Here is a 119,247-nt window from a genome sequence, read left to right as displayed (position 1 = left end):
TAATAGGCATGAAAAGGCAGGCATTAACCAGCTTCCCTACCGCACCTACCAGTCTGCTCCAGAAAATAACTTGCCTTTAGGTGTTAAGGGTTCCATATTTCCCATGCCTATCCTACTAACCTATCAGACAGGAGGCCGCTCCTCCCAGCCCCTGCCAGGTCCTGCCATGTAGGAGGACAAAACTGAAAAGCAGCAGCATTCATTCATATATCTACATAACCAACACCTACATACAAAACATGCATGAGCATTGGATGATGGCTGACAGAGAAACTGCATCCTCTTTGCTTTGTTAGCAGATGGGCATGCACCACTTGAGTGAACAGGTGAGATTGTTTTTTCTCTATTTTTAGTGTGAATTTTATGTATACACTGAGCTCATTGTTTTGTCTATTTTAGTGTGAATTACATGTAACCGATGTCTGCTTGTGTTGGGTGACAGGTTCCCATCCCAAGTCTAATCAATCCACTTTTTACAATACAATACAACTTTATTAATCTCAAAGTTGTATTTCTCCAACCATCTCAGGCTGTGGAAACATAAAGAAAGACACTTTGCCATAGCCAAAATCAAGCCATACTGCATTCCTTTTCGTGGCATATTCCTTTACAGCCAGTAATATCCAAGCTTAACCCAACTTTAATAAATTGTTCCAGTTCCCCCTCTTGTTCACATGATCCCTGGACAATATTTCCATGCTTTCATTTTTGCCATCCTTCTCTTTAGACGCAGGACACATGCTGAGGGGATTCCCTCGCTTCCCTCGCTTCCCTGCATCAGCAGTTTCAAAAATCTGTCAGAGCTTCCCCAGCTCAAATCTGCTTCTCATTGTCCAGAGGCTTTGAATTTGCATACTCAGCTCAAATGATGCAAGTCTGAAGGAGACTTTATGAAAGGAATATCACAGACTGTAGCCTATTACATGATCATCACAAAACCACCTGTTTCCTGCAGTTGTTAAACAATTGGACGAGAATGGTTGCTTAATCCTGAACTGTTTGTACTCACTAACGAATTGACACCACGATGTTTATCTTCCCTATCTCTCTCTCTTTTCTTTTTTCTTTCTCTCATTTTCTCTATTACAAACAAAATAGTCTTATAGTTTATCTGTAGCTAAATGTGCTGCTGCATTCTGGGACAGGTTTCCCTTGTAAAAAGAGATCCATAATTTCAGCAGAATTACACTGAATAAAGAAAAAATAATAACAGAAAAATACTGCCAAACGTTATGTATAGCGAACAGACTGTGCATATTTGGTAAACATTGACTTAGTGAACTGAGAGGCCAGCTAATCAGGAGGCATCTCTCTGGTCTGACCTGTAGCGCCCTCTGTCTGCCACAGAGCATCACTGCATGAGGACTGCAGGTCGTCCCCAACCTCCACTACAGATGATGGACTGATGCTGTGTGGAACATCAGCAACAGGTAGACTGGTGAATTAAACTGACCGGCTTACAAGGAGGTACACAAAATGTCCAATGTTAAAACCATAGGGCATCACGCATGGGGAAGCTAAAACTCAAAATTAGGCAAACCACTAAACAGCTCGACTGGCACTATGGAATAACAAAGGCCACATGTTGCTATGAAATATAAAATTAGAATCAATGCATTAAGCTCAAAATCAAATCAAAAGTTTGTGTTATGAGCGTGCGCCCAAATTGCGGCTGTTGAGGCCCATTCACACATAGAGCGACAACTATAAAGATAACTATAAACTATAGCGCTCCATCAATCCATGTCATGCATCAATGGATAGGTCTCATTGATGGATGAAGGTAAAAGGTAATTGTGGTCTGTACTGGGCTAGATTAGGGGGTTATTCTTACCAATATCTGTCATCCAACAGCTTCTAGGATATATTTCAATTGATGAAATCGCTATATCCATCCAAAGGCGGCTTGGCAGTTATGTGCGTTCCACCTGCAGCCTCTAATGTGGTGCGCATTTTCAAAGCGCTGCGCAATTACGCACACCTCAACCAGTGTACCTTGATATTGCACAACCAGCATCAGGCTCTTGCCAAATAGGTAGCCTACACACACCTCTGTGTTTTTGTGCACAAATGGTAGGCTATTCCGTGCAGCTTCCATGTTTCTACAGTGCAAATCATCAGGAATACAGGAGACAGATGGTGACACTCTGGAGACGCGCTGGACACAACAGTTCACAGCTCCATCCAAACACACCGCAACAACTGCATGCGTCGGCTCCTTCCTTACAGTAGGTTTCCCAATAGTAGCTAGAGCCTGGAGCATGCCATTTTGTAATTGTAATAGATATATGCATATGGCTGCGACGAACAACATTATGTGGTATCGCACAACCTTGTGTGCTTTTTTATCAAAACATATATGATACCTGTGCCACTGGCGGCGCGACGGGACACCGGAGCTCTCCTCTTGACTGATGTCTCACCTCCATAACGGGGAAACCCAACGTAGTGTTAGAAAAACAGGGAGACACCTACATGGCAGTAGAGGAAGATGAGACTGCTGTGACTGGCCCAGGTTTCCTAAATGTGCCTTTTGTTTTTGGAAAGAGTGAACCTAACCATGCATCCAACATTTCACATTCATTTGATTTGAATGAAAAAAGCATAACAGACTAGACAAGTTCTTTATTCTCATTTTCTGAGTCGAGGTATCAGACAGTGGGTGCGGCTGTAGAGGGTGGCTGTGCGCCCGGCACCGGCGTCTCCAATGCGCCACGAAGCCATAACGCATCATTATTTTAAAACCCTGTGACACCCAGTTTAACAGCTTAACACCTTGAATTTGTCGCAATTATTCGGCACAGCTCTGACTAAAAGAATGTAATGCACTTAATTGAGACTGATTTACACCATATCAGCCTATAATGAAATGTAGATGCTTTTTGGACAAGCAATAGGCAACAAAGGACATTCAGTGTACCTCACCTGTCATAATGGACAGAAGGCTCATGTTCCATCTAAAAGGTTCCGTCTCCAGGGCGATGGGACATGTATAAAAGCAGACCCGAATACTCCAAATCATCATTCTGCACTTCAGCTTTTGTCGGAGACTGTCGAAATAATGGCTAGTGCAATGCAACGTGAGAAGTACCTGTTCCTTTCAAGTTTCATCCCCCCCTCAGAGCAGGACCATGCAGGTACTTAAACCACTGCTCAGTAATTTATCGCCCGGAGCAACCCAGCCGGGAACGGGCCGGCCGTAATAAACTGTAACAGCCGCGGGTCGCGGCAGCAAGCTAGCCTAATGCTAAGTTTGTACAACATGGAAAACATATTGTTTGACCGCAAAAATGACACACAATTAAACGTGAGACACTCGCTGAGAAATGCGTACTGATTCAACAACATGACCAAATTTAAATATGTGGGTTTGGTTAAAAAAACAAAACAAAAAAAACCATGACAAAACATGGTATGGCAAAATAAGACGAGTCAAAGTTAGCCAAGCTAACGTAACGTTAGCTAGCTTGAATAACTTGGATGAAAACAGACGATTCGTTAAAGTATGGGCCTTAGAAAAACACTTACTGTTTTTTTTTTATTTTACCGTTGTGACCCTCGATATTTTACCAGCCAAACAGTTGATCAATTTAAAAAAAAAAATTCAATTACCACTGCAAGCTAACGTTAGCTTAGGTTTGATGTTAGCTAGCTATTTGCTACTATTTAGCTAGCGCAATGTTAGCTAAAAACGATTTCTTAATACAGTGCAGTTTTCAATTAGAGTTGGCTGTGAATTGGATGCTGGCTAGCTAGCGTTATGTGTTGCCAGTTTAGGTTAATCAAGTTTGTTTATTTATATAGCCCTTTATTACAAGCATGTCTCAAAGGACATAGTAAGTAAATTGATATGTAAAAACACGCAGTTCCCGCTGGGAGTCATTTATTTTATTGTTATGAACATCAGCAAATGGGTGGATTTTGATGTTAGATTATGTAATTGTGCCTCTTTACAATTCAAATAACGTTAGAGGCTTGATCTTAGTTCAAGTGTTTTACATATGGAAATTTGGAGTGCATTAGTAAAGCATGTCCAGGCAAATACCAGGAAAAAATAATCTTAACTGTGGGCATGTTAAAAAAAACATAATAATAATACATTTTATTTGTATAGCGCACCTCAGTGGGTGTCTCATCAGGGCACCCATCATTAGACCCAAAAAATTATCTTAGTCTTAGTCTACAAAAATATTTCAAAGTCAATATATCTTTCAAAAGCATTATAATGTGTGGCTGAAATAAAATTAAGACCTTTAGATAATCACAAAGAGTGATCTGGATTTAGGTGCATGTAGATTTATACAAGTCTCTCAACTACAGAGCTGTTTAAGATTTCTCTGGAAGTCTTTGCCATTCAGTCCCACTGTCAAACAAATCTTTCTACTATTTCTGAAATAGCCCAGCATCTTCAAAGTACATATACTTATTCATCTTTGACAATGATCCAACAATTAATTCTTACTGAATATTTGGGCTTGCTGAGAGAGAAAGGCACAGGGTCGAGTGACCAAAACTTCATGTTTTTATAGCTAAATAAATAGATTTCCATTTTTTTTCTATGAGTGTTACACCTTTCTCTCTCAGCATGCTATTTTGGATGTAAGGGTGCATCGCTCCTTTTTGTTGCTTGAGCATAGATTTCTTTTTCAACAGTGCTGAATATTTGAGCTAAGATATATTTTCACATCTTTCATTTTTCCTGAATCACTAATGAAATTTCCTATTTTTACTTTTTATTTCATGTTTTTAAGAAAGGCATGTAGTCAGTTAAATAAAGGTAATTCATGACTCATTGTGTTTTCCATTTAGCTGGGCTGCTAACAGTCATCGGGGTACTGATGCATGTGACCAACCTGAGGAACCGTCCTCTGACTAGGGACAACATCCTTGCCATCGGTCAGGTGGTCCCCACCCTCTTCCGCCGCCTCACCGGACAGTCCAGTGACTATTCTTGGATTTACCATGAGGGGGCCTTCGAAGCGGACCTGCTGACTACCCCCTTCGTCTATCCATCCCAGGACCACATGGAGAACACACCACTAGGTAGGGATGGGACGATATGCTTATTACACGATACAAGTCGACACTCTCCATATTGTTGCCATTCCCGAATAAGCTTCACAAAACAGTAGACTTCATTCTGTCTATAAAATCATTCTAAAATGCTGGTGCATTCAGAAGTTATGAGACTGATGGCTGTCTATAGGAGACTTTTTAAATGACTATATTCAGATTAACACCATATTCACCACCATATTACCATATTCAGATACACCACTGCCACCCATTTAGCTAACGTTAAAGTCAATCAAACAACAGATAGCTACATATTCCTTCACTCTCCTTGCCATGCTAGGTAGCAAACTTTACACTGTAGTAATTTAACTTTCAAAGATGGATAATGAGAAAATGACTGATATTTCTGTCTGTTTACAAGTTAAATTCACTTGAACACATTAGTTCTTCTTTCCCCAACATTTTCACAACACAACCTGTCAGCTCCGTGGCTCAGATTGAACTGTTTGTGCCTGTCATTTGATTGTGCGTTTGTTTAAAGTGGCCTGGCTTCCCAGTTGGGTGGACTTTTCTGTTTTTAAAGAGTAACTAAACCCCAAACCCAAATCTGTGGTGTAGCCTGACATCTAATGGTGAAAAGTAGGGTAGATGGAGGGGTATGGGGCTTTCACACCAGAAGCGACAATGCGTATATTTTGCGCGAGGTAGAGCGCAAGCAGGAATCTCGGTAGGCTACAGAAACATATTTTCGCCTTTCCAGATGCGCTAGCGGAGTCACCAGCAGTTTATTAAACAATTCCAACAGCCTATGGGTTTGTTTTCTGTAAATAGCATAACATCATTCAAAGCAGCTGAAATAATTCAACAATGATGCTATCTAGGCTTCTTTTGAATATGTAAATAACGCAATATAATTTTTCTGGTATCCTCATCCTTTTGGATATTATCTGCCATGCCTGTGACTTTTTGGGCAGGTTCCGATATGTTTTTAATGTGGAATTATACTCCTTGGTGCTCCGGCGCCTACAAATCTTCCGCCTCCTGTAAATGTCGGAACGCCATTGGACGCGCCTCGTAGAGGTCAGCGTATTTGGAGGTTAAAGTTCAATATAGTTGAACTTTGGGTGCAAAACCTGACGAAAAATCAAGGTGGTGCGCGCCGCTTTCGGCTGCGCAGCTGTTTAGGAGAGCGCTGCCGCGTCCCTCATTGAAAACAATGGCCTTGCTCTGCGCAATGCCGCGATTGCGCATTTGGTGTGAAAGCCTGGGTAGGGTAGTAGATGTCAGGCTTCACCACAGATTTGGGTTTGGGGCTTAGTTACTCGGGAAAATCACAGAGCCTTCTTGGCTAATTCTGGCATATTTTTTGTTAATGTGCACTGTCCCTGTCAAATAAACAAATAAACTAAACTAAACTAAACACTGCAGAGCCGGCAAACTTTGGTATAATTGTTGACAGGGATTAGTGGGCGGGTGATCGACATTACTGGGCCCGACATTAGTGGGCCCACCCACTAATTTCTATGGTAGGGGAAACACTGCAACCACGAAACGATGTAATAGGATAAAATTATGACTCTGCAGAATTATGTTTATTTCTGAACCACAAATCTTTCTAGCAATGGCATTGGCTTGCTAGAACCTAAACAACAATTTAAAAATGTCATTACAAAGTGCAAATAATAATAAATAGCCTAATAATTTTGATAGAGAGCTTGTGAAATTGTGATGGGCAAGCTGTCTCATTTGTGATTACTACAGCAGAGTAAGATATAGCTGATATTGCGATAAATTTTTCTGCCCCATGATACGTATTGTCACATTTTTGTATTGCGATATATTGAATTTCAATATACTGTCCCATCCCTAGGTCCTGCGATGGAAGCACCGGCAGCTGTGATCATGTCCACAGCAGCCTCCAGGTCTTCTGCACACTCCCTTGTGACTCCAAGCCACCCTGACAAGGTCGAGCCAGCAGCCCTGAAGGCGGACCCCAGGAACCACGTCTGCCCTATGGAGGTGATTGATTGAATTTATTATGAGCAAAGAAAATAATCAAACATGTTAAAAGACTTACATTGAACCCAGAGGATGGCACATGAAAGTGTTACACAAAACTCTTATTTCCAATGTGGTCTTATTTCCAAGGTGGCGGGCAGCCGTTTCATCAGGGTCATCTCCCCAGTCTGCTGCTCTGTGAGAGGGGAGCTGAAGGGTCGGTGGAGGCTGACTGACTACAGTCCAGAGGGCCACATGATGCTGTCAGTCTTCTGTACCTTCCCCAGGTTTGATTGTTTGTTGATACAATTCGGTTTCTGATCTGCTGAGTGGGCTGTCTCAAGCCAGCAGAGTCAGCCGTCCCTTTAGCTGTCCCTTCTGTACCTTCCCCAGGACCAGAGACGTGCCGATGCGTCAGAGTCGGAGGAAGAGGAAGGCTAGCAGCGATGACAGCAGCAGCAGCCCCCCTCCTCCCAAGAGACACCTGAGACTCTGATTGCAGGTACTGTAAATAGTGTAGTTTTAGACATAAATAGGTTTTTAGAGATTTGGTAGCCGGAGTGATACACTGTCCTCAGATCTCGGTATAATTGTTTGTTGATACAATTCGGTAGTGTCAAGCTAGCAGAGTCAGCCGTCCCTTTAGCCTATATTTCTTGATACATTTCGGTTTCTGATATGTTGAGCGGGCTGTTCCATGTCAGCAGAGTCAGCCGTCCCTTTAGCCTATAATTGTTGATACAATTCGGTTTCTGATCTACTGAGTGTGCTGTTCCATGCCAGCACTATCAGCCGTCCAGCCCCCAAGGCCGTAGCTGGAGTGAGTTGTGATATACTTTTCTCAGGTCTTGGTGTAATTGTTTGTTGATACAATTCGGTTTCTGATCTGCTGAGCAAGCTATCTGAAGGTAGCAGAGTTAGGTGTTCTTGTAGTCTGTAAGTATTGATATAATTTGATTTCTGACCTGTTATATACTATATAGGCTACTGTATTAACTGTAAATTGTAGGTAAGTAGGTAAGTCAGTAAGTAAGTTTAACTTCATAGCACTTTCGAAAACAAGAAGTTACAAAGTCCTTCATGGAGAAAAGCAGCCAATACCACCAGGCTTCACTCTCCTCTCCATCAGCCAGTAATACCAGGCTTCACTCTCCTCTCTATCAGCCAATACCACCGGGCTTCACTCTCCTCTATCAGCCAGTAACACCAGGCTTCTCTTTCCTCTCCATCAGCCAATACCACCAGGCTTCACCTCTCCATTAGCCAGTAACACCAGGCTTCACTCTCTTCTCCATCAGCCAGTAACACCAGGCTTCACTCTCCTCCCCATCAGCCAGTACCACCAGGCTTCAGTCTCCTCTAAATCAGCCAATACCACCAGGCTTCTCTCTCCTCTCCATCAGCCAGTAACACCAGGCTTCAGTCTCCTCTAAATCAGCCAATACCACCAGGCTTCTCTCTCCTCTCCATCAGCCAGTAACACCAGGCTTCAGTCTCCTCTAAATCAGCCAATACCACCAGGCTTCTCTCTCCTCTCCATCAGCCAGTAACACCAGGCTTCTCTCTCCTCTCCTCTCCATCAGCCAGTACCACCAGGCTTCACTCTCTTGTAGCGGTTCACTGTTATTGTATTTCATTTTGCCATTTTTGTTTTAGTGTTTCTATATTTTTATGAAAGGATGGTTGTATATTAGTTGTTATTGGTAAGTGCATTCCTGATTGGCTGTCTCTCTGTTCCCTCCTATGTTCCGGTGAGTCCCGTGACCCAGCGGACCCGAGCATCTGTGGCTGCTCCGCAATCAAGGGAAGTCCAGTCGGCGTCTTTTTAAAAAGGGGCTCCGGACTTGAAGAGGGAAGCTGTTCCAGAGCGAGCAAGGCTTGGCTACTTCTGTGCGGTATCGTATGCTAGTGGGGAAAGTCAAATTGGTGGCATTGGTCTCGTATTTTGGCGGTATTGTAGACCTATTGATCGCCTGGTTTGTAAACTGAAACAAAATTGACTGTTCTTCCTTATATGAAGCCTCCCGGCTCGCTCTGTAGTAGACTTATCCTTGTATTGGGGCTCCTGGTTTTTATGTGCTTGTATGCTTTTAGTGCAGATTTTATGTACGGAGTAGCCTATGTATTTTTAATTTAAATAAAATTGTATTTTACTTTATCCACTTAGTGTCTGTGTGAGGGACCAAGCAAGCAGACAAAGGGGTCGCAGGTGTAATTATCAAAAATAAGGGCTTTTATTAGCCAAAAACTCAAAGTACATAACATAAATGCAAAAGCAAAGTCAGTAATAGACAATAACTCTGGGCCCATAAAAGAGGTCAACTGAACAGAATCTAACTCAAACAATTCCAAATTAAACACAGCTGAACAGAACAACCTGACCTAACAAAATGACACACTGGGGGAACATATATATGGCCATCTGTTCTTAACTAAGGTTAAACTAAACAATATTTAGACCAAATAATATGCAACCATAATAATATAAACCATCAACATAAATGGTGAGAACTAAACAAAATCTTCAATAAAATAGTTCTCCCCCATGACGTGGCGAGTAATGGTATTGCCCAGGCCTGGCTAGCTGCAGTTAACGCATCTTTTGCTCAGCCACGGACCAGACACCACTCCAACAGCACCGGTAACTCAAAGAAATTATAATTAGAACAATGAAACAAACTGAAACAGACAATCATACAATGTTAACTAAAATGTGCGTGCTACAAATCAGAAAACATGTACTGTGTATTTGCTAATAAAGTTGTGAGTATGCTATATGAAAAAGCCATGTGTCGAGTCATTTATTTGTTTGCTTGTATGTGTATGTGCATTATGACTGTAAAAAGTGCAAAATGTAATAACTAAATTAAACAAAAGTAAATTAACCAAAAGGTGAGTGGAGTGTAGGAGTGTTCACCGACATTCAATTTGTGGCTGTAGATGCGGCCATCACAGTCTGCCATCTATGTGTCCTTAATCACTGAGGTGCTCTACCCAAGCCTTATTAGATATCCACTTTGTTACACGCTACCCTAATCTTAATGACATTTATACAAATAGTAGCCTATTCTGATACATTTTCTTAAGAGACAGGATGGGCTACCCTAGTCTGTACCACATTTATACACTTAGCAGCCATTTCTGATACATTTTCCTACACGACAGGATGGGCTACCCACGTCTTTAACACATTTATACAGGTAGTAGCCTACTGTGATACATTTTCTTAAGAGACAGGACGGGTTACTCTAGTCTGTACCACATTTATACAGCTAGTAGCCTGTTCTGATACATTTTCCTAACTGACAGGATGGGCTACCTTAGTTTTTACCACATTTACAGAGGTAGTATCCTATTGTGATACATCCTCTGACCTGACAGGATGGGGTACCCTTGTCTTAACCACATTTACACACTTAGTAGCCTATTGTGATAAATGTTTCTAACCGACCGGTTGGGCTACTCTAGACTGTACCACATTTATACAGGTAGTAGCTTATTCTGACCCATTTTTCTAAGCGACTGGATGGGCTACCCTAGTCTTTACCTAATTTATACAGGTAGTAGCCTATAGGTCTATCTCACATTTCCGGGTATGCAAACCAGATAAGAGTAACCCTTTTCCGGTTATCTTAATAGTCACCAGTACAATGGTGGAGCAGCCAGTTTGTAGCGTCCCCCTTTGTACTAATTCAAAGAAGAAACAGCCATATTTGTCATTTCATTGCTTTCCTTCAGATTTATTCCAACAAAAGTGAAGGATTCAAGCTATAAGGAGAGACGAGGGGTCAAACGTATGTTCACTGCAGTTCAACGAGAGCGACGTACTTGTTCATGCCGAGTCTGGCCGCAAGTATCTTTGAGCAGAGTCAGTCCCTTCCAGATTTGTATGGAATAACTTGGGGAAGACTAAGAGTGATCATTGACTGCACAGACTTTAGATGTGAGAGCCCAGAGGCCATTACCCTGCACGCAGAAACATTCTCATCATACAGGAGCCATACCACCTTCAAAGCTCTTATCTGTGTTGCACCCTGTGGTGCAATCACTTCCACCTCAAAGTTGTTCACTGGGACAATATCTGACCAGGAGTTGACAAGCGAGTCTGACATTTTGTGTTTATTGGAGCCAGGGGATGAGGTTACAGCAGACAAAGGCTTCATCATTGAAAAGTCCTCGCAGGAAGTTGGGACCAAACTAATCATCCCGCCATTTAAACATAAGAGCCAGGTCAGCAGAAAGGAAACGGAGATGGCCAAGGCCATTGCCAGACTCCGTATTCTGGTTGAATGTGCGATTAGGAGGGTAAAAGAGTACTACATTTGGGATTCACCAATTCCACTCACCCTGGCAGGCACTGTAAATCAGATATGGTCCAACTGCTGTGTCATGGTCAATTACCAGGGTCCTCTCGACCTTGAGGGTGAAGTGCAAGTTTGGGCAGAGTGAGTGGAGTGTAACACCAGGCTCGCCTCTCCTCTTCTGCCTTAGTAGGTATCTGTGCCCAGGGGCCCTTTGTCTCCGCCTATGCATCAGCCAATTCCACCAGGCTCCACTCTCCTCTCTATCAGCCAATACCACCAAGCTTCTCTCTCCTCTCCACCAGCCAGTAAGACCAGGGTGAAGCTATTTATTTCTTTACCAGTAGGTGACCCTGAACACCACATCTACTATGGATCAAAGAGTCAAGTCTCCTGTAGCCCATGTTGAGAGAAACACCTGTAACTTCACCGTGGCTGAACGGTTTCAACAGGCTACTGGAGGGACACATGTTGTTACCTCCCGGTCATACTAAAAACATAGGATGATAGTGCATTTAAGTCAGGTTGGCCAAGGTTGGCCAATGCTATTATGTTAGTTAGCTAGAAAAAGTTAGCTTCCAGGTCAGTAAACACGCCTTACCGCTAATCCCAAGAGCTCTTCTGACCCCGACCAGTATGTCACGTTTCTTTTCAACATTTTTAGAGGCGATGGTCTTTGTCAAATAGCACTGGTGTGTTTTTATAGTTATAGTTGTAGTGTGAACACAGACATTCCATTTACTACTTATAACGATTGAAATCTTTTTATAGTTATAGTTATCTTTATAGTTATCATTCTAGATGTGAATGGGCCTTTACTGTGAGATAAAGCCTCTTAAACACAGACTTTTTAATAGCCTTTTTTATTTTACCAACACATTAGGCTATAATAGTGAATGGAAAATAATCACAGAGTAATAAGTGCTTAAGATTGGCTACGGTTATCCATTGTTTATTTTCCAATGCTTGAGTTTAACTGTTAATGCTGACCTGGTCATGCTGAGTGAAGGCATGGCTTTCTTTTTACCATAACCTTTTCCACTTCAACATATATGATGAGTATCTAGTAGGCTTAAAACAAAATGAATGAAATGAACATTAAATGAACATGGCAAGCGAGCGTGACCGCATATAGTCTACATGCATGCCGCTATTAATATACAACAACAAGCAAGCAAAAATAAAATTGTCCACATGTCATTGTGTGCATAACTAGAACGTTCAAGAACCCATGGGTGTATGCATTTGCTGATGCTACTTTCAGGTGTCAGTGGGCCTCAGTAGGCAACATGTGCTGCTTCAACCCTCTCTCTCCCTCCTGCCCGCCTCTCTGTCTCTCGCTTGCTCGCTCTCCCATTTTCTGCTACTGGACTGCTGTTTTTTTTTTCATGACTGTTTTGGGCCTCTTAATAGCGCCACCTATGGTTAAAACCATTGATTTTGATCCATTTCTGACTGGGATTTTCTTTGGGATTTTTAATGAAGGGTGTGGAGACTAAACATGCAAAGTTTACTTCCATTCCAATGTATGTCCTTTTCAATTAAAGTGAACAGAGATTTCATGAGAGTGAAAGGAAGGATGAATACTGGCAAATTCATGTAGCCCTTTTGTCATATCCTGAAGAAACACTGAATCGCCTCTTTTAACTTTTTTGATTGTCTTGTGTATTTGGAAAACTATTGCAACTTCTGATCCTGGGACCCAACCATGGGAAATGCATTGCAGAATGTCAAAAATGCATTTTTGAATCTATTTCTGAAACCTGACTTTTAGAAGATACAGTTTTTTTCCCTGGGCATGTATAAACTGTTTTTTAGTAAATGTTATTGTACAGCCTAATATGAATTCAGTATACTTTTTGCATGAACTGATTAACCTTGGAACAGTGAATCTGACATCAACAATCAGACATACACCACCTTGAGTAGTTTAATTTGAGGCTTTTTTACATGCGAGATACAAAGAATGGCAAAGCTGTCCACTAAGAAAAGTTACTTAGTATGAAAAGGTTACTTACTGTATGTGACGCAAACAGGAATCCCCATGTACTTTAACACAGTGGAGGAAATCATCAAGTTTGTCACCATGGTGATCTACATGACATCAGCTCAGCATGCTGCAGTCAACACTGGGCAGGTGAGAAGGTGGAGAGGTGGTCAGATAAAACTCATGTCAAAAAACACGGAGCGTCCCATGTAGGCACATACCAGGTAAGTCTTGTACATCTTATATTGCACTGGTTTTGTGCTTGTTACATCTTTTAATGGTGATAAGCTGTAATCAGTCCATTTCTTCATGGCTTATGTTCAATGTTTGAGGTGGCTATGAAGGCAATATACTGTATTCTATGCCCCCAAATGCTATTGAGACATCTGGTAGAGACGTTAACTGAATCATATCTCAACATAAGTCTCTGTCTGAGTTTGACTACAACAGCTGGTTCCCCAGTAATCCCCTCATGCTGTGCAAAGCTGCTCCATTCACTAAGGAGCAGGCCAACATGGAGACCAGTCTGGAGACAGTCGACCATACAGCAGCTGGATGAAATTTGCTGACTTTGCAAGTTTGGAAAATACAATGAATTTACAAAATATTAGGGACATCCTCCTGATATTGAGTTGCAGCCCCTTTTGCACAATCCACATCTCAGTTGTCTCAAAGCTTCAAACTCCTTGTCTGCTTCTCTTTATCTACATCTCCTCCTTTGTGATTGGTAGAGATTTAATAAAGGAAATCAATAACAGATAACGACTTTTACGTGGATTCACCTCATCTGTGGACTTCATAAAAAGAGTAAGTTTCCCTAATATTTTGTCTGATCAGTGTATGTTTTCACACTTATATGTAGTCAGACAAACTCTGACACAAACAAGCTCTGAATCTAAATCAGGCTATTGTGAATGGGCAGACATCAGTTCTTTCTCGTGTTTTCAGCTTCTCTTGGTACACAGCCTGGAGAGCGCTTTGATGAGCCCAGCTCCAAGCAGAGGATCAAGGAACTTCGAGAGGAGCTGTCCAGCCGCAGTGAGGATACTGCAAACAGAAATGCAGAGCTTCAACTACTGCCTGAACCCTGTTGATGCAGAGAACAGCGCATCCACATGAATAAGGTTGGGAGCACATTCTCTCTCTCTCTCTCTCTCTCTCTCTCTCTCTCTCTCTCTCAAGGCAAGTTTTCCCAGGCCTGATCCTGCTGTGTCACTATATTGATTTATATTAATCATTTATTACCCATTATCGCAGTATATTTGCTGGACTAAAAATAGCAGGGAGAATGTTGTAGCAGTATCAATATTGATCTGATTAATTACTGGGGAATTCTCTAATCCAGGATTATTATGCTGTATTTCTGTTAGTTTTGGATGCAGGGATTTTAGTTTTGGTTAAATTGCAAGTCTAGTATTTATTTTCCTTTTAGTTTATCTAAATGTTTTTCCCATGCATGTCTTTAGTCTAAAATTTAGCTTTAGTTAACTATAATAACCTTGTATCAAACAATCAGTGAATGACTAAGTGTTTCATAACAAAAATTGATCTAACATGTTTGAAAAGTAATTAGGTTGCATATACCTGTTCAATAAACATAACAACACTTTTCTCTACAAAGTCAGTGCGTGTTTGCCTAAAATTTTTGTAATTAGGTAGAAAAATCTTTCAACAACGATTTCCTTTGACTTTCAGGCATAAATATAAATTGAATTGACCATGTTTGGCCAGCAGAGGGAGTTAGTGCAGTAGGAAAAATCCTCTTGTACATTCATTTTAGGGTTCATTAGGCATGATTCGTGGCTTTGTAATGCTTCTGTTTTACACGCTGTGTAGAGAATAATCTTGATGGAAAAAAAATTAAGATTTTTCAACTCATTGAGCTTCCAGACATCTAACTTTTCTAATACAGTCGAAAACACATACAAACCACACAAACCACATACAGCTGAACCTCTATATGGCGAAAGTGTTTTTTGCTATGACAAGGCTATACTGCCAAAGCAGTCAGCTGACGGTACCAAAACAAGCGGACTGTCTTTAGCGACAGGAAAATATTCATTCATAAACTCCAACTTGCAGGTAAATCTGCCTCTGTTAAGAAGTAAATCATTTCTTTCTGTCTATCGCAAAACGTTACAGCCGTGGCCAAATGAATATATTCACAATGAAGCGCTTGTCTTGTCGGCTGCGTTTTAGCTTGGTTTAACTAACGCTAGCTAACGTTAACGTTATTTTAGATGTACTCATAGCTAGCTAGGTCAGCTGATACATGACAGTGGTTGTAGTTATACATTAGCTACAATGTTCTGATATATGCTATTGCTTTAATTATGTTGCTTTAATTGCATAGGGACATTATTGAAATAGGGGTGTCACTTTTTTGCCTGTTTCTGGGAGTGCTGCCCATCTACATTGTCAAAATAATGCCTATCTTCTCCATATAACGTTAACCAGCAACAGATTTGGTAATGTGGGCTAAAGCAGAGGTTCCCACAGTGGGGTTTGATGATAGGTTTCAGTCTTTCCGCTGTTTTCTCTCCACCCCAGTAAACGGTTTTCTAGTAAAAACCCAACAACAAAACTGTGCTCAGATTCTCAGACTTTATCAAATGGGTTTTTGTGGCTGAATGTGTATCTATTGTAAGGGTCCTGGCAAGACAATGTTTGGGAACAGCTGGCCCACAGCACAACACTAGTTCAGGGATAAATGTTAGTTTGTCTGTCTCATTTTATATCAGTATAATTTCTGTGCATACAGCATAGCATTCTTCCTGTCTTTCGTGTCTAATTGTTACCTTCTTTTTTCAGCAGCGGTCATGAAGAAGAACAAAGGCAAAGTGAGCAGTACTGCTGAGAAGGAGTTTGTGTTTGAGTTCAGGGCCGGGAAACACAACTGTGTCCTCAAAGTGCCTCTGCAGTTCCCCGTCCAGGAGAACATCAGTGACCTTCATGGACGCCTCATGCTGCTACACAAAATACCCTGCTTCATAGAAAATGGTGAGGTTGTTACTCTTGGTAAAGGAAACATCCACTACTCATTGCTGGAGATTCCTTGGTCCTTTTTCAGTAAAACAAATGCGATCGCAAATGCCCAGTTGAAAACCCAAATCACATACCTGCACTCCATCTTTTTCTTCACCATCAGATACGCACCTTGCTGTATTTGATATCAGTAGACACATTAGAATCTCTCATTTAAAATTGAGCACTTAAGACATGAGCAAGGCCTGGCTGTAAGCAGAGTTAAGGGGTTAAAGGATAGAAACATCTGATTCTGTTTATTTAAAGTTAAACAAGTTGAGTAATTTCTCACTACACCAGGGACGTCATTCTGGAGAAGGGAGAATATCACCAGCATGCTGTTTGTGGGGAAGCCTAAACTCAGCCTGGATCCATAACCCTTCCAGTGTACAACATTGGATCTGTAGTAAAATGAAAACAATTATAAAAATACAACATTAACTGCTCTACTCTTTGGTGTGTGTGTATCTCTTCCCCATAGAGTTAAAGACCTCGCTCTCCAGCTTCGTCGAAACAGAGACCATCCAGGATTATGACAGGGAGGCAGAGCTGGCGCTGCAGAGACTCACAACAGGAGATGTGGACGTAAACCAGCTCACAAACGCATGGGCCAAGTCCTATGCAGAGGTAAAAACACATTTCATTGTTTATGCATGGACTATTGAAACTGTTCCAAAAATTTGCTGTTTACCCAGCTTGTGCGATACAACTTGCTGTGCCTATAACCTCTACCCAGATTTTCGAATAACCTAATTAGCATATAGGACACCTTCTCATCTATTATCACTTCATGATCATGGGAGACTTGTCAGTTTGTATGGTATTAATATACCTTAAACTGTTACGTTCTTCAGACAAATTTAATGTCATGATGCATTTTTGGATTCAGAGTTTCAGAATGCTTAGCAGATGTATCTGCAGCTCTCGCATTTATGTTCCTGCACATTTTGCCATATGTTTTCCTGTAGCAGTCCGCACTAGCAAAAACATAACCTTTAATGCAAACAGCACTCATTTTAATGTGGACCTGACATTACAGGCTTTAAAATATCAGCAAAATTTGTCTTTGATGGATAAAACAATAAGGGTCACCCGCCATACTGGCTGGTGTTTTTGTTTTTTTGAGACGATGACATTTGAATGCTTTGATTATGTACAGTCTTCGGTCTTTGTCTGTTCTCAGACTTTGTCCCTGCTGACCACCATACACTCTTTCTGACCGTGAGCCAATCAACTCACAGCAAACCAATTAACAGGCTCCTGATTGGCTGACTGTTTACGCTGGTTTTACAGAAAGCGGTAGCATCTACACTTCTGCAGACTTCTCTTTCTGTTTCTCCGCTGTCTGGATGCATAACTAGCTTATTGTTAGTTGAGACTTAATATCAAAATGTGAAACATTGTAACTTACACTGTTGCACTACATGATTAATTTTAAGCTTGATCCATTATATAAGTGAATGAGCAAGTTTTGAATTACCATTCAGCACCTGAGTATATACACAAAATGGCAGGTGAAGTAAAAAGTTAATTTCGGACACTGGGCTCTTAACTTAGCTCTGTCGTATATCCACTACTCCATGTTTCTGTAGCAGCACAGCAGAGTGTTTCGGAAGTGTCCTCGAGTGCCCCAGCTAACTTTAGGGCAGTCATGGATCATTAAAGTAATGTATACAGAAGTAGTTCAGTGCATCTGCAAATTGATTATTCATGAGGTCTGGGAAAAAAAAAATCTCATTAGATTAGCCTGTGTGCTGCGTTCACTGCCTCCCTGACTCATTTCACATGGTTCCAATTTGATGCCTCTGCTCCTAATGATCCAATATGATGTGGAGAGTGTCACACTTGTTTGAGAACAGAGTCATCATTTTCACATTAGGGTCAACAACAAAAAAAAAAACATGATCTAGTGTGACCTAGTAGTGGACCTTGTGGTTTTCAAATTAAATTAATCAAAGTGGGGACTCATCATGGACACATTGCTTTGAAAGGGAATATCTTTTTATTTCATCTTTCAAGAAGGTCAACAAGATCATTTGCCTGTCCACTTCAAAGTGCAGGAGTATAAATTCCACTGTCACTTGCCCAGCCATATATAAAAAGACAGGGGCTGCCCCAGCTCATGCTATAAAGCCCGTTTAGCCCACTAGGATAGGCTAACCATTAACATTTTACTGCACTCGCACAGAAATACTCATGGACGCTTTCCAGTGTCCATCATGTTTGTGGCATAAAGATTCCTGGCCCGTATAAATAGAGGAGTTTCAGATTCTGAATACTGTTCCATGGCTCTTCTAAATGTGGCGGAGGTGCATCAAGTGCCAAGGTTTATTAAGCTGAGGAAAACTTAGAAAATGTGTGGATTTGCATTTTGTCTTCCTCTTCACATTGCTTGAACAACAGCAATGTGGTGTATTTTTCATACTACCCACTGGAAGCTAATATCCTGCTGCTCACTTTTAGTTGCAGCATGCATGGCAGGTGGGCAAAAATCATCACCCACAATGATGGTTTTAGTTTCATGCAGTAAAGCAGCTCCGCAATGTGGAATGTGCATCGCGGCTGTGGTTGTATTTCATTGCCCTCAGCGTGTAGCCACTTATAAAGATAAATCCTCATAGAAATTAACGATTGCTATTTTGATGTTGTTATCCTCTCTCCTCTGTCCCTGGTTAGACCACGCTGGAGCACGCTCGGCCTGAGGAGCCCAGCTGGGACGAGGACTTTGCCGATGTTTACCACGAGCTGATCCACTCCCCTGCCTCAGATACTCTCCTCAACCTGGAGCACAACTACTTTGTTAGCATCTCTGAGCTCATCAGCGAGAGAGACATGGAGATCAAGAAGCTACAGGAGAGGTTGGTATTGGTGGTGGTGTTGGTGGTGGTGGTGGTGGTGGTGGTGGTGGGGGGGGGGGGGGGGTGTAACATCTTGGAACCAGCATCCCCCAGCATCTTCCTGCCCCTGTTCCTCCCCGTCTTCCTCCCAGGGAGTGAGGTCGGGTATCTGGGAAAATAAAAACTCCATAAAGTCATGTAGTTTAAGCACCACACAACAGCTATGTTCAACTTTATAATGACTTTGAGTCATTATTTTAGGGACAGTTTTCTCTCTTATAGGTAGGCTATGCCCTTCCCCAGACAATACACACACAAGCTCATGCATAAAGTCTTCCACATTTTGTTTGGGCAGTACCATTACATTCTCATCCATCAACCATCAACCATCCAACCTACTGATGTTTCCATTAACTTTGCCCACTATTAAATATCCATATCAATCAGCATTTGGCTTGCCTGCACTTGCTTTGATGTTAAGTGCATTGCATTAATGATTTACCCTCCACAATGGGCCTACTGATCTTATTTGATTATGCCTGAAAATGTGTGTATTCCTATATCATCAATGAGCTGTATTTATAAAGTCAGGAATATCTCAAAGCTTCATCAGGTAATATGTAGAGGAAGACCTATGCGTCATGTGTGAATTTTGTCAGCACGCTGTTTTATTCATCCATGATGTAAAACTCTGTTTAAACTGAAAGAAAGTTGAAGAATGTAAATTATTAAATTCTGTCAGCAGTAGCTGAGTCAGTAGCCTATCAGTGAAGCTCATATATTTATTAATAGTCTGACAGGATGTTGTGTTCATTGAAAATGTCTTGAGTTTGTGAAAGCAGATGACCTCAGATGAAGTGCAGGACACTCACTGGTGCAAGGCAGTCGCTGGTGCAGAGTCAGGTCTACATTAGTAGAATATTCTAAGTGCACATTAAACCAGTGAAAATGATGATGATATTGTGTTAGTACAATTGATTCATCCCTGTTGAATGCTGTAAGCAAGTAATTGCCCAAAGAAAATGGATAGTGACAGAGCACTTCACTTTGTTTAGAAGACAACATGGGACTAGTGGAAATGTGGAGGTGCCTTTCTCCATTACATAATCCCACAACATGAAATGCCAAGAAATAGGTATTGCACATTGAGGGAAAACTACTGTTATTACTATTATGTTCATACCTGCAAATTGAACCATGTTAGTTATCACACTTCCCAGAATATGAACTTGGTCATACCTTCCTGAAATTTTTAATACTGACACAAAATTGGTCCTACTTTTACAGCTGAAAATACAAGGCGTTGCCAAGAGATAGTTTGGGCATGAATTTGCATTTGTACATTTTTGTTATATGGCATGGTAAGGGCGTGTGCATGAAACATAATACAAGCAATACATGCAAGAATTACATGTAACAGAAGTAATTTAGATTCCTATAAGTGCTCACAGTTGCAGACTAGACTAACTTACATATTTCTTGTTTCATTTATAACCATACAACCTCTATAATTCAGTCAAGGTATATTTGAAAGTCGTACAATAGACGCGCTAATGCTTAAGCTGTCAAGGCGTCACCATATACAGTTATGCCTTTAGGCCTGTGTGCGTAAAATCTTGGCACAATGGAGACAGCTGAGAATATTCACACTTACACACTAGTTATCTGGTCAATGAATGGATGACATTGATAAAGATGACAAGCATAACAAATAAAGTTAATGAATAGTTATAGTTCTAAACCACTGAGAAGAAGGCATATCATGCAAAAAACAAGGCATATCATCCAGAAAACAACAAATATTCAAAGAACATTTAAATACAATAACAGCAAAGGGACATCATTTTATACTGACAGAAACTCCTGTAAGTGTATTCATACTATATGCTTTAAAAATGAATCGCATGGAGCATGGAGAATTAAAGCATCCATTTTCTACATGTTCCTTGAGGCTATTAGGGGGGGTTGTTGCAATCCTTCATTATAAAGCCTATAGGGTGACAAGGTGTGCAAAGTATTGCTCAACTTAAATGAATGGCGGCCATGTCTGAGCTCAACTGAAAGGAACTCGCCCAACTCACCCCTCACCTTAATTATTGGTTGAATGATATTCAGTCACCTGATATGAGAGTGTCTTCATTTTTGTCATAAGGTGCTTAGATGATGTATAATGCATTTCCTAATCAATCCTATGAAATCAATGAATATTACTCTTTCTCCCCCGATTCCCAGGCAAGCAGCGGAAATGGACAAAGTGATGCAGCAGCTGGGGAATACGTTGAGTGACCAGGATGTAAATGCAGTAGCCTCTCAGCACTTTGATGCACAGCAGGTAAGAAATGGTTGGAATACTGAAATCAGGCATGATGGGGATCGGGGCTTTTCCTTTTGTGAATTTTCCACTTTGTCTCTAGTCTCAAATTTACTTTATCGTATCATATGCTGTGTATCCCAGTTGTATTGAAGTTCTGGATGTTTGACATAGTTTTCTTTCCTGAATAGGTGCTGGAGAACAAGTGGGCCAGTGAGCTGAAGCAAGTGAGCGGCATCCAAAAGCAGGAGTATCAGGAGTGGGTCATCAAACTGCACCAGGACCTGCAGAAATCCAACAACAGCAGCCAAATTAAGTGAGTCCATGTTTGCGTGCGCACACTTGCGAGAGAGAAGGAAAATGATTATATATATTTTTTTGTGTGCTGAAGTGCAATCTTTATGTGTGTGTGTGTTTGTGCGCACAAAGACATCCGCAGGCTTACGTGTGCACGTGTGTGCATCTGCACAAGCGCCACGGCATCCTCGAGAGTTTTCTCTTAGGCTGCAACTCAGCAGGTTCTTTCAGTTCTTTTGAAAATCCCACTAACTCTCGAATCTCTGGGTAAAGCAAAATCGGTTGAATCAAGATAATGAACACTTGAGTCAGGTAGTTAAGTGCTTACTCTTGTTTGGTAGAGGAAGAAAAGCTGCAGTGCAGACACAGATGAATGCAATCTGCAGATGCAGCAGCTCGGAAGGGAACGGTCTGAAGGCACTGACAGAGTGGAACAGCTGGCATGTCGTCCTCTTTATTCGCTGACAGCACTTCATCGGTGCAGAGGCCCGGGCTTGTCTGGGCCGGGCTGGAGGTTTAAGTTTATTTGCACAGTGATGAAACATAGAAGCTCAGTGATTAGAAAAAAACCCTCGACACACACTGATATATAATAGGATGATTAAAAGAAAAAAAAAATGAACAAACCAAGACACAATTGGATAACAGAATCTAAATGACAGAATCAACATCTGGGAAATTGTATCCATCCGTAAAATGAAATGAAAATAAATTTAAATATCCCTAATGCAAGATCCCTATTCCATCTGCATCTTGACTGGAGGTCAGACCTTAACCGCTGCACTTATGCAGCAGTTCTGATTCGAACCCATTACATGTCTGGTGGTGGTTTGAAGTATAGGCTCCATTTACATAGAAATTGGAATGATTACAAGAGGTCAAAAACTCTACTCATCATAGTTTGACATGTGCATAGCTTTGCACTATGACATTTGGGCAAAAAAAAAAAATCTAATAGAGGTTAACAGTAGTGCCTGTTAAAGATTGGTGGTTTAAATTCAGGTCTTACACTCCTCTCTGCGTATTGGATATTCCATCAAAGTCCAGATACACTCAGGGCCTGCTGTGTTCTCAAAGCTTCTTAGAAATGGAGCCAATGTGCTGACCTGGTATCAGTTTTGTCTCTTAATAATGAATATCATTATCCTGATGCGTGTGGGGTGAACTTAATCCATTCTAGATCAGCAGCACTCTGGGCGCTTTATAAATATGTATTTTAATCAGCCTTTAAACAGAATCCGGATAGGCCGTTTTATTCCTTTGACACTTTAGTCAGACATTTGTGAAGATGAAGTACTCTAACCCAAAACTAGAATCCAGATAACCGAGACTCTAATCTGTGATGTCCTCAAGAAACATTTTCTGTGGCTGCTCCATTAACAATGTATTGTTAATGACAGGCTTATGGATTCATAAAGGGTGTGAAAATAGTAGTATTGATATCACTGTATTCCAGTGAATCCAGTAGTAAGCAAATTTTGTGCTACAGAGGATTTTTCCCTTAAACTCAAACGTCTTGAGTATCTTGTATGTCTCCTTAGCTGTGTTTGGCAAGCCTAACAATGCACACTCACTAAACTTTTCATTTTATTACTGTGTTTCGGACAGTACTTTTAAAAAAAACTTTTTTAAGTTTGCTGAATTACAGGCCGTCACATTTCTCATTCATTTTAGGTGCAACGCAGCAGCAGGTTCTTTCAGTTCCTTGACAGAACCTATAAAATATGCATATGGTATGCTGTATTTGATTGATGTCTTTACTTATTGATTTGTTTGTATGATTGATTTCCAGCGAGGAGATCAAGGTGCAGCCCAGCCAGCTGTCAGAGCCGGCAGATTCTGGGGCCAGGCTGTACGAGGAGCAGCCGCAGCTGGAGGAGAGCTTCACCATACACCTAGGTGCTCCATTTCAATCATCCTTTGCTCTCCTAGCATTGGTACATAGCATTGTGATGGGTTATGTGTCTATAACCATTTTCATAAAGCATTTTCACAGCTTTCTAGCTATTTTTTGGCAGCATAATAAGTGTCTCTCTGTAATGCTGTATAGATCTGATCTTCGGAGAAAGTGTGATTCATTTTCAGTTCATGTTTGGTTAGGGAGGTGACATCCTGGTGGTCACATTTCACAACAGCGCATGGTTGGTCACGATTACACAAGAATCAACCTAAATGGATGAATAAGCAGAAATAACGTCAACTATCCATAAAAAAAGACCAATACTGTCTCCACAGAATAGCCCTCTGTAGTCAAAATACAACCTGAAGACCAGGATTCTTCTATATAACTTGTGTGTGTTTCTGTGTGTTCACACCTTTTCCCCTGACAAGGCGCCCAGCTGAAGACCATGCACAACCTGCGTCTGGTCCGTGCGGACGTGCTGGACTTCTGTAAGCACCGGCGGCACGGCAGCAGCGGGGCCAAGCTGCGGCGGCTCCAGACGGCCCTGTCGCTCTACTCCTCCTCGCTCTGCGGCCTGGTGCTGCTGGTCGACAACAGGGTCAACTCCTACAGCGGTATCAAGAGAGGTCAGGGGGCGTGTTGGATGTTAATGTAATGTGATACTTCACTGACCCGCATAGATAAGCTCTCTTTTCGCTTGGCCGCCGTCAGCTGTAGAACAGCATTTTTTCACATATTTTTATGTGAAATGATGAGAAATTACTTTTGGCATTCCTCCGGTAGATGACCAGTATGTTTATTTTTGCCACAACAACCTTTGCAGCAGCTTGTTATATTTTGGCACCATTACATCGCAGCATTTTTGTTTTGGCCCAACTCACTCGATTTCTGTCTCTCACTTTTATTGGGAGATCATGAAAACAAAATTGAGTTCTTTCACACTTGCTTTCTTTTTTGTGTAAAGAAGGAGAGTAGGCGGTCCATTCACCCTTGAGTATGTATTCATTCTTTGTTCTGGAAAGTAACAAGGTAGCAAGGGAGACACAGGCCGGAAAGCTAGACCTGGAGACAGACATGGTTCCAAAGGTGGCAGGGGACCCAACCAATTGTCTGTCTCTGGGCATTTTCCATGCCTCTTTCCCTGATCCCTGGCCTGTTCTGTGTTGTCCCCCCAGACTTTGCGACGGTGGCGAAGGAGTGCACAGACTTCCACTTTCCCCGGCTGGAGGAGCAGCTGGAGGTGGTGCAGCAGGTGGTGCTCTACGCCAGAGCCCAGCGGAGCAGCAAGCAGAAAGACCAACCCGGTTAGACTACTGGCTACGCTTTGGTTCTGACTGCCACCACAGCCATAGTGCAGACAGAACATGCCCAGATTAGCTCTCTCACTCACACGAACCTCATCTTTTGGATGTACGTTTCAGCAGAAAATTAAAAAGGGAGCATAGCTGGTGATTTGGGCGCTGGCAGTACTTAAGAGGATTGCTTATTCTAGACAGCCAGAATGCTTTACTTCAGCCAGCCATGCCTTATACAAGGTCCCTACTACCCACTAGTTTCTAATGTTTGTTATCCCTAATTCTTTCTCAATGTATTCTAAGAGAAACACTACATGGCCATCTCTAAGTTCTCTTTTTGGATGTATATTAGATAAGTTAAGTGTGTCCTCACCCTTTATTTTGACATCAGGAACTTGGGAATACAATCAGAGCTTTCTTTAAAAGAGTGAACAGGAGGAGAGTATAGCTAGTTACGTGACTGTTTCATTATTGCAACAAAAAACAAACAATGTGAGGCCTTTTACGGAGTTGGAGTACGAGAATGTCAGTGGCATGCTGGCAGTACGTGAGGGGGATTAAATATGTCAGGAAGGACAAGGCACTTTTGACATCAATGCTGTTGGAAAACTGTGTCCAGATTCTTATCACGGTGTAGGTTGAGTGGTTCGTTGAGTGGAGCTGTGTATAGCAACATTCCCGCTGGCCTGCAGGCCTTACATGGAAAGTCCTGCTGCCGTTGCCATTAAGTTCCTTCACAAGCAATTTTGTTCACTGTTTTCCATACTGATCTAGTGGTTCTGTTTTTTTCTGTTTTTATCCCCTTACAGAGGTTCTAAGGAATGGAGGTGACGATAAGAATAAAAATGTGGAGAGAAATCCCTCTAATATCTTACCAGGTAATAGTGACCATTATATATATATTTTTTTTACCATGATAGTTAAATTGTTGGACAGATTATCGGAGCAAAAATCACTGATTTATTGATCTCAGGTTAGTCAGCAGTAGACTCTGTTGCGGATGCCGCTGTGTCTCTTTCTTTCTCAAGGCGAGTTCTACATCTCGCGCCACTCCAACCTGTCGGAGGTCCACGTCGTGTTCCACCTGTGCGTGGACGACAACGTGCGTTCGGGGAACATCACGGCCCGGGACCCGGCCATCATGGGCCTGAGGAACATCCTGAAGGTCTGCTGCACACATGACATCACCACCATCACAGTGCCTCTGCTGCTGGTCCACGACATGTCCGAGGTGAGAGGGTAGCGCAGATGCTTGTATGTACGAACGCTGACACACACACTCTCTTTCTACATCAGACTCTCACACACACATAATAATAGTGATAATAATGCAGTAATGTGATACTTTGAAGGAATAGTTCAACCAAAAATGAAAATTCAGGGGGTGAGTAGATAATGACTGAATTTTCATTTTAGTGAACTATTTCTTTAAAGATTGGTTTGGCTCAGATTAATTCAGTATTATGAAAAACAGATAAAGTAGAACAGATGGGATAAGATGGATAAGTGTTAGGTGTTGGTGGGAGTAACTTGCTGGCCACACAAGTTTCCTTGGTCTTAACTGATCTTGCAGTCACAGTCTGTTGCCTTTCATTCCGCCTCTGCTTGTTTGTGTACTGAATCCTCAACTGTGGTCTGGCTTGTTGAGCGCTGGCTGTAAATTCAACCTAGCATTTCCTTGGTTTCCACAGTTAAAACGAGGAGGGCAAAGTAGAGAGTCGTGAACTCTTATGTTGTTTACCCAGTCCCTCAGAGTATATGTACAGCAGCACTCTGTACTCGCACAGTAGGGGAGAGGAACAGTAGCAGCTTTCAGCGACTGATGGACTGAGCCTGAATCCGGCAGTTTAGGCCAATATCAGTTCAATTTCAAAGGTGGATTTTTCTTTAATATCTGGAAATTGGAAATTCTTTGATATTAAAAGCTTCTTTTATTAAGTCTGTTGAAAAGCAATGGAATTTGGATTGAGTGGCAACTTCAGTTTATTTCCTCAACGGAGTGAAAATTAAAACAGAATAAACAGAGAATCCCATAAGATGGAAAGTAATTTCTCAGCAAGCCTCTGGCTGGTGTGCACTCATGCCACAGCATGCCCAGTGAAATGTTTCTTCTCATGTCCAATCAAGACTCTTTGTTTACCATACTAAAGTCTTCTAACTTTTGAAGCCTCAGGAACTAAAGACTCTTAATTGTTGGCCTGTAGTTTCACTTCAAAAAATCTGTCATCTTCTTTTCAGTCTTGTTTTGCACTTACTGGGGATGTGTGGCTGTCTGTACAGGTCTATTCTTGTATTATGGCATTACAACAACTGGCACAGTTTCTCTAAGGAACCACAGACTGCAATCAGAAAGTCTTATACAACAAGGCTGTGCCTCTTATATGTAATTTTAGAGGAATTTCCTTTTTTCCTTGAGCAGTTAGAGTTTTACACTGTTACACTGAGGAAAAAGAAACACTGAAGAATTGCTGGATGACATTATAATACATGTATAAAAGTTTGAGGAGAAGGGGGACAGGTTTAAATACTTTTTCCTACTCTTTGAACCAAATTGTAGAGCCAGTTTGCAAACAGTGACTCTCGCACAATTTGACAATTCCTTCATTCATTTACTGGCTATAAGAAAGAGCGCTCCTTCCCTTCACACCTGCCAAAGACCACAGCTACTTTCAGTGCTGCTGTGAACATTAGGGACAGGATCATTTAACAGCCAGCAGTCCTCCAGGCCGCCTCCATCTGAACAACAGTCTCCAGGCCTCAGGCGCCAACACAGCGGCACTGACCTCAGTCATAATGAAGAAATTTGGGTGCCTGGTACTATCCTCTTGCTAGTGCGTCGCCTCAGTCAACGTGGGCCTAAACCTGGGCCTAGCTGGAACACCTAGACTCCAATTCCCGGATCCAGTTTGTTTACTTCAACTCGGTGCTTAACGCTGTCATCCCAGAGGTTCTCCACAGCAAACAGTCCCAGCTGAACATTGCCCCTTTCCCCAGTATGTGATCAACAGACCTCCTGACAGGTAGAAGGCAGTGTGTGTGGCTGGGACCCTTCCTATCTGGCCCCCCTCACTGTGATTAAAGGTGCATCACAGAGATAACCGCACCTCCACTGGAACTCCTCAGGTCATGATGTGCTGCCAACAACCTGGAGCCAAACTCTCTCAAGACTAATGAGATGAGGAGTGACTAAGGAGTATTTACTAAGCATTTGTGGTAGTGTTAATGTGGTTTGTGTTTATAAATTGCAGATTCTGATGTAGGAACCTGTGTGCACAAGTATTTTGCACAGGGAAATGGAATAGACACCTGGCAGGAGACTTTGCGTTTGGCCCAATTAATATGTAATTGGAGGAGCGGCAATGGTAGGGCGCACAAGTGGAGCAGGAGATTATTGAAATGGATCACCCCCATTGATTTATTAAACCAAAACATGCATATTTGCGAATGTCATGCGTCAGGCCATACCCACAAAAACTTGTGGCAACTCGTTATCTCCTGTTCTCTAAGTTTTAAGCTGCACATTCATTGAACTCTGCAAATAAAGTGATTTTTCTTCTTCTTATCTTTCTGCAGGAGATGACCATACCATGGTGTCTAAAGAGAGCTGAGCTGGTATTCAAATGCGTCAAAGGTAAGATGAAAGCTCGAAATCGTTTCTGAGAAATCAAAGAATTTAGATGAGACAAAAAATATTCCATTCTATTCATGTGGCTACCATGTTTTCATCATTAGTCATACACTTCATATACTTTAAGATTTAGTTGTATAATCGAAACACTTTGACTCTGTTAAAAACGGCTGTTGACGATGTACCTTGCATTCCTGGGCCCTTGTTGTGTAGCTGTTGCCATCACTTTTGCTCTCTCCACCTACAGTACATGTACAACTCACAGCTGAAAGCAGCAAGTTCACGCCCGTTCTTTGGCAGTTGTCAAAAGTCATTTTGGGAAATGTAAGAAGTCACTAACTAGAAGCAGAAGTAGACGAGGCAGGTTGAGGGAAAGTGGGTGCACCAACAAACATGCCATCACAAAATAACTCTGGAGTGCACTGAACATCACAGATTGATATCTAACAGTGTAAGAGTATCAGAGGGTGGATTTTCTTCTGAAATATCAGAGTTTCTTTTTCATTTGCAGGCTTCATGATGGAGATGGCCTCGTGGGATGGAGGTATCTCACGCACAGTCCAGTTTCTAGTGCCACAGGTAAGGGAGCGCACTACCCACGAGTTTGGTTTCACAACTCAAAGCCAAGGCTACGCAATCATCTTTTGAGTAATTGCCTGTCAGCAATGCTCTATGTTGATCCAACAATAATGTAGACTTAAGGCCTCACAGTATACAAAACCACAAAGGCACACCTGGCCTTGTAGTGCATATCCTTTGAATGGAGACAGAGAAGAGAGGCATGCCATAAATCATGGATTATAGAGTTTTAGGCTCTCTTGACCACAGTGCATTCACTGCTGTGATAAAAGAAAGTTTTCAGCATAACTGCTTTATTCTAGGCTTCACTGGAGGTTGTATCCCTAGTACAGCTCTTAATGTTCTGATATGTCAGGAAGGCAGCATGGCCTATAGTGTGATGACACGCTGACAGGTTGAGAGGATAAAACCAGCGGCATCAAAGCACTCTGGCAGTGTGGGCTTCCTGTCAGCTACATGCTCACACACCATTCAAAATAGCACTTCTAAAGCGGCATTGTTTTCTACACCTCAAACAGACCTGGTGGCTAAATATATGGTGTGTGTGTGATTCGCTGTGCATGTGCTCCTGTGATTGTGTGTGATTGAACGGTGTGTGTGTGTGTGTGTGTGACGGTGTTTGTGTTTAAACATTAATGCTTAACATTCTTAGTTGACGGGTGGCGATGCTCGGAGTGACACAGTGTGTTCCCCATTAAAGTCACAGCTGCCAGAGATCGCATCACTCCAGCATCCTGACTGCTGTTCCCTCAGGAAAAAACCCTGTGATGTTGAACCAGAGGGCCTCAGGCGCTGCTAACCCCGACTGTACACAAACAACCCTAATGGGTCTTTGTTTCACCTGTTTTAACGACTTTGATCATTTTCTTATGCTGAAACGATTAGTCGGATCAATCGATTAGTCGATCGACAGAAAATGAAACACTTTTAAGTGTGATAATCGATTAATCAATTGTCATTTATCAAGTAAAAATACCAAACATTTGCTGATAACAGCTTCACAAAGGCTAAGATTTACTCTCCATTTCATATCATTATAAAATGAATACTTTGGTTGCTGGTCAGACTAAGTGAGCATTTTATAGACTAAATGAATTGAAAAAAAATGATAGATTAATCAATAATGAAAACAATCATTAGTTGCAGCCTTATCATTTTCCTTCCATTGTGTCAGCAGGCACACATGTACTTGTGTGCACTGGTGTGTCGATAGGTGTGACTGATGTGTGTATACAAGCGTGTGTGTTTTTTTTTTTGTGTTTGACGTCTGTGCTGCAGAAAATCTCTGTTCCTTGTTGCGCACTAAGCATGGCTGTCTGTCTGTCCCTCTCTCCGTATTGACAGAGTATCTCGGAGGAGATGTTCTACCAGCTGAGTAACATGCTGCCTCAGATCTTCCGCGTCTCCTCCACCCTAACACTCACCTCAAAGCACTGATGGATGGAAACGCAGCGTATTGCACCTTCAGATCATTTAAACTAACAAAGAACTGATTTTTTGTCCAGTTTCTTTTGATATATTTTTTTTTACATTATTGCAATGCTGAAATGGCTGGAAATTGAGTTTTTGTGACAGAGAGCGTACATCCCCATTTCTTTATGTCACACTATTACAACGGAGGAAAAAGGGTCAAAATGTGGCATTGGTGGCATCATAGCACTGAAAAGTAGGAGGTGCAAGGTGGGATTTGAAGTTACGGGAGAGACATTCATACATGACCGGCACGAGTCTTGTTATTTCCGCGCCGGCTACAGCGACACACTCTCAACACGGCGCTTCTTACTGAAAGATGCCCGGATTCTGCGGCTCACCAAAGCAGCTGCTGCAATTAACATTTCAAGGCTCCGGGGTGTGGTTCTGGTGACAGGGGTTTTTAATGACATCATGAGAAGAATGCCTCACATGCAACGCAGAGCTTCAGTGAAGGACAGATCTCGCTCTCACACCACCAACACTCAAGTATTTAAAAGAACGTGGTTTACCGCTGCCCTACCCGTTTTCCATTAAGCTCATTTTTTTTTTTTTTAGTTTTGATGTATGAGGTTTCTGTGAACATCATATTTCATTTGTTGAATCCCTATGAATTAATCGTGATGGATGACCAGAGGGTTCAGCCATCACATGAGATTTACTAGTGTAATCCCAGGGGTAATTGGCATCATATTCAGGGGGTGGGTCGCCTCGGAAACAAGCGACATGAACTTGGCTCTTCTACTGCAAAAGATGAATTGCGTAGCTGCTGAGATGAGCAGTACGCAGGTGTGTTTATACTGCATTGCAGCGAGTTATGATGAGGAACGCTCTTCGTGCGTGTGTGTGTGTGTGTGTGTGTGTGTGTGTGTGTGTGTGTGTGTGTGTGCGTGCGTGCGTGGTCCCTCCCCTCTACCTCTGTAACAGCAGATGGCACTGTTCCTAAAGACAAAAATGTGAAAAGGACAACTAGGAAGACACTTGGACTCTTCTCATCGGTAGAGATAAAGGTTTATTGAGCACCTACCGCCTGTGTTTGAAATTCATCCAAAGCCATTTTGGTTCACATTCATCATGAGTAAAGGATATACTTGGATATTCTGCAGTATTCTGAAAGTACATTGTATGTCAAATGTATTTAATTAGCACTTGAACCTATTCAGATGTGCATTCCGGATGTTGCTATTTACCCCTTATGTTTACATTTTTGTTCTGTTTTATGTTTTTAATAAAAATGTACAAATGATCATGTTGTGTGTAACTGTGAACCGCACTCTGCATACTTATCTAATGTGAATTCCTCATGAAACCTCATGATAAAGTTTCACATTCTGGATGAATAACCCTTTTCACCCTGCCAAAAATGATGCACTTCCAACTTCATTTGGTGCAGAGTTTTATTTACTGTTGATGGGTAATCCACAGGCACCATAATCTCTCTGAAGTTAATAACCCATGTCATTCATTGGAATTACATTCCTGCACATCTTATGGTCGGACTAAGCCATTTCAGACGGACTGAAATCAATTCAGCTTGTCAGAAAGTTTGCCACAGTGATGTTCAGCGATGGTATTAAGATGATTAAGAGTTCTGAGTGGACCAATCAAAACAAGTTGCCTTCTCTTCTTTCAAGATACTGAAAAACACGATGGCCAACGGCTTGAGAGTTATGGGAATTTCTTAATAGCTCTTCAGTATCATGTTAAAACCTGCAACTCTGTTTATGTCGTGCTGCGGTGGTGAGAACCCACAAAACTGTAAGAAAATGTATTGCTGAATGTTTAGCATTCTTTGCATTAGTCTTGGTGGACCGGGGTGTTGGGTTGCCCAGGGCAGCTTGGTAGCAAGAGGGAACATGCTATTTTGTATTTCACAACAATGTATTAACAGGTTGTTTGTCATGTGTGTCTTGTGACATCTTCAGGAGTAATACTATTTCTCTCTCTCTCTCTCTCTCTCTCACTCTCTCACACTCGCACACAAAACTGGATTGGTGCAAGAGGGAACGTTGCCTCCTACTCTTGGACGTGTGAAAAGTTTTCTGTGCGTAGTTTTCCCATTACAAGGCAGAAGAAAAACTAATTATTCAGTGAAAATTGATTTAAATGGAATGTGCCTCACCTCATTTAGCTTGCGTGGGAATTACAAGTCTGGGGATTGGCCTCAAGGGGGCCAACAGTGAATGAACAACAACCTGGTTATACCCATGAGCTCGAAGGATAATTTGAAAAAGAAAAAAAATAGGATGATGAAATATGGCTTGGCTGGTAAAAATAAAAAACAAAAAAACAGCATGGATAATTATGATAATTATGGTTACAAAAGCAAACTAATCAGGAAGCCAGAATATGATGCGGAGCCTATTGAAAATGTACAGCATTCTGAAACATAAAGGGACATCATATGGCTTTTTTAAATCTTTTAATAGTTTTCTCTTCAACTGGCATAGGTATAGCTCCCATATTCAATAATCAATTGTCACTTTGAAGATAAGAGACTTGTAATAAAATTGATAATCTGTGGGACTGTTGTTATTGGCAATATTATAGTATAGGTTGTTGATTGGTGTGTGATCATTCATTAAATAGAGTGTGATAACTGATGATGCTTTGATGATGCTTGTACTTCATACCCAGTGTGCCAAATTAAGCCTTAGTATGCAAAGTAGCAAACTAACTAAATCCTGTGCACACGAGTTGAAAGTGCTACCAATCTACCTGGCAGAAAGTCAATGTGTTCCTCTGATCAAATTCATAAGATCTAGTAGGATAAGGTGTATAGTTACTATCCTGGATAATATCAATAAATTCCCTGGTTCTCATTAATGGGATAATACTTGTGTTATTATAAATGGTTTTAGTATGAGCTAAGTCAAATGATGTGTTTGATTATTGTAAATAAAAGGTTAATGGGATATTGGCAGCCTATAAGTACAGTCATTGTCTGAGGATGAAATGAGCAGTTTCACATGGGACAAATACATTTTGAAGGGAAAAACTTTTGTGTGTGTGTCCTGAATCTGCTTTTAGCACTTGCATCTGCACATAAACATCCTTCAAGGCAGAAATGTTTGGAAAAAGCGAGGGGAAATGCATCACACAATTTGAGGGCTTGTCAGATGCATAATATGCTGTCATCTCCTTGCAATTACCTAGACAGATAACCAAATGAGCGTGGTCCGAATTCTTTTTTTGTGTCAAACTATGATTATAGTAGCCTACTCTATAATCAAAATGCCATCATAACACAATGGTGGCTCAGTTTACTCCTAACTCTCTGACCTAACCACACTATGCCGTGGTGCCACACTACAAAACTCTCTTTGACTGCTCATTATTTTGAATCTGTAGTATATTCATGAGAAAACGTATTGGTTGCTCATAGATGCATAAAACCCTAAACTCCAAGTGGAACACCCACCCAGGAAAAATAACTCCTGTGATATTTTTTGAAGGATGCTATTCAAACATCACAGCAAAGAGCCCTATTTGAATGTAGTGATACCATAGGAGATTAAAAGAACACCATAAAAAGACACAGACACACTGTAAGTCCCTGTAGGGGTGTTACAGGAATGGTAGATTGATTGGTTCACCTCCATCCGTTCCTATGATGAGCTCCTCTTCTCTTCCCTTCACTCACGTCACAGAGTCTGCGTCAAGCCACGCAGAGATAGACAGGACAAAACCGGATGTTACACGATCCCTTCAAAATAAAACCTTACAATGTGTCACTTAACACCTGTGGATATACGCTTTTAAAATGACATGTAAAAAAACATCAACCCTTGTATTTTCATTTACTAGGAATTATCTTTCAAATGTATTCTTTTGGCATTTCTGTATTATTACAAAAGCTTGCAACACGTTTGTCGACAAGAGGTTTATTTTGAAGCTTGACGCGGGAAGTCGTTGTTGTTATTCTGGTTGACTTCACACTGGTCGTCACAGCTGGGTAGTCTTCCCTACAAGTTGGGCAACATCGGTACATCGAGTAGTGAGCAAGTTGTTGTATGGATTTTCGGGAGCCTCAAATAAGGTAAACTTTTCACTCAGCGAATCTGCTTTTGGGATAATATTGTCATTTCGCAATTGTCACATTTGTTTCCACCGGTTTATCAGTCACGAAGCCAACGCGGCACATTGTAACTTAGCGGCCGTTGTGTGGGTTAAAACTTATTCATTGACCGACTGCCTTGCAACGGTCGACCGCGTCGAAACCGCACACAACGGGTTTAAATGTTGACTAAAACGTCGGTGTGTATCCGGCGGTGTGGTCGTATTTGGCCACATCAAACTACGCCAAGACTGTCAGAAACTGTGATTTTTGTTCAGTTGAAAATGGAAGCGTGTGATGGTGTTTGGTTTAAGACTGCGGCTGGACGGTATAACGCCAACCAGGCTCCAGCAGCATGGTGCTTACGGGAAGTTTTTCCACTCTGTCGTTGACTGTTGTCCTACCAGGCTCCCTGTAAAATTGATGTGGTGCCAAGTGCCATGGTGGCAATAACGTTACAGGCTTACCGACCGATATAGCCTTTTCTGTCCACACCAAAACACTCGTCTAATTCGCTGTAAACATTTGGCGCTGTGTTGGTTAGACCCCTGCTGTTTTGACACATGGATATATGGGGGAGGAGGCGTTTCAGTACAGCCTATTTTGAAAGTTATTCAAAACTCTTCCAACAGGCAGTGGCAATGACTGTGATAACACTGTAGAGGGTAATTCATGTTATTTCCTTGTGCTGTTCAGATATTTTTTGCACTCAGAGTAGCCATACTAGGTGAAACTGCATGGTTCATTCTCTGGAGCTTCACACACATCAAGAAAAAACTAAATAAATGGCAGTCTTTGGGGCAACCACGATATTTTACATATTTCTAAGTCAAATCATCTTAAATCAAGGACATCATGTTATTTCATGTTAGGTGATGATGATTTCCCCCCAAAATGTGCAACCTGTTGTGGTTGCTGATGTTTGTGTGGCCCCTACCAGACAAACTGTGCATTAAATTTCTCCTGGGTCTTGCCAGAGTTATCTTTTACTTTTACTGGCTGCATGCAGATACCCATGTCATTAAACTTTGCATTCAGGCCATTGTATTTACCAACATGTCATACTGCAGGGAGGTGGAAGAGGGTAATTGTTCTGACAGTTGGTCCGTTCAGTTGTATAACACTGGTTTTGCAAACTTTAATTTTTTTGAGTGTCATGTATGCTGATGCACCCATGAACATGATTACGCATGTTTTTGGCTTCCTTCTCAAACAAACAGCATCTTTATTGTTTATTTGTGATTTTATTCTACTTGAACTCTAATTTAGGGAAGGTCACTAAGAACACAGTCTTAGTTGCAGGGTTACACACAACCACACCTTGGAGTTTCACAGTACCACCAGTTTGGGACTGTTTGGCACAAAGCAGCTCATTCACCGCCCAGTTGGTCCAGAGATTTGAACTGACAGCCTTCTGGTCACAAGTCCACTTCCCTGACCTTCTGGCTATTGTTTGGCTTCCCATCTCACTGATTGGGTCCCTCCTCATTACAGTAATCTTTGCAAACAATTTCCAGCTCTAGACCAAACATTCATCCATATAATGTACCAACTGTTTATGGCGCCAGTGGAGAGACTGGCACAATCCAAAACCTTGGATTAATGCATTCATGTCTAGTAATGCTTTTACTGACTGTAAGTCATCTAGTCTAGTACTGAGGCATGCAATCTTATTTGTCTTAAAACAAGTAAAAAAAAAAATCTGCCTTTGATGTGAGATAATTTGCCTATTTTCCAATTCAAACCAGCTTTCTTTTTCTTGAATCAATTGACCATATTTTGATATTGGTGGAGTGATCTTGGTATTAGTGAATACTAGACTAATAAACTTTGCTTAATTACTCATTCTTTTTTTCTCCTTGTCTTTCTAAATGGAAGTGCTTGGTCTAGTGAATAAAATGACAGGAACTGAGCTACATTTTACACTGGTTTATTTTAATAGTTGTCATATTACACAGTAAACAGCAGTGTGCAATCAAACCTAAAAGTTTCCATGCTTGGGTTTCTTTTTTGTGCATCTGGTCCTTTGGCTTTTACCAGAAACTCAGAGACTCAGAACCACATCAAGAAAGAACAGGATCAAAAGGTTAAACAGCTCTAACCCATGACAGAGGGACTTTTATTGTCACCATGACCATGACTCCGCCATTACACAAAGACCTCTTTCCCCTCTCCATGGACCACTCAAGTGTGTTATTCATTCTACCCTGGAAAATAGACTCCTCTCTTTACTCCTGTTGGCCTTAGTGGCTCGGCTCTTCTCTTCTCTTCTCTTCTTTTCTCTTCTCTTCTCTTCTCTTCTCTTCTCTTCTCTTCTCTCTTACAGATTGTTAGATTTTAATAAAGGTTATTATTAACAGTTTGTGTTGTTATGACCATTTAGTTAATTGACAACACCCTTGAAAATACCAGTTTTTGCCTTAAAGGATACGGCTGGTGTTTTTAAATACATTTCTTACCGTCAACAAATCCTATGAAAATAACAAAATCAACAATGCTCTACTCCCGTTACTTTCTGACTTCCCACGTTCCCTTTTTAGCCTTCAAACCAGAAGTCATTGGCTCTAATTGTAAGCTAAAAACCTTTAAATACAGCTCACAAAGACATAGTTTCAATTTTATAAATCGCTAACTGTTACCATGAAAAGTCAGGCTATTGTAGTTATTACCAAATCAAATTCAAATGGGAACAAATTCTTCATTACGCCGGGGACTATTTTCGGTGCTACGGAACTACTTTCCTGAGATGGAAAACGTGTTCACGGTCGGCTTATTAAGTTGTTTGAGGAAAAATTTGGCCGGCCCGGTGCATCGTGATGATGAAATATGCTGCCAGAGCAACGGCATGGCTCTGTGACGTGTTTTTAAAAGTACTGAGACATGGCTTTATTGGGCATCAGCTACATGGACGAGACTTGTTAGCTAAACAAATTCACTGCTGATTTTGTTATTTTCATAGGATTTGTTGACGGTAAGAAATGCATTAAAAAACACCTTTAAAACATGCCTTACCCTTTATTGAATTACACACAAATCAAATTGTGTCTATATGGCCTATGCTGGCATCTGCACAGTAGATCATCAGAGAGAGACATAGTATCCATGTGAGCAAGTAGTGGAGATCCCTGGGGTGTGCTATACATCATCCAGAAGTACGTCTGCTGATCAGTGATCAGTGACTAGGGGTCATTATGATCAAACCAGGAAGGCTGACCCCAGAGCTGCTGCGTTCTTGCAGCTATGGCCCCAGGAGGGGTCTGCCCTGCTCTCTGTGAAGCTCATCTGCTCCATCGTGGGAGAAACGCTCCTCACCCTGGACACTCTGGCTAGACCAGCTGGCTGTTCCCTAACTGCTTCCCTACAGTCGACCTTGCCCCCAAGCCAAGCGCAGGATAATCGCCCACCGTCGAGGACACCAAGCTACTTAGGCAGACTCCAGGCTTTGCACTTTTAATCTGTCGTAGGCTGTTTATCTTCAGCTGGGACAACTCTCTGTTAACTGTAATGTGCTGTTTACGTGTACCTGGATTCACAATGACTTACACTCCGCTCCTGAGTAAGTTTTTCAAGACAGGTGGTGGATTAAGGGGTGAGTGTGGGTTTAGCTAGCGCTTTCTACGAGAGGCCCAGAAAAGCTTGCACCGGTGTGTTTTTGAGGCCTTTCTCTCTCTTAAGCTCTGTGTCCTCTTCAAAGCTTTGTGTGCTGCTGTTGCACTGGTATCATGTGTAGCCATGAACAATCAGAGGTATGTGATCTATACAATGGTTGTCTCTCGCCTCGGAGAGCTGCAGGAGACACTCAGTTCGGTGGGAGAGCACTACGTTGTGTCTCTTGACAATCATGTATTTACATTGCTTGCAGACTTTCACGCTTATGTCCCGTTTTAGTCAACTTTAAGGTTTTCATAACCAGAACTAGCTTTTGTAGCTATGCTATATAGCAATTGTTTATGTTGTGTAAGTCACTGGACATTTATCCTAGTTGTTCCTGTGCCTCAATTTTATGTGTTGTAAAATGTAATGCTTACTTTCTTTGATTTTCTGTCTGCAGGAAATTGGATGAAGTCTTGCCTGCACTTAAATCTGAACAATTGCCTTGGGTTTCACGTAATTTGAGCTGCTGGCTTTATATTGACAGAATCCATGCTGGCTGTGCCCATTTCCTTTGTCTCTGTGTGCGCTCCTATTTAGCAGGAGTTCATTTCTCACATCGGCATGGTGTATTTTATAGTTATATTTAGGCAAACATTCAAACCGCTCGGGCCTTGTACATTTACTGCTGTGAATGTGTCCCTCAAGCAGTAATCATTGTAAAAACAGTGAGCTCATTTGTTGCGACAGGAGGGGGTGGTGCTGGTAATGTCAAAAAGAAAGTTGGTGGGGTTAAAAGTGTTGGTTGGATAGTTGTTTTTTTTTTGCCGCTCTCTCTACGTTTCTCCCTAGAGGACAACATCAAAAGCGACACAACACCTGCTCCCTGACTGGGAAAAACGGTACTAGTACTGGAATGCACATTATTGGATCACCATAACTCACTAGCAGCAGGGGAAAAGGCTGAATATTAAGGACTCTGTCTGGTTCCCGGATCGCTCATTGACGGGAAGCGGAAGAGCACAAAAGTGTTTCCCAGCTCTCTCCAGGCCCCAGGGTCAAAGTCCAAACAGCTTCCCTGTAATAGTGCTCCACAGCCAGCTGGGCCAGAGAGAAAGGCTGCTAACAGGCTCCCCTAATGGGCCAAATCGAAAAGAAAAGATGACAGCTACCCCACCACCTAGGAATGTCACCTTTGTGACATTATTGTCAGTCAGCTTTCTCAGAGTTGTTGCTTTTATTTTACTTGAAAGTTTGAGGAGGATTTTGATTCAAGGGGGATATGACTGAAACCACAGTAAAGACCGTTTTCGAGAGTTCATGTGCTAGAACGGTTTTGTTTGACATTCATTTAATTCATCATTTCTGAAATAAATCTGTTATCTGTGTTAAAAGTTAGAACAAAGAGTTCACAGATCCCATGAAGTGAGATGCACATATTCAGTCTTCTCATAGTATGATGTGCATGGCTGAGCTTCTGTCAGGGGTGGAGACCTCTTGGGACCACTTCTGGGATTATGGCTAACTTTAATTGGGGAGAGAGACTGAAAGCATATTCAATTCAGGCATCTAGGCTATCTGTATTCCTTTAATCTCCAGTCTGACTTAAGACATCAACATATCTTCTCTTCAGTATGGCATGAAATCGCTCCATGCCAAAGTGTGTGGGTGCACTGGCACCGGCTCAGTTCTGTAGTGGCTCGCCTGGCCAACTGCTTTTCTCTTTAGTCCTAATTTGCTGCTCTGTATTTTTGTCATTCAAACTCGAATGCACTGTAACACAATTAACACAATTGCTGACGATATACACCAACTGTGGCTCAGGAGGTAGAGCGGGTCGTCCACTAATCAGAAGGTCGGTGGTTCGATCCCCGGCTCCTCTAGTCCGCATGTCGAAGTGTCCTTGGGCATGATACTGAATCCCAAATTGCTCCCGATGGTTGTGCCAGCACCCTGCGTGGTAGCTTGCCGCCAACGGTGTATGAATGTGTGTGTGAATGGGTGAATGTAGGCATTATTGTAAAGCGCTTTGAGTGGTCGGTAGACTAGAAAAGCGCTATATAAATGCAGTCCATTTACCATTTAACTACATAGCGATTTCTAAAAATGGACTCAATTTTATTACAAGCATATTTGAATGGTTTTCAGTTGGTATGGCTGGCAAAGCTAATTATCTAAGGCTGATGTAAGGTTGTTGCTCCTGTCTTTGTGAAGCACTTGAAGAGAGTAGAGGGCAATGAACCACTTGCTTCTGCGTATGATGCGATACGATACAAAATACTTTATTAATCCCCCAGGGGGGAAACTGCGTGTCAAGAGCTTTTGAGTAAGTACCCTCATTTTGGTAGTGTAGGTCATTAGGTGAAGCAGATTAATGTCATCCTGGGGAAGAAGTATCTTGGTGGTGGCTACAATTTATCTATGGTTAGTCAGTAGGCCTACAGATAACACACAGAGAGAGGTTAAAGAACAGGAAAAAAAGCATGCGAGCAGGGTCCTGAGCTCATAGATGCCCATCCAAACTACAAATTTTCAAATAACTTTGTATGCCAACACCAGTGAGTACGGGGACGTTCCTTGTCTGACTTTGCTACAACATAAGGCCTCAAAACCTGAGTTGCCACTATACTGTATACTGCCAGTGTACTCCTTGACTCAAAACAGTTCAGAATAATAGTGGTACTGACCCCACATCCATTTTTTTCTTTAAGGATGAATCGATAAGTTATTTCTGATCAAAGCTCCTAGGTCAGAGCCTTCTCTCTTGTTCTTGAAACAGTTTGTAAATACAAGCCTATATCTCCCATATCAACGCTAGCTGAGTGCTTTTGGCAGTAACTGAGTTACTTAGAGCTAACACAGCAGTGCTCACTTCCTATTTGGAGAGAAAAAAACAGCAGACCCAACAGTATGAGATCCTTTTGCCTTGTTTCACTCTCACACCCCCTCCCTTAGCTTAATTCAATTTACTGACTTTACTCAGTTCCGCCCACACGGTTCAAGTGTTTTTGTGTAGGGGCCTGCGTGGCATCGGAGGCAAAACAGCCTCAGGTCCAACTCAACTCTCACGAAAGGCGGGGAGCAGAGGGCAATGAGCCTATCGCTTTTTGTTAATTCCCCATTAATGAGAAGCACGACTTGGTCAGTTTGACGCGGCTGCCGAGCCACAGTTACAGTCCGAGCGAGGCCCTGAAGCAGGGATAACACACAGGCCTGTCCTCAGACATTTTCCCATGGTGATAAGGACTTAGCCAGATGTTTGCAATACACAACAATCTCTCTCTCTCTCTCTCTCTCTCTCTCTCTCTCTCTCTCTCTCTCTCTCTCTCTCTCTCTCTCTCTCTCTCTCTCTCTCTCTCTCTCTCTCTCTCTCTCTCTCTCTCTCTCTCTCTCTCTCTCTCTCTCTCTCTCTCTCTCTCTCTCTCTCTCTCTCTCTCTCTCTGTGTGTGATTCTCTCACACGCACAGAGAAGCCCCAGTGAGAGTGTGTGTCTGAAGTATGGTGGCAGATCTAGAAAGAGCAAATCTGGTAAGGCGTTTAGTGTGTCAAATTATGAATGTCACTGCCACTACTTGATAAACTCTCTCTGAAAGTGCCAGCACCCAGCATAGAAGAGTGAAAGGTTAAAAAAGTTTGATTTGCCCCTCTTTGAAGTTCAGCTCTGTCAATGGAAAAACTGCAAAGTATAAGACACCACAGTATTCTCTTTCATGTAGCAAGCTGAAAGGGATGCTAGTGAGTGTTTGAGGGAGACCTTTGATATGTGAGACGCTGTGTACCCTGTGAAAGGATCAAGCTTATGATTTAAGTCAATATGTGTGTGAGTGCTTTGATGCCTGTTTCAGCCAGACCATTGTTTTGTCAGAGATGTTTCGTACAGCAGGCTTATAGGATCAGCCTCGATGGGTCCCTGACTCGATGGGTCCCTACGGCCTACATATGTGTGAAAAGACGCGCGCTTGAACACACACATACACACCCACACATGCAATTGAAGCCACCGCTAATGGAATTGCTGTTCCACCACATTTAACGGTAAACAATTTCATGCCTCTGAACTTGTTTGGCCAATTTGATATCTAGTGTCCTGTCCAAGTTTCAGAGTACATCAGAGGACATGATTAAAATGAAGGAAGGGAAGCTTTGTCTTGATTATTCGTTCCATTTGTTGGCAGTCTGTTTTGTGTGCTAGAGTTGATGATTGACATTTCTTATTTTCCCAGAAGGCCTGGAGTAGCCTTCCGTCTTTTAGTCGACGTTTATGGGTTGGGCATACGCAGATGGTAATGTTTTAAAACCCCTCCTATTGTGATTGTGCGCCTGTCTGTTTATGTGCTGCTGTTTTTATGTTTTTGAAGGAGGGGCTTTGTTTTATGGGATGAGAATCCCACTGCTGAGCAGCTCTTGACTGTGGGCAGGACGTGTTTATTAAAAAAAAGTTAGAGGTTGGGTGTGCTCAAGATTAGGTATATGTTTGCTTTTGCGGAGAGTGATGGTATGTGTGCGCGTGTGTGGGTTCATGCCTTCTTATCCATACTACTAGCTTGTTTATGAGAGAGAGAGAGAGAGACCTACTCTGCCCTTCTCTCTCCATCTTCACCATCTGGTTTGTGTAGCGTTTGACTGAGGCGTTAATCATTGGGCCCCGGGGCCACTCCTGCACTCACAACAGCTGGATAAGGGAGATAGACCTGTTGATGTCCATCTGTCTGTTCTCCATGCTCTGCTGTATTAACTGTATCCACACAGCTGTAGCACAGGGTTCATGACCTCGTGTTTCCAGTTTGCTGAAAAACAGCTGGAAGGGCCTCCTCCACACTCTTCCCATCCGTAATGTCTCTCAGCCCTCAGCTTCCTACAAGACATTGGGTGACTCCATACTATTCCAATTAATACCACAGTTACAGATTTCTGGACAGATGTTGGAGAGGTCATACAGTTGGAAGGGACTGCTCAAACACACAGTCGCTCCTCAGCCCATGTCTTCTTCCCTGCAGCCCAATTGAGACCTGGTAACATAACCTGAGCGTTCCTGAATGCAGCTACAGTTGGATATTTCTTTGGTGGGTGTTGGAAAGGTCACAGCCCCACTCTCTCGGCTTACCTAACCAAAACATGTCCTCCTCCGTCCCTTCTCTTCCCACCAGCAGCGGGGAAGAACATGACAGAGTGAGAGTTTCCCGGTAAGACAAAGTCCTCAAGTGTTTACGAACACATCCAAAGTCACGGATTGGGCTCCTCCATGGACATTTCATTTGATGAATGCGTCTCTGTCCGAACCCCGTGAGTGTTTGTCTGCTCGGTCTGCAACAGCCCGTGTGTGTGTGTGTGTGTGTTATCATAAAGGCCGCCTGTTTTCCCAGTAGCCTAACTCATGTCCTGCAGTGCGTCTCCTTTTCATAGAGAAATCACACCAACAAGTGTTCTCACACTCGCTCTCGTTTTCTCAGGGGACATAACAGCAGTGCTCTTTCACAGTCGTCTCTGATGTTACGTCTCCAGCTATTAGTCCAGCTAATTGGGTTAGCTGGGGACAATGCAGCTATGGTTTACTCAGTGATTCTTTATGCAGGATTTTGTTATTAATATGTGAAATTAGCCTCTCTTAATACTAGGAAAAGAGAAAACTCTGGCTGTTGTTGCAAACAGTAGTCCCAATAATTTGCTTCTTGGATTTTATGTGCTCCAAATCTGGTGGTTCTTGAGCTCAATTCCCTGTGAAAAATCCATTATGGCAGACTTGTAAACTACACATCAAAAGCAGCGAAGGAGAGAAGTGAGTTTTTGTGCCAGTAGAAATCAACTCACACAGTCTGGAGAATGTAGCAATCAAGGTCGTTATTGTTATTATTATATTATTATTACATTTTATCGAAATCGCAATATGCCCTACTGCAATTTTCAAATCGCAGGAGGCGCAATATTTGTTAAAGGTGAAATGTGTGTCAAAATACCATTTTAAATTAAATATTGTCGTGCTGCAGAGATGTCCTGGCCTACACATCATATTCTACAGACTTAAGAAAACATCTTTGTTTGGTACAGATCCCCGCAAAAATCACACCATAATCATTTTAATACGTTTTTCAATGAAAATGAGAATAATGATGTAAAAATTATCATTCCCTCTAATATCGCAAATTATATCGCAATTGCAATATCAGTCAAAATAATCGCAATTAGATATTTTTTCAAAATCGTTCAGCCCTAGTCGTTATTGAGATATTTTGATAAAATCCTCCATGGGGTTCTCTTAATTCTCAAGCCTTAGAGGACAGCATGGAAGGACCTGCTACATTATATCCCAGTGTAGCTGTAACGTCTGGAGAATGTTAACTGTCTGGTGAGCTGACGGTCTTTGGAGCAGTGTCTAGTCCTGAAGGCACTACACGTTAAAAGCTAATGGGTGCGTATAGCAGCCCTGTGTTTAAGCATCAGCATCACGTATTTACTTAAAGGTTAATTTGCTATGGAAGCACACAATGAGTGATTGATCCATCCCATCCTTCGTGCTATGTATAATGTGGGTGACATTTAGGTTTTATTGGGTCCCTGCTGCTACGCCAAGAGTAGTGGCCCTTGAGCTCTATTTCTGACATACTGCTTTGGTTTCCTGGGTTTATCAAAGCAGAGAGAAGCCTGTCATAGCTTATTATGGGCATGTTGGGTTTGGCCAACACCAGAGGAGCCAGCTCTGTGGAATAGGCTACCATGGAATTATAAACTCAGCCTGCCTCGAGTGCTGTTGCATCTTTAGCCGAAGCAGACTGTAGTGAAGCACAAACATCAGTTTAACAATAGAAATTTAGTCAGTAGCACAGCAAAAAGGAATTTTGTTTCTGTGTCTATGGCTGGTCTAAGATTTGTGAAGAAGTTTTAGTTTAGTTTGCCTACAAAATACCCTGCAAAACTGTATGTTTTGTTGCATACCATTAATTTAGTCACAAGGCCATTTGTAGAGAGAGCTGTCAGCTGGTTTGGACAAGAAAACATCTGTGTGGGTGGAACTTAAGGTTCTTGGGCGTTTTGGCCAAGTCAGTTTGCTCAGTATATACCTCATTATTCTTACTTTGTTAAAGGTCCATACATTTCCCCCAGACTGACACACAGTGAAAAGCTTTTTGGAGGTCTCCATTCCTTGTTAATGATTACTACGAGGGTGTGTGTTCTAGACAAGCATGTTTGTACTAGGGGAAGATAATTGCATACCAATGAGATGATATGCCTTTGGCATCGATTTTAAAGGAAGAACATTGTTATTGTGTGGTCTTGTTATGTGTTACAGATTTTATCTGAACAAAAGATTAGAGCAGGGTAAATATTTTCTCTTAAGTCAGGACACAGAGGTCCAGGCTGAGTTAGTGAAGCCCAGACGTTCTCCAAACTGGGGGATTTTCAGAACTCCCTTAATTCCAGGCAAGCCTCTCCTGTTGCAGTGAGGAAGTGCTGCCAGCAGCCATTCTCCACACTCTGTCTTCATATTGATCTGCTTCTGGGCTCCAGAAATGGAGATTCCTTAAAGCCAGCCATTGTCTAATGACTTACTAACCCCCCAACCCCCCTTCCCTTCCTTCTATTTCAGATCTCCCTCTGCTCCACGTTTTTTTCTTCCTCTCACTGTTATCAAATTAAAAGCTTTTCTATAGAGGGTTGGTCTTGGCCTGCAGGCGTGAGGTACACACATGGCAGCCGGCCGGGGGTGGTTTGTGTGTGCGTGTGTGTGCGTGTGTGTGCACGTGCGCGTGTGTGTCTAATCAAATAGGCTTATTGCTGGCTGAGCCGGTGAACCAGGAAAAGGGTTAAAGCAGTCCAGATAGGGACAGGCAGACACGCAGGGGTATGGGCTTAACTAAGACTAGGCTGGAGGAGGGGAGTTAATGGGAGGGGGAGGGAGGGCTGCCCCCTGCCCCTGCCCCTGCCCCTGCCCCTGCCCTGATAGGCAGTTGAACATGATACTGGGTCAGGGGCTATTATACAGAACTTTTAGGGAGTGGTAATAGATAGAGAGACTGAAGGAAGGGGGAGTGGTCTGAGTGTACGGTTCTGAGGTGATATCAATTCATTCTTTGTTTCCCAACTGCCAGTTGTGCTCCGGTGATATACCACAGGTGAGTGTGTGTGTGTGTGTGTGTGTGTATGTCTGTCTGTCTTAGGCCAGGGCTTTGGTTTGCATATTGTGTTTTACTCATTGAGGAGGAAAACAGAAAAGAGTGTGTCTGAGACAGAGACAGACAGAAAGCGACAGGATTCCTCAAGTGCTTTGGGATTTTCCCAATTCCCACCTTACAGGCTGAGGCACAGAAGAGAGGGAGGGAGAGAGGGAGGGAAGGAGAGGGAATAATGGGAGGGATGTAAAGGAGGTGGGCTAAATAAGAGAGGAGGGGACAGGGGAAAGAGAGTGAGGGAGAAAGAGTCAGACTGTTGCGCATGGAGTTGAAGCAGGTAGTCAAAAGGTTCTGTGCAGATATGCTCTGCAAGTGAGTGGAGTGTGTTGATTGGATAAAGAGTGTGAGCGGCCTGTGAATGAGATTACGTGCTCGATTTCAGCAGTGCAAGTCTGTAGATGGACATTTTGTGAGCATCTCCTTTGGCTAGTGAGTATCATTTTACCAAATGCCTCCACTCCTCTTTTATCAGGTTATCCTGCTATTATTACACTTTGCCACTTTGCCTGCTACTGTGTGTGAGCTGAAGAAGACAAAAAGACTCCTGTGTGAGCCCAGAGATGCAAATAGTATGTGTAAAGGATAAACTGACTTGTGTGATTGCAGGGAGGCAGGCTTTCAGTCTTGCAACGACATTTGGGATTTTTACATATTGTCATTCAGCCAAGCATGATGCATCTCCACTGGCTGGGATATGCTCATTGTAGCGTATGAGGTGAAACTGTACCTCTGTATGGTGTGGGCTAATGGTACTGAAAGATTGGCTTTTTCTTATTTAAATGTACTTTAAGCTCAGTTTTTGACAGGGAAGTTCCGATGTGACCAAAGTCACTTTTAATTTTTATTGCAAAATAAGCCCCAACAGACTGATTCAAGCCCCTGATGTGAAGCGCTTATTACATGGGTACTTACCAAAGAAACCATTTGACTGGAAATATTGATTTAATATGATTTTTATTTAAGCTAAAGTGACTTAGAAACTTCCGACCAGAAAAAAATAGTCCAGCACGACTGTCTGCAGTAATGAAGGAGTAAGGGATGGATGGATGAAAGGAGGGATTTGTTTGGCACAAGGTGTTGCGAATTAGTTTGATTAGAAACCTAAACGAAATTGGCCACACTAAACTGTGGAGTGTTATGTTAGATGTGTAACAGTAATCTGTTATGTGAAACAGCGGTCTGTTATTCAGAAATAACTGACCTCAGAATTTGTTCAATGGCCAATCAGGACAAAGCCAATTCAACAAAGCCATATATTAAATTATTATTATTATTATCACACTTTGCTTGTTATAACATTGTTTGTGTTTGTCAGAAAAGCCATCTTTTTATATTAAACTTAATTCAGATGTTGACTGCTCTATTAACTAAATGTAAACACCTGATCTTGTTTGAATGAAAACTCATTAGCGTTTGCATTCACTCTTATTAGCCCTTTCACCTTCACACAATAGGTTTTCAGAGGCTGGAAAGCCACAGCCCTTGGGGAGGCACGTTATCAGCCACATTGACTCACAAGAGGCTACAGGGCTGCACTCTGCTGCGCTCCATTGTTGTGCTATTTGCGTGGCCCGGTGTGATAACGGTCACCTCCCTGATCCGTAGCCGCCGTCATTCTCTCTGTGAACGGAGGTGGGATGACTCTCTCCTTAGTTCACCCCAACACACACGCACACACACAGTGTCTCGCACTCTAATCCCACACCAGCACCACCCAAATTTGCCTGCATTTCTCTCATCTTCACCTGATTAGTGCGCGTGTGTGGGTGTATATGTGTGTGTGTCTATTAGACTGTCTGTGTGGATCTCCATCCTTCCCCTCAGATACCCACTAATACTACTCTCCACTCCCTTCTGCAAGGTTTTGGCCTTAGGCGAGGGCTCCTGAAGAGCAACTCATGGGTTTCCACACCTTTTGATGCTGAAGTCTATAGAGTCCAGGATGGGTGTACAGATGCTGTTTAAAGGGGATGGGGGGTTTGTTGTCTTCCTGTGTAGTGAGTGAGTGACTGAATGAATGAGTGAATGTGAATGAATACTTGAATAATACATTTTTTCCCAGAATCAGGCATATCAATTAAATGCTTCTGAACATTCTCTATTGCTTGAAAAGCATTGCACTCTCAGGAGCCATGAACCCTGTTTCCTGTCATCTTTTTGGTCTTTTAAACTTAAGAGATGTATTCTGAGTCATCGTCCTAATTAGGTGCAGAGATGGAAAGAGCACTTCACTTTTTGGCACTGCCAAGAGTATTATTAGACTCTCCAGAAATAAGACAAGGTCGTCTCTCCTCCTCCGACATAAGATGTATGGCCCTCCATCAAATCTTCTCTCAGAAGTACTACTTTAAAATAACCGGTGACAGAATGACTTTTCATTTTGCGAGGCAGCACCGCGCAGGAGGAGGACATTAGCAGCAGACCGCCTGGCTGCCATTCGCCTGCTGGCACTGTCTTTGAAATGTTAGGTTGGTCACATGATTTGTGGTGAAAGGCAGGGTCAGGGGTCACGGTGACGGATGTGGGCTTGAGATTACAGGCTTGAGGGAGGGAGGGAGGGGGTGTCAGCGAGGTCAGGGCCGTCTTTCAAGTGAGCGGAGACAGAACACAAATCAAACCCTGAACTTTTTATTGAAGCCAGTTAAACAAGTTGCATTTCACTGTCTAAGGATGTCAGTGAAATGCAGTGTGTTTCGAAAAAGTACTCCCCGAGAAGGTCTGGTGCTAGAGGTCTGATGCTCTGCTGCTTCCCTCAACTGGAAGTCGGGCCATGGAACAATGTAGAACGCCTGGTAGGGATGAACATAGGAGAAATACAAAAGAGGAGGAGAGGTGGAGAAAGGGACTGAAGGAGACGGGAAGAGAAAGTAGGGAGAGAGGAGAATGGAGGAGAGAGGAGGAAAGCCGCAGAGAAAGGATTGCAGGAAGTAAGCCAGGCGGGCAGTCGACGTGGGAGGCTGGGCCTGCTGTCGTGGACAGCGGTTTTTGTCCTTCCACGCAGACGAGTCAAGTCCATGAATGTGCAGGAACTCGGAGGGGAGGAGGGCCACAGTGCTGCAGCCATTCAGCTCGAGCCAAAGACACCGCCAGAACCTCCTCCTGAGGTTTCTACAGCCACAGCTGAAACGGCGCTTGTGGTTCTGATGTCATCTCGGAGCAATTCCTTCCGCTCTTCTCTTCTCCTCTTCCAGACTCAAGAACCTACACTCCGCTTGGCGTTTTTTTTTTCCTCTCCACCTTCTATATCCTACCATTTATATGAACGCTGCACTAATAAAAGCCCAATTGAAATGGGCCTGATACCTCACTATATCAAGTTACTCTCTCTGGCACAATATACACAAAGCCTGTTTTGTATTGTAAGAATACCGCTCAGAGTCATTAGGGCTGATTTTGGGGGGCCTGCGGCTGAATAGGGCTTGGTAATGGGGCAATGGGAGAGCTGAGTTGTCATGACAAAAGCACCCCCCTTCTTACCCATTCTCTATTCCCCTCTTTTACTCCCTTGCTCTCTCCCCCTCTTCCCTGGCCTGGCTGTGCCTGTAGTGTTTAAACATTTAAGGTGACAAGGAGGGCTGTTTGCCTGATTGCGTGTGCGTGCGTTTGTGTTTCTGAGGTTATGGGAAGACAGTCAATGGGCATGACTGGAATACACTGTAGAGTCAGAGGTGTCAGTAAGCGAGCGGTGGAATGACTGTGTGGGTTGCCAGAGTGTTTCTCCCTCTCTCTCTTCCATCCCCAAAATACTAGCCTCCTGAGAGCTGCATTTTGCTCTGTGCCACGCAAATCTCACTGGTCAAAGAGTGCCAGGTTTAAAACGAGCACACATGGGTTTTATTTTTATATGTAACTCGGAGGTGGATAAATGTGCTGATAAATACTGCTCCACAGTAGTCTCGATCTCCTCGCCTCCCCTCCTTCTCACCCTCCGTTCCATTCCTTCCTTCCTTTCGTCCTCCATCTTCTCCCCAGTCCTAACACTAGCCACCACTGCTTGGGTCAAGACTTCAACAACCATTCAATTTACAAAACCCTGGAATCTGACTCGCTGTTGGGCAGGCGTCCAGACGGGCCGCAGCTGCTGGGGTGGACAAATCAGATTTCTCTATCCCTGCCATTGGGGGCCCTTCTGTTTTCAGTGAGAAAGTCTGACGGGAAGTCAGCTGGGGCTAGAATAGAAAGCATTCAAACTGTGATTCAGAATCATAAAAGCATAACCAGTCGTGGGCAGATATGTCAAAAGGGTCCGCTTAGAATGCAGGTCAGAGATGAAGCTGACCTCAGGGGCTGAGGAAGGAGAAGGAAGCAATGGAGGGAAGAAGGGGAGGGAGGGGGAGTGAGAGGAGCATGCACGTGAAATGTACACACACACTCAGAATATGTGGGTTGGGGGTTGTAGCGGGCAGACAGGCCGTAGGGGCAAAGGCTGGTCCCCTGATGGGCGTCTTTCAGTGTGCCTGGGCTGGGCGGGAATGAGATCTGACGGGTGTGAAATGGTCCTCTCTCCCTGTGACCCAGGCCCCTGCTAGGTTCAGCCTGCTAACACTGTCGCTTTGTCCTTCTTCAGATTCTCAAAGAGACATGGGTCTGTAACTATCAAGCTGGGGATGTGTGAATGCTGTAGGAAAGCTGATGCTATCCCCTTAACCTTTTCATTTGTAGTGTCGTGGAAGGCAAAGGAGGTTTTAGGTTGCCATTCTAGTCCGAGATGCTTGATGACTGTGGCAAGTGAGGATAGCTTATGCTTCAGGGAAATCTAAGACCTCTAAAGAAGATGAGTCAAATATGGAATTCCTATCTGGATAACTCGTACTACTTTCTGTTATGCTATGAGCCACAGTTTCCACAGAAAATTGTGTCTTTATTTTTCCTCTTCTAAACTTTTAAAACACATTTCTTATTTGTTCAACAATCGGTGCCTAACAAAAGAAGGTCCTTTCACCCCCACATGGTAAATTTGTTACATTGAATCATGAATGCATCTAATCAGATAATTTACTGAGCTGTGATTTTTTGTGATTAACCAAGCCTGATATTGGAGATGACAGATCCATTCTATCTGCTGGGAGAGAACAGATGGGCAGCTTTGGCAGAGAAATCTCACACCAAATGTAAATATAGCACCTTGTTGTTTCTGTGTCTGCGGCTGTTCTGACTGTTCTCACTCCTTCCCTCTGCTTAAAAGGAATGCAGACCTCACCTGTGGATGATGTTGGTGATGATGGTAATGCTAGTTTTAGGGACTGTCTTGCTTTGTTACACACAGGCAAGCAAACAAATACATACACACATGTACACATATTGGAGGCAGTCTGATATATTGGCTGAGGAAATGTTGCTTCATCAAGCTGCCTGCCATACTGTCTCTCCTCAGCTTTGATCTCTTACAATCAATTTGTCTTAAACTGATTGTCTTTTTGTCTTTGGAATGAATGTCACACTGCATATTTTAGCCTCGAGGCTGAAGCAGCACAACACTTCCCCAGACAAACCCTGCCTCCCATCTTGTACTTTTCCGTTTTTAATTTCCTTCTGATGAAAATCAATCAAAATTTACTGTGGAGAGAAAATGATCAGTATTTAAAAAAAAATCAAAAAAGGCAGGGTTTATTGTGGAAAGAACAGAGACAGGATGAACGGAAGGTATCTTGGCAACAAGGCATATAATGGAGACTGGCAGGTCTCGTCACTGTCATTGCCTGGGGAAAGTGTCCTTCAAGGGTGAGATCGACTTGTGTGTCTCCGGAGGATAGTGGGTGGAAGTGAACAGTGAAGCAGTCGTGTACTTGATGCACAAAGCCAGTGCAGCGTGTGTTTGAATGGACTGAGTCAGCTCCTAACTTAAACACACCGCCTTAATGGCTAAATGAATCACACAGATCTGTTGACAACTTTGGTGGTGCTTTTCCTGTATCTGGCACAACATAGCATTCCCTTTTTGAGCATGGCTTTGTACGGTGTTGTACTCCAACACGTTGTGCAATAGCGTCCCTCTCACATGCGACTTAATCTGCCTCCCTTATCGTTTCTCAGTGAGATGTCTTTCAAGTGGTAAAGACTGTCTTGTTAGTAGTGGATTCAGCTGAACAATGGCAATAATCTGTTGACAATATCTGGAAAAAGGCATGTGACTATAACTGCAGACAGGACTAAATAACACAGACAATGACAGGGAACAATGAAGAGAGGGCTGAATTTCAGACCCAGACACTAATTCTACCACTATTTTGAGAGGGAGAGAGAGATTTGTTTAGATGGTTGGTCTTTTTGTCAAACTTCTATCATTGCTGAGACTTTTAAATAAGGCAAGAAAAGCGGCAGAGGGAGAAAGAATTGTCTTAGCAAATGGTTTGGCATGTTTGCCACGTAGCTCTGGCTGACTCATCTCCTCTGTCTGCCTGTTGTTGTTCCTGCTGTCCTGAAGCTGTTGGTGAGGAGCTCAGAGAATACATCAATACCATAGCCTCATGACCGTCTCTGTCATTCCCATGTTTGTTGAAAATGTGGTGGCATCCACGTAGATTCTGTGGTTCTACTGATTGTGAGAAAGCTGTCACTGCTGCTATCAAGACATTCTCCCTGCAGCCTGGGGCCACTGACAGCCAACTGCCATAACCTGGGACTGACCTGTCTAGCGCAGCATGCCTCAGCCTTTACTCACATTCGCTAACACTCAGAGACAGCAGCGAACGACGTGAGACATGCCATTCAGCGACAGTGCGTCAAATCTTATCGTATTCTGTTCTTTTATCTTTGATTTTGCTGTTTTAAAGTTGGTAAAACTTTCTCCCTGCTTCTCACAGCTCCCTCTTCTCTTCCCTTCCTGTACAGATCCAGAATGCTGAGAAGAGGATGGGTCCTCCGGGTCATCTGAGACGTCCACGTGTCCTCGCTGCTGTCCCTCCCCGACAGCCCTCTCGTCCCACTGGGGCACCATCTGCCTCCCCACGCTCCCCCCCTCGCCCCTGCCCAGGTCCCTCCCCCATCCCCTGTCCTCAGTAGTGGTCGTCCCAGAGGAGAGGAAAGGCGAGCCAGCCCCTGTAAATATGCCTGGATGGAGGTCTCAGTGGCGTCTCGTCCTGCTGAACTCCCTGACCTGTGGCCTGGAGATCTGCGTGGCAGCTGGGATCACATACGTGCCTCCACTGCTGCTGGAGGCTGGGGTGGAGGAGCGCTACATGACTATGGTGCTAGGTAAGGTGCTAGGTAAAGACTGAAGGGGGGATCCGCTTACTGGACCTCATTACTGCCACATAGTGTTTTTGTGTGTGTGTGAGTGAGTGTGCACGTGTTCGCCTGTGTGTAGGAGTTTTGCATGCGTCCCATTATCTCTCACGCATGTATGCTCTGTCATCTTTCTCTCCATGTCTGTCCCTTTTTGTCAGTGCACTCATTAAACATGAAAGGCAAAAGGGGGTCTTCCCTCTCTCACATGCACACGCATATGTGAGAGAAACTAGGGGCTTGTTTACTGACCACAAGAGTGATTGTTTAAGTGTCCTTATTATCTTATCAATTTGTACAGCTTTTTAGTGTCATTATTCATCCGCTTTTCATTGTGTGTCTTCATGGGGCTTAAAGAAATGAAATTACATTTTCTATCACCATCTGAGTGCCTTGCTTCTGCGGTTATTGTCTGCTAATCTAATATGTGACTCATTAGTGCACTAGTCTTAGTGAATGTTTAATGTACATTAAAGCCATAACACAAATGGAAAATGATTTAGTTAGCTGCTATTAAACTTTGTGAAGAGCATGAATGATTTATACGTTTATGAACTCAAATAGCCTGTGCCTTCCAAAGAATGTGTGTGTTTGCAAATGAATTGCAAATATAAAAGATATGACCTTATCTATCACTATAGCCGAAAGTGGGGTGTTTGTGGTGGTGGGAGGTGTTGTACAGGGGTGTAACTGTGCCTCAGGGCAACTAGCTTCTTTCCCACTCAGGTCATAAAGACATAATTGAGGCCGTTACACAAATCAGTGGCCAATCACCTGTTGTTTTGTTGAGGTGGTAATCAGGCGCTAATTGAAAGGCAGCAGGAGAGGAAACCGCCGGAGGAAGAGCCATAGTCTCCCAGTCAGACTCACACATAGTGCCACTGAATGTAACTCACGGAATTCACTTTAGGTCATGTAATGTGAAACGAAGAGCAATTTTGTTTCCATTTGCTTTTTGATTTGCGTTTTGCTGCAGAGAGCTTTTTCTGTCAGGGTCTGTACTTGCATGAAACCGCCTTTATAGTCATAGTTAGTAAAGACATCAATTACAGTGTACAAATTTCCATTTTCTGGGTCTCACTGCAAATTGAGATGGCCATTTAACGTAAGCGTTAATTATGAATCTATGCATAACTGTTTGTGTCATGCTTGTGATGCACATGACTCATTGTATATTCAAGGCTCCGCGTCCTTTGCTGGTGTTTGACTCATTTCTTAGTAGAGCAGAAGTGCAATGCTTTACATGGAAACTGTTGTAGTTGTATGCTGTCATATTTTCAGCAATTGGCATGAGAAAATGCTTCTGGAGGGTATTGGAATATAATATGAATACAATGTGAGTTTGCAAGAGAGACCCATAGGACACATTGGAGTCCTTACTGTCTTCACTGTGGATCACTATTCTGCACAGGAATAAGGAGAAGAGAGAATGTGAGAGGCAAAATAATAATTTTGTGCCAGTGTACAAAAAGATACAGCCAACCTGCATGTTTAGCTGACTGAAGCTTTATCTTGTTGACCACTCTCTGGTTTTGAACCTGCTGTGGTGCATTGCTGCTTCGACACATTGATATGTAAAATATACAGCTGACCCAGTAGTAATATCATAATAATCTTTATTTTTTTATAGCACTTTTCAAAATGGGTACAAAACTTTTGCAAACTTTGTTGCAAAAGATTAAATAAAAACAAAAAAATCAACAGTAAAAAAAAAGCAATGTAAGTAAAGCAAGACACATAAGCAAAGCAAGAAACATAAAACGGGGGTCAAGAACTGACTGACTAATAAAACATGTCATTACATAAAAGCGAGTATATGAAAGTGAGTTTCTGAAGTCATTTAAAAGATGATACTGAATAGCCAACCTAAGCTCCTCAGGTAGGCGTTTCAAAGTCAAGGAGCGCTGATGGCAAACTAAGGCAGGAATACAGTAACTTGCAGTTTTCTAAACAAGTAATTATACATACATGAATGACTTTTTCAGGATCACTAAAAGATAAAAACTGCTTAATTTTTGGAAATATTCCTCAATTGAAGGAAGCAATTCATGGAGAGTCAATTTAATCAAGTTGGCTGAACCAAAAAGGACCATTTCTGATTTGGTTTCATAAAATTGTAGAAAATTCTGTGACGTCCAGTACTGCCAGGCAATTTATGAGAGCAGTTAGATAATTAGTGTCACTAGGTTTTATATGCAGATATAACTGTGTCATTGGCATGACAGTGAATATGTATGTATGTATATGGAAGCATGTCAGGTGAGAATGAGATGGGGCTCAATATTGACCCCAATATTGACCCCCAGACATGATGTCTGCTGAGGATGAGAATGACTTGCCAATGGTGACTGAAAATATTATTTGAAAGCTAGGAGCTGAACGTGTGAAGAGCTACAAAATATCCCTGACAACAACACAGTTTTTCTGTCTGTGGTATCAAAGCCTGAGATCTAAAATAAAACTTGTTGTGTAAACAGGGAGGTGACAGATATTTTTAACAGTATTATCTCACATTCGCTTTCAAAGTTTTAAGCTGTGATTTCTAAGGTAAGATTTTAACCCCGCTACAGTGTGTCTATCAGTGGTATTAAGCTCTGCACAGGTAGGATAGCATTGCCTCCACTGAACCATGATTTGTCAAAGAAATTTGAGTTTCACCAGAAGCTAGCTCCTCCTCTTAAGTAAGCAATAAAAATCAGTTATTGGTGACAAATATTTGCTTATGAGTTAGATGTAGCCTTGTTTTCCTCTGTGAGCACTGCCTTAAGCAAAGAGCAGATACAGACACCACAAACACACACTGGAGTATGTGCAGCTGATTAACCACACCATTATGTCTAGCTAACTCATAATTAAGTCTTGCATCTGGTTCTGGCCAAGATGTGTGTTTGTGGCTTTGGGTTGGTCTAGACCTTTCGATCTAACAATAGTTAGTAAGAATGTGCCGAAACCATTTGGAGCTCATTCAAACACACACATAAAGACAGGCCTCTTTCAGGTCATTTGCCTTGGTGCTCACAAATCAGTAGCATGCACATACATACATACCATCAGCAGCACCCATATGGTATAGCTATATTTTGACACTGTACTGCTCAGTTGAGTAGGCAACGTGAATAGTTGCTTTATCCTGTCAGCCCAAATGGCATTCACATGGTTTTCAGTAAAGGCATCTCTTTGAGAGATTATCTTGTGACTAAACCGTGGACTAAACCGATGAAAGACAGCTCCACCAAACCAAAGTGTCCAAGTGGATGTTAGAAGTGACTATTCAAGTAGAAAGATAAAACGGTGTTTGTAAACTTCTACTTTTCCTTTCCCCCCCTCTCCCTAACAGCTGCTTGTGAGATGAAGAAAAACGATTTCATTGTGGAGTTCCTCCCAAACAGATTGCACTGTAAGCCAATCTGGAAATGGCACCCAACTTAATTCTCGTCTCCTTGTATTATAATGGAGTGCCTGAGTGTTATTTGAATGAAGATAGATATTGTGTCTTGGGAGGCTTAAAGCTAATTTCCCCAAGCAGTAGTGTCAGTTTCTCAAATGGCTGCTTTCTATTTGATCTAATAGCCATTTGTTGGCTCCTTTATCCCCCAGTTGCTACTCTCTTTCTCTAGTTTCTCTCTCTCTCTCTCTCTCTCTCTCTCTCTCTCTCTCTCTCTCTCTCTCTCTCTCTCTCTCTCTCTCTCTCTCTCTCTCTCTCTCTCTCTCTCTCTCTCTCTCTCTCTCTCTCTCTCTCTCTCTCTCTCCGTCAGAGGAGAGTCGGGGGTTTTTGGCAGTGAGATGGTGTCCATTACTCATGTTTGGAGTGTATTTTGGTGTGTATTTAAATAAGAAAGTGTATTGTGGAATGCGACATGTTCTATATTTGCTTTGATCGTATGTGGTCTGTGGGTTAGGTTAGATACAGCACAGCTCACTGTATGTGTGAGCATGTGCATGGCCAAGAGGGTTAGAAAGCTACTCGCATTGTATTTAGAGGTTGGAAAGCATGCTTTGATGTATACATCATTTATATATATATATGAATGTATATTGAGGCAGAGGGGGTAGTGAGCTATTAAGTGGAGTATGTGTGAGACTTACAGCTGTAGCGTACATGGTGTGGATTGTTATGATGGGCCTCCACAGCTGCAGCAGGGAGAAATGTGGCGGAGGGGATGACTGCGTGGCTGCAGTCGACTTGTCTCTGTCTCTGTGCCAGTTTGCCTGCCTGTCTCTGTGCTTGTCTGTTTCCCTGCTTGTCTGCCTTGTCTGTGTGTCTTTATGCTTCATGAGGGGGTTTGCAATAGGCTCCAGACACCCAAACCACAAATTCTCTCTCCCTTTCTCTGTAAAATGCTGTGTGTGTGTGTGCGTGCGTCTGACTTTCTCATCAAACAATTTTGAAAGAGTGTGATGTGGATCTTTTTTTTTTTTCTTGCTGGAGGACTTGGAAACTTTGTTTTCAAGTTATGCATTCCTGGCATTCTCCTATTGTGAAACTGTAGCCCCTACATCTGGTCATTTTAGATTTTGTTTGTGTGCGTGTGTGTGTGTACGTGTGTGTGTGTGTGTGTGTGTGTGTGCGCATGTGTGTTTGCACAGTGTGCGCACGTGCCATGGGGTGTTCTAATTAGTCAGGCCCGGCCATGTGTGGAGAGAGAGCTGAGGGTGGGTTACCTTCGGGCAGCGGGCCATCTGTAGGCAGCCATCACTCGCAGTCGATGGCAGAGACACGTACACGCACACACACACACACACACACACACACACACACACACACACACACACACACACCACCCCACCCCCCGGTGGGGCAGCAGCGAGTGGGACTTGACAGCACCAGTAGAGGGAAGGCTGGAAAACACCAGTCAGCAAGACAACTACAGGATACACAGTTTTACACTCGTAGTAACTGCTGTAAGCCACTAAAGCTGAACAGACATTTCACAGGCACACAAGTTCTTGGTTTTTGGGGTGGGGGTGGCATACTGTGAAAATCTATTACTAATGTATGAGTGGAAATGCAATGAAAAAGACCCAATGCAGCCTGGAGCTTGTTTGCACATCTCTGCATCTCTTTTCCCAGTTTTACCAGTGCTCTATGTAATGTATCAATGTGATTTGTATGATGGTATTATAGTAGCAAAACACCTGAGAACTTGCATGTTGGGAATTACACTCAGAAAATATTCACACACCTGTGTCCTAAATTTGAATTCACAGAGAAGATTTACAAATGTGCAAGTCAACATTTGAATGAATGCAATACAAGGTGCAAACTTGTAATGTGATCAATGCTAAAAAAAAATTCTTGAATATATGTTTCGAGTACAATTCCAACTCTGTGATTACAACTCCTTGAATCTGCTGCTGAAGCCTCTCAGATGCCATGTGTATCGTTTGCTGATAAATAAGGCAACATTAACTTGCCAGACTTTTTAATAGAGTTCGGCGAGACGTTCTCTCCAGGAGAACAGAATGTATTGGTCTAGTAGCCTGCCAACGTTTAACTAACCAAATCCAATATGATGAGAAATCTTAAGATAAATACTTAGAGGGGATGAAGTATCCCTTGCTGGGAATCATGGGGAGGACTACAAAATTGAGGTGTGTATGATGTTTTAGATCGCCAGGAACAAAAGCTGCCTGAAACAGCTCTTCTGATTGGTCATGCAGTCACCGTAGGGCCGTCACTCTCCTGTCTCCTTGCAGTGTCTTGAGGCCTCAGGGCAACAAATCACATTTGAAACAAATTCCCTGCAAACCTGTATCAAAATTGACAGCACGCAGATTCATCATTTGTGATGCGCAAGATGGCATCTGAGAGGGTGCAACAGCATATTTGAGAAGTTGTAATCACGGAGTTGCACTTGTACTCGAAAAATATATTCAAGAATAAGAAATTGCAGCTTCTACTCCATTCATTTAAATTTTGACTTGCACCTTTGTAAATCTTATCTGTGAATTCAAATTTAGGACACAGGTGTGTGAATATTTTCTGAGTGTAGATTACAATATGCAAGTTCTGAGGTGTGTTTTGCTACTATAATACCTTCATAGCCTGGGGTTTCATATTGGTAAATGTGACGTTGTTTACTGTGGGAGATTAGTGCAAGCAGAGATTGTATTTTAATTGCATAAATTTGAATTTGTCATGCTCATAATGAACCGTTGAATTAAACCGTGTCATTACAGCCAAAACTAAGGCAAATTAGTTTCTAAAGGACTTTAAGCTTGTAGAAAAACGTTCACAGATGTTTTGAGACCTAAACTTTTGAATTATCATTTGTGAATGTGTGAAATAAATTTGCACTAATACATTCCTGTGTGAATGTGTGTAAAAGATTTGATCAAACAAAATTAAAATGTTTGAACTAACTAATTTAAATTTATCCACATGCAAAAAAGATTTGTAGTTGCGCAAACTATTTTCAAAACAAGTGGAAACAATTTCTAAGATAATTACAATCACATTCACACAGATAATTACAATCTGTGCAGTTTTGACCCTCTTTTGTACTGGTTTAGCATCTTATTTGACCATCCAGTAAGGGAGCAGTTGGGTGATATTTTCTAGGAAAGTTGCCGTCAGTACCGGAGTGTTCAAGTAAAGCATGGAGCAGCCAGTCGAGTCTCAACCACTGGTAGGTGTTCAAGGTGATGTTTAGGTAACGTTAACACAGCCTTGAACAACATTAGTTTAGATAAAAGAAAAACCCTCTTTCATTACAAGATAATCCATTTGCATTGTCGGGTACAAGTGCCAATGTACAGGGTTTTTACTTGCCTGTTGTTTTTTTTCCCCCTATGTTCGCTGTTCTTGCTAACCCAACGTTGGTTAACAAAGTGTGCTTAGTGCAAATGGATGACCTTGCAGTGAATGTCTACAGCATAGGGCCGTTCTTTTTTCTTTTATCTAAACTAAAGTTGTTGGCTGTGCTACTTGAACATCACAGTACCCACCTGCGGTTGAGCCACATCCGGACGCTCCATGCTAGCCAGATGAGGAACTGGGATGCTGGCACTGCTTTCCTAGAAAACATCACCCAACCGCTCCCTGACTGGATAGTCAAATTAGATGCTAATCCTTCTATCTCCATTGGTTAATCAAATGCCATGACAAGAGAGGGTCAAAACTCACACTAAGTTTTGTGTTTGCGTATTTCACCTCACCTGAAACAAGGCTACACTCAAATATTCAGATATTTTCGCTCTGAATCTCTTGTATGCACTCAGATTATAATTATCTGTGCACATTTTTTCCACTTTTAACAAAATATTATGCACAACTACAAAAATTTACGAAAATTTTTATGTAGCTAAAATGTTTTCAGACATTATTTGAATTTTGTTTGATGAATTCTTTTATACACGTTCACACAGACATTTATTCATGCGAATTTATTTCACACATTTAAAAATGATAATGCAAAAGTCTGAGTCTCCTGAGTATCCTGTATTTTTAGAAAGTTTCTACTCTATCTTTTGTCAGTATTGTTTTTCACTTCCTCCATGTTTCCCTGGCTCTGTCCCCAGGTATTGGTCCAGTGCTGGGTCTCCTGTTCATCCCTCTGATTGGCTCAGCCAGTGACCACTGCAACAGCAGTTATGGCCGACGGCGGCCTTTCATCTGGCTGCTGTCTCTGGGGGTCCTTTTGGCGCTCCTCATCATCCCCCATGCAGACGTCCTGGCCGCACGCCTCGCCTGGGGCGGACGCACACTCCAGGTGGGCTACCTTTTTGCTCGTCATTTTGTTAGTTTCCACTTATACAGTGGACACAAGACAAGAAATTACACTTGTGTATAATGCCATGGTTATGATTCACACTGTCTAGTGCATGTAGTTGTGGCAGCTTGGCATGAGGCACTGTAGAGAAGTCTGCCAGTAAAAGAAAAATTGGGGCTTCAATCCATGGCATCAACAGGAGGGTGTATTCCAACTGTGAGCTGGCAACGGGAGAATGGCTGGTATTATATTGATGATGTCCACTACCACTGCTGAAATGCCCTTGAGCAAGCCACTGAACCCCAGACTGCTCAAGGGCTTTTGCACTGCAGATACCCCTATGGTTTGATATCTGGAAAAATGTGTAGGTGTAAGGGTTATGTGAAAAGGCAAAACACATTTTTTTTTTGTTGACATGGCTTCTTTGTTTCCTTTTTTATGATTTAAGGAAGAAAGTTGGGGAATTCAGGGACCTATTCAGGGTTAAAAAGTAAAATTCTTTGTTTCATTTCATTGTTGCTTTGCTACAGGTGGGCTTCCTCATCCTTGGGGTGGGACTACTTGACTTTTGTGGCCAAGTGTGCTTCACACCGTTGGAGGCGCTGTTGTCTGACCTGTACCGGGACGAGGAGGACTGCGGCCAGGCTTTTGCCATGTTCTCCTTCATGGTGAGCTTAGGAGGCTGTGTGGGTTACCTGCTGCCCGCACTGGACTGGAGTCGTGGCCTGCTCTCCGTTTACCTGGGAGGCCAGGCGGAGTGCCTCTTTTCCCTCCTCATCCTCATCTTCGTCTCCAGTGTACTCATCACCATGAAGGTGTCTGAGGAACCCTTGTGTGCCGGCAGCAGCGTGGCAGGATCTGGAGCTTTACTGGAGTCGGGAGTTGGCTCGCTGGAGGCCGGGCAGTGCGGTGTGCCGCGCTCCTGCTGCTACCTGCTGAAGTGCAAGCTGAGGCTGCTAAAGTCTGGACCCCTGTTGTGCTTGCTGAGAACGTGCTGGTCCATGACCCCGGCCATCTACAGGAGCTACTGCCATGTCCCCAGGGTGATGAGGCAGCTGTGTGTGGCCCAGCTCTGCAGCTGGATGGCTGTCATGTCCTTTATGCTCTTCTACACAGACTTTGTGGGCGAGGGCCTTTACGAGGGCGTGCCCAGTGCATCACCAGGAACTGCGTCCAGGCAGAGATATGATGAAGGTCAGATATTCTCCCTTTCATGTATTGAAGGACTGTGTTGGACAAACATGTTGTGATTGGTTAGTTGTATGTTTTAGGAGAGAACCTCTTGTCTTCAAACGATGTCTGTCTAAATGAGCGATGAGATATTGCCTTGATTACAGAGTAACTTGATGCTTTGCAGTTCATTTTCAGCTCACCTCCTTACGTATCCACCTAGTCTCTCAACAACATGACATCCCCAGGAAAATCTTGGTGGCCTAACAGGATATTATAAAACAATTTACCTCCATTATATTAGTGAGGCTTCAGACACGACCAGCCTCCTTGTCCGACTCGGCCCTCTTCATGTCTTCACCTCCACCACCTGTCCACATAGTTGGCTTACGGTCCATCCTGGCTCTGCTGTCTGCTCCGGCACAGCTGGGCAGGATGCACTCGCATTCCTTGGGCACAGGTGGGAGACAGAGACAGAGCCTGTCTTCCTGCATGCCTGCCTGCTTTCCTCATTTTGGGTTTGGCCCAGGTGTGGGACACAGACAGTAAGGACCAGCCATTAACTTATACAGATTCTGAGCTACAAAAACTGCACAGTGTGATTAACGTTTTGGGTAATAATGCCACTGTACAGCTGACAAACCCTCTTGTGTGAGTGTGCACAAGCCAATGTCAAGTCTACCATTGCTAGTCCAAGGCCTGGCCAAGAATTTAGACCACCCCACCCCTCAAAAAACACAAACAAAAAGCCAGACTCTCTGTACCGTCGCTGTACCTGCTCTGTAAATGTGCAAATCATCGAGTCATGTCACTAATCCTGCCAGAAGATTGCATACCTCTATGTGATTTAATAAAGAGCATTGCCACTATCCGTCTAAATATAACCTTCAGGTAGACTTAATAAGGTGGAGTGCATGGCAGCCTTGCCTGGACAAATCATTGGTGTAAGAGGGCCAAGTATGCTAGGATCAAGGGTTTTTACTTTGCTTCCTTTGGTACATTTTACCACACAAGGTCTAGGAGAGAATGGACCTGAAGTAAACAGAGGCAAGGCAGGCATAGTGCCAGCTCATGTTGAGAAGTTGCAGATTTTTAAACCTATGGGTCCATGTCTGAGTGAAGTGCTTTAAGTCTCCTGTTGTTTACCATTCAGCCAGACTTCCCATCTTCTTGCCTAATTCCCTCCCTGATTTCTCGCTTTGCCCTTATCCCTCTTAACTCATGTATGTCCCTCTCATCTTCCCTTCCCATTTTATGTTTCCCTTCCCACTACTGTCCCCGAGTTCCTCTCGTCTTTTCCCTCACTTTCTTTAATCCTTGTTCTCTACCTTTCCCCTCTTCCCCTTTCTTTCACCTTTCCCTCCATCCACCCACTCCATCTTTTCTCCCCTCTCTCTTCTCTCCCTCCCTCCCTACTTTCTTTACTTTTTGCCTCCCTCTGTCTGTGCCTGCTGGACCACAAGGAATGTCACACTCACAAAGAATTAATGTCAAGGAATCAGCGCACAAAGAACATGTTCATTCAAGTCAGGTAGACGGGCCAGAGCACCACATTCTGAGGTCTGTCTGAGTCCTGTTTGTTTAATCTGTAACACAGCGGATGTTATTAGACCACATTGTTCAGTCTGCAGATGTTCCTTTACCTTGAAATAATTTGCATTATGTCTAATCTCATAGTGGTTGTATTGATTTTTATGCAGTAAATGCTTCCCTCTTTATGTGATCATCTTTCTTAGGCTTGCAGTGTGCAGTATATAGCTATTAAGTGTTCACTACAAAAAGCTATTTTCTCACATTGCAGCAGTTTTCCTGTACACGGGTTCAATGGCATTTTGGCTCAGTCCCCTATCTCTCTGGGCTTGAATTTCGGTCCTCATTAGCTTCTGTAGTGTTTGTAGAGTGGGCTCAGTACCTTTGCTTTCAAACAGTAATATGATCCACATCCTCCTTTCACATGAGAGATTAGCTGCCCTACTGCTGAACTTCTGACCCGCACTGTTCACCATCAGCGAGCTGAGATATCAGGCTGATAGCTGCAAAGACTACAACTGCAAGTTTCCCAGTCCAGCTTCTACTACAATTGATGTTACAAGAAAACAAGCTATAACTTTCATAACTTCAGTACGGAGCAAACAAAACTGGGGATAAACAGGGAACAATATTAAATAGGGAGCATTTTTCCCATAGCGTACAAAATCCCATACTTTACAGCACATTTCTAAAACCATTTTGGAGGCGTGTCATCACTGGAGACAATTGTTGCGTTCTTCCGTTCTGTCAAAAGATGAAAATTGCACGTCTCATATTCCCCTATTGGTAAAAGACCAAGTTTAAAGGGAGAGCACAATTTCTGTTATGATTGCATGGGAGAACTAACCAAACATTCAGTATATCTCTCTATAAATAACGGTTGCAGTGTCACTATTAGAACATTGTGAATGCCTCCAGCAGCGGTGACTGTTTCCAGTATTGGTTACATTTTATAGTGTCACATACACTGTAGTATCTAGCACCTTGCTTTCATGGGCTGACGATAGATATAGGAGATGATGGATCACAAGATTAAAATCTGACACTGACAAATTTTCATTTTGACCATTACATTCCATTAATGTGTTTATTTAGGAGTGGAAAACCTTTGAACAGACAAGGAGAGAGGGCCAAATTAACAGATATATTTTTAGGGAGTCTGCACCTCTTCCTCTATTCTATATTTGAACACCGAATTCCACCTCAGTTGGTGAGACCTCATCCAGATGCTTGTTGTCTGGCTGGCTGACTGAGCTAGAGATGGGGCAAGAGCCACACTGGCTCAGCAAACGCGTATCGGCCTCTCTGCCTCACCCTCCGGTCTTTCTCCTTCAGGATTTATCTGAGGTTAATGCTGTCTGTGATGGTCCAACTCAGTCAACCCAAACTGTTTGTCTGCGCTGGCATGCTCTGTGAATGTCTCCCGACCGGACCCCTGCCTGTGTGTTTATGGGCTTGAGCAAACAAGGATTTTGAGCTCACCAAAGAGTTGTTAATGCACCACAGTTAAAAGCTACCATAGCTCATCTGTTGTGAAATATGCCGTGTATCCTTCGTTACACATGGCCTTAGAAGGAAATGACTTATGAGTTACTAATGCTGTTGTTTCTTTTTGTGCTGATGGCAGTTGAGGTCAAACTACCTGAAATTACAGCAATCATCCTTATAGCTAGTGGCTCCTACAGAGGATGTTTGTTAGTCGCTGTGAGCCACAAGTGTACCAGTAAGGTTTCTAATATTTTACATATTCCATGTAAACAGGTTGTTTAGTTGTAAACCTTGTAATCAGTAACTGTATATCCTCCAGTTAAAGCAAACTCTGTATGAATTATTGTGTAAATGGCAATGAATGATCCTATAATGAAACTGTGAAATATATGGTATGTTTTTTAAACGAGCCTAAATATGGGCCTGTTATAATAAAACATATAATTTTGTGATCTTTTAGTAAGTCCAACATTTTTCTTTCAGGCATCCGTATGGGCAGTCTGGGGCTGTTCCTGCAGTGTGCTACCTCAACTTTCTTCTCCCTGGTTATGAGTCGATTGGTTCGCCATTTTGGCTCCCGGCGGGTCTACCTGAGCAGTATGGTGAGCTTCACGGCGTCCGCTTTGGTCATCTGCATGTCCAAGAGCGTGGTCCTGGTCACTCTGATGTCGGCCCTCACAGGCTACGCCTACGCCACACTGCAGACCCTGCCATACACACTCACCTGCCACTACCACAAGGAGAAAGAGGTATGCAAAGAAGCACCAACTTAATACGTATCATAGTATACTAGATGTCACTGTATGACTGATTTGTTGATTTTTGTCTCATTATAGATCTACATGCCAAAAAGGAAAACCAAAAGCATGCACAAAAATGGTATCGCAGTCAAGCGGGACTCGGTGCATTTGACCGCTGTGGAAGAGGAGGGCGGACTGAACCACAAAACGGGGGGCGCCAACGGCCATGCCTTCTTCAGCCAAGACGGTTTGGAGTACTACCCCAGTCCACATGGCCAAAACGGTTCATCTCACAGCCCTGGCGGTGCTGAGCAGGAGGAGATGGAGTCGGGGTTTGAGAAGCGTGGCGTCGGCCTGGACTTTGCCATCTTAGACAGCACCTTCCTCCTCTCTCAGGTTTTCCCCACCCTCTTCATGGGCATGATCGTTCAGTTCGCACAGTCCGTCACTGCCTATATCGCCTGCTCTGCCATCTTCGGTGCTGTCGCCATCTACTTGGCCAGTCAAATCGTCTTTGAGCAAAAGGACCTCAAGAGCTGAGAGATGGATGCGGAAGACGCGGGAGCGATGGAATCACAAAATTGGAATTTAATCATTCTGGTTCCGTGGATGAAACTCAACCCGCAATGCACTACTGTTCCCAGAATGCCTTGCTCTAGTGCCGTGGGGTTGCTTTTGTGGAAGTGCTGCCTTGAGGAAGTGTGTGTGTGTGTGTGTTTGTCTGTCTTTGTGTGTGTCTGTCAGTGAGTGACAGGATATGAACCCCCCCAAAATCATTTTCCCAGCCAGTTACATGCAGTTACTTTGTACATGCAGATTGTTTGGCACTGGCTGAACAGCCAACTGTGTGCTCAAGTCACGTGTGGCACTCATCGTACTGAATCCCATTGAATTCTTTAGAAATCTAAAATTTCTGGTGTTACCTTGCTCCTTTCAGCTATGCTGATGACCTTTCTCTGTCCATCGTCCTTCTCCTCAGGTAAAACCAAACAGATTTACTGTAGAACTCGACTCATCAGCCCCTGACACACAGCTACTCATCTGTTTATTGTTTTATCCCCGGCTATCCACATATTTATCAAGTACAATTTGGTTTGTACTTGAAACAGTATCTCAGACATCTCACCAATGTGAGCCGTGGGCACAGGATGGTGTCTGCATATCATAACAAGTAATATTGACTTGTACAGGCGAGGCTACAGCATCGCAAAGCCGGCCTGGAGAACAGCCACCCTCCAAACGAGACGGGCCTGCCATTCTTCACCTACCAGCTGTGAAAGTGGAAGGACATTTCTGTCTTATTGTTTCTTGCAGCAAGACTGCTCTTGTCTTGCCTCGACGATGGAATGGATAGATTAATGCATTTCTTCTACCCACACACAAAATAGTATCACACAACTGAGAATTCCCAGTGGGACCATTGGACTTGTCCGTCAAGGATGAAAACACACTGAAAAAATGTGATTTTCGTATCATGTTGACCCCATGTTTTGTGTCTTTCCCCAGTTTAATGAACAGTTTTACTGTAAATATTTTGTATACATATTTACTGTATATCCCTATGGGAATTTTGTTATGCAACCTGTTTAGGTGAGGTTATGGACTGTGTATCTGTGGTGGTTTTAGAATGAAGTTGTTTACTGGAACTGGAATGTTGAGTCAAACATCCTATGTAATGAGACTAGATATTCAAGAGTAGAGCCAACCTCTACTATAGCATGACATGTTGTGACTGAAACAGCCCAAGCTTAGATGGTTATAAGCTGTTACTGAAAGGAAACAAGAACCTAAAATAATGGGAAATGGTGATTCTTGTTTGACAATTCTGATGTACAGCTGTGAGAAGAAATGCACGTTATTTGTAAAAACCTGGAACTTGTATGAATTTTGTGTTGCCGGGTGATAGATGGAAGGCCAGTCTCAATGTTGTATCCATGGAGATGCATAGATTTGGCTATACTCTTGCACATCTTGCATTGCTCATCCTGTCCAGCTGTGGATCTGATCAGGACAGTCGTCTCAGGTTAGTCACCTCTTCTTAGTGTCCCATCTCGTCCTTATGCCACTGATAAAACACTTTCCCTGCTGCCTGAAACCTCATGTTTTACTGTATTCTAAAATGACAATCTAGGAAATTGGGATGGGGTCTGTTATTCCATGCTGTAAACAATAAACATGTAGGGTTGGTTCTGTTGGAAGCCCCATTTTATAGCACCCATTTGTAAAAGGCCAAAAAAGTCATGTGGTAAACAGAAACACTTGGTTACTGAAAATTATTTGAGAGTAAGTACTGAATATTGATTGGCTGAAGGCCAAGCCTCACCTGTTGCTGAGTTCAGGTGATGTGTGTGTGTGTGTGTGTGTGTGTGTGTGTGTGTGTGTGTGGGACGGACGGACAGTGAGAGAGGATGAGTAATATATTCAGTGAGGCTAATGAAGAGAGCGATATGACGCGTGTGCAGTTTTTTCACACCGATAATGAATTACAGAATGACTTCACCCCTTATGATGCTGTATATGGAAATGTATTGTGGCCTTCAGTTATGCTTTTCAAACTAGGTGGTTGGTGTTAAAAAAAAAAATGCTTGTTTTACAATCAATAACTTACTTCATTTTTGCATTTTGTATATAAGTTGTCTGCGCCTGCTCAAGGGGTGATGAGTTTGATTTGTCTAATATTTAAGGATCTTAGGGCCTAAGCTGTAACTTGCTCAACATGGGAGGAAAAAAAACAGCAGAGGAGTAGAAGTGTCGAATATACAACTGAATGAACCTTGTCACCCTAAATGCACAGGAAAGTGTCTCTAACCTAGTTAGGCTAAAACGTAACGGAGTACTAGCCGTAGCAGACGTGTCAGAAAAGGTTCACTTTTTCAAGTGCCTCTACGCATTTCAACATTTTTTGTACATATGTATTTATTTATTATGCTTTTATTAAAAAAAAAAAAGAAGAAATCAGCACATATTAAACTATTGGCCTTTTTGGCATCTTTCATGGGTGCAAGGGCAAAGGCTATTTCTGTGAAAAAGATAAATTATTTGTATAGATGTGGTGTAGAAGCATCCTCAAAGCTATAATTTATTTTAATATGACCCTCCTCTTACTGTAGCTTTGATAACATCACAGAGCCTATTGCTGTTGCCTGCTGTCAGTATGTTCCAGATCAGTTGCAAATGACAACACTGTTTTGGTACTGAATCAGAATTTCACCCCATGTTCATTATTACCCATGTAGCCTGTATCAGCCCAAACTTTCTTCCCCTGACCTTTGCTAGTATGTGTTTAGAAAATTCAGTTGCTTTGTGAAGTGATAATTTTATATTAGTGCTGCTGGTGCAAATACAAATACTGCTTTACCCGGGTCATATATAACCACTCTTTTTCTGTTCTACTATATTGTTTGTTAATTTACAGTTAAGCATTAAGGATTTTGTTTGAGTAGATGGGCGGAGTTGTTTGCAGTCCCATAGCTCTCTTGACCAAATGTCCTGTTTGATTTCAAGATAGCAAAGTGCCAATGGTCAAATTATGTCAAGGCCAGAAAATGTTTTGTTCTGAGGTGAAAGACATTGATCAGGGATATTTTCATTTATCACAGTTCTTTGCCACAGGACTTTAATTTCCTCTCCTACCAGATGTGTCATTGTCATTAATGCATTTACCCATTACAGAAAGTTGTATTTTATTTTCATTGTACATCCTTCACATTGTGTATAAATATGCAGTTACCAAATAGATTTTATACAAAATAAAAGAACTGCATTATAAATGAGGTTTTGTCCCTGAGTAATGTTATGGAACACATTGGTGACCCAACATGGAGAAACAGGCACATTACTGGAGATTGTTTTTCATAGATTATTTTTATTCAGGCCTTTAAAACGGTATACTACATACTAGGGGTTAATAAATTTTGTTTGCATAAAGTGTGTCTCCTGTAAAGTTACATGACCCTAACTTGGTGTAGTTTGGTCACAACTACACAGAAACCTAAAGGCTGCATAAAGCATTTCTCGTGTGAGCGTTTTAAAAAAACTTGGAAATAGCGCCATCCTTTGGAAATCTCGAGGAACTGTTTCGTGCAAGAGAGGACCGCTGGTGCGCAACTGCACTGGCTCCGCTGACGCATGGGCATGCTGCTGGTGGCATTATCTATTACATGGAAACGACGATAGGCTTTCATGTCGCGGGGAATGGTATGCCGGCAATGTGTGCCATTTCGTGGCGGGCCTCTCCAGTTTGCTTCCCACAGTTCTCACGAATGCACTGTAAGAAATAAATGGCCTATGGAAATGTGATACTTTATTGATCCCCCTCTTAAGTAGGGAAATTCTCTTTACTCTCCCCCCCCCCCCCCCCCCCCCCCTACCCACCACTTCCCCGGAGAGGTCAGGGTCAGCTACAGAACCGCGCTGTAGATTCGGTGTCTTGCTCAAGGACACTTCAGCAGGGCGGATGCATGCCGGTAACTGTGGGGCTGAACCCGGATCCCCCGGGCTGAGGGACGGGCTCTAACCACTATACACCCTGCTGCTTTGCTCCGGGGTGAAATGTCATTCAGCCCCAGAAAATCTGCTCATTTTGCTGGGAAAAGATCTTAAACTGCGCAGCAAAGGAAGCGGGACCACAAGAGTAGCTGCCATTGCCATTGCTCTCCGGTGACAAGCGGGCCTGTTTTTACACCTTCCTTCTAAATAAGGAAGCGGGCTGTCAGACATATGACCACCGACCCAATTTGGGAGCTGCCAGAGCGCCCCATCGCGTCCCACGGCCGCTGAACGCCACCAATAAGGTTTCTCCCCTTCCAGTTCAGTGACAGCAGGCTATTCCCCTCAACTCTCCACAGACTTGGTTTTTATTTTTTTCCCGCTGTCAGCACCCTCTCCACCCTTGTATTATCCCAGCGGTGAAGTCAGCATGATGTCATCTAGGGATGCGATAGCCCTGGCGAGGCTGAAACGGGCTTTTTGGTGAGTGGTGCAGGCGTTCTTCTTCACGGCCACCGAAAGAGAGAGAGAGTGTGTCAGGGGAGAGTGTGAGAGAGAGAGGCGCGGAGGAGCTGCAAAACATGGTAATCACCACCGCCAACATCACCAACATCACCATCACCATCACCATCACCTCCAGCTCTGCCGCGCACTCTCCCGTCTCCTCTCCTCCTCTGCACCGGGGCTTTCGTTTCATGCCCAAAGCCCTGATCCGCGCTCCCAAAATAACCCGCAGCCAGCATGCCGAAGGAAGCAAAACAAGAAGAGCGGTATTTTTAGGGTCATTAATTTCGACCACGTGGCCCGAAGGTAAACCGGATGGCCGTTGCGCAGAGGCTCCTCGTCAGTATGTCCTGCGAGGCCGGCACGCCGCACTGGACGCTGACCGCGGTGGTTCTCCTGGGCTTTCTGCTGGGGATCGTGTCAGCGTACCCGTTACCGAGCAGCAGGACGAATGCAACTTTGCTGGAGAAAAGATGGGAGACCCTCTTCTCCCGCTCCGTACTGGGGATCTCCGGGGAGAAACCGGAGCTGAACTGGGAGAGTGACTATCTGCTGGGCATCAAAAGAGTGCGGAGGCTCTACTGCAACGTGGGCATCGGGTTTCACCTTCAGATCCTCCCCGACGGCAGGATAAACGGTGTACATAATGAAAACCAGTACAGTGAGTTATACCTCCACGGATGTAATGCAATAGACATAAAAGGGAGGGAGGGTCAATAAGTATGGATCTGTGATGAGGTGTCTAGTCTATCCCCTCTATTAATTTGCATGATCATATGTCATCCGCCACTGTGGGAGCATTGAATTTCTTCCACGGCAAAGATAAATCTATTAAAAAACAAGTATCCATCAGTGCTGAATACCCCCCACCCCCCTCCTCCTCTAAGCTCAACCATGACATGAATGTATGGACGCTTTTAGACACAACTTATTTTTACGCAGCCCCAGGAGGGCGGTCCAGAGACCAATAGCCGTGCACGTCAATGCAATAATTGCAATTATTGCAATAATCCTAATAGCCTTAATTGACAGGCGCAATGGATGGAAATGTTGTAATGTGGGGTGAAAGATGCAGAACAAAGGCTCGGCATGCTGCGCAGCAATCTGCAAGGTTACACCCATAGACGCAGAGAGAGAGAGAGAGCACAATGCTATAGTCACCATTATAAAATATAGCAGCCAGGATGATCGGTTGTTATTTTGTAAAAAAAAAAATCTAATGTAATAATCCTTTGTCCTATCAGGTCTAATAGAGATCTCGACAGTGGAGAGAGGAGTGGTGAGCTTGTACGGGGTGAAGAGTGAGCTGTTTGTCGCAATGAACAGCCGTGGAAGGTTATACGGAACGGTAGGTATGCACAGTATTTCATTTATTGTCCAGCAATGTTTGTTAATGGGATCCTGAAAATAGGGCGCTCTTGCAGCCTGATCCGGCCTTCTTATTTGCCCGTCATATTTTCGGATGGGACTCTTGCCCTATCTGCTAGAGGGGCTGCCCATTCCGTATTGCGAAATATGTAAGGCCTATATTTATATTTTAGATTTTATTATTATTAACCTCTAAGGCCTTGGGTGAAGCAAAGGTCTACCGGTGTAATAGGTGTGTTGCCCTTTGGGTGAAATACTGATGAGGTTAACAGATGCAGGGCTGTGATGTGGTCCTATGGGTGAGGACGCACCGAAACCTGTCAGCACAGTTGGAAATCGATGTTAAAGGTAAACCGCTGTTTTGCAGGGCCGCGCGCACACATCTTGGGAGGCAAAAGTCCCCCCCCCCCCCTCCCCAACCCCAAATCATCCGAAAAGTGACAGCTCTCATATTGAAAAAAAAAAAGATACATGTCATATACGTATACTTCAGAATATGTTTAGAGGTAGAAAATCTGTACTTGTACATGACATGCATTCAAATACATTTTGGACACTGGAGATACAATCTCCCCAAGTGGTGCTGACAACATATATTATATATAAATATATTTTGGCCACTCATGTACAAATACATTTTCAGCCAATACTTTGAAACATATTACGAAGTCTATATGAATATATTATTATTATTATTATTATTAGTGGGGTTTTTTTTTTTTTTTTTTTTTGGGGGGGGGGGGGGGGGGGGGCATATTATTCTTTGACTGGGGTGGCTTTTCTCTCCTTTAATTTTATGCCTACACCCTGATAATCAAAGGTTCCTCAGATTCTGTAGTGCTGGCAGAATCCACTGGACGGCCTCTAGGGACGCCTCATGAAGATTTTAGGGGTTCTAGAGGAACCCTAACATTTATCTGTGTTTCCTACCTTAAGAGGTGTTTCTATTGGACTATAGTATTGTTACCCCTTTCTGCTGCTTAGTAAATATGCTTTGTTTATATCCATGTCTGTCATGAGTAAGAATCCATGTAAATATTAAATCATCTGGCTCAATGATACAGGACCAAAAACTATTTGTTGATGTATACAAACTCCCTACACAAACCTGTCTTTTTGGAGACCTGTGTCCAGCTGTAATCATTGGCAAAACTATAGATTTTAATAGCATGCTGGTACATGTATGCAAATTCGTTCAGAAAAAAAGGTCTTTACTTTCAGCCCAGAGGCTCTTAAAAGCAAACCTTGAAGCACCGCAAAACAATGCTTAGGTGCTTCCACAGATCCTCAGGGGCTCTGCAAAGCACCCTAAGGCTCTTTGAGCACCTTTTGGATCTTCCAAACACCCTCCAGTTCTTTGAAGCATCCTCAAAGAAACCCTAAGTTTGATCAGTGTAACAATATTGCTATAGATCCTAAACTCATGCGGAGACATGGAAACCCTTGCCACTCTGGTTTGAACCACTTGGGAGATTGTGTCTCTTACAGCTCAAGAACAGTAACATGGCTTTTACAGATAAAGGATTTAAGGTTTAAGAGCATCAGCAACTTATAGGGCTGAATGGTATATGTATGTTTCAGCATCCTTGAAGGCCTGGCTGTCTTTTTATTTGTTGGTAGTTGTTTTAACAGCATTTCCATGGGGTATGGCCCCCATGAGGGTCATAATGTTAAAGGTACGCAGAAGTGCTAGGTTTTATTTATGGACTTTGAGAATGGTTTCATCAAAGTCTGTGAATTCAAGTCCCCCAAAGGCCTCATTTCGACCCTGTTGCTGAATCTGTTGGATGTTTTGTGTACAGCCTTGAAATATGGCGTCTGCACTCCTTGAGGCAAGGTAGAATTTTTAAGGAACAGATGGAAATAGGTGAGAAAAGGAAAGAGACCCAACTTCAATCTTCAACTTCAGGTTTCGGTAACCCTTTAAATTACAGGCCATTAATTACGCAATAATGACCGTAAATAACTAAGTAATATCCAAGTAAAATAGATATAATGATTATTCATAACATTAGAATGACTGGTAATTACTGAGTAATATACAAGTAAAAAAAAAGGTGCTTTTGCCAGTAATTGCATTAAATAAGTGGCACCACACACTTTTTTAAAACTTAGAAAGGTGCTGGAGGCAAAGCATAAACTAGTTCAAAAAGGAAGATACACACTGTCTGTCTCCACTGATTTGTCTTCCAGAGGGGAGGGATACTCATTAGAGAAAGTGACGACACCTGTGCAGAAACAATCAATGCATATTCATTAGGTTTTCATTTGCGTATAATGTAGAATACATACAATAATACATTACATATTTTAGAAAAGACATACCAGTGCTGACTATGTACAATATTCACATAGCTATGCAAACATACTCCATACCAACTCTACACAAATAACAGAAAACTGAAAAAAAACAGAAACTCCAGAACAGGCATAGTCCGGTAAAAAACACCTTTTTTACTTGTGTATTTCTCAGTAATTACCAGTCATTACTATGTAATGAATGGCCTGTAATCAAGTTTCTACCCACTTACTTTCATCACACAGATATACTGTAAATGTGGTATTACTGGAACGTATCAGGCACAACTGGTTTGCCTCTAGCATGAACACACAGGTATTAATGTGTAGTTGCCCGGGGGTCCTGGCCCTCTGGAGGGTACTTTGTGATTAGTGGAGCGCGAGGGGGGGGGCTGGGACCCCCGGCACGTGCCTGCTATTTTACTTGCTGTAGCCAACATATTTGACAGACAGAATGCGAGTCAGTCATCACGGGTGATGAAGCGTTAGCTTGTGTAACTGAGGAGGCTGATGATCTGATAAGAGATTGAATTAGGCCACATGGCCTCTGATGGATCTTATTTGCTCTGCTACTGTACTATATAAGTCACGGCCTGTCAGCTCAGCATAGCACAGCTCACATTGTTCTTGATAGTGACAGATATTCAGAGATGTGTAGAGGGATTATATGAGATAAACAGTGATCAGTGATTCCCTTCAAGGTACCAAATACCTTGTACCTAAAATCCTCCTGATGGTTCACACATGGACCTTGGAGCTGACATCACTGACTGGTATTCTGAGTGGCGTTGTGTTGCTTGGCATTTGCTGTATCTGTTACTTAACAATCAAAGCTTTCTGTCAATAGAATGCTAACTTTGTATATAACTTAAACATTTCCTCAAGATTTTAATTTTGAACTGATCATTTTATGTTCAGCATCTTTATTTCTATGTATTGTCACTGTTACATAGTAGTAAATAGTCTGCATAGTCAATGCGACCTCCCTGTGTGTGTTATAAGTAGATTGTAAGGGTTATTATGTTATTATGTTATGTTATACTGTATAGTAGATTATAAGGGTTATTGAATGCAGTTAAATTAATAAACATTAATCTTTAATACACGTTAATCTTTACAGCAGTTGCAAAATTAATTCATAGGAGATGGCAGGATAATAACTCTTAAAATGTCAAAATCTTAATTCATTGTGCCCATGACAAGTTCATCTTTATATGTGCATTGTTCTACATTATTCAAGATCTTTTCAAACCGATTTTGGTAACGCTTTATTATCCAGGTCTGCAATTTCCTAATAATTTCCTATAAAGGAACTGTTAATTTCTTTGGAATTTCCCTGGAAAGAACCATGACATTATGAACTAATTATAGGGAGAATGGAGGAAGAGTTCAGTTGGTGGAGTTGAAAGAACTGAATAACTATTTAGTATTTATTGGAAAAATAAGAGGCAGAGGTCGATTTGGTAACCCTCATTATTCATATAATTATATATATAGGAAGTTAGAGGAAGTTATTTTTGGTATTTGTTGAATTATTTGTCTTTAATTTATAACTTTATAGGACCACTAAACTGACCTCTTCCATTTCCTATATAACTACTACATAATTTCATGCTTCTTTCTTGAAAACTCCAAAAGAAATGACCAGGTACTTACCGGCTCTAGCATTGCAGCTCTTCCTCTATTTTCCTAATAATTAGTACACAATGTCATGGCTCTTTCCAGCAAACATCCTAAGAAATGAACAGTTCTTATTATTAGGAAGTTGCAGACCAGGAAAACAAAGCGTTGCCTAGCTTTTTCATTTCGTGCCATCAGAGCTTCAAACTACAAAATGTGACTTTTTCTCAAGCTGTTCCTGAAGGCGCCCTGTCCCTCCTTTGCTCTTTCCAGACAGTCTTCCATGACGAGTGCAAGTTCAAGGAGAGCTTGCTGCCAAACAACTACAACGCCTACGAGTCTTGGGTTTACAGAGGCTCCTACATCGCTCTCAGCAAGCATGGCCGCGTGAAGAGGGGCAACAAGGCCACCACTGCCATGACTGTAACGCACTTCCTACCCCGAATATGATGAGCAAAAACTGGCAATAACAAACTTATTTGCACATGTGGATTATTTCCCAGGTAACATAAATACCGTATAAGTACATGCATACACAAAATGGACTGTAAAAGAAAGAAATACCACTATATCTGATAGTATTTATTCAATCTTTATATGTATATTTGGGTAGCTTACTTTGTATTAGAACTTATGGAAATGCCATTCTTTGCTGCTTTTATGATTTTCATCATTTTGTTATATGAAGGGGATGGAGAGGCTTCGTTTGCCCCTTCAGTTTATATGGGTGCTTGCCATAATTGGTCGAGTCCTTGCCCTGTCAGTGGATGACGGTTCATCCTCTGGAGACGAAATGGATACGTTTTATTACCTCAAAGCGCCATATCCCGAGAAGAAGAAGAAGAAGAAAAAGAAAAAACACGTGTGCATGAAATTTCTACAGAGAAGAATGCCTGTTTACTTAAAACCGTTTTGTCGTCATCCATCAAGGATTTGGACCGTTTCCATCCTCCATGTTTGATGATTATTATTATTATTGTCTGTGTCACTGTAAGGGCAACTAGAGCACTTGCAAATATGGCGGTGGTTTCTCCTGCTTTGTCATGAGGTAGCGGTGCCTTGGATTCCTACTTGTGGCCCCCTTACCCTTGCATGCGAGAAACGCGCTGCTCGAGTCAGAAATAGGAACGAAACGCAAGTCATCACTCCCTCAGACACCCCCGGGGGGCTTTAGCCCAATTCCTAGAGGGCCAGAAGTATCTTCACTTTATTTTCTTTCCATAATTAGATCAATTAAGTAATTGAGACTGTGTGCTGCACAGGACCCAGTGGAGCCTCTTGTTAATATGGAAAGCTCGAATTGGAGTCAGTATTTAAACCCCCCATCATGTCCAAGGGAGCTTTGACAATCCCGGGTTTTATTTGTTCAGATATTGTAGCTAGATCGTCATGCCTGACTGATTTGTGTGTGTATGTGTGTGTGTGTGTGTGTGTGTGTGTGTGTGTGTTTGTGTGTGTACATGTGTGTTATGTATGTATGTGGAATTGCTTAGTTACAGGGCCGCTTAATTGGAAAGGGTTTTTCCGCCCATTGTGGGAGGTCAAAGGAGAGTCTGTGTAGCAGAGTATCTATGCCTGAGACACTATGAAGCTAAATATCCTCCTTCACCTGTTCATTTATTTATTTGACTGTCTGCTATATGCTACGTTCCTCCCGGTTCAGACGGCCCGGGTTCGATCTGCATCTGGCCTTGAGACTCTGTGGATTTGCTTAGTTGACGACTCAAACAGTAATTTGTTCGATTTGTTTTTGAAACTGTTGAGAGATCTAGCAAAACAGAGGAAGGGAGCTGTTTGACTTTGGCACTGGTTTGATGATATTTATTACTTGGCACTTACAGTAACCTCTGTTTATGCAGAAGGTGGTGAAGCTACAGTGGATGCTATTGATTTTCAAGCCACTATAGATATGAAGGTCTAATGCGTCAATTTGAAATAGTGTAAATATTCCTATTTGATTAAGGGAGAACTAGAACTGTTGCTCAGTTGATGATACTGGGGATTTGTGAACAATATTTCAGGTAACCCAGTCTGTCTGATATGTCTGATATCTGATATTTAGATGATATGGATTGTGCTTATTGATACCTGATTTTTAGGCTATTTATGCATCATTCAAACTGGTCATTGAGTCGTACTATGGCTTCTTGTGAAAGAAAGGAATAGGAGCAATGTTGCAAAAAAAAGCAATGTACCAAAGGGTTATATTAGTTCATTCAGGCTTTGTGTATGCAGCATACCATACTTGAATTCAACAACTGCTCGCTCTCCTCTTTCAAACACTGTAGTTTTCCATAGTGGAGACGAGGGGGAAGGAGGAGGAGGAGGAGGAGGAGGAGGAGGAAAAAGGAGGGTAGCAGTGATGCACAGAGGACTTATATGGGACTCCGCATGTGGCGCCCATTGTTTGTTTAACTTGGTGAGGATGTGGATAATGTGGGGCGAATAGCTGAGCATCAGACAAGCTGGCCCCTTGGTTTCAGTTGACGCTGTGAGAGCGGGTGGTCAGCGCCGGGCCCTGGGATTCCAGCAGCGTCTTCTCCCTCTCCCTCGGAGCCATTTTTGGTGCCAAGGTCGGCGGCGCGGGCTCTCTGCCCTCTCCGGTCCTGACGCTGGACGGCTGCTTTCAGCTCCGTCACAATGGCTTTTACCTTGTTGCTTCTCCCCCGGCTCTGCACCGGTTCAGCTATTCCTCCATCAAGATGAGATGGGTTGCGACTCGTAATGTGCAATGAACCCAGGTGGTGATTTTGGACCTTTCTCATATGTCTGGCCAGAGTCTTTCAATGTTGAACTGAGGTGCATTTGAGTTGAGTTTTTCAAACGATTTAGACGATTTTGAATTTGATTAGCCTAAATTTTGGTATTAGGCCTACAACGCTCTGTAAGTAGCTAAGTAAGATCGGCTCGGTGGAATATGATTGAAATAAAGTAGCAAGATATACTTCATCATATTTTACCTCATGCCCTTTCTGACATTACTGTAAAGCGCTGATGAAATGTCTGAGCAATGGTGTACCTTTGGCGCCCTTTAAGATCCAGCTTATGTCTTGTAGCAGAAACGAATGTGCAGTATCTGGTCAGAATGAGTGTGTGTATGCATGTGTGTGTGTGTGTGTGTGTGTGTGTCAGACTGAGCGCATGCCCATCATGTTCTGTTTCTGCCAAAGCGACAGCAGAGATGGTATCAGATCAATTTACCTTGAGTCAGGAATAACAGGGCATTGTCTGACTGTGCAAGCTGATGTACTGTGCTCTCCTCACAGGAGAGGGAGGGCAAGAGGGATGGGAAATGCAACACAGAGGCTACTTAGGGAGGTCCGCCACTGTCAAAAGGAGACGCCTGGCTGTTGGTTGAGCAGGTAGTTATGTAGCAAAAGACCATGTGAAATAGAATCAAATGCTTCCAGGAAAACTACTGTTGAGGAACGGGGTGCTGCTGTTAAAATGGGTGCTGGCTGGTCGACTGAATACTGTGATCTGAAGGAGAGACACCTGAATACTCCCAGGATGTCGTGTTTAATGCTTTGGGATATCGACAGCAGTGGTAACTGTGTGTGGAGAGTTTGCCTTGAGTGGTTATTTCAGCATCTTATTACCCAGTCTGACTGGACGGAGCAAAATAGTGCTGAAAGGAAAAGTAGTGCTGATCAGCCTTTACCCACAATCTGCATCAACGGTCAGAAAATCACTTGTAGCTTTTGTTTTCTTGGCTGATACTGTGGCAGTGAGTAGCTGGTAGAGAGGGATTTGTTAGTTTGTTGAGGCGTACAAGGTGCAAACTCAACTAGAGGTGCAAATGGTGATATTTCTCCACGGGGTGCCATTTACCGAGCAGGGGCAGACGCTGTTTTCTGTCACTCTCCCTCGCTAAAACCTTTCATCACCATCAAAACAAGCAAGACATGCAAGATCAAAAATACTTGTTTTTGATGACAACATTGTTTTTTTTTTTTTTGTTTTTTTATGTCACTTATGGTTTTATTATGGTATATTTTAGCCGGTTCATACAGACACCAAGACACTGTCAGGACAACAAGCAATTAATTTGAGCCGGCAGGAGGGGAATCGTCTGAAGTTATAATGGCTCCTGATGAGTTGATGCTTATGGAAAATGTTTGGTGTTTATGCCAAAGGTAACTCAGCACGTCAACCGGAACGGCATCATGGTGTCGGCTTTTCAAAACTTGAGGTTCAAGTCTGAAGGAAGGTACTGATATTACTCTGTTACAAGTTGTACAACTTTTGCAGTGATGTTGTTTGAGGCAGAACAGGTTGTATGGTGGCAGTAACTGAGAGACGGTAGTTAACGGTCAGAAATGTATCACCTTTTCATATCAACCCCCTACTTCCTTAATTCCCTATATACCTGTTGAGTTCTGAAGGGACTGGGTATGTGTTACCCCTGTGATTATGGATCCAATGTCTGGATTTTGCCATTGTGCTTATACCTGTCCAACTGATTTTACAATGTATTGGTTCACAGGGAGTAGGAGGTCTGTGGGAAGATGTGGGATCAGACTTGTGTGTGTCCCTGTGTGCCGGCAGCCTTTGTGTTTCTCTCTCAGTTTTCTATTCCTGCACTGAGGGGAGAGTGCTTCCTCTGAGTCCCCCTCCTCTTTTTTAACATATACCTCACCTTCTGCCTTAGTTCCGATTTATTGAAATGATTGTAAATTAGTTTGAAACAACAGACTTCTCCAATCATTTGTTTCTGAAAAATATGATGACGAGTAAGTAAAATACTATATTACAAATGGTTTTCCTTTTATTTTTGTACGTATGTGCTGTGCACAGCAGTCAACTGTATTCCTGAAATGATAATAAAAGATGTTTTGTAAAAGCTGTTGTGGTTGAATGCTTATCGTCGCATGTTTCATTCATTTGATGCTTGTTCATCTCCAGTGGCACACACTTTTGATAAGATATTATGACAGTTATGGACGAAACTTTGTGGCTCAAAATGCCTCAAACCCAAATCAAGTGCAGTGAATTGGGTCATGAGTGAGTCTGTGGCTCCCTCTGCTGGCAAACGCAGACATCTAGCTTCACAGAGGAGACGTCTACCTTTGTTTTCTCATCATAAATTAACAGGTGATTATAATCAAACGACAGCCACAGTCAATGAACTTTCTATATTGTAAGGCACCATATTGGTAGGAAATGCATGTGACATCCTGGGAATACTATGAATAGGCTTTTCCCTTTTTGACAGTTTCTATGTCCACTGCCTACCTGAAAGTATCACTTATAGCAGGACTGTAAATGTAGAAGTCACACCAATTCAAAGGTAGCCTGCACAACTTCCCAAAAAGGGCCCATAAACATTAAACAATGAATCAGTATATATACTCCACTATACTATACTACTATACTACACATAAAAACAATCCTAACCTACAATATGCAGCCTTGTGGCAGGACGAGACCGCAGAGAAAACAGATGTGTACAGTCAATCAATAAGCAAGGCATGGCTTGTTCTCCTGATGTCAGTCTACATACTCAGACACAAGAGAAACAAGTCTTCATTAGAATCACTTACAAAAAAGATTTCTCAAAAGGTCTCAACTAACCTCAGTGAAAACACTGATGTAGTAACATTGTGAATTGTTAATATACATATTACAATGAAGATTCTGGGTTGAATTTAAATTATATGGAGTGATCAATAAATGATGTTATGAATCTGAGAAAAATCTGACCTTGCTTGTAGACTTGTACTTGTCTGCTTGTTGAGAACCGGGTGAAGTATGACTCGTCTGACATCTGGCCTTTGTTCTTTGCACCACTACACTCACAAAAGTGCATTTATAAGTGTAGTAAGGGGTTTATGCACTGTGACCCGACCATAATATCCCTCTGCTTACTTCTTAACAGAGAGCCCTTGCTGAAACTGCCTGCTCATATCCTAAGCTCACATTTGCAGTCCACTGATGTAGAACTGCTTTTCTGTTTCTCCTTGCATGTCGAACCAAAGCACTGACATCACACTTTAAGAGTATGGGCCTCTGCCTCTAGTTGATGTGTTTCTCTCAAACTCACTGAAATCACTTCTTTGAGCCATGGCAGCCAAAGCAATGGGCCACTAGCATAAAATGACCCAGCATATTTACATATTATACGCAATAATCACTTAATTATCTTAGGGACTGCACTTGTGACCTGTAAATATCCCAATAACGTCCACAGATTCAGAACCTGTCCAGCTGGGCTCTGAGCTGTAGGGGCCCTGCGCTCACACGCTCCCTCATTTCTAGCCAGTGATGTGATTGTTTAAAACACTGGTTCTCAACCTAGGGATCGGGACCCCCCAGGGGGTCACAAGATACTTTTGGGGTGTCCCAAGATAATTTTGGGGGGTCCCGAGTTGACTTTTTGTGATAGGAAAAAAACAATATTCAACGTGTATTTTTTCAGATTTTTCTCCAATTTATGCTTTTTTCTTGTGAAATACTTAATAGTTTTCAGCCCTAAAGCCTCCCTTCACATAATGAAACAACCTGAAAAGGAAATCATTCTGTGATGGGGGGTCGTGAGTAGGCATCACTTCATTTTAAGGGGTCGCGAGCTAAAAAGGTTGAGAGCCACTGGTTTAAAAGATGTTGGCTCTGTCAGTGTGTATGTACGGAGGACTAAATGTGACATGACAGTCAGAATCAAATAAAAGGCTATGTTACGATTCGTCAAGCCTTCATTCATCATTGTGTAAAGTTGGTAGTCAAGAGGGTCAAGGAGGAAAGTGGACCTCCAATCACGTTTGCAATCACGTTTAATTATTATAGATTATCAGTTATAGTCTCCAGGACTGCGACCAATGCGACCCTTATCCACTGAAAAACAGGTAGGCTTTTCAGTAATTTTGGTAAATGAGTTAGCCAGTTTACTGACCCTCTGTTTAAATAGACCTGCTGGACTTTCTCCTCCTCCAGTCGCTGCCCACCCAGCAGCCTGAGCATTCGTGGTTTTAGAGTGAGCGCATGGCATCCTCACTGATCATGCGACCGGCTTGCTTCTTGCTCCTCCTGGTTGCCATACATCAGTCTGTACCGGTGGACTGTAATCCCGGGCTGCCGGACCCAGAACAACTCCAACATCAGCTGAGCAGCTCTGGCACAGCTGCACGTCCCGGGAGATCCACCGGTACGGGACGCTTCTATTTGGAGATGAGTGGACGAGTGAGGAAAGGCATCAACCGGGACTTTCTGGGTAAATTTGTCTATTCCTCTATAACATAATAGGCCTGTTTAAGACTTCATGTAGCAATTTTTTTTGTCTAGATCAACTGTTTCATTTCCCATAATGCAAAAAAAACAAAAAAAAATGCTTTTCACATATATTTCAGTGTATATGTTTTCACATATTTATGTTTATGTTTATGTTTACAGATATGTTTCAAAATATGCCAAAAATTGCCAAAAAATGTATTTGTACATATAGCTGACATTCACTGGAAATACATTTAGAGTGGCATTGTTTTGGATACACTTGTAGATGGATGTTGTATTTCTAGTATTTCCAATGAATGTCATCTGCAGCAACAAATACATTTTTTGGCCAATTATGTATATTTTGAAAAATATCTCTGAACATAATTCTTAAGTAGTATATATGAAATATATATTTTTCAGTACAAGCAGATTTTTTTTCCCATCTGAAATTGATAATGGCATTTTAAACTTGTTTTTTTCTTTTACAGTTATTTTGCCAGTAAGAAGAGAGACAAGCAACTTTGTGTCAATATTTGATTTGAGGAGAAAACGGTTCCTGTGCATGGATTTAGAGGGAGAACTGTACAATTCAGTGAGTAAAGTCTTTAGATGTGGTTCATTTGAATGAAGTTGGGAAGTGAGAGCAGGTAAAGAAATCATTTTAAACCATTTTGTATTTGTTTTCTACCAAACAGAGGGAAAAGGACAGAGAAGAGTGTCTCTTCCAGCGCATTTGGTTAGACTTGGAGAACCACCAGGATGTCTTCTACTCCGCCAGTGGGGGCCGACTGCTCAGGCTGGAGGAGGCTGAGATGCACACTGCTCACCAGAAGTCACCGAATCCCTCCTCTGCCCTGCTGGAGAAGTTCCTGGGTCCCTTGGTGAAGAGACAGAGGAGGAGCGAGCGCATGAACCCCTCCGATCCACTGAGATCAGAGTCGCATCCCACGAATCCTGCCAAGGACCACCAGGACCCAGAGCACGGGCAGCCAGAGCAAGACCAGGCGGGCGCTGTATCCAAAGAGACCATCACCTCCTGTGATGACCCCTTGCGGGTGTTGCATTCCAGCGGGCCGGTCAGTCCCGTCAAGACCAATATTGCAGACCGGGCAGAGCAAGACTAAGATACTGAACTTGGGTTTGACTGGGAATGCATTAATAAGTGAAAACTGGGGTTGGAAGTCTTTCTTTTTTTGTTTGTTTGTTTTGAAAACTCACTTTTTGTTTGACTGCATAGTGGATATAGTTCTCTGTAAGCACCTTGTCTTGTGTTTGTGGAACGCAGGATCAATCAAAGTCAAGGTCAAGAACCTCAGAAAAACTTAGAAAGGGCTGGTAGACTGACACAAGGAGATGGTTTGGTATTATGAATAGAACAAGCATGACAGCTGATACATACTGCTATGTTTCCTCAACTTTCTCACCTTGGGACCCAGGCTAATCAAAACATACTTTTGTCATACAGCGAACCACAATTGTGGGTCCTGACCCATAGTTTTGGACAGTCTGACAGTCTGGGCTGGATATCAAGGCTATAATATGTTATAGCTAGAGTAAAATGTCCCACAGTTAAGCAATAATGAGAATTACCACGTTTCAAACAACCGTAATCTCTGAAGACAGCTGGCCAATAGTTACGCAAGTTTGGTGATGCACTTTGAAATATTTGCATTGGAACTGTGGACTCTTTCGGAGAAAGTTGTCGGATGAAAGTCCGATCAAAGCATTAAATATTTGACAACTGATTGTGGGAATGCAGATGCTATTTTTATGAGATCTTAAATCAGACACGGTGATTCAACACACTCGCAAAGGGCGTTACATCATTGTTTCTTATCATGTGGCGGCTTGTACAGATCCTCTGTTTGAATAGCGAGAGATGAAGGGTAAGTTTGGCAACATTCAGCTAACCTTTTAGGTGAGGCGAGTTTGGACCAGTGTCCTGCTGTCCTTTCACCTCTTTTGTCAGTTAAATTTTAAACCAGGTTGGCATAGGGCCAGATGTGGCAATGTTTGTTGTGCATGTATAAAAATGTGTAATCTGTAAGTAATTATGAATATTTATACAGGAATCTGATGATAAAGATGTTACATAATGGGAATTTAATTATATAAAAATCAACCTTAGATGTCACTGCATGCTGAAATGAATCATCTGTCATTTGATGCCATTTATAACCAAGATCAAATTATTTCAGGTGCCGGACACCGATAGCCACAGCAATGAGCAGGACAAGAGTATTTATTTATTGAAATGTGTAAAATGAATTCACATATAGCCTACTGTTTTATTATTTATATGTTTCATGTTTTGTTATTTCTCCTGTGGCAAAATAAATGGTAACTATTCAGTGGATTATCTGTTTTTAACTGTTCTACACATTCATGCTGTCCCAAAAATATACTGTCAATAATACGTAGTGTATACACTTTCTGCTGCACTCATCAATACATTCAATGGTGTCACAGACATGAACCTGGTCAGGAACATGTGAAACAGGCCCTCATACATCAGAATGAATGGAGGAATGACCTGTAATGACCCTTAATGGAAAATGAAGACAACTGCACACAACATGCCAGAACAACAAACAAAACAACTGCATCAGTACAGTTTGCAAGCTAACCCATAGTTTTCCACACAAATCAGATGGTTATTAGCCACACTAATTTCAGCCAAATGGTTATGTAACTGGCAAATATTAGTTCTGGACAAGCACAATGTCTGTACTTTTCTGAAAGTACAAAATATCCACACGAAAAAATATGTCAAATAAAGACACATGCTTATATGAAAAAGCATAGTCAATGAAAATATATGCTTTTTATAATAAAAAAAAATTCCTTCTACTGGAGCCGGCATATATTGGTTGTGAGGTGTTATATGGTGTTTTTATATGAAAAGACTTGTACAATTGATATTGATATTGCTATGATGTGTGGAAAGGCACAACAGCTATATTTTGTAATTCAACAACTAATGGACAAGAAATAAGGAAAACTTCAAGTTAATTTTGGTGATTTTCCCTTTAACACTCACACATAAAGGGTAACTGCTTCACTTTCTGACTTGTATAGTATGTCATAAAAGGCACAAATCATTTTTGTTTGACAACTATAAAGTGTTTTCATTACAAACCCCCTTTGCCAACTCCACTTGGGTCTGTAAACCTTTTTCCCATGCACTCTAATTCCTAAATGCTAGTCAGATCAATATTCTCTTGATTATGGGATTGAAGAAATAATCATCTAATATCAAAGGTATTACCCTACTCTAAGAGTAGGTTTAGTGAAAACCTGCAACACAGAGAAACAGTATATTTATACATGGTACAGTACAACACACAAAGTGTTGGCATGCATGTGTCCTTGTTGACCATAGTGTTAATTCACAACAATGACAAAGTCACTGATTTCCAAAAAGTCAACACCGGTGGAGCTCTGCTCTGTGTCCAGACACTCCATCTATAAACTCCCACAGGATAAATATAGAAACAGAGACTCATTAGAGCACAAAGCTGCCCACATTTACAGTAATGAACAGCCAGAGGCACAAAGCCATGATGACACTGCACTGCAACAGCAAGCGTCCATCTAAGGTTGAACGAAGGTTCTGAGATCCAGTTATGATACAGCATGCAAACCAAAACATAAAAACATATGTGTTTTATTGGAGGCCACAGTACAAAATGCAGAGGTAGAAGCATTATATTTGTACGATTCAAAGATTATGATTCAATTTAGTTAAAGCTGGAAACACCTTGAATGTACAAAGAAACTGGTTGACGGATGTCGTTCATCTTTGTAATTTACTCCATATCTTTGTGATTTGATTTAATGGAATTCCCAACTAATTGGATATCTAATCAAATGCCACAAAAGTGTTTGTAGGTACACAACCTTTTTTTTTTTAGTCAAGATTTCCAGTGGTTAACAATACCTGACCTAAGCAATGTATTTTGCAATTCCATTGTCATAAAATGCTTACAATGAACTCCTATGGAAAAGCTAGAAATCAGTTTGTTCAACCAGTGACTTTAACATTTGAATCAACTGCATGGTGAGGTAATGACTGAGCTCCACACGAAACAAATAAACACACAATATAAATATATAATGTGTTATATAAAAGTTTCATATAAATTATAAACTTTATTTCAGTGTTGAGTCTCTGCAGCTTTTTCACCTCCTTCCTCCTTCCCTCCATCTCCTCTTCTCTCTACTCCAGTTGTTTCACATGGTCGCCCCTGTGGACGAACACACAGCGGATCCCCAGCAACCTGAACCTGTCCTCCTCTTTTCTCATGGTCAGGATGAACCGGCACAGGCCCGTGTTGGGACACAAGGAGAACATGTGTGCTTTGTCAGAACCCTGAGGCAAGGGGCAGTGCAACTCCTCCACAAAGTAGCGCACCGCCACACGTATGTAAGCCCCGTGGCTGACCACCAGGGCGTGGACCGGGACACACCGGACCCCGTCGTCCGCCTTTCCCTCCACAGGAGACGTTTCTTGTTCAGCAGACGAGGAGGCTTCATTCTGCCAGTGTTCGGCCCCAATTCGCTGCAGCATGAGCTCTAGAAACTCTTTGACCCGCTCCTTCACCTAAACAGAACAAGGAACTAGTTGAAAACTGGGCTTTTTTCTACTGTAACAGCATATGTTATTGATATGGACCTCTCCTGTTGAGGACACTTTCATCCCAATATGATTCCCTGTAAATGTGAAGGACATAAGCTAGAAGTACAATGTATTCAAAACAACACAACACAGCCTGAACCCCTCCCATCCATCTATCCAGGTTACACATGCCAACACCAGTTTTATCCTGATGCAACAACCTGTAACTAGCTTAGGAAAGCTGGGAGGGAGGCAGCTAGGCGACATTGATTGGGGCCCTGTGTATTTACGTCACATCATACTGGAAGAGTTAACGTCCAAGCCAGGATCTAATGGATGAGGCCCGACAAGCCGTCTTTCAAATAGAACATCCTTCCTTCCCACACCCACACACACCCACCCACACACACACACACACACACACACACACACACACACTGACCTCTCTCAGCCTGTAACACAAAACTAAGTGGTGACTTTTTAATCAGGGGCAGTGACGAACATTGTATGATTGCGTGACGGTAGAAGAGCATGTACTTTGATCCCACTCATTTCACACCAAGCGAACCGACCACATTCATAAGAAATAAACGCATGTGGATGCAGAGAGGCCCCGGGATACCAAGTCACATCCTTGCAGAACCGACGGTCGTCTGAGGAGATGAGTGCATGCTGCCACCTAGTGGTACTTGGGGTACCTTGCACCAGGTGAAACCAGTCTGGAGTCTGGAGTCAAGTCTGGATATATACGCACATACAAATTCAATGTTATTACCATATGCGGTACAGATCTGATGTTGTTGTTGCTGCATTGGAAACCTTCAGGAGTCAACTTGATTGCGTGTCAAATCAGTTAGGTATAAAACACTGCAGAACGTGCAATTTGTGTCGAGATATTTTTTTTTCACATTAACAGGAAAAGCAGTGCTAATGTTAAGTGAGTTAAGCAGCTTACTTAAACAACACAGCAAAGCCACTCAGTTAAACTAAGTTGTCCTGTCTCCTTCAATCAAGAACATATAAATCAATTCAAAATAAATCTGTAGCATGCTTCTTTATCATCATTATACTATTCTGTATGTCAGGAGTGACCTGAAAGGCAGTCAGCACCTTTCCTATGAAAGAGTGCAGCCGCTAGGGACATCATTAGTATCAGGACACACAGGCTTATCCTATGTGATGAGTCACTGCTGATTTATATCACATGTGCTGATAGAATGGTATGGCTCACTAATGGTTGGCCCACCCTGATGCTATGAGGTGAACAGAGTTTGTGGAGGCTAAAACACGAGGTGGCCAAGAGAAACATCTCGTGGCTCTCTGTTCAGGGATAAATGCATTGAACCAGAGTTATCATTTTGGATTTTCATTTGTTTTTATTTTTATATAGTTTTAAATTTTTATTTCAATTTCAGTTTAGTTTTACTTTGTTTTCAGTGTAGGTTTAGTAATTTTAGAAGTTTCAGTTCTAGTTTTAGTATTTTTTGTAAGGTTGATATTTTTTAAAGGTATAATGACAGAAGTTCAGAACAGATACATGTTGTACATCTTTGCAACAGCTTTTGTGTAGCACAAACAATAAATTATACATTCCTCATACATGAACTTTTTTTTCACCCAAACGCACAAGCTTGAGACATCAAAAAAAAGTGGTGTTGAGACTGGACTTAAGACCGAAACTGGGCTGGAGTGCTACAGCCCTGGTACACTGGTTACACAAGCACCAGCGCCTTTTCAGTTCAAGTTTAAGCTTTATAAATAAAGATGGTGATGTGGATTGCTACTAAAATAGATTCAATCATTTCTATTAAAGAGGCCATTGATCTGTTGATTAGGCCAGGAACTAAAAGTTGGTAATGTACAACTTGTAACTGATAAATGAAATGTATTATTTATTTATTATACTTATTTGTATAAATCAGGCTAACACTGGCAACTTGGTTACTAACTGAAAATGATGTTACTGTCTAGTCGACAATGAAATCCAAGTAGGCTATGTGTCTATGAATGAGGCACCAGCTGGCATTTAGCAAGCCACTTCAACAAGTCTCATGACGACTGGGTTTTGTAACTTGGCCTGTGGTGCACATGCATCCCGACGCCAATTCTGATGGTGTGCAGTTCATTCTAAATGTTAGCCATGCACAACATGACATGCTATACTATGTTAAGCCAAGCCATATGAATATATCACAACTGGCTACTTGCTTCTAAAAGAAGGGAGAGAGAGCCGAAAGGGAGAGAAATAAATAGAGAGAGGGATAGGGAGAAAGTCATTGAGTGGGACAGAGAGAGAAAGAAATAACAAGACACTTAAATATTAAACATATGAAATGACAGAGAAACAGAGACTCTTCCTCAGCCTCACCTGCTCTTGAGTCTCCCCCCCTGGAGGGGTGAAGTCCGGACACGACTGACCAGCTGCCTTGGCCATGTCTCTCATGTCCTGCACCGGTCGCCCCTCTGCTATCCCAAAGCTCTGAGAAATGACAAGTCATTTACTGGATGACTCGGGGTTCAGGTTTAACATTCAGGCCACACAACTGAATAGAATACATTATGCAAATGTACACCAAACACTCACCCTCTCCTTGAGTAAAGGGTCACACACCATTTCTAGACCAGAACAACTGCTGTTGTGTTTCATTATGGTTTCTACAGTCTGGAAGACAGAATACACAATCATCTGCATTACACACTGACATACTGTATTGAAGAGCAGAATGACCTCAAAACCTCTCTCAATAACTCTATCTATCAATATATCAATCAATCTATCAATCTATCTATCTATCTATCTATCTATCTACCTACCTACCTACCTACCTACCTATCTATCTATCTAACATTTCATTGTATGGTAAAATAAAGATGGCCCACATTTTGATTTGCTGTACATTTTCAGGTTTGTGTGATAAATGATATTATCTTAGCCTTAGCATATTCCCAGTGTGAAAGCAGAGCATGTTACCTGCCGGGCCCGCAGCATGTCGCTGACAAAGACGTTGCTGAACTTGACATCTTTAAGGTACTGGCCTGCAGCCTCCGCCTGCCGCAGCCCTATCTCCGACAAGGAAGTATCCATGGCCTGGCCTGGGTGGAGACGGTGGGGAAGACAGAGAGAGAGAAAGCATGAACAGCAGGCTTTAGAGGGCAAAGTAATAAGCCACAGATTCCACATTATTACTGTCTGCTTTGTTATGATACTTTCAACCATACTGTACCTTGTAGCAGGCCATCTTTATTGTACTGCGTTTCCCCACTGCAGGAGATAAAAGATGAGCAGTCAGTTGGAAAGTAAGTAATGTCATCTTCAACAGGTTGACCAGTTAACGAGGCTCATGAAGTCTACTGTTCACCCTTCACATGCTCACTTCCTGTGGGCCTGTTATCATATCTGTGGAGAGAAGCAGCTTTCTTCTAGCGGGTTGGAGAATGTTGTCTTTTGCTTCCCCCCTCCACAGGGAGGTCAGAGGTCAGGCTCAGCTACAGAGCAGCACTGGAGCTGGTGGGGATTCAGTGCCTTGCTCAAGGGCACTTCAGCAGGGCGGATGCTTGAAACTGGTTCCTGTGACTGAGGGACTGTTTCCCCGCTCCACCCTGCTGCCCCGGGGTTTCTTTCATAGTCACATGGCTGAGCACTCTGATATTTTAGTAAAAGTTGGATATGTGCCTCCATTCTGTCCAGGCTGATTTATGAACCATCACCTGATGCTTACAGTAGCCACATTATGATCATGATAATGATAATGAATTTTATTTATAGAGCACCTTTCATACAAGGACAGTAGCTCAAAGTGCTTTACAGGATGGCAAAAGAAAACAGATAAAAGTGACATAGTATCCAGTTAATGTATTGAGAAAGAGAGAACAGGATGTAAGTTACAGAGAAATCACATCGAAGAAACAAGAAAATTGGCAAAGCAAAAGTAGACAGTATTACTATTTGTAAGCTAAGGTAAACAAGTATGTTTTCAATTTTTGTTTAAACATATGGAGTGAGTTATCATTTATTATATTATTTTTTCTTGTATGATTTCTCATATGCACATTGTTAACATTGATTTATGTGAACACATTTGATATGACATATATATATATATCTTGATATGATATATATAATTTGAGTTGAATGGTTTCAGCTGTGACCCACAAACAGTAGGCACACTGATAAAGGCCAGAGTGGAGAAAACGTTTTGTCCGTATTGAAATAAATAGCTTACTGCTTAAAATTATTCTCTCTGTCAGTGCAGCTCCATTCTTATTAGAGACTTGTCACTGGGGAATGTGACACCAGCTCAGAGCAAACTGTACACGATACCATGCGAGAAGTTTAACTTCAGCTTTTAAACTATATATATAGCCTATACACAGGCAGCTTGTGTTTGCTATTCATTTTTCAGACCGATGTACATATCAATATGTTCCTTTTATTATTGTTACTTTAAAACCAAGTCAGGTCCTGAAGCGGCTGGCAGCGACAGTCCGAGCCTCGACACTAGCCGCTCTAGGGAAAGTATCGACTACATTTCATTAAACACACACAACACAAACTATATCAACTGCACTTACTGTCGAACAATGGTTAGCCCAAATGTAAGCAATGTCATGCTTTGGAAATTGAGGTAACGACGAAGTTATGATGGATTAACTATCTGGTAGTTCAGTTGCCGTGTCTGTCAACTGAGGACGACGTAGCGTGTTGGTGACGCAGTGACGTCGACGCACTAAATCTGGGCCAGCCACGTGCTTTAAATTGCACCGGTAATCAGTATTGGCCCGGTAACGCGTTACAGTGATAGCATTACTCTCACCGGTAATGAGTAGCTAGTATAAAGAATTACCATTTCAGTTCCACTAATAGTAGCCTACTACAGCCTACTGTCATTGTTCACTGAAGTTTTTTACTCAAGTTGTAACCCCACCCAAATATCAGGTTGAAGTTGAATTATCCAAAAACTGTCTCCATACCACCACCATGCCCTGCTGGTCGTTGTTTCATTTGAAGCTTTGCATGAGAAGTGGCAGACAAGTTTCCCTCTTCCCGGTGAAAGGTTTCCCTGATTATCCGCAGGAGAGGTGATTCAGTTATCCCGATTTCTTAAGGTAAGAGTGGATACAGTTGCCAATTTTGTGGGTGTAGTGGAAGAGTAGGCTAATGTAACGAGTTTGAAATAAGTAGGCTACGAGTAGCCAAATTAGTAACATTTTAGGCTACTTTTCTGAGTAATGTTGGGCGTTGTAAAATAATAATAATAAACCCCTTGTAAACCTTGCTTACTGCAGCTAGGCTATATTAAATATGAATTATAAAAACATAATTTCTGATTTAATTTCTGATTTCATTCCTCATTTCTGATTGGCTGAGTAAAGTTGGAAACTTGTAAAATACCCGATATGCATACACGTGACCATACAGTCAATTTAAATATTAATGCGCAGACCAAATTCATCAGTCATACTTAAGTGTTACTTAACCACTTTGTTTAGTCACTGTTCAAGAACTATTTTGCGTGGCGGAAGAAGTACATTATTAATCTTATTAGCCTGCTTATTATCAATTAAAAATCAAAGATTTATCAAACAGTTGTGTTCTTTCCTTTTCAATATAATGGTGTGCTACCTGTCTAATGAAAGCAATAAAGCCTGGAGGCCCTGCTCCACATCATGCCTAACAACGCCTCTTAGCTGCTCTGAAATCAGCATTGAGCAGGGCCTCACACCTTACTGCTTAATAATTATGATCTAACTTAGAACAGCAAGGTTGGTTAATGATAGAGGATCATTTCCCAAATAATAACATCTAAGGAACATTGTGCCGACTTTATTTCTTTTTTTTTTTTAGCTTAACCTGTCATAGATCAGATAATATAATGTATGAAGTTTTTTTTATTTTTTATACAGATCTTCTTGCCTCTTTCGCTTGATTTAGCCTTCTAAGATGTTCCCCAGCCCAGACAGGACTATTGGGAGCTTAGTATCCCTCTGATTGTTTTTTGTTGTACACTTCTGCATGGTGTGTTTATAACTGGTCTTCCTCATATCTTGACCAGAGGAAAACGTATTGTCCCATGTTCGTCATCGCTGCTTTGTGTAGCTTTCAGTAGTAGCATCACTGGCTATGTACACACACACACATACACCACATACAAATATGTGCACATGAACACACCCACACAAACTATTCTATTGATAATCAAACAATTCAAAACACAAATGAAAAGGAAAGCAGGCGTGGGAAATACCAGCGAACTGATATGGTGTCACACTCTTTAAAGCAGAAGTTTATTGAACAGAGGTTGTGCAACAGACATTGAGGTACATGATATGATTTATAGTGGAGGGGGGGAGGGGGGGGGGGGGCAACTAAAAGGGAAATCTGCGCCATTGAAACTTCCAGATATCAGGATATTTATGGTTGGTTGTGACAGGTGTAGGCCGACCCATTATTTTGTGGCAGTTACAATGGCACACACACAATATTTCAGACCAAAACGTATCTTTATCACATACAGAATCCATATCAACTGACATTCAGAGTGATTGTGGTGTATAAAGCAAGTACTGTACTTTGGCCATCATAGGAATGCTGTTTTCCCTCCCTCGCACAAAACAAGTCAGATGTAGCACCAACATGAACATATGAACATGCTTGAACTATCTACGGTATAAACACCCCAAGGAAGTGTTGCGATGTCGTCATGCCCCCCCTCCAATATAGGTTCAGTCCAGGTGGAAGCCTTGCATATTTCCTGTTTCTCATCTCACTGAGCAAGATGTTTCCCCCGCCAGAACAGTAGGAATAATCCACAATAAAGCGAATTTCTTTTTTTTTTCCCCCACTGTACCATTCTTCTCCATTCCAGGCTCCCTAACTGCAGAGGTATAGGTGATGGATTTGTTTTTGTTTTTTTTGTCCAGTAATCCTGAGGTATAGGAAATACCACTGATGCAGAATGTGACTGAAAAAGGAGAGCAAAATAGATAAAAAAAGGAGGGGAAAGGAGACATGCTATCTAAGCAAACTGTCAAACTGTACAAAGAACATTTCCAGTCGAATACTCATTTCATGTTCTTCTATCACCATCTACTTCGGTTTTCTGAATGTATCTCTTAAGCAGTAAAATAATTATATTATAATACAAATGTTTATAAAATAGCAGCACACTCAAGTGACACATCACAACTAGGTAATGTTATTTTGTTGTATATAAGAAATGAAACAAATTCATAGCTTTTAGCAGCGCAAAAAGACAACAATAACTCAATAAAAATATTGACACTTTTTTCTTGATGTCTTCACACCTCCTCCTCTGTCCTCTCTTCACTTTGGAATACAGTATCTCTAAATCTTAGAAAACTCTTTTGTGGGTCTGGTCACCCCGTAAAACATAACAAACACAAATTGAAAGGTGGTCTCAATACATAACACAGGCAACAGTAAATCGCAGGAAAGAAAAATCACAACTAGTATGTTCGGGAGAGAGCTTACATAAGGCAAAATTCAGGGGTCGTATCAATTGCTCAAAAGGGGGGGGATGTTTTGGCGTGAGTCATCAAATTGCCCAGTTTTATCAGTTAAGCTCCTCCAAGATGCTTCTCTGAAAACATTTCACTCACTAAAACATTAAATCCCCACATTTTTCTTCAGTCTGACATACGCACACTCAGCAAAGTCAACATACCCTCATGAAAACTCAAGCATAAGGCAACAACACCTTGCTGTGGCAACACCATGTGTCCAAAAAAACAAACAAACAAAAAAAACAAAAAAAATCATCTGTCTCTTGTTTTGCGCTGACGTCTGCCTGGCTTACGAAACCCCCTTGCCAATGATCTGATAGAAGCAGCAAAGCTCATAGGGGAGAGAGGTGTTGACTGACAGACAGCAGGCCTGAACTACACAACGTAGAACAGTTTGCAAACACAAGGCAGCGCCGTAAAAAAACTGACCGACCACGGCGACGATCAGTTAAGGTGGTTTTGAACAAAGGCTCTGGTCTATCTTAACAGTTAAAACCTCATTGCCCTCTGAGGAACATGTGCAAATATTAGATGTTACGACCACCGTTTCTTTGTCGCTCGTTGCCTGCGTGACGTTTCGTCGCTGTGATGCAGATCAAAATGGAAAGAAAAAAATTCAAGTAAAACAAATATTTCATTTCTTGATGACCGAAAGAAAATAAAACAAAGACAAAAATCCATCGATCAGTGAACTTTGTATGTAGGCGTTTTTGCAATTCATATTGGCATTTTTGTATTTGTTCAAATTACATGAAAAGGTCAGACTCCCCTTAAACTTGCACTTTATTTGAATCGGAATGTTTTTTTTTTTTCTCGATGGGAATGTCCTCTCATCATAAGTTGCGATAAGCCTCTTAGTTTGACTCCTGCTTGACAAGGGTACGTCTGACGATTGGGAAACCAGCCCTACAAAGTAAACCAAAGAAAAGGCTAACAAGGAAATAGAACACATCCATTCATCTCCAATCCCCACCCACCGTATTTCATTTCATTTGTCTCTTGGGGAGCATGTTTTCAAAGTGCTTTGCCATTGAAATCATATAGGGGAGCTGAAACAACCCTATGTGGGACTCCAGATGCATTGATAGTATATTATCTTCCTGTAACTCCTCTAAAACCCCCCCGAAAAAATAAAAAAGTTCATCCTCAATCGATGATCTGGCAGCGTACAGTCTTAGTTCCTCGTTTATTTTCCGTTTACTTGGAAACCCAGAACTTTTCTTTTTTTTTTTTCACTTAGCCGTGTCACTGTAGACCTCCGTTACGAGAAATTACTGTCGATTCAATCCAGCCAAATATGCAGATATCAAAGTTTTAACGTGAGGCCTTTGGGCGTCTTTTGTTCGGTATCTTCCAGCCACTGGCCGTACATCATCCCCGTCTCCTACACAGCAGCAAGCTCCTGCACCTCTACCAGCCCCCCTGCCCTGCCCTACCGTCCCGTGCCCTCCACAGCTCCACAGTGCCTTCCTAGTTGCTGTCCCTCTCTCTTCCTTATTCTCTCCGCACCACACCCTGCTCCCTCGCCGCTAACACAGAGGAGTCAAAGTCCTCCAGACTTTAAAAAAAAAGCCTCAACTCTCTTCAAGACATCGTCCTTTCCTCTGTTTTCACATGTGCCATACGTGGCTGTACGTGTGAAAGTGTGACCATTAACTCCTCTGTCCAGACTCAAAGCAGCCTAAAACACCTTTCACAACTAAGGAAACACCATATAGTAACAATGTGAAAAATGAAGTATCTGGTAATATTTAATTGATAGAATGGCAGTGATCAACAAACACCTAAAATGACCTCTGAGTTTGAGGTGAAACACCTCAGGAAAAATGCTCTTGGAAAGATGAGGGGCTCCAAGTGATGCCCCCCCTCACTCATATCCTCTCTCTCTCTCTAACTAGTTTTCTTTCTCACTCATAGTCCATGCACATGAGTTTATTGTTGGCCAACAACGAACCATGAGACATTGTTAACGCATGAAGGCAGTGACATAGCGTAGATGCCCTGTTAAAATGACGGACATAGTATCTGTAGCCTCGGCTTGCTCCATAGTCTTTTAATATCGAACCGCAAGTCTTTGACATGACTCGAATGTTTGCTCAAGTGCCTCACGCCTTAGAACGCACACTGCTGATATAGATACAGGATCACATATAGCAGTCACATACACATACAGACACACACGCACACGCGCACACACACACACACACACACACACACACAGGCATGCATGCAAACAGGCCCACACACATGCACATACAAACACAGACACACACTAACAAGCAGCCTGACAAAAGGAGCTTATTGATCTCGACTACTCGGAATTCCAAAATATGTTCAATAATAATAATATTAATAATAATAATAATAATCCTGTCTCTTCCCTGGAATTGGGACCCACTAGCTCTCAGCATTATGTTCTCAATGCCTCCTCTCCGTCGCGTCTCCGACACACAGCAGAGACGTGGAGAGGACCTTCTCACGGTCTGAGGAGCTCCGACAAGTGTCCTCTCTTAGACCAGCCAAAAACATAATAGTGATAATACTAAGAAAAAAACAAAACAGAGAAAAAAAAAACGGTAGCCCCACTGTGATCCCATATATGCAATTTTCAAATGGTTTCCCCATTTCTAGGTTTAAAAGCCTCATTATCAAGCTATGGTTAAGATATAACTTAATGATCATACTGTACAATCAAGAGCAGAATGCAAAATATGATTGGCTTCCCTTCTGTATATCCAAGGCACCACAGAGCTTCTCCTCGTATCAAATTCATCGCTTTTTTAGAGTAGAACATCGTAGAACATCTATTTTTTTTCTGTCTAAGATAGCTTTGATTTCATGATACATGGGCACGTGTTTTTGTATGGAAAAATAGAAATCTACAAAAACTAGCAAGCATTTTTTTTCTCTTTCTCTCAAGGGCTTGTTTGTTTTTAAAATGTTTTTTTGTTGTTTTGTCGTTTTTTTTTCTTCTTTCAAAAAAATAGAGATTTTTTTGATGTTGCTTTTTTTTAAAATCCTGCGCAACGCCGCCCCCTGGTGGTTCACAAGTTGACGTCGCGGACATCTGTCGGGGTGGAGGACTGGTCCAGCTCGTCCAGGCCTTTGCCGCCGGAGCCTCGCTGCGTCTGCTGCTGCTGCTGCTGCTGCTGCCGGCCCTCGCGCAGGCTGCTCACCAACACACGCTCAATCTGCTCCTGGCACTCTTTGAGAACGTCCTGCAACGCAGCAAGAGAGAAAGCACAGGCTGTCAAAAAATATATCCGTCTCAAATGAGTCATTTAAGCTGCTAATGGGAGGGAGAGATCAGTTCTCTTGGTTCCAATTCAAATCAATCAGAATGTTCTTGAACCTTGAAGTGTCTTCTTTTTTATACTAGTGGAGTGATCTGCTTTATTCTGCCTTGTTTCTAGAAAACTGATGCAACAAGTAAAACTGTACCAGCAACAAGTGGGAGTATCTCATCCCACTGGCTGATTATTCACTTGTTTTTAAGAAAATAAGATTTTCAGACTCATGACACAAAATGTTTTTAAGATTTAGAATCTTGTGTCCGCATGACTTCTTTGGCAAATCCAAGACTTTCAGCGCACAAGCCAAAGCAAATATGAGTTTCTCACAGGTGAGTAGAAAAACAGCCGCTGTCACAGTTACTTATCTGCTCGATATTTCATATGGCTAGAAGGCTGTTCGGCTTGTCCTTAATCACACAGTTCGGACTGAATCGGACAAGTTGCTCTCCCCCTGTGGGGAAATTGCCCTTCACAGCTATCATCAGAAGTGACAAGAGAGATAGGGAAAACTGTAGTGAATATACGGGAAACGGGGGTCTGTGGTGCGGCGGCGCAGGGGCCCCTGGGCAGGAGAGGCCAGGGGTTTTGAATGACCGCTACCCTCCCAGCAGCTCCACACACTGCCAAGCCTGAGCACAGACAAGGAGCAGACCCAAGCATTACATCAGCCCACCAGGGTTGTGCACTGAACACCACCCCTATAGTGTTCACGCACACACACACACACACCCATACATACACACACATTACTCCCTCCCCCCCATCCAAACCACCCACCTATCCCACCTCCGCCATTCCAAAAACACACACAAAACCCAAACAGAAGTAGCCTTGACAACGGCGGGTGAAAACACAGGTAGTACTAAAGCTATGTTAATTACATCCACCTCCTGTGGGAACACAAAGGTGGTGCTTTTTTAACGAGAGCCAGTCTGTGTGCCTGCCTGCCTGCAGGGGATCCATCTGAGACCCGGCCGGCTCGCCTTTCACCATCAAAGGCTGCCGCGGCAATCCGAGAATCCTCCCGGGAGAGGAGCCTCTCAACAGCGCCGAGCCCTCATATCCTTCCCTGATGGAGGGTTGACAGAGGGGACAGCGCCGCGAAGGCATAGGGAGCGACTAACCGGGAAGGGGAGAGAAGCGGGGAGTTCCTAAAGGGAGGAGTGTGGGTGGTAAAAAAGAGGATCGAAGACAGGGGGTGAAACAGTAACAAAAAACCCCAATATGTTGCTTCTGTGTGGTGAGGAGCGGCGATGACAGTCATTCAAGATCTTGAGGAAGTAAAACCAGACTGCTGCCATAGTACAAGCCATGTGATATGTTCATATAAGGTAGGCTCCCATCATCCAGAGTGCAGAGATAACACTGCTCTCTGGTGGTGCAATGCTGCAACACACCTGAAGCCGAGTCCTTTGCCCTCGCACGCACACACACGCATAACGCCCGGACTTAAGCACCAGGCGTCTGTGGGAAAAATGACTGAGAGCGCCCCATGGCTGGAGGGTTGGGTGAATGTATACTGCTTGTGGAGAGGGGAAACATTCTTTAGAAATTTACAGCTAATTTAAACCTGATGGGCCACAGTTTGAGCCTGTGTTATAGCTTCTGGGGGCTGCTGGGCCTCGGTGAAATGAGAACAGAGACCTCACTCACATGGGAATTGCTCCTCAGGAGCTGCACACGGCTGAGTAACAAAAGGTCACAGTGTCAAAGGTCAAGCAGCAAGACACATTACAGGGTGGAACATGCACTACGTCCTCAAAGGTAAATTATACGAATTTCTGACTGACAACGACCTCTACTGTTAAAACTAACTGGCAATTTGTTGAAATTCTACACTTGTGGCTGTTATGGCTAACTTGTTTACTGAATGAAAGCTCTTGTAAAGAAGGCTGAGAAACCCCTTACATCACAGGACCATTGACAAAATAATTCATAACATGAGCCTAGAGGGTGTTTTGCTGATATCTGCAGTCTGCCTGAAGTAATTCCTGCCTTGACATCTATATCTCTTTAAGAGCTCCAACATCTACAAATGATTACTTCTAGTGAGTTTTGTTTTGGTCTAAATCCATGACGATCGATGTGATGCTGGGGAGGTTGGACTGCTCCGGGCCGGGTGCCTCTGGGAGAACGTTTCCCCCGGCAACGGGTCTGACGTGGAGGAAACCCGAGCGGCGTCTGTCGCTTTAATCTCCTCCAGAGGTTGGCCACTAACACGAGCGTGCGCACACAGACGCATACGCACACACACACACGACATCTTCCCACCAACATGTGCCCCATTAGTCATAAAATCTCAATTCCTGTGAGAAAATTAAGTAAAGCACAGAACATGTAAAGGAACTGCCTGTGTCCTACCGCAAGAATGCAGGCCTTTACTTCTTAAAAGACATTCTGCCCCCCCTCCTCTCTCTCTGCTGCTCTTTATAGCGGCAGTTCGGATCCCATGCCAAGCCCCATGGGCTTTATTCGAGAAACTTTAATGACTTCAATGTGTGACTACTGGAAACACCAATACTGTTTTCAGAGAGGCAAGTATCCAAGGTACTTGGATACTGAGGGGGGCCAACAGCACCGAATAAGCCGGGCGATGGGAGGTAGTGCTACGCTGCAGCATCTTGTTGTCGCAGCCTCAGCCCCCGAAAACACATGACCACCTCCGACCCTCCCTCGTCGTTACAACCCTCCCTCTGCCCCACCTCAAACATCCATCATATTGCAACAAACTGGCTTTCTGACGAATCGAGGCATGCGGATTATCCCTGGGCGGCCTTTGTGACATCACAGCCGGCGGTAGGGGGAAGTCGTGCAGACAGACAAAACCAAAAGGAAGAAATGTGTGAAGCCATGGAATGTATTTTAACTGCTGACTGTACCACACAAGACAGTGTTTGCTACTCTGGGAGGACTTGGTGGTCAGACAGCTGAAACAAACACACACAGGCAGAGGCACACAGACACACACATACACACACACACACACACACACACACACACACACACACACAGATCTTAGGGAATCTTAAAAAATGTATCCTGAGGCTGAGGCTGGAAATAAGTAGTCACCACATGACCTAAATTTGCACAAGCAACAATAGAAAATGTGACCTTTCTCTTTCTTTCGCCTGTGTGCTGAAACATCACAAGCAGTGACGCCACAGGCTATATTAATGGGGAAATTATCCTTCCCAATAAATGCAATATTGTTGAATGTATTCTGGCTCAAACACATTACTGGTGAATCCCCCTTCACAAAAAACACTTTCAACCATCTTATAACTTCAGCGTTGGTCAGAGGCTGACGAAAGAGTGGAATGAAAGGAGGAAGAGAGGGAGGGACGGGGAAATGTGTTTCCGGTGTCTTGGTGTGTGACCCTGACGGAAAAAAAGATGAATGAGAGAGTGAGTGTGGACGAGTGCCAGAGGATGAAAACTAGGAACTGGTGGTCTTACCCCTTGCATCTCTCTAACCTCTCTTCCTGTTTTACTCCCGCTCTTCCCAAGAATAAAAGGAAGTTGTCCACATTTGACCTGAATGCAACACCGTCATCCTCAACTGTATTATTTTTATTAGAGCAACACTCTACCCTTGCAACAGATTCCACAACGTCTACATTTTTTTCCGGAGAAGTACACGTGCCAGCATACTTACTGTCACTACAGATGACCCGTACAGTTTAAAGGAATCACAACTGATCTCGCTCCCTCTCCAAACTCAACACTTTCACACAGTTTTCATTCTTTCTCTCTGCCAATCCCTTTGCCCATCATGGCTCGGCTCCCTGGCACGCAGACTCGTCTGCTGTCCCCAACCGGGAGCCCCACTGGGCCACACCAGGTGTGTGTGAGGCTGTACACACATTCCTCCCGGCGGCCCGAGATGGTGACTTGGCCCTATCACATTTCCACTGGAAAACCACAGCTTCTGGATACCACAGATGCCAGCGGGGTGCCAGGGGGGTGGCGTTGGCCATGATGCTGTTGGCAGCGGCAGCTGCAGAGGCTGGCGAAAGTTGCTTTGCCTTCATATTTTGCCTGGCTGTTTGGCCGGCGAGCTACGAGAAGCCCCAGGTCTCGCTGCCCTACATCTCTACATCTCGCCAAGCCTGCACACCCCCGGCCAAAACCAAATATGTCGTGTGTACACTTTTACACTCTGCTTCATACCACCAGACTGATGACTGCAGTCAAACAGATAATTGAGGGTGAGGGTGGCTTATGGGAAAGGAAGGTAGGGTAAGTGTTAAAGCGGCACAGCCAGCAATGACCAATTCCTCTTTCTTAGTGTGTGAAAGCTCGTCTGCTCAACAGTGACAAACAGGGTGAGCAGCGTTTAAGCAACCTCTTAACACGGATAGTCGTCATGAGAATTTTGTGTGAAGCTTTTCATTTGAAGTTGCATCACAAGTGGTGCACAAGTCTGGTGTGAGTTGTGCGCTAAAGTAACTTTTAACACAAAAAATATCCTCTCCTTGATTATTTTTGGCTGGCTGCTTAGCGTTTCATACTAAAGCCCCTCATACATGTTGAATCAGGAGGGGTGCCCTCTGCTTTGCCTCCTGTGTTTTCTGAGAGCCATGGCTTGTCTGAATCCAGGAATGTGAGGAGTTGATCATGGAGAGATGGAGCGACTTAATTCCCTCAAGTCTAAGACCTCGCTGCCTAGACACACTGAGGCCCTGTGCTGCTGAGGCCAGCTATTTGTTTTTCCTCCGCTGCTGAGCGAGACTTCACACGCCTCGCACCAGAGGGAGCCATGCTTTCCAGCAGTGATGCATTATGGGCCATAGGAGGAGAGGAGAGAGGGCTGACTGTCGCAAGGGAGGCGTGACACCCCCTCGGTGTCCTTTTCACACTTCAACAGCTTTCTTGTACCTCCTCCTTCACCTCCTTTTGGGACAGCTACAACAGAATTTAACATACCAGGCTTGAGGCCCGGGATCAGTGTCATGCCCTCAGATCTGCTCCCTGTGCAGCGTGCACACATCGGCTCACGCGCTCATGTTTGAATTACCACAGCTATTACTAACCAATAGGCTTTCTCATCAGCGTCTCTCGACCTCGCTCTCCTCGCCCCGTACCCTCCGCGGCTTTGCCCACCGACTCGCCGCTCGAAACTGAACCCCTCTCCCTTCTCCGTGATGAAAGCCAGGCATCTCAGAGTCGGCGGAGGCCCTGCCTGTGTTTGGACTGAACTCCACGCTGCCGCACCGCTCACTGTACCCGGAGAGCCACACAACGGCCTGGCCAGCATTCCTGTCAGCGACAGAGCAGCTATACGCTCTCAGCTCGGCTGGATTAAGAGGCTTCTTTATACGAAGGGGCCGGACCGGAGCGTGTTGGTGGGAGAGGGAAAGAAACCTGCTGCGGGCTTCGAGGTCAAAGTCCAGTAAAGTGTATGACACAGGAGACTAGACAGAGACTGATGTGGTGAGCTTAGATAGTACTTGGATATTAAACCTGATGAACCTGATAAGCATGTGTTGGCAGTAAAAGCCCTGATCAGAGTTGGTGGGAAATCGTGTGACAGGGAAGGAGGCAAATCTGAGTGTGACATTTCAACTACTTTCCGCTGCATACACACTGGGCTCAACACAGATGTGGCATTTCTAAACTTTGGACATAAATAAGAGGGAATTTCTTGCCAGAGGCAAAGTCAGCATAGTTGCAAAGGAGCCTTTGGGAGAAAAACTTTTGCATTTGCTTGTTTTCAGAGTGACAGACATATTCTAAAACTGTGTACTTCAGTGGTAATCAGACGCTGAGTTAATTGTGATGCTTCCCTGGAGAGGGATACTGGCTGATGAGATCAAAAACTTCCAATGCTTGCAGCAGCTGTTTCAGAGTTGAATCAGAGCTTCACTGTAATCACCGTACTTAGATAAATACCAGTGAACACCAAACTGATTAGAAATAGCTATTAAGCCTGCCTGGTAGAGATACTTTACTCCTCCTCATGTAAATATTACTCAGAAAAACATCCTCCCAAATTTTTCCAGACAGGAATATCAAGCTATATCCTGGGACCACATTGGAAATCTTTTTAAAGTCAATTTATGTTTTAGAAAAAAAAAAAAACGCCTGACCAAACCAAGCTGCATTGAGTATTCTGGACGTCACAGCGGAGTATAAAACAAACTCACCACTTCTGTGTTTGTGATTTTGGCCAGCAGGTCTGTCAGACTGTCGCCCCACTGTGACTGGTCGGCTGAATCCAGCTGTAGGCCGCAGATCGCCGCCCCCACACTTCCTGTGGCGATCATGGAGGGAGGGTACATGACGAATTTGAAATCTGTTAGAGGAAGAAACACTTCAGTGAGTATCTGGTCTCTTCGAAGCTATTGTTTTTTAAATGATATAATATCCCATCTGGTAAGGGATGACATCACATTTACTGTTGTCTGAAAGTCAGGGGCTCAAATCTTACGCTCAGTTTATCAACTCCAATGACCGAAACAGTTGATTTACCACAGGATGCTGTATTCAGCTGGTGAAGTTTCTGAATTGCACTGTTCAATTCAGATGCTCCACAAAAGGGGTACAGATACGTCCCTCCCAGAGACAATATGATTTGGTAATCTAGCAGTCAGCTAATAAATAATCCCTCTATTGCGCTGGGTCTGAACGCAGCGCTCACTAATGACCAGAGGCCTGGATAATGAGGGTTCACTTGGCTTGTAAAGGAGCTGAAAAGCAACCACCCCCACCCGCTCCCCACCCCACCCCCGTCCCCCTTTCCCCCAGCCCGGCCCCTTTTCTTCCATCTCCTGAGTAAATCGTGTGCTCGCTGAAAAAAGCCCCATAGCGCTTGGAAAGGGAGGAATAAAGAGGCTCAGTGCCTCTGCCAATGCTCACTGCTGTAGGTCCTTTTTCCACGTGTGGTCACAGGCGTGCGTCTCAAAGACCAATAACCTTGTTAGCTCCCCTCACTGTCATTCATAATGCAAATGAGACAGCTTGTGAACGGGCCAGAAGCCCGAAAAGGCAAGGCGACTGGCATAGAGGGAGAGAGAGAGAGAGAGAGTGAGAGAGAGAGAGAGAGCAAGGGAGACGGACAGAGAGGGAGGGAGAGAGAGAGAGAGAGAGAGAGAGTTCTTCTCTTCACAAACAGAGACACACACACAAATACACATACACACTCACACTCACTCACTCCTTTCTCTATTCTCTCTTTATGTCTTGCTCAACTTCTACCTTTCTTTTTTGGACAACACATGGCCTCCTTAGATGGGGCCAGTGAATGGCACACATGCCCCAGTCTTTGTTGCTACAACAGGCAGCGGTTTGCATTGGCGGCCCTCCTATCTTTTAGCATATTAATAGAGTGGCGGGCCTGCGAGAAGGAAGGCAGAAGAGTGTGACTCCATTGTCCAGAGTCATCACCTCATTTCACCCAATTGAGAGACACAGCATCCATCCCCTCTCTGCTGATACCAATTCAGTCAGACAGGCTGGACAAAGAGTAGCTAGAGGGGGGGGGGCAGGGGGTGGACGGGGGGGGGGGGAGATGAAGAAGGAGGGATGGATGGTATGGCGACAAGGCAACAAGGAGAAAAAAGGGGAAGGTGGTGGGCGTGGTGGGGAGAGGAGAGGGGGTAGACAACACCGCTCTGCTGCACATCGCTCTCAAGTCTGTGTCCAGACCCTTGTGAGGTTTTGGAAGAAGAAAAGAGTCGCCCTCCAGCGACCCTCGCCACCCCCTTCCTCCCCCCCACAAGTATGCCTCTGTTCCTGGGCCACCTATGGGCTGGAGGAGTGGGCAGTGGGGGCATAGAAACAGCCTGCGCATTAACATATTGCCATATTCAATTGCAAAGCAAACTGCGTGCGATGGCTCTGAAGGAGATTTTTCTTCCTTCTTTTTTTTTTTTTTATCCGGAATCAAAGAGGTAGGCCCTTTGATAGCTGTAAAGGCAGCCCCTCACTGCCTTTTTAACATGCACAGCCAGGCGCTTTCTCATCTTGTGGGCTCAGTGTTGACAAATAAATGAACTTATTATACACCCCTGTGTTAGCCGCTGGGCCTCTGCCAAGGGGCGATTTATTAAAGGCTACCTCGAGCCAAGAGGAAAGAGCACACAAAGCCCCTCGGCATTACATCACTGCTGTAAGAGCGCAGCTTTCTATAGAGGGGAAAAAGGACAAAGGCATACACGGATTTACTGTACGTGTGCAGTGAGCGCAGAGTGACAGGCAAGGAGGCAGACACCTCAGAGACACAGACAGGGAACAATGCACCGATGCGTGCATGCCTTAACACACATAGACGCAGACGCACGGACGGAGAGACCGACACACACACCGACACCCACACACACAGCACAGACTTAGGTTTGTGGGAGAGCTGAGTGGCGGGCAGTGGGCAGCAAGCTGATTTTTCGCACTCAAGACAAGACAGGTCTGTAGCAGAACAAGGACGCGCGCGTGCAGCCGATGCGGGCTGACACTCCGGCCTGGTGGCTGCTGCGTGTGGGGGGAAGAATGGCCGTATTTTAGGAGGCCCTCATTGATATTCATGTTGAGGATAAACAGTGTATGTAGCTGAGTGGGGACGCCTGCGATGGAAAGCTCCCTGTGAGCAGCGGCTGGCTGGCCTGGCCTGCACGCCTCTCACCCCCTTCAATGGCCCTTTCTCCTCCCTACGCCCCCTCTCCTCCATTCCTCCGTGTTTCTACCCCCTGAAACTTCATCCTCAGGCCTCTGGTCACACAGTCTGCTGCCCTACATGGCCCACTCCTCCTGGGTGGCTGCGATGCACAGTATGCACATTAAACTTGTAAATTAATTAAAGTTGGAAAGTTGAACAACAGCCAAAAAAGAAAGAAGAAAAAAAAAAAAACCCAAACGCTCTCTTGCTCTCTCTCTCTTTCCAGTGCTATAAATCAGGGTCTTGTATTCTATACATGTAGAGCTTATTGACTTTGTTTATTAAAGGGGTAGCGTTACGAGGACCCGGGCCTGTTGACTGATTAAGGTCAAACACAAACATCATTTTGGGATTGGCATGACAGTATGTTTCACCACTAATGGAGTAGGGCCTGGGAGTCAAAACAAGGTTTGTAGAGAGCTACTCAGACGGTACACCTAGCGTAGCTCCTTGAGAGGCACAAACAACAACTCCACAACTGGGGCTAAGGAGATCTTCCACACATGACACGGGGAGGAATCCCTTATTGAGAAAACAATAATTTGATATTGCTATCTGTCATATCCCATTCGACTTCTTGTTCCGGACGGTCACTCTGGAGACAAACAAACAACAAAACTTGGGAGAGTTTGAGTCACGCAGTGTGCTGAAATTGAGATTTCACCTCATCTGCCAGAAAGCAGGATTCCTCCTTAATTGTAGCATCCTGTGACAACTTTCTTCAGTCTTGCACCATCATCTCCACTGTCACAGCTGCAGCCTCGAGGCTCGGGCAACGGCAGCATAGAGGAGCATACAGGTTTGGACCGGATCCAGTGAGGGGAGCATAAAAGTCCACTTTTCTCCAAATTGGAAGAGCATGAATTGGTAATTTTGTTATTTATGTCCTGTTGGAATACTCATCTCACTTTGTACGCATCCATGGCAAACTTTAATCTCTCTCTCTCTCTGTCTCTCTCTCTGTTGTTGTCTTCTTGGACAGAATTCAGGGCTGATATGATTTGAATAAACAGCGCAGGAGGAGTAGTTGAAGCCTCTTTACCCAGAAAGACCAGCTGCGCTTGCAGAGGGAAAGGAATGGAATGAAAGAAAGAGAGAGAGAGGGAGAAAGAGAAAAAGAGAGAGAGACAGAGAGTGAGAGAGAGGCTCTGGTGTCATGAGAACAACATTCAGGTCAAACTACGGAGCCTCCGTACCCCAGTGAGCTGCCACTAACATTTGCTTTACTTCAAACCACAAATGTTAGTCTTTGTGGTTAACATGACCTCAGAGGTAAACTTCCAAGCATAAAAAAAGATTCTGATTTCTGAAGCTTTGCAGGGACAACTGCAACATCCGAACCATAAATTTCTTTCTTTCTCTCTCTCTGGCCTTTCTGGTGTGACTCAGCTGGCCACAGTATTTATAGTGTGGTGCTGATTACACCAGTGAGGTGAGGAGGGGAGCTCAGGACATGCCACTCGATGATTCACTCTGTGTATCACATTCCTGGGCGCATACTGTCAGGAAACTTCCTCCTGCTTCAGCCGTGGACGAGGCAGCCGGACCGGACATGATTCCCAACATCAGTGGAGCGTGTGGAGCGAGACGATAATTTGTTGGAGGAGGTGGCTAATTTGTTGGGGTTCTGACTCATCAAACATGAAGGAGTTTTTAGTGTAAACAAACACAAGTAAAGACCATCTCATTGACCACATCTGAGATGAATCATTCTTCTCTAGAGTGGGTTGGGCCTGGAGGGGATTCTTCATACAACAGCAACTTGGAAAGGAAGCTGGGAGGCGCATTCCAGCCAGCCTCAGGACCGCTAAGTCTCCATAGCTAAAAGGAGAGCGGGATTATGGATCATTTTAGAATGTTTGGTCGGTCCTCTGTTGCATAAAAAATAAACAGGCATGTTTCAATTTGCCTACTTCTCTTCCTGTATGGGCTATAGGCCTCCGGGATTCAGGTACACAGCTTGGAGAGCTGTGTGGGATCTTGAAAGGCAAACTCCAAAATCTGTCAGGGTGTAACGACAGCTTTGGAATGCTTGATTGGTCCTTTGTGCATATATTCATTGCTTTGAAATAAAATTGAAATACTTTGGGCGAATTTTGTCCCCATCCTTCTGCGCTCCAGCACTTCGTCCACGCGGAATCTTGATTTGCTCTCATGTCTTGTAGCAGATCGACATGATGTCCTCCAGGACAATTGACTCTCTCTTGGACAACACTTTGTTGGCCATGTTCCAGGCTTTCCTTTTGACCAACTCCTATGACCATTGTCACCATTCCATGCATACCATTACAGCAAGAGCTATTGGAGTCGGTATAAAAAAAACTACACCATAATCCCTGCCAATATGGCGAGAAGACGGAGCTCAATAACAGCAGCAGACAGGTTGGGGTGCATCTGTCTGCCCCATGCACCCCCTCCATTCTCCCACTTTACCTCAATTGAATAAGAATAGAAGAGGAAACTAGGAGTGCTTGGTGTCTGTGTGTAGGAATGGAGGTTCATAATCTCCCTTAATGAGCTTGTTTCTGGGCTATTATCCGGCGGTCTGCCTGAGGGAAACGCTGGTGTTTCCTATCAAGTGGCCCTGCAGCGCTGACCCTCGCATGGCTCTGCATATGAAATGTAGGGGCCAGGCCTTTTGTCTCCTTTCTCCCAGCCTCTAGCTGAGCCCCCAAGCCATTTGCATAGTCCTGAATGGGCCAGCCAATGTTATTAATTAATACAGAGCCAGCCTGCGCCACCTGACAAAATCCCACCGAGTGGCCCGAACGGAACTGTTTCATCAAAAGAGAGGAGCCATTAGAAATGAGAGGCCTTTTTCTCCACTTTCTCCTCGTCTCTCTCTCTCTTTCTTGTTCCCTCGAAAACAGAAAGCCCCGGTTTTTATGCACGTTTTCTTTTTCAATATAGGGGTAGCAGCGGTGGGAGTGGTGCTGGGTTGAATGTGATTGTATGAAATAGGAAGGCCACAGGTGACCTGTTGTCAACTGTCTTGCAAATGTAAATCCTCCTGAGAGATCTCCTCCTCCTCCTCCTCCTGCTCTGGCTTTACCTTCTCAGCTCTGCTCAGAGGACGTCTCAAGGAGGATTCTCACCAGATAACCCGAGATTTACGGCTGGGAACGTTCCACAAATGGGGTTTCGAATTCCCAGAGATCTTCAGATGCACCAAATTGTTGACTCACTCTCGCTCTCTCCACTCTCTTTCTCTGTCTTGCCCTTGCTCTCTGTTTGCCTGGATACAAGTCTGAGGAGAGCATACACAGATAAATGGCCTGTTGCTAATCCAGAGCTATCTCCAGAAAGCCTCTCCTAAAACACAAAATGTCAGGAGGACGACTCCAGGAGGCTCGTAAATTTATTTCCACTGCCTCATTGAAGCAATTAAGGACAAAGTGCATGCTGAGTCTTTCACAATGTTGCTTTGGGAATAGGTCCGATCACTGACACGCTGTCATTCCTCACATTAATCCATTGGCACAAAATAGGGGGTGAGAGAGAGAGAGAGAGAGAGAGAGAGAGGGAGACAGAGAGGAGGAAGAAAAGAGACATTTCTATGAATATTTTTTCACCGTGACGTGTGCTGTTCCACTTGGAAACCATGAACCTATTCTCACCCTATAATATCCATTGCACAATCAGTACAGGGGATTCCATCACTTTATGTTTTAAATACCTGTCACCCTCCCTTGTATCTATTCATCTAGCTATACACACACTCCTTTAAATGATCTCAGCACAAGCAGTTGTTTCCCATGAGGGGGTGTAGTCAGCATTCCTGTTTGCGGCCAGTAATGTGTAGAGAACGAAGCTGGTTGTGGTGGTGGTGGTGGTGGTGGTGGTGGGGGGGTGGGGGGTGGGGTGGGGGAGTGGGGGGGTAGGGTTGTCGCTTGGAAAGTGGGAAAGAAAGGAGTGCCATCCTAGGGAGAGCAACCAGGCCAACCAGCCCGCTGCTGGAGGTCTGGAGCTGTACGGATCTCCCTTCCATGGTGTTGGGAATACGGTGAAGTTTCCCAAAGATGTGAATTGAGCAATCTCCCCCACAAATGTTAAGATTAGGACTGGTGGAGGTGCAACCCTCTTGTTGCTCCCCCTGCCTCCTTTGTGGCTTTGAACCTGGAGTTGGAGGTGCCACAAACAGGAGGAACCTGCCCCACAGAGACTCCCAACATGGGAAAGTTATCATGCCCTCCAGCGGTAGGGCGGGGAGGCGTGAGAAGAAAGGGGGGGCGAGAGGGAGGGAAGGAAAGCGGGTGGGGAAAGAGATATGAAAACATGACATGCCTCAGAATTTTGGCAGGGCAAAAACAATACACTCCTCCGACTCCCTCGAACTCCCCTTTCCCCTCCTGCGTCTCCTCCTCCTCCTCGTTCTCTCCGCGTCTTGGGATCATGTTAGCGGCTCCCTGTCCCTCCCACGACTCGCTGGATGTTTGATCTTGCGGGAACAATTCACCTCGAGAGCAGAGAGACAATGGCCTGCCTGCCTCCGCCCCTGTCCGTTCCTCTCCTCGACCCTGTGCGACATGGGAATGCCCCTCAACTAGGCAGGCTCTCCTTTGAAGTGTTACTGGATGCTCTGGAAGCCACTGATACGCCTCTAAAACACGACCACATACCAGCCCGGGAGAAGACAGATGATGGACGTTAGACCTGAGAGTCTAATGCCGAAATGTCTTCCGTGACACATGTTTTTCTAAGGCCGAATATTTTCACATGGAGGTAATGCGTCTCACTTAAGTTACAGCGCGCCATGACTGGCCCGCGATGCGCCTCTGAACGGAGTTGTTCCCGCATGTCACTGTTATTCAGAGAAGAGGTTTTGATTTGGTGCTGAAAGAAGAAGGTGCAGATGAGGATATTTTGCAACACACGCAACTATGTTGACGCAAGCCATTATCGCCTGGTTTGACTTGGCAGCTGATCCATGATTACTGTCACTTGCAAAACTAACACCAAAAAAAGGGACTGATATGATATCAGGATGATATCGCACTTTTGGATCCATTTTCCCAATGACACCTAGTCAAAACAGAGACATTTCTTCTTTGTTGCATCACGTTTCACTGTGTTACGGTGAAAAATCAGTTAGGAAGTTTATGACATAATTTCCTAAACATCGTGTGACATCGCCTCTCGTTGCGTCCTACCTGTGGCGCAGAGGGCAATGAAGGTCTGGACATGTTTGCGTATAAGTGCGAGCTTATCCTCGGGTAGAGGCAGCTTCCTCACGATGTGCTCGATGAAGTCGTTGGGAGTGACCGCCGCCAGGTTCCACTTCAACTTCCCCAACACCACCAGCTCCCATTCCTAGTGAGAGAGAGAGAGAGAGAGAGAGAGAGAGGGAGAGAGAGAGAGAGAGAGAGAGAGAGAGAGAGGGAGAGGGAGAGAGAGAGAGACAGATCGAGAGTCAGAGATAACTGAAATTGAGAAAGACTAAGACAATGAATAGGTGAGAAAAAGTGAGAGCACGTGTGTATTGTAAGTTTACACTTGACTACAACACACTCCCTTGCAGTTGTGCAGCCAGTTACACAACACTGCAGCGCAGAGTGTGTGAGTGCCTCAGTGGGCCCCTGGCCCTGGCCCTGTACAGCGCTGAGGGCGGGGAGGTAGAGCAGAGACAGATTGTTATTACGTTAGTCTCTGCTTGGCCAGGCTTGGGACAGAGAAACAGCAGCGCCACCAACCCAGGTGACCTCACAACACTGCCTCCCTCCCTGTCTGTCTGGCATCTGGGGACTTTCCTAAAGAGGCCCACCAGAGGTTCTACTGTGTGTGTGTGTGTGTGTGTGTGTGTATGTGTGCGTGTGTGTGATGAGGAAGGATAGTAAGGCTAGCGCTTAGGCATGATGCAGAAAATGGCAATGAATTGGTCATGTGTTTCACCTTTTCTCATCTATCATGTCATGTTATTTGTGACACATTTTGAACACTAAACACTGTATATTTTATATATGATACAGATGACTATTATCAAAGTTATTACTATTTCATAAGCAAAGTTTTAAGAAAACTAAAAAAAAGAAATTCTATAATTTGCCTTTATATCATTGTGTAAGAGGGGTGTCACTTTTCAAATAATGGAGAACTTATTTCCTACCAAAACCCTTCCCCTGTATGTTGCAATATGTTATAAGATTATTTTCTTCCTTTCATCTTGTGATGATAAGAACACTGTGCAAGTTTTGCTGCCAGCTCTGTTAAAGCCCTTGGGTGCTTATCAATAAATTCAACCTCGTCTGAATAAACCCTCTTTGCCCATGCTATGCTAGGCCTATATAATATTACCCAAATGCCAAGTGCCAGATAATGCTAAAGCAATGCCAAGAGTTCATTTTACATACATACTTTTTTTTTGCATGGCGTCTGGCACACAGAAAACACAACCTTGGGCAGTGTTTGACGTGAACATCGTTAAAGGATAGGCTTTGAATCGAACATTACTCAACACCTTTCCTCGCTATAAAAGGCAGATCCACCAGAATCAACTGCTCGGAGCTTCGCAATCCATTTTTAATGTGGATCTCTGGGCAATATGTGATGGCACATGCTATAGCGTAGCTCAGAAGTGTGTGTGTATGTATGTGTGTGTGGGCGGGCGGGGGGACACAAGGTGTGGCGTCCTCTTTGAGTGTATTGTTGCTTTCGCTTCCTAGAGGAGGAGGTGATTAACGGAAGAGTTGGTGACTAATTTGGGAAGAATTACGTGGTTTGGTTCAGGACTGTTTGGTCGAAGACTGTAGCCTTGTGACTGGGACCTATGATGCTGCTGATTTTCCCCTTCAGAGAGAGAGGACCACATGGACTCAGTCATGAGACGATCCAACATGGCCGCCATTAACCCCACTCCCAGGCTGCATTTGTCTAATCAAAGTGGCCTTTTTCAGCCTGGTCTCAACTTTTCCTTGGTCTCACTGATGCCAGAGACAAGGCACAAGGGGACAAAGGGTTTTCAATAAGGCCATATGCCCACAATTTCTCATATTTGAGGAAATGAAAAAAAAATCTCTTCTAAATGAAAGGTGAAATGCATCTTCTTCCTCTGGAGTAGGGACTTGTATGGAAAGTTTTAAACAATATTTCTCTGTGATATGCAATACAGGTAAGACAGATGGCTCTCTCCACTGAAAAAATGTTATGTCAATGCTAAACATCAACTAATATCAATCAGTGATTTGATCATATGCAGTCATTCACGCTCAGCAGTGGCCGCCGAGCGTGACCCGTCTCCTGTTTCAACATGGCTGCCCCCTGCTCCATCAGCAGACGGAAGGCTACAGCGAGAGCCGTGACAGCCTTGCAACACTATAGCTCTGTGCTGACAGGGTGGCAGGCAGGCACCCACTTCCTTCTGCTAGCTAGAGCCTTCCTCCGGTCACACCTTCTTTGTAACATTTGCGGTTCCCTTTACAAGAAGTTGTTACCAAAGATGAGGACAAAAAAAACGATCACATGCCCTGAGCAGCTGATCTCTGTTTCCTGTATCTGCATGTCAGCCAAAATACTGCCTTATACAGAAAGGCTGAGCGGAGGCCTCAGCAAGCCAGTTCAAGGACTGAGAGCTTCACAGTGAACATGAAGGTAGGACGGACTCAGTTTTCCTGCACTAATTACTGTTTTAGACCGGTCCACCCAAGGCTAATCTGCCATTACCCCAAAACAACAACAGCACTGTAATGCACTTTCCATTTACCGGTCGAACCTACAGTATCTGCAGTCGTATTAAGACTGTCGCAGCTGATCGTCGAAGCCTTCACTGAAGAGAGGGCATTTAAGTCTGTCACTTGTTTTCACTAGAACGTCTCAGCTGCACGATCACAATCAGATCCGCCTATATTCACCGGTCACAATACGTCTTACATGTGCACACACAGGGTACATTCAGCCGACATGCCGTTTCCAAGCCGCTTGCATGTTTATGATTCACAAGCAGAAATAGGCTACATTCCAGAAAATTCTCCGAAACCCAAAAAAAAAAAAAAAAAAAAAAGCCAAGAGCAGATCGGCAGCAACATGAATACACTGTAGCAATCAGCTGCGCGGGCAGCGCCGCCAGTCAGGCAGGGAGGCAGGCCTAGAACCATCAGCCACGTCTGAATCATAATATGTGGCCTCTTTCACAACATGGGTGGGATTGGCTGTTGTTTACTGAGGAATGTTTATGTAGCGCCACAGAGCAGTGGGGAAATACTTATCTGATGTGAAACTGAGTTAATTAATTGGCCTACGCTGGTGAAGGCAGCTGGCATTATCAGGCCAACCGGGCCTTATCAACAGCCTGAATAGGACACAGAGGGATGGCAGATTTGTCCAGAAATGTCATACATTGCTGTTAATACTCCATAACTATATCCCAGCTGTATCAATCATGTTCATTATTTTGACTATAGGCTACATTCATACTCTGAAAATGTCTGAGGGATAAACAGAAATAGTACTATATGACGTAATGTGACAATGTATGCATCCATGGTTATCTTTGGATGAAAGCTACTGTAAAAGGCAAACTTGAATTTCTCTCTCTCTCTGTGTCTCTCTCTCTCTCTGACAGGAACAGAATCAAAACTTTGGCTGGAGTTCAAGCTGACCTCGTTGCTCTGTGCAAATATCTGCCACTAGATGGCGATGCAGACCATTACACATACTGTAAAGCCCAGAGGGTCTTTTACAGTAAAGAGGGAGAGAGAGAGAGTCCTTGTGGGACAATACACTCTGGGGCTTTCGGTTTCCATGCACCTTTGATGACGGCGCAGTCCAAAGTGACGGACGGGACGACAGTTTGAGTGAAATGAATACAGGCTGTATTTCACTGTGATGGTCTGATGTGTGAATGATTAAAATGAGCATATTTTGAGTGAAAGAATACCCCAAACAAATGAAATAAAGCCATGTGTTTCCAAAGTTGAACCTGCTGTAGGAAGATGCCAAAATAAGGCACGCAGCCATGCTTTGCCCTATACAGTGTGTGACCCCAGCATGAATCCACAGAGATGCCACTGTGAATTATTTTGAGAATAGTGTTGAACCAACTGTTGCTTACCAGCAGCTCTTGTGGTCTGATGGAGTTATCTGTGTAGATGCAGAGCTTCTCTGCAGTTAATGGACGAGTCTCTTTCAATTTGGATGCAAGAAACATGCACACCGCTCCCAGCAGCTGCAGGTGACACTTTTTGGTGGGCGCCACGGCTAAAAACCTGTCTAAGTAGTTCATGGCCAAGGGAAAAACTTCTTCCTCGCACTTCTGCTCCTCACAAACCTGCAGAAGGAGACAGCAGACAATGCAACAAGGTTCAGCATTTGGAATCAATAACCCACTCCTTAGTGGCCTGATTTATTTCCCAGCACTTGAAATGTATATAAAACTTTTATGAAATAACGAAACAGAAGAGTAATCACGTAAAGAGCACATATAAATTCAATGACACACATAGTTGGGGCCTGGCCAAGAATTTGAGCCCAACCCTAATCGGTTGCGACATCATAAATTAATTCGAAATAGATTATTTTACAAAGTTTGAAAAAGGTCTCAGGCACATACTGTCAATAGAGTCGCATTCCTGCAGTTCATTCACTAAGAAATGAATTCAAGTCACAATCACCCGAGCCAAAAAAACACCCGGACAGCACAGCACACGGAAACACACTTTTTTTCATTCGTCATATTTTCATAAAATAATTAAAAATATAAATAAATTGTCTACGCCGATTTTCTTCGCATCATAATGTTCACGGACGCCTTCCACATCATACCCGACAATTCATATCCAAATCTATGCACGGTAAATATGAATAAAATGTCAAATTAAAACACCAGTAGCAAGAGGTTGGTTGGGAGTGCGTCACCGCCGAGCCGATATATTTATTTCAAAAATTAATTAAAAATCTGCTCTGGGTCGGACCCCGGCGATCTTTACATGATAATAAAGCTCAAAGGGTCGGGATTGTTTTCAGACCGATGTTGACCAAAAATATTTGACCGGGTGTCAAAAATCGAACATAATTCCAGAGCGAGGCAGTGCGACGGGGGGAAGACCGGAGGGACAGATAAGGCCCTCGCCCCTTCCGACATTTAAAATATATCTGTAAAATGTTCGCAACGTCTTTCACAGTCATTTCTATATTCGGTGTACAACCCAGACCCTCCTCTGTCATTTCCGATAGGTTTTAACCGCTGTTATTGCGTTTGTGACACTGTAAAGTCGTCTGGAAAAGCACAAGCGCTCCTGTAAAAACCAACATGGCGATAGAACAGCGCAGGGCAGCATTGCATTGGGGAGTGCATACGTGTGCATGGAAATATTCAGGCTATCTAAAATAATAACATTAAAAAATCCACGGGCAGCTTTGACGGACACCGAGTGTGGCAGACAAAAGAAATTCTCCGCTGTCACAGCTATCACGACGTGTGATTTCTGAAACCGATGTCGTTCGTGCCTGGACTCAAAAAAAAAATTATACAAAGAAATTACAGAAAACGACACATTTGGTTATTATGGGGAATAGCCGGTCGGTAATGCGAGCTACAAGCCTTATCTACGCTCGCAAAAATTGCAAACAGCGCTCAGTGAAAGAGTCATGAAACAAATCGGGAGTCTTTAAAGTCGAGCACGGAAATAATAAGGCTTGTCAGCACTCGGTGTTTCGGTACGAACCTCCAACATCCAAGTGGCGACCATCCTCCTCATAAACGGCTGAATATCTTTCTGGACGATCTTGAAATAGGAATATTGGGGCAGAAACCTCTCCTCTATGGTCAACAAGCTCTGTAGGACTCTGTCATCGCACAGGAGGTTCGGATCGGGACGAGCTCGTATGATGGTGTCCATTTCGAGGCAGAGCAGCTCCATGGTGCTGGTGGCTTCACTTGTGTAAAAAAGTGGGGTTTCTCTCTTGGAAACGCGATAACAGTGTTGTAGAGCAAAAATGCAAAGGGATAGAAAGGAAAGTCTTTTGGAGGCATAAAAAGTGAGACTGCAGGGGCTCCCTAAGAGTAGTCCTGCCTCTCCTTGTTGAGAACTTTTTCCTCTCTCCCCACAGTGCGCCTCTACTTTCATCCGCCTGGCCAGATCAGGCGCATTTCAAGCCTGCCCTGCCTGCGCAACTGACGCAATTCACTTCATTACCTCTAGACCAGACGCAACACGCTGCAGTCCCTGTCCCTCTTTCTCCTCTCCTGACATGCAAGACAACTTTTATCACACTCGTATCATTTCCACATCTACAAGGCTGCAGATGTGACTTACACACACATTCACAAGACTAGACTGACAATGCAATGCAGTGAAAAGTGGAGGATAAACCCACTTAAATTCAAGTTTAGCCACATGTTTAATACTATAGATAATAATA

General features: G+C 43.2%; 6 protein-coding genes across 6 annotated transcripts; 4 read left to right on the top strand and 2 right to left on the bottom strand.

Moving 5' to 3' along the window:
• The first annotated feature begins 15,323 nt into the window (after window positions 1–15,323).
• On the top strand, window positions 15,324–32,583 carry ferry3 (FERRY endosomal RAB5 effector complex subunit 3). Its single transcript, XM_071914938.2, has 14 exons — window positions 15,324–15,384; window positions 16,114–16,302; window positions 16,808–16,953; window positions 19,003–19,184; window positions 21,396–21,495; window positions 21,666–21,790; window positions 23,564–23,670; window positions 24,103–24,300; window positions 24,850–24,978; window positions 25,779–25,847; window positions 25,998–26,200; window positions 28,543–28,600; window positions 29,109–29,176; window positions 30,521–32,583. Exons 2-14 carry the CDS (start codon window positions 16,122–16,124, stop codon window positions 30,611–30,613), a joined length of 1,659 nt encoding a protein of 552 aa, XP_071771039.1. The 5' UTR covers window positions 15,324–15,384; window positions 16,114–16,121; the 3' UTR covers window positions 30,614–32,583.
• A 20,922-nt stretch (window positions 32,584–53,505) lies between these two features.
• Window positions 53,506–70,221, top strand: LOC139924023 (solute carrier family 45 member 3). The gene is made up of 5 exons (XM_071914940.2): window positions 53,506–53,653; window positions 61,205–61,395; window positions 61,926–62,589; window positions 66,067–66,332; window positions 66,420–70,221. The coding sequence occupies exons 1-5, from the start codon at window positions 53,506–53,508 to the stop codon at window positions 66,861–66,863; spliced, it is 1,713 nt and encodes a 570-aa protein (XP_071771041.2). The 3' UTR covers window positions 66,864–70,221.
• A 1,409-nt stretch (window positions 70,222–71,630) lies between these two features.
• On the top strand, window positions 71,631–77,051 carry LOC139924020 (fibroblast growth factor 6-like). Its single transcript, XM_071914937.1, has 3 exons — window positions 71,631–71,976; window positions 72,560–72,663; window positions 76,875–77,051. The coding sequence occupies exons 1-3, from the start codon at window positions 71,631–71,633 to the stop codon at window positions 77,049–77,051; spliced, it is 627 nt and encodes a 208-aa protein (XP_071771038.1).
• Window positions 77,052–83,597: 6,546 nt separating this feature from the next.
• Window positions 83,598–84,934, top strand: LOC139924011 (fibroblast growth factor 23-like). The gene is made up of 3 exons (XM_071914927.2): window positions 83,598–83,808; window positions 84,299–84,402; window positions 84,506–84,934. The coding sequence occupies exons 1-3, from the start codon at window positions 83,598–83,600 to the stop codon at window positions 84,932–84,934; spliced, it is 744 nt and encodes a 247-aa protein (XP_071771028.2).
• Window positions 84,935–87,565: 2,631 nt separating this feature from the next.
• Window positions 87,566–93,109, bottom strand: tigara (TP53 induced glycolysis regulatory phosphatase a). The gene is made up of 6 exons (XM_071914939.2): window positions 93,001–93,109; window positions 91,653–91,690; window positions 91,400–91,521; window positions 91,013–91,090; window positions 90,797–90,907; window positions 87,566–88,413 (listed from the first exon to the last, which is right to left on the bottom strand). Exons 1-6 carry the CDS (start codon window positions 93,036–93,038, stop codon window positions 88,030–88,032), a joined length of 771 nt encoding a protein of 256 aa, XP_071771040.2. The 5' UTR covers window positions 93,039–93,109; the 3' UTR covers window positions 87,566–88,029.
• Window positions 93,110–94,684: 1,575 nt separating this feature from the next.
• Window positions 94,685–118,947, bottom strand: ccnd2a (cyclin D2, a). Its single transcript, XM_071914933.2, has 5 exons — window positions 118,551–118,947; window positions 116,939–117,154; window positions 113,046–113,205; window positions 105,392–105,540; window positions 94,685–99,170 (listed from the first exon to the last, which is right to left on the bottom strand). The coding sequence occupies exons 1-5, from the start codon at window positions 118,743–118,745 to the stop codon at window positions 98,997–98,999; spliced, it is 894 nt and encodes a 297-aa protein (XP_071771034.1). The 5' UTR covers window positions 118,746–118,947; the 3' UTR covers window positions 94,685–98,996.
• Window positions 118,948–119,247: the final 300 nt, after the last annotated feature.

This window comes from Centroberyx gerrardi, chromosome 4 (assembly GCF_048128805.1).
Source record: "Centroberyx gerrardi isolate f3 chromosome 4, fCenGer3.hap1.cur.20231027, whole genome shotgun sequence".
NCBI lineage: Eukaryota > Metazoa > Chordata > Actinopteri > Beryciformes > Berycidae > Centroberyx > Centroberyx gerrardi.
The sequence above is the reverse complement of the archived record's forward strand: the minus strand, read 5'-3'. Positions and strand labels throughout refer to the sequence as shown.

Bases quoted from the DNA above. Each gene is read 5' to 3' on its own strand.
- LOC139924020 (XM_071914937.1), top strand. From the start codon at position 71,631: ATGGCCGTTGCGCAGAGGCTCCTCGTCAGTATGTCCTGCGAGGCCGGC. The intron at 71,977-72,559 runs GTGAGTTATACC...TTGTCCTATCAG, and splicing joins ACATAATGAAAACCAGTACA to GTCTAATAGAGATCTCGACA. The intron at 72,664-76,874 runs GTAGGTATGCAC...TGCTCTTTCCAG, and splicing joins GTGGAAGGTTATACGGAACG to ACAGTCTTCCATGACGAGTG.
- LOC139924011 (XM_071914927.2), top strand. From the start codon at position 83,598: ATGCGACCGGCTTGCTTCTTGCTCCTCCTGGTTGCCATACATCAGTCT. The intron at 83,809-84,298 runs GTAAATTTGTCT...TTTCTTTTACAG, and splicing joins CATCAACCGGGACTTTCTGG to TTATTTTGCCAGTAAGAAGA. The intron at 84,403-84,505 runs GTGAGTAAAGTC...TCTACCAAACAG, and splicing joins AGGGAGAACTGTACAATTCA to AGGGAAAAGGACAGAGAAGA.
- tigara (XM_071914939.2), bottom strand. From the start codon at position 93,038: ATGACATTGCTTACATTTGGGCTAACCATTGTTCGACA. The intron at 91,691-93,000 runs GTAAGTGCAGTT...TATCTCCTGCAG, and splicing joins GGGCTAACCATTGTTCGACA to TGGGGAAACGCAGTACAATA. The intron at 91,091-91,399 runs GTAACATGCTCT...TCTGTCTTCCAG, and splicing joins ACATGCTGCGGGCCCGGCAG to ACTGTAGAAACCATAATGAA.
- ferry3 (XM_071914938.2), top strand. From the start codon at position 16,122: ATGAAGAAGAACAAAGGCAAAGTGAGCAGTACTGCTGAGAAGGAGTTT. The intron at 23,671-24,102 runs GTGCTCCATTTC...TCCCCTGACAAG, and splicing joins GAGCTTCACCATACACCTAG to GCGCCCAGCTGAAGACCATG. The intron at 24,301-24,849 runs GTCAGGGGGCGT...TTGTCCCCCCAG, and splicing joins CTACAGCGGTATCAAGAGAG to ACTTTGCGACGGTGGCGAAG.
- LOC139924023 (XM_071914940.2), top strand. From the start codon at position 53,506: ATGCCTGGATGGAGGTCTCAGTGGCGTCTCGTCCTGCTGAACTCCCTG. The intron at 61,396-61,925 runs GTGGGCTACCTT...GCTTTGCTACAG, and splicing joins GGGGCGGACGCACACTCCAG to GTGGGCTTCCTCATCCTTGG. The intron at 62,590-66,066 runs GTCAGATATTCT...TTTTTCTTTCAG, and splicing joins CAGGCAGAGATATGATGAAG to GCATCCGTATGGGCAGTCTG.
- ccnd2a (XM_071914933.2), bottom strand. From the start codon at position 118,745: ATGGAGCTGCTCTGCCTCGAAATGGACACCATCATACGAGCTCGTCCC. The intron at 113,206-116,938 runs GTAAGCAACAGT...CTCTCTCACTAG, and splicing joins TCAGACCACAAGAGCTGCTG to GAATGGGAGCTGGTGGTGTT. The intron at 105,541-113,045 runs GTAGGACGCAAC...TTCCTCTAACAG, and splicing joins CATTGCCCTCTGCGCCACAG to ATTTCAAATTCGTCATGTAC.